A 101,534-nucleotide genomic window follows, 5' to 3' on the forward strand; every position below is an offset into this window, starting at 1 on the left:
GCATGGCATCCCTGTGTCAGTGTTCCAGCATTAGTGTTTGTATCTCATGTCCGCTTCCCAATGTCACTGTTCCCATTTAAGTATTGATGGTTCTGTTTCGTTACCACTGTTCCAGTGCCTTAGTGTCAGTGATTTTCCGGTCTCATTATCTTACTAACAGTGCCCATTTGCTAGTGACCTTGTGCCAGCGTCCCCCTGTTAGTGTTCGAGTGATGTGGGTCAAGATTGGTACACACCTAGTTACTAAATACTCCTTTCTGACAGTTGAGGTTCACTGAAAATGTAAGTATGTTACGTAAACAATAACATTGCCCAGTTTTTAATGAAGCATTCATAACTGATTCTACATAGGAGCACTGGGGATAGACAAAGTGCAGCTGAAAATATAGCTATGCATGTTGTGTGAGTGCGTTTTCCATATGCATTGTTTGTTGTGTTGTGACATATGTGTGCTATAGGCTTAGTATGCAAGGCTTATATGGGCTGTAAGCGTGATTGCTTATTTTTGGGTCTGTGGTCTGTCTTTTTGCTTAATATGTAGTGTGCTTAATGTTGTGCTATATGTTGAAGTCTGTGTGTGCTGCATGTAAGATTGTGCATGTAAAAGCTGGTTGATGGGATGAGTTGAAAAACCATTCAACAGTAGCTGGTCCAGCAGGCACAATAGTGTGCTTCTTATGAGTTCTGTCTCTCATGAGGTTAATGAGCTGGATGTGAAGCTTGCAGTGCTGTTTTAAAATGAAAGCCAGCACCCAGATATTTTCTTCCCAAGTCACTCTCAAGTTTGCCTACTGCCAGTATTATGCAATATACAATGCACAATTGTACAATGTACTGCACCTTACTGATGTCCAAATGGGTTTGACCATAAGTACCAATGCATTGCAGACTGCAAATATTTTCTGAATCTGCAGAATTCCACATTCACGTACTGTTGGTTTGACCTAGAGGTGTTCTTTGTTCGTTGTAGTAGCTTTTCTATTCCTGGTTTCAACTGCATGCTGGTATTTGTAGTCCTGAATATATAATAAACGTCTATTAGACTAGGATTTAATGTAAAAACCAAATTGATAGGTAACTTGTATTTCATAGGTTGAGTTGAGTGCTCCGATTTGTTTTTAACAGAGGTTTTAAATCCAAATGTAAATGCAACCTTGAAAATACCAGATACAGACAGGAAGCTGCTACCATATTACTGGTTGTCCTGGACCACTCTTCCTGCTTCAAGAGGTGTAAGCCTAAAAGGGGAGAGGTGCTTGGGTGGTACTGGTGCCACTGTTGCTTCTCCATTCATGAAATAAAATGCGTACATGTCACTTACAATTAGCTGAGGTGTTGTGATGGTTTATTTTGTTAAAAATATACAACTACTGAGAAGTGGCATAAGGCAAAATGATGCCCCCCCTTGCAGAATGTGATGAGGGACCCCAGCGTATCCTAGATTGCACAGATAGTCATTACTCTTGGGCTCAACAGGGGGGATCAGAATGGTTGGGTCCCCCCCTTACACTGCAGGGACGGCATGGGAAAGCAGAGTGGCTTTCTGGAGCATTTAACTATTTACTATTCCATGCCATAGCACACATTCTGCAATGGCATGGCTTCGAGGGTGAGTGCCCCCCCTACCAAAACAAGAAACCCTGGGGGCCTCCGCTACACCCCCGCTACTGAGCCATAGCAGGGTCACTGAAAGCATGATTCAAAAACCCCAGTTGTGTCCTGATGCTCTAAAATAAATTACTGGCTCAACTTTAGAGCTGCTAACATTTATCTCATATGCTTTGCCATCAGAACGTCTTTTGTTCCCCTGCAAACAAATCACAGATTTCTTCTGGCATCCAGGAAAGGGAATGAGACAGCTGAGGAAGACACTCAATTTAGGATATTCCTGCATACAGTGCCGCATTAAAGAATCCCCCTTCACCTTGCAAGGTTTCAGTGCCGGGCCGGGCACTGGGGGATTCTGGGCATTATCAACGGACAAAGGTTTCTTGTGTTTTAATTACACCTTCAGCAATTAACAGGCATACCAGTGAGCTGGGCTGTGATAGCTGTGAAAGTGGACACATGACCATACACATCAACATGTTGGAATATGGGATGGACCAAAGAAGTCATGGAAATGTATTTTCTACATTAATTCACATTGAACTCAAGGTTTTTGTCAAAGTGGAGAAAGAAAAACTAAAGGCACTTTTGCTTAAAGATGATAGATTCAACAAAACGGGTAGGTTTTTCTGTCTTAGTTTTGGAATAGAAAGACAGCCTCCCCTCCCAACGTCCATCACACAGAAACACGCGCACACACTCATCCACCAGCATACATATCAGTGGACACATATGCGGACACAAATATACACGTCGTTCACACCTTGCAATGGTATGAAGCGCTATATCAATACAAAATACAGACTTTGACACTGCCGCTAGTTCTGCTTAGTGCTGGTACCAGGCCATCATTTGTATTTCCTGAGGTTGACGTTGCTGTCCCTCCGCCTTCCAGTGCAAGCAGCGGCCTTGCATGCCTCTATTCACAAACTCTTAATGCTGCCCTCTGAAAAATACTGAAAGTTGTCTTTTTATTGAGTTCACTAACACCATACCCCAATCCCGCAAACCTTGTTCTGCACACCTATAGAGACATAACAGCTGTTGGAATGAGCAAACATTTATTTTTAAGACTGAGGGTGGAAGATTCCTTCTTCAAAGAGAAGAAGTCTTGTCAGGTAGTTTCATCTTTTCAGGAACAAACAAAGAGGGACTTGAATGGCAATGGGGTTTAGAAACATATTCACTGCAACACTTCAAGAAACCTATCTCACCCTCCAATTCTCTCATAAGAATGCAAAATAATTTCGTTCCCTCGCTCATCGACACTTCCCAAGACCTGCTTTCCTATTTTAACAGTGTTGACGCCACGGTCATGAAATCACAGAAGACAGAACCCTTGTCTCCCTTCTCAGGCGCAGGGTTGGACTGTGACAGAAAACTGGCTCAAAAACCAAAGTAAACATGGCTTCATTAGTGAATCAGATAGAAAACCCCATATTAATGAATCAGATTGGTTTTAAGCTTGCAGAGACACACTGTGTGGCTGTTTTGCAAGATATGGTAGATGCATGCATTTGTGCTTGCTGCAGACAGTCGTTGAAGTAATCAAATGTAAAAAACAGCCTCCAGACCATAAACAGACCACACACAGCCAAAATAAGTCCTCCTGCTACTGGTAGCTTGCCCCACAGGAGAGACCTACCCTGCTCAGCCCCCATATACAAGCAACAGGCTCTCTAGGCTAAGTGTGATTTTATTCACTGACTAAACGAATGCTACTTTGAACACGGAAAATGGGTATCATTTAATTTGGTGTGTCAAACCTGCCCTGATCTTCAACTTGGTTCATGTGCAGTGTGTCTTGTGCTGCTGCAGTCCCAAGAGGATCTGCACTCTGAAGAGAAATGTTCCAGTTGAGCTTGGGAGCATTGTGGATAGGGCCCGCGAGAAGTCTGCTTCCGCCCTCCACCCTGTGCAAAATTATTACAATGTTGCTGTTTCTCTATCCAAAAGCCTCTGACTGTGACTCCAGCAGCGCGTTCTCTGCAGGCATTTTCTCTCCCCTAAATCCTCAGCAAAAAGCGAAAGGCATCTTTGTAACAAGTGAGGCCCTGTTTCCTGATTTTCTGTTAATAGGACTGATGCTTCTGAGATGACCTCATTAACCTCATAAGCATTGCAGAGCAAGCTTTCATTCTGAAAGCAATCTCAGACATTCTTAGAGTTGCATTTAGGGGGGCCAGGCATTATTATGGAAGTGCCAGGCCCCCTCAGGCCCCCTGTGGCTACGGCTCTGCAGCAGAGAATGCTGCAAAACCCCAAATCTTATCCATCAAGAGGAGGCTGTATGACATCGGAGATAGGACCACGAAGCTCATAGCCTGGCTCGACAAAAGTGACAGTGAAAGAGGCTGGGTAACCGAAATCCCAGATAGCAAAGGGGTGGGGGAGGGGGGCGTATACCGGGGATAAAGACATAGCTGAGGAATTTGCAGACTTTTACGAGGAAGTAAATGCTTCCAAATCTGGAAGATCTGAGGCGGACTGTTAAGAGCTTTTTTTATTTTATTTTTATTTATTATTTTATTTAAACATTATACAGTGTTGCAGCAATATACAATAAGAAAAAAAATGACTGGATGCTGTCTGAGCCCATATTGGGCACTTAGAGAGTGGTAGATTTCACAACTAGAGCATTAATTCATTCAAGCTGCTCGATGACGTGGAATGGGAATGAATTCTTACAGGATATTTGTAATAAGATTTCTAAGTATACAAGTCAGTCATAGTGATAATCTGTGTTACCTTCCGGTTCTCCCGTTTCCTTGCCAACCAGGTACTACTGGTATAACCCCCAGAATCCCTTGGGTCGGTTCTGAGGCGGTAGCAGCTCATTGTAAATTTCTGACTGTGTGTTGAAATATTTCATGTCTTTTGACCATTCCTCGATTTTAGAGACTGGGCCTCTACCCCAGCACATTGCTATTCTGCGTTTGGCAATTAATAAACCTATCACTATCAATCTCCTGACCCCCTTTTTACATTTTTAGTGTCACCCAGCAAAGCCAGCAGTGGGTCAGGCGCCAGTGAGAGGCCTGTGATTTTGTTTAATGGGCGAATTACTTTATCCCAAAACCCTGCAATCCTAGGGCAATACCAAGCATTTTCCTCTCGACACCGCAAGCAGGCTGCGAAGTCCCGTAAACCATACCGGATCAGTCTTAAAGGTGTATAATAGACTGTTGAGAAATTTGAAGTGGATAAGGTGGCGTCTGCCATTTAATGATATGTTTTTAGTCATTTCACAACAATACAATACTGCCAGGTGCTGTCATCAATTATCATATTCAGCTCTCACTGCCAGTCTAATCTGGTTCTTGTAGGGCGTGTTCCCTTAAGTTCCTGTGCCAATTTATATATGGTAGTTACCAACTTAGCTGGAGAGGAGGAGCAAATTAAATAAGAAAGAGGCAGTACCTATGTCGCTTCATGCATATCCTCACCTAGTAACTCCTGCAGAGCATGTCTGACCCTATAAAAATGAAATTGTGAAAGGGAAGTATCGTCGTGCCCTTCTGTCGCTATGTCGGCCCACCTACAAACCTTGCAGTCCAAAAACAAATCTCCCATGTTCGGAATGTTGAGTGTGGCTAATGCCTGTATAGCTTCCTTTTCTCCACTGATTTGAAGCCAATAGGACCATTCCACCAGCATCAGAGGAGAGTACATGAGCGCGGCAGCTTGGCTATTTAATAAATTATGCCAAGCGTGCACTGTGGAATTAATAGAGTTCAGTATACCGGGTCTCCTAATAGGGGGCTGAGACAACTTTTGTGGGAGACTAGAAAGGTCAGAGGCCAGTCTTCCGATGTGCAAGTGCGGGAGATGTAATGGACCATGGATCCAACTATGAGCATGGGAGCTCTGCGCACCTCTGTATTATAATTCTACGTCTGAGCATTGAGGCCGCCCATGGTGTAGGGCAATATTAGTATGTCCCATTGAACTCTGGGTTGTTTCCCCGCCCAGGCTAATTTAATCAGCAAAGATCTAAGGACATTAAACATGTGATTATCGGAATGTTTTGGAATAGGAATAAAAATCTTGGGAGTACAGTCATTTTCATGAGGGATATACGGCCTATCAAAGAGAGCGGAAGTCGTATCCATGTATTAACATCGTCTTCTAGTTTCGTCGATGGCCTTACCATAGTTCTTTTTAAGCACCAGCTCTGAGTCTGTGTGTACCTGAATGCCTAAATAGCAAACCGGTTCCAAGGAACACTGCAGAGGGAAGTCCAGATCGGTAGGGGACGTGGAAGGGGTCAATGGGAAAATTATAGATTTCGTCCAATTAATTCGGAGACCTGAGATGGCATCAAAACGGGTAACCTCGGTAATTACCGGAGTAAGATTCAGACTCGAATCAGTGGAGCGATCCGATACGCTAATATTTTGGCAAACAGGTTTATGCCCACATTGAGAAGCGATAAGGGTCTATAGGAGGAGCACTCCGAAGGGGGCTTACCGGCTTCAATAGTGTCAATATCAGTGCCTCCCTCATAGTAGGGGGCATCTCACCACCTTCAAACATCTCCTCGAACAGTGTCGCTAAATGCGGTATAAGTAAATCCTTATATGTTTTTATAGAAGGATACTGTGATAGGCGTCCTGACCCAGGGCACTGCCATCACTCATTGCGTTAAGGGCGGTGCGAATCTCATTAGGGTCCAAGGGGCCCATAAGATGCTCTCTATGGGCATTTGTGAACCACAGAATCTTTATGTGCGCTAGATATTCTAATATAGCGGCTCTGCATAATATCTGTGGAATCAGTCCATGATCTTTGGGGACTCATGTATCATAGTACCATCCTCATCTTGCAACTCAAACTATCGAACTGGACTCTTTTTTGTGTCGTTGCAGGGCAGCAAGTACTGAGACAGGATGATCACCCTCGCCATACGTCTTAGCTGTAGCATATTTGCCCATATGCTTCACCTCACTGTCGGCCACATCATGATACTACTCCAGGGTCTTTTTCAGGTCTACGTGGATCTGGGCGTCACCTCCCTGCAGGAGCAATTACTCCAAACGATCCAGCCGCCCCTCGAGTGTCACAACCTGCTCTGCAGGGAGCAAAGCATTCCTGCATGCTTAGAGATGGCCACCCCCCTAATAACCAGTTTAAAGGTTTCCCATACTGTGGAAAAGTGATCGATCAACCCAAAATTGATACTGATGAAGTCTTCTATGGAGGCAGCTAATTCAGTTTTAAAAACTGAATCTAATAAGGAGTAGGGAGGGAATCTCCATGCAAACGGCGCACGCCTATGCGAAGGAATAGCCACTTCCAACAGACCAGGGGATGGATCTGAGTATGTGCGGGGGAGCGGATTATAAGCTATTACCTGTGGAAAAAGTGATCTGGAGGCAAACCAGTGGTCAATTCTAGTGTGAATATCGTATGGGGCTGAATGATGAGTGAACCCACCATCTTCCGGGGACCATACTCGCCATACATCCAGAAGACCCAACTGTTCACTTATGTTCTTAATGGCTTTAGCAGTCGTTGAGGGGGGTCGAAGGGGGCCCTTTGATCAGTCTAATGAGGAAGATTGAAATCTCCCCCCCAGACCTGTTGAATGTCAGGTTCACACATAATGTGGGCTGATAGCTTATGGTAGAAATGTGGATCATCATAGTTAGGACCATATATGTTGACTAAGTGCGCCTTGAACCCCTCTTTATGGCATCTGGAGATCACGAATCTAACGTGGGGGTCAATTTCTAATTCTGCCAATGTGATACCTGATCTCAGATTTACCCATATGAGGACTCCCCCTAGCGTGTGAAGTGAACCCAGCCGCGTTGTAGGGACCTTGTATACGCTTACCATTAAGCATACTGCTATTGGTGGGAAGATGCGTCTCTTGTATAAACGCCACATCCACCAAATGGCGCTTGAGAAAAGCTATAACCTTGCAAAGTTTTCTAAATTTGTTGAGGCCTCTTATATTCCATGTCACAAATCTGACTTTGAAGCGTGTATCTTGAATCATACTATTAGAGGTCATTTAGTGTTCCATCAGAAAGCCTTTAACCATCTCACCCTCAGTACCATCATACATATTCAAGCATATCGTAATCCAGCATGTAAACTGTGAATTTATAAACAAAAAACCCCACCCTATATCCCCCTCCCATGTCATGCAGCCCCCAACTAGGCATGATCGATACCGCTCCCATCCACCAAGGAATAGGCAATACCTAAAACAATACAGTAATACCCATACAAGAAGAAAACAACTCTCTTGTCTTCTAGTAAGTAACACCAATGTCACCGGCAGTAACCTACTTCTTGAGCCGGCTGTAACTTAGCTACAAATCTAAGATACTTTCCAGCACATTCCAAGTCACCTAACAGAGCCGGATACTCGGACGAGGATAATGTGCAATCAATGTATAGAGGGGAGTATAGAGCAAGCAAAGTCTGTAGCCTTATCAACAAATCGAGAAAATTCCTTGAGTGCAGCCAAAAAAATACCTATAACAAAGTATTTATCAAAGGTATAGTTTTCTGGTATTTGAGTCATATGGGGCACGATAAAGCGACCGGACCACATCAGGCGTTAGCCAGGATCCCCTTCCAGGTGATAACCTGTATCACAACTCTTCCTCTTGCTTACATTGAAGAGCAACTGTGGCACTCCACAAAGTCCTAGACACCATTGTCAATGCCACTTAACTGTAAAGAGGTCTTAGAAAGAATAAATTTAAACATTCTGGCGAGAGACGATGAAGAGGCACTAGACAGGGATTTAATAGTGAAATAAATAGTGGGGGCCCTCCAGGGACTTCAGTCGGGAAAGGCCCCTGGCCCTAATGGTTTGCCCATTGAGCTGCTCAAATCAACAACAACAAAGTTAGCGCCCCACCTTCTGAATATGTTCTTTGAGGCAAGGGAGGTGGGGAGGGTACCAGATGACCAACGGACAGTCACCATAGTGGTAATCCCCTAAAAAGGTAAACCACAGATATAGTGTGCCTCATATCGTCCTATATCCATGCTCAATGTGGAGCCAAAAGTCCTGGCCAAAGTCCTTGCAACTCGATTAGCAGACGTGATACCATCAGTGATCCACCTGGATCAATCCACCTTCATGCCAAAGCGAAGCACTCACTTGATTCTGAGGCGACTATACGGGGTGCTTCACATGACGGAGGCATATGGGGTAGATGAGGCAGCGGTTCTCTCCCTTGATGCCTGGAGGCCTTCGATAGTGTGGAGTGGAACTATATTTTTGAAGGGCTACCCCGATTGGGATTTGGCTCTAGCTTCTGTGCCTGGGTGCGCCTACTTTATGAGGCACCGTGGGCCAGGGTGAGGGTGAATGGTTGTGTCTTCCACGTGTTCGAATTACGGAGGGGAACGCGGCAGGGTTGTCCACTGTCTCCCATGATCTTCGCCCTTGCCCTGGAGCCCCTGGTGGCCTGGGTTCAAGGAGACCCATTAATCAAGGGCATTTAGGTGGATGATGTTTGGGAGGAAAAGATATCACTCTATGCAGACGATATCCTACTTTACATGACAAAGCCCCATTCCTCGATCCCGAGAATTCAGCATATCTTTGACCCTTTGGGAGCTATGAGGCCTACCAAATTAACTAGGACAAGTCGTTGATTTTCCCGCTCTCTTTGGGCCCTCTCTCTGTACCAACCTGGTGCCCAGCCCCAGTGGCAGCAGACGGGTTCATATTCCTAGGGATCCGTATCACTATCACGAGAAACTATTCATCCCTCGTAATGTTCTTCCGCAGATTGACCGGTTTCAGGCAGAAGCAAACCATTGGCGCACACTGACCCTCTCGCTGATGGGGCGAGCGGTCCTTTTTAAAATGATGACTCTCCCGCGTATGATCTACTTTTTCAGAATACACCGTTTAAGATTCCGAATCTTATTTCCGCAGAATCAATAGCATCCTGCTGTCCCTATTTTGGGAAAGGGGCAGCCAGAATTTCCCAGGCAAAGCGGCAGCGGGTGTATACGACGGGGGCCTGTCGGTCCCAGACCTTCAAGCCTACTATTGGCCTTCCAAGTTGGCAGTGGTGAACGACTGGGTGTTCGGGGACCAGCAGGAACCAGCAAACAGGGTGGATTGTCTGGCCATGGGGAGCAGGGGCTACCCGGCGCTCCTTTAGGGCACGTTCAGAGGGAACTCACTCCCACTTCACACACTGGCAGTGTTAAGGGCATGGAAAGCATCCAATAGGTGCCTGGGCTGGGAAGGAAAACTAACAGCAGAAACTCCATTGTGGGATAGTGACTGCCTAGGGGAGTATAAAAAGCTGCTACAATACAAAAAATGGCATGTGATAGGCATAGAGAAATTGGGTGACATGTGGAGAGCAAGCACTCTTGTAGGGTTTGAGGTGCTGAATGCGGAATACGAATTGGCACCAGGTGAATTATTCTGATACAGACAACTACAACATGCTCTGAAATACCACTTACCGGAGGGGAAAATCCTTCCAGACTACTGCCCAATGGAAAACAGACTGATACTAAACCCTATGCCCTCCAAGACAGTTTCTTTGACATACAGAAAGATCATGAATAACATGCCGGACTGCCTCGCCTCACTCAGACAGCCTTGGATGGGTGACGTGGGATCCCTAGATGATGAAGAGTGGAGTTGCGGATACTGCATAGATCCTACCTCTCAGGGTCAAGGGTGTTTAAAATGGGTCGAGCAGGTACGGCTGAGTGCCTCAAGAGCTATGGTGAAGTGGACACATTTTTTCATAAAATTCTGGTCATGCCCCGGGGTCCAAAACTATTGGACCGAAATAGTTGATATAATGGGGAGGTAGCGGGTGGGTCAGGAGCACTCAAGGCTAAGTGGCTACTGCTGGGAGTGCCGCCGGAAGAGAAGTGGCCCAGACATATAGAGATCTGGCTCACAATGGCTGTGGGGTGGCTAAACTGAATCTAGCCAGGCCGTGGGGGTGGGCAGGTCCCCTGAAATCAAAGACTGGAAGGAGGACCTAGATTGGGGCCAGCTTGCCGAACAGACAGTATACTGAGCCCGGGGCTGCCCACGTAAATTTTAAAAGGTATGGGGAGCATGGAAACGATTTCGGAGCACTTCTGACATAATAGGGGATGGAGAATGAGAGTCGACTACTGCACAAAACATGGAGAGACAGGGCTCTGCGCCAGGGATAGCGCTTCAGAGACTAGCTCAAGAGGCGGGGATAGGCTCATGAGGCGATGTACAAAAGGGGACGCCCGCTTGTACAAAAGGGAAGGCCCCCTGCAAGCGGCCCTGTGATGGTAAATTGCTATGATTTGGAAGGTTTGTGTATTTTATCAACTGCTCCATAAAAAGAATTTATTAAAAAAAATATATTGAAAAAGGAAGTAGTTTGTGTGTGGCAATATAAGCTCATCGGAATAAATTTTTAAATGCTGATCTGCTGATCCTTACAAATCAGCGTACCTTGAGGTCAACGCAAGCACCCCGCAAACAAAGCAAATATTCAAAGATGGCCACCATCAGGCTTACGCTTACCTCTTTATGCTGTGGACACCACGCATAGTCTCTCATGTTTAATGTGCTGTCCAAGCGATTGTTTAACCGCGGAAACCTCTGTGCGGTGGGAGAAAAAGATCTTTCTTGTGAAAGCTCGATGTAGAATTCGCTCCTCCCTAAGTCTCCGTGACCTACGGAGTCGGCAACGCCTCAGACACTGCACAGGTGACGGGACCAATGAAGCACACAGCAGAAACTCCAAAATGAGGTATGTCGGTGGGGTCACACAAACGGTCAACTCATCACTAAATGTTGGAATGAGGCTCCAGAAAAAAATGAGTTCAAACAGAGATTTAATCAAGTAAGTGACAGAAGCTCCCATGGCTGCAGTGAAACATTGAGTTTGAAGATCAGCACCGACTGATTTCAGCACAGTTGGATAGACCTTCCATTGCCGCTGTTCCGTACTCCAGAAATGGAAGCAACGTTGTAAGTCAACAAAGTAGGTAAAAGGTGAACAGCAATGGCTCTTAAAAGTAAACAAACAATGGGCCTTAACTATACATAAGGTAAAAAGTAAGAACATCATATACAAAAACAGCTCTCCTCACCCGGCTCATTACCATTAATCTCCTTGAAATGGTTGTAATTTAGAGGTACTGCTCAAGAATATATTTACTCTGAGCTCCACGTCTGAGAAGTAGTTGAAGTCCACTTCTGACTTACAAAAATCCTCAGTCCAGTTCGAGCCACAAAATTCCATTTTAGGCAGAATTGAGCCATTGCATGTCTTTTACATCTGTCTCGCAACTGCTTTACTCCAGAAGCTACAACTCAGTCAAAAGAGAGCAACCAAAACAATTGTGAGGTTTGAGTTAGAGGTAACATCTTTGGTAAAACCCCCACAGGCTGCCTCCTACCTCTAATAGCCAGATCAAATCCCAATGATTGCTACAGATATGGTGTTTTAGAACTTAGGACCAAAATTGGTTCATGGAAGGATATGAAAACAACCCTCTCCAGATAGGGTTGCCATCTGGGTGTTTTTTTGCCAGCGTGACTGATAGACTTATGTCAGTACATTTGTCAAACTGCAAATATAAGAAGAATGCACTTTAAAACGTGCTCCACAGCTGCCTCAAGAGATCCCTTACTGACAAGCAAAGTAATAAAAAAACAGAAAACAGAAAAACAGAAAAGTCTTATTAAAAATGAATGCAGATAATTTTAAGCGAAGATTTATTTAAGCATCATGCCAGGCGTATGCGGATTCTTAAAACATGAACAAATAAATGGCCGCTATTATTCTTTTGAAAACGTGGCAACCCTGTCGTGTCTCCAGACAAGCTAGACCCTCCAATTCCAATGTGTAACACATTCTTAGAATCTAAAAACATCTTGCAGACTACTAGTAAATTAACAGCCTATCGTTTTCCAAACATAAGCATTCGTTCACACAGACAGGGCAGATACTCTGTGCCTCCACTGTACCACCTAATCAAAAGTCTTTAATGTCTACACTGTGAAATGGTGTCAGAGGCATGCAATATATTCATTAATGAGAATAAACAGACTAAACAGAAAGATCATCGCAGTCACTCCAATGTCACATCTCACCTGCTCATTCCTCTGTGCTTCTCGTCAGATCCTTGTGTTCTCCTCTCTCAAACACCCTCAAAACCCAACCACAGTGGACTCTGCCGGTTGGATTGCCGATCCCAGTCCTTCTTTTATGAAGCAGCACGAATCCCGCCCACGGACAGTCATGCACGCAGGTCATGTGCACGGTGACGTCAGGGCCATCTCCTGGAGATTAAAAACCAATAAGTCATTATATACAGTACTATAGGGGAGAGGAGTTTCCACAAATGCAGGTGTTGCAAAAGCATTACTGGGTTGCATACTCTGTAATGATACTAAATATGCGTTTTTAGGTTAGCCACACCCTTTGATTTTAATAAAATGATATATATTTTTTCACTGAAAATGCAAAGGTTGAAGTGGAGTTATGGTTAAGATAAAAACTAATACTTAAAGCCAAGAAACCTCTGAAATTCCCAAGTAATGGTTTACTGCGCTAACTATAACTGCGCCCCCACTATTCACTGCTTATGACCTTGATGGAGCATGATTATTTGAGAATAATCTTGCTCGATCGAGTCTGCTCATCCAGAGTGAACTAATATTTATAAACATTTACTAACCGTGTGATGAACTAAAACGTGTTAAGCTTTTCAGAAAAAGCACAACGTAAAAGGTGCAAAAGCGATCTAACACATTCAGAGTATTCTTAAACCCGCGATGAAAAGAATGCAGAAGAGAAATAAATTGGAGAAAAGAGAGATGATTTTAGTTATGAGAGACTTACAAAATGTATTAAAGAACATAGTACTAAAGTAAATGCCAAATAGCATTATGAAACTGTGAGAATAAGAAACTCATAAAGTAGAATGATTCTTGTTTGTGTTTGTTTCCAGAACATGAAAATCCTACTAAAAAGTAATAGTTGATGCTTTTAGACAAACGCAATTAGACAAAATGCTTATGTTTAGTTTGAATTCATGTTTTTTCTTATAATGTTTCCATGCATTCACCATTTCTTCATACAATTAAAATAGTGCTATGTCTGTTCTTTTTAAATGATGATTTTATGGTTTTTCTATGTAGGCCTTGGAAGCAGCCCTGACAAGTGTATTATTTCCTTCTACTAACGTAGGCCTAAAAGGATGTATTTTGTCCTTTATTTTGTTATAAAATGCTGATTTATTTGTTTCCTTTGGCCGAAGTCTCCTTTTATGATAGAGTATTCTTTCTATGAATGATATTGACAATTTTGTTGCAAACGAACATGGAAGTGAGCGCGCGGATGTACAAATTATAGCGTGCTTCAAGTTTTAATGTGCTTTCCATTTCCGAGGTAGGTTAACATTTTATAAAGGAAACAAAGGTGGTTTGTCACAGTTCCGGATGATTTGGACTGGAGAATAATCATGTCACTATCACACCATGGATCCTAACCAATGGAAATGTGTAAACCGGTGAAGAAGATAGATCTGAGGTTTTGAACTTGAAACAGTTTGAGGTATAAGTACTCTGTGGAAAGAAACGAACTCTGGTCTGGCTCTGTTCATCTTTGCGAGACGTGCTATTGCTGCTGCTGCTGCTGCCGCCGGCTGATTATTTCCCTTGCATTTCTGGACGTGACAGGCTGTTGGTTCAAACCTTGATTCCCCTGAGCTGAACTATCCTGATTATCTCTTTGCGCAACATCGGCTGATGGTGTTGCACAGGCTATACCTTTCCAATTGAAAGGTTGCCTATTTACATACTTTTGCATGCTGTGCATTAGTTCATTGATCTAGGTTCGTATGAAATCTCGAATTGCATTCTGAATTTGCAATGTGTATTTATCTATTTGTCTCTCTCTCTCTCTCCTTATGTCAGTAATTGATTTGTGATGTATTTTACTAATATTGCATTTTATTGTGATTTTACCTGTATTCATTGAATTAGGCAAAGTACTGATGTTCTAATGTATTTTTGTGTATTGACGATTCATATTTGAAGTTTAGATAAAAGTACCTTGATAAATATACTGAGTTTGTCCTTATTGACGAGTGCTATTTGATATGTTATTGTTAGACTGAAGTTGGTTAGGCATTTTCTTCATTATAGGTCCTCTTGAGAAAATTGCATCCATCTCTAATTATCTACGTCCCTATTAGCTCCTAAAAAGAGCACCCCAAAGTTTTGTAAGTTATTGTAGAGTTTCGCTGGGCCCAAACTCTTTGGTTATTTTGTATTGTAATTTGGTTCATGGTTTATTAGATGACATTGTAAATGTTTAACATTTTACACCACTTCCGCTGGATCAACCTCACTTATTACACCACTTGTGACATGTTAAATGACACCACTGATATCACAGAGGAGTTCACTGCCGCCATCACTGATTACATCATACAATCATTGTGGGTTGCAGCTGCGCTGGCTCCTTGCCTTGGAGGGTCTGTCAGAGGGGACTCGGATTGAATATGGATGACCCCAGATGCCTGGACCTAAGTGGGGTCCCCTGAAGCGCGTGTAATGGGCTGGGTTGGCAATAACTATTTGCATATTCTATCCTGGAACATTTAGGGCCAGGCCAACAAAACAGAGGACGATGACTGGTTGAGGTTCATTCAGCAATTTTCCGTAGGTTGTTTCCAGAAAACATGGGCCCTTGAGGTAGTCAGTGTAAATGGATTTCCTGATAACAGTATCCAGGCAGCAAGAAACAAGAAGGGGCATCCCTCAGGGGGGCTTGCCATCTGGGTTTACTGCAAATTGAAATGTAGAATGGAACATCTGGGGGTAGCTATACTGACACCCACTGTTCACCATGTGATGATCTGGTTAACAAGCCCGAAAGGTGGAGTGGTTGACAGACTGAATGTTTATATCCCACTGGGATGGTCTCCATCTGTTTGTGTGATTTCGGAGAATTTTGTCTCCTATATCGGGTATTAAGGAGGAGGTGGCAAATCGAAGCCAATAAAGGAGGGGAAATTGGGGAAGTACCTGTTATTGATATGTGGAGGTTTTAAAACGCAACCATCTGATGCGATCATTAACAGCAAGGTCCTAATGGAAGAGCGTTGTTTCGGTATCCAAGAAATAGCAATGACCAATATCCAACTTACTAAAATGACGGCTGCATTCTCTGATCTCGTGATAAATTAGAAGCTGCACTTTATGAAGGTCCATACCTCTTCAGATAGTACTGTCATGACGACCTTTGATAACAGAAAAAGCCCAACATTAATTGACTATATTTTAATCAATATAAAGAGATGGGATTGTGTGTGTGATCTGACAGCAGTTAGAATGGTGGAGAGCAATCATGATCCTGTGGTACTCTGCTTAAAGCGCTGCTTAAAGCTGTGCTCAAGTTGGCCTGGCATGGTGAAATGTTGAGGAAGGGAATTTAGGGCCAAAAAGTGCCCCATCCAATAGCAGAAGGCGAATAAGATGGAGTATTGAGAAATATAATTTTGAACTGCCACTGTTGGAAGACATAATGGTTAGATTCAGATTTATAATTATGGATTCCCTGTGTGTCGACAGTGAGGAAGTTATAGCAGCTTATAAGGGGTTGATGAAGGAGCCGACAGCCCTATGGTCTTAGCCCTCTGATACTAAAGGGAGGGAGGCAACGTGCTGAGGCTGGTTAGTACAACGAAGAACGTTGTAAAATGAAGGGAGCTGTCTCTTTTCTCCTTAGTACGGCGTTATTCAAGCCCGGAAAGTGAATTGCTGTTCCGAGAGTGTAGGGGTGTGTATAAACACATTCTAATAGCTAGGAAACTGTTACATCAATTAGCCTTCTGCAAGAAACTGAGGGGGGCCTCATACTAGAAAAATATTAGAAGATTCTGGGAATTGGTAACACAGGTTGAGAAAGGGACAGTAAATAGTATAGAAACCCATATCGGTCCATCGGTGTGGATTAGACATTTTAGCACTCTGTACAGTACTAAGCCCATAGGACCACCTGACGCTGATCCTCCCCAGGAGAGCTCTTGTATTGGTCCGCAAGCAATTGATACTTTTGCACCCGAGGTTGAGAGAGCACTAAAAGGAAGGAAACGACACAAGGCCCTAGGCCCTGACTTAGTACTCATTGAGATTTACCTGTGGGCTAGCATACTTACTAAAGTGTTTAATGCAGCACTAGCCAGTAATTCTGTGCCACCCTCATGGCGCTCTGCCATCACTGTGCCAATCTATAAGATTAGGATAGCCCAACTAACTATTGTCTGGCCTCACTTCTAGATTGGGCATGCAAAGTGCTAGTTAAAGTCCTGTTAAATCGTCGCCAGGGATGGGTAGATACTCATACCATCTTGAATGAAGTCCAAGCTGGCTTTTGTCCGTGGACAGGGATCATTGATCAGGCACTCTGACTACATATGATTAACAATAAGTTCACAATAGTTAGGAAGACATCACTGTATCTTACATTGATATTTTTGAAAGCAGCTTTCCGCTAGTTGATAGAGAGAAGCTATGCAGATCCCTGGTAGATTTAGGAGTAGATTCGACATTGGCTATAAAAGCTTTCCCTACTAGTATTACGGCTAGAGGCAGGTACAGCCCAGGTGGGGAATGTACTGAACCTTTCCTGGTCGAGAAGGGTGTCCGGCAAGGGTGTATGCTGGAACCTTTACTTTTTAATCTCTTTTTGAATGATGCAGCCGAATACTTGCTGGAAGACTCTTTAGATGTCCCAAAAATAGCTGGAAGAAGCAATCAGCCACTGCTTTATGCAAATAATGTGGTACTGATGGTGCGAACAGAGAATGGCACTCATAGGCTACTAAAGCGCTTTGAGAAGTACTGCGCCAACAAGTCCTTGACTAGTAATGGTAGCAAAATAAAGAGTATGTTACTAAGGCCATCGCCTGGTATTAAGCGGAACCCTATGATTGAAGGTGCACCTTTAGAAATTGTCAACAGTTTGACTACTTCAGATTTTCAGGGAATTTACAGTGGAGCAACCGTTTGCAGAAGGCAGCCCTAGTTCTGCGACAAATGGCAGGTGCCGTACTGAAATTTAGACACAAAGCTGGTCCCAAAAGCATTAGTGTAATTCTGCAGATATACAAGCAATGGGCAGTGGCGACTGCTATCTATGGGGCAGAGCTCTGGGGGTACATGAATGTGCGATCACTTCAAGTGGCTGAGTAACAACTTTCTCAGAGCTCTGCTGAGGTTGGGGCCTGGTACCCCCTAGCGGCACTTTACGTGGAATAACATTTTACTCCGATATCAGAGCTTTAAGGCCAGTTCTTTGTTGGGTTAGGTTGATAAGAAATCCCAAGACAGCTATATATTTAAAAACCTTAGAAGAATCTATCTACACCAACAAGTGCAGTAGAAGCACATGGCAATCTCATGTACAGAATACACTAAGCGACCTGCAGATGGAATTCCTATGGGTAGCCCCCTGTAAACTTAGACAGGACACTGTAGACATAATCTAAGAACGGTTAAATGTATATATGCTGATGAAGAAGAATCTGCAGTAAAGGCCAGGGTCTATTGCACACAACTATTAAAGTAACACCCATGGTGCCACTTGCACTGGGTACTTGTAAGTGTTATACCTTGAGTTGAAGAGAACGTTGTACGTAAAGCACAGGCTGGGTATCCTGCTGACTAGGGGTTGCCTACCCCGAATTTTCAGGCTTGTCGCAGGATCTGAGTGCTGCAATTGTAACTTTGGTGGGATAGATAACCCAACCCATTTTCTTTTGTTTTGTAATAAATCTGATTCCACCCGGCATCATTGGCTTCTCCCCCTCTTTAAAGCTTATGAAGCTAGATGTGTTAAGTCAGCAATGGCACTGTGCATGAGGTAGGACGCCTAATGGCATCCTACCTAATGGTTAATTCAGTAGCGTCATTTTTTTGGGTGGCTTGACCCAGTCTGCGAGAACTAGTCACCGTGTTATGGATCAGTTCAGCCTGTTACCTTAAGAGGCTTTGCACATCATGTAATGTGCTGCTAGCCCTGGTTCATACCATGTAAATTATATAAATTGTATGAGTATCCAATGAGAAGGCTGACTGATTATATTTGTGGGACCGGCCTCGTGGCGTGGACCCCCCTGACCATTAGTCCCCCCAACCCGACTCATGCAAACCCCTTAACCCTGGTTATAGACCCCCGGCCCCCATGTCCCGATGTTCCGATGGCCGACCGGGCCCCAGCGAAACCTAGACCTTAGACACGCCATGCCCGGCCAAGGGAGAGGGAACCCCCCAAGCAAGACAATGAGGAGTAGTCTCTGTCGCACCTCTGACCTCCTCTCAATGGAGGGTTTCGATCGCCCTCCGGGCCCCCAGGGAGCTGGCTCCCCGCATGCTGGGTGTCTGGAGTCCCTCCCGGCCCTACTTCAAAGGATCAAAGAGCCGAGCAGCAGGAAATCCCAACACTCCGCCCCCCGACGCCAAGACCCCTCTCTGTGAGGACGCTGGACTTCAAAGGGAAGAAGGCGTATAACAGAGGGTGCTGAGGGGACTGGGGCAGAGAAGACCTGGAACTACGAGAGCCCTGCGGACCTGGTCGCGGCTCGACGAAACCTGAAGGAAAGACGCTACCTGATCCTTGGAAACCACCTGAGCCCTGCTGACGCCGTTGCGGCTTCCGAGAACACTAAGAACACTGGAGCCCTGCTGAGAGACTCGCGGCTTCCCCCGACCCTAAGACCATCGAAGCCTGCTGAGAGACTCGCGGCTCCCACCGACTCAAGCCCGGCTGAGCCTGCCGAGTGAATCGCGGCTCCCCGAAGATCACCCGATCGACAGTTCCTTTCCGCCAGAGCCCTGCGGACGTGGTCGCGGCTCGAGAATACACTGGTCCGGCTGGACCCGAGACTGCACCGTGTCCCCCGGCTCGAGGATTGAGAGCTGTGCGAAGGATACTCGGCATTGACTCTGAACCAAGAACTGTCCCGCTACCCCAACCCCCCTGTGAAGGAATTACCAAGCTTATTGTACCGACCAAAGACTACCTTGCGGATCATAAAGGTCCAACGAATCTTAGATAAAGATCTCCGTCTACTGAAACCTACTGTGTGGTGTCTCTTTGTCAAGTAGTGCAAGCTCAGCGCGTGCGAGCCTAAGTACGAGACCCCCCTTCCTGAAGGGGCCTCACCGCCGGTGCTCGGCCTGGTTCTGGGAGAGGCGGGTCACGGGGTGGTCAGGAACGTGTTCTGTAACCCCCCTGGGATCGCCCCTTCCAACATTTGGTGGCAGGCGACGGGATCCGAGCCGACACCTAGTGATCGCACAGTAAACGGCTGACGCACTACCGAACAAAGATGGAAGAAGGAGCCGACATGAGTACCACAGGAACCAACGGGAGCCCTACGTTCCGAGAGGACCGGTTGGAAGAGTATACTCACCGAGAACTAAAACAGTTTTGCAAAGACCTAGGAATCGCTACCACCGGATTAAGCACAAAAGAAGATTTCCAGAAAGCATTGAAAGCCGGAATAGAGTCCGGAGCTTCCCCTTCCCAATCCGAAGGAAACGCTGAGAGGGGGAACGGCCGAACGAACTTCGAAGCACCCCGGTGAGGAGCAACGCCCCAGAGGGGGGCCTATCCCCGAAGGAACTAGCGGACCGGGAAAGGGGCCGCAGCCATGAACTCGAACTGGCCAAGTTTAAGATAGAGGGAGAGCTAAAATTGGCAGAAAAAAAGTCAGCTGTAGAGCAGTTACGCCTACAAGGGGAACTAGAGGAAAAGAAACGCCAGCGAGAACACAAAGAAAGAAAACTTCAACTGGAACACGAGCGCAGCCTAAAAGAGATCGAACTCAAAGCCAAGAATAAGGAATCCAACCCCTCGGGGAATCAAGAGACCTCTCCCCCAATGGAACCGAAGGTACACATCCCCAAGGATGTGGTGAAAGAGTATTAAAAAAACGACAACATCCAGCAATGGTTCAAGGCCTACGAAGTCGCCATGACCTCCCACCGAGTTCCACGGAAGGATTGGGGGGCTGGCCTGTGGGGCCGGTTCCTGAGTGAGGGGAGAGACACCCTGCTGGACCTACCTTCCACCGTGCTAAATTCTTACAGCCACATGAAAGAGGCCTTACTAGCGAGATATGGACTCACCCCCGAGATGTACCAGAGACTGCAAAAAGATACCCGGTACTACGTGGGTGGAGTACGTAAACTTTTACAGCAGAGCCTTGGACGGGTGGATCAAGGGCAGCAAGGTCTCCACCTTTGAGGAATTGTTCGACCTAATCGCTTGGGAACATTTGTCCGCCAATTGCTTTGTAGAGTTACGCCAGCACCTCCTCGACAGCAAGCTCACAGATCCTTAGAAACTGGCTGTTGAAGCTGACCGCTGGGTGCACACCCGGCCCCCCCGGGGCCCCGTGGGGGACTACGGCCGCCACAGTCAGGGGCCTCCCTGCCAGAGGGGTGGGGGGAACCAGGGAAGACAGAGGGACTTCCAGGCAGGCCCCCAGCATAGTCCCCCCAGAAACCAACCCCCGCACTTCCCAGCACCACCTCCAGCCAGCACGGGGCCCTCGGGGAGACAGGGACCCCGAGTCAAGATCACCTGTTACCGATACCAACAGACTGGTCACTATGCCAGTGACCCCCAATGTCCCATGTACCAACGGGCAGCAGCGACCGCTCCCCCAGCCCGACAGATGGCCACCGTGGCCCTAGGGGAGGAGATGGAGGACACCGAGGAGTGGGAGCCGGCAGCCATGGCCCTTGTCTCCCTAGGAGACCGAGAGATGGTTCCCGGAACTCCCTTACCCGCCAACACCAAGAAATACCGACAGCAGGTGACAGTCAACGGACACCGAGTCGAGGCCCTCCGCGACACCGGGGCGAGTGTCACAGCGGTCCACTGCCACCTGGTCGCCGAAGACCAGATACTACCCGACGTCTTCTGTCCGGTTATATCCTCGGACAATTCCGAGAGCCTCTGCAGGATGGCCCTGGTACCCTTCAAGTGGGGGGGAGTAACCGGTAAATTGAGAGTGGCCGTCCGAACCTCCCAGCCAGTGGACTGCCTCCTGGGCAACGATCTCGAGAGCTCCCTGTGGGGACAGGTGGAACGAAGGACCCACCTAGGAATGATGGGCCTACCCGAATGGGTGTGCGCCACCACGCGCTCCATGTCAGCCAAATCGCCTTCCCTCGAGGGAGGTGAGGCCCCAACCCTGAACCCAGTCGCCATCCCCGAGGGACGGGACGGGCTACCCGAGCCCAGTGACCTCCCCCCAGAAGGGGAACCCGTCCCCGACGACGGACCATTATATCGGAACCCCGAGCAAATGACAGAGCTAGGTGACCTACCCGAGTTGGCGCAATGGCGCTTCGAGGGAGGCCCCTCCCGGGAGGAGTTCTGCAGAGAACAAGCCACCTGCCCTTCCCTCATCGGACTCAGGCAGCAGGCCGAAGCCCAGGCGGGGGGCGACCGGTCCGGAACCCATTGGGTGTATTGGGAAAACGACCTCCTGTACAGTGAGCAGAAGTCTGCCGAGCTAGGATCGGCCCGGGTACTGGTGGTACCCCTGCGCTTCCGAGACTTACTCCTGGGCCTAGCCCATGATGTGCCCCTGGCGGGACACCTGGGCCAAGACAAAACCTATCATCGCTTAGTCACCCACTTCTATTGGCCCAAGATGCGAGCTAATGTCGAGGCCCACTGTAAGTCATGTCCCACGTGCCAGGCCAGCGGAGAAAGTGGCGGGAAGCGCAAGGCGCCCCTACAACCCTTCCCTGTCGTTAGTACCCCCTTTGAGCGGGTGGGGATAGACATCGTGGGACCTCTAGATCCAAGGACCGCCCAGGGCCACCGGTTCATCCTCGTACTGGTGGACCATGCCACCCGCTACCCCGAGGCCATTCCCCTCCGAACCGTGACGGCTCCCGTGGTGGGACGAGCCTTGATGGGGATATTCTCCCACGTGGGGTTCCCTCGCGAGGTCGTGAGTGATCGCGACACTAACTTTATCTCGAAGTACATGAAGTCCTTATGGCAGCAATGTGGGGTATCGTACAAATTCACCACCCCGTACCATCCCCAAGGCAACGGTCTAGTAGAACGGTTTAACCAGACCCTGAAGAGGATGATCATGGGCCTCGAGGAGCCCCTCCGGCGCAGGTGGGACGTTCTCCTTCCCTGCCTCCTGTTCGCCTACCGGGAAGTCCCCCAAAAATCCCTGGGGTTCAGCCCATTCGAATTGCTTTACGGGCACCCCGTCCGGAGACCCCTGAGCCTGGTCAAGGAGGGCTGGGAGACCGACCCCGAGGCACCCCCCCCAGGATGTATTCCGCTACATCCTGGCGCTCCGCAACCAGACTCGGAAATTCCGAGAGCTCGCTGAAGCCAATCTCGAGACTAGTCAGGAGGAGATGAAGCGCTGGTATGACCAGAATGCCACTCTGGTCGAGTTCCAGCCGGGCCAACAGGTCTGGGTGATGGCCCCGGTGAAACCCTGCGCCCTCCAAGACAAATGGACTTGACCCTTCAAGGTCATAGCGCGAAAGAGTCAAGTCACTTATTTAGTTGACGTCCAGTCCCCTCGGAACCCCCTCCGGGTCCTCCACGTGAACCGCCTCAAACCTCACTTCGTGAGGACGGAATTGAGTCTGCTCCTGGCCACCGACGATGGGACCGAGGAGGACACCGAGCCCCTCCCGGACCTCCTGTGCGCTAAGGAAACCGATGGTTCTATTGAAGGAGTGAGACTCTCCTCCTCCTTCACCCCCCAACAATACGATGATTGTCGCCAGCTATTGGGGCAATTTGCAGACCTCTTCTCCCTCACCCCCAGGATCACCGACTGGTGTGTCCACGACGTGGATACCGGAGACAGCCCGCCAGTACGGCACAGAGCCTACCGTGTCCCTGACAGGGTCCGGACCTGCATCCAGGCCGAGGTAGCCAAAATGCTAGCCCTAGGGGTGGTCGAGCCCTCCGACAGTCCCTGGGCCAGCCCCGTGGTACTGGTTCCGAAATCAGCGGCCCCTGGGGTCGCCCCTGAACTAAGGTTCTGTGTAGACTACCGGGGGCTCAACGCGGTCACCCGAGCCGCCGCTCACCCTATTCCCCGCGCCGACGAGCTTATTGACCGCCTTGGGGCTGTTCGCTACCTCAGCACCTTCGACTTGACCTGCGGATACTGGCAAATTGCGCTCACCGAGGGAGCCAAGGAGCGGTCCGCCTTCTCCACCCCCGATAGACGCTATCGCTTCCGAGTCATGCCCTTTGGAATGAAAAATGCCCCGGCCACCTTCCAGCGGCTGATCAACAGGGTCCTGGCCGGGCTGGAAGAATTCAGCGCCGCGTACCTAGACGACATTGTGGTGTTCAGCTCCCAATGGACCGCACACCTCCAGCACCTCCGACAGGTGCTGGTGGCCCCGCGCCAAGCGGGCCTAACCGTCAAAGCCAGCAAATGCCAAATAGGACAAAGTTCAGTGGTTTACCTGGGGCACCAGGTCGGGAGCGGGCTGGTCGCCCCCCTTCAGCCCAAGATCGACGCCATCCTGGCCTGGGAACCCCCTGCGACTCAGACAGAAGTTCGGGCCTTCCTAGGCCTCACCGGCTACTACCAAAGGTTCATTAAAAACTATGGCAGCATAGTAGGCCCCCTCACAGAGCTAACCTCCAAGAGACAGCCGAAAAAAGTACAATGGACCCCCCCTGCCAAGAGGCGTTCGACGCCCTAAAAACCGCCAGGTGTACTGCCCCCGTGCTCCAAGCCCCCGACTACTCCAAGGAATTTGTAGTCCAGACGGACGCCTCGGAGCATGGCATCGGGGCCATCCTCTCACAACTCAACGAGAAGGGTCTAGACCAGCCCGTAGCCTTCATTATCTGGAGGCTACTACCCCGTGAACGACGGTGGAGCACCATTGAAAGAGAGGCCTTCGCAGTAGTCTGGGCACTAAAGAAACTATGGCCATACTTGTTCAGAACCCACTTCCGAGTCCAAACAGATCATCGACCCTTACGGTGGCTGATGCAAATGAAAGGAGAGAACCCCAAACTGCTGCGATGGTCGATCTCCCTCCAGGGGATGGACTTCACCGTAGAGCATCGCCCAGGTACTGACCACGCCAACGCTGACGGTCTGTCCCGATTCTTCTGCCTCAGCGACGAGAACCCCCAAGTTCTCCCCGACTCTCAGCTGGGGGGGATGCGTGTGGGACCGGCCTCGTGGCGTGGACCCCCCTGACCATTAGTCCCCCCAACCCGACTCATGCAACCGCCCTGATCCCTGGTTATAGACCCCCGGCCCCCATGTCCCGATGTTCCGATGGCCGACCCAGGGCCCCAGCGAAACCTAGACCTTAGACGCGCCATGCCCGGCCAAGGGAGAGGGAACCCCCCCAAGCAAGGCAGGGAGGAGTAGTCTCTGTCGCACCTCTGACCTCCTCTCAATGGAGGGTTTCGATCGCCCTCTGGGCCCCCAGGGAGCTGGCTCCCCGCATGCTGGGTGTCTGGAGTCCCTCCCGGCCCTACTTCAAAGGATCAAAGAGCCGAGCGGCAGGAAATCCCAACACACCGCCCCCCGACGCCAAGACCCCTCTCTGTGAGGACGCTGGACTTCAAAGGGAAGAAGGCGTATAACAGAGGGTGCTGAGGGGACTGGGGCAGAGAAGACCTGGAACTACGAGAGCCCTGCGGACCTGGTTGCGGCTCGACGAAACCTGAAGGAAAGACGCTACCTGATCCTTGGAAACTACCTGAGCCCTGCTGACGCCGTCGCGGCTCCCGAGAACACTAAGAACACTGGAGCCCTGCTGAGAGACTCGCGGCTTCTCCCGACCCTAAGACCATCGAAGCCTGCTGAGAGACTCGCGGCTCCCACCGACTCAAGCCCGGCTGAGCCTGCCGAGTGAATCGCGGCTCCCCGAAGATCACCCGATCGACAGTTCCTTTCCGTCAGAGCCCTGCGGACGTGGTCGCGGCTCGAGAATACACTGGTCCGGCTGGACCCGAGACTGCACCGTGTACCCCGGCTCGAGGATTGAGAGCTGTGAGAAGGATACTCGGCATTGACTCTGAACCAAGAACTGTCCCGCTACCCCAACCCCCCTGTGAAGGAATTACCAAGCTTATTGTACCGACCAAAGACTACCTTGCGGATCATAAAGGTCCAACGAATCTTAGATAAAGATCTCCGTCTACTGAAACCTACTGTGTGGTGTCTCTTTGTCAAGTAGTGCAAGCTCAGCGCGTGCGAGCCTAAGTACGAGACCCCCCTTCCTGAAGGGGCCTCACCGCCTGTGCTCGGCCTGGTTCTGGGAGAGGCGGGTCACGGGGTGGTCAGGAACGTGTTCTGTAACCCCCCTGGGATCGCCCCTTCCAACAATATTGGTATGGTAAATATTATTAAAATGTTCTATTCCTCACACTTGCACTTTCATTGTTCATGAATTTAGTGACTGGCAGGCTGGGACGCAATGCTTAGTTGTGGTACAGTTTATATCACTTAAGTGTTTTACTATCTGCACTTGGATTTTTATGCATTTAATTAATTAGATGTCTGCTGTGTTCTAATCCGATGCTGTACTTAACTGTGATTGCGTTTTTCCACAATATGGATTTTGAAAATGTTTGCAAAAAATTTCAATTATATTTATTGTGTTTTTTTATAAGCAATTTTATTGAGGAGCGTCGCCAAACTACTTTCTCGCAATTTTAAGTTATTACCATTTTATGTTTACGTTGCGGGCGGGCTGGTGGGTTTTCAGGGCTGCTCTGCTCTCAGAGCAGGGCAGGGGAGGGGTGGTGTGCCCAATCCTGAGTGCCCAAAGACTGTTTGGTCACCCTCTCGGGCCGCCCAAACCAGTCATGCACACTCTGCCCTTCTCCATGTAGGCTGCATTGAAGCCTGCATGGAGAACATACCCACCCCATAAGCCCCTAGCTGGGTGCCGTGATTGGCTTAGGGGAGGAAGCCTGGCTGCCTGCTTCCTGTTCCTGTCCAAAGCAGGAGAGCAGGAGCCGAGAAGACACGGGACCCGGCCTCAAGGTAAGGTTAAATTATTATTTTTATCAACCCCCCCTGCGTAACATCCCCGCGCGCCTGCCCCCCCCCACCTTGCGAGCCATGCCCGCTGCGACTGATAGATACATTGCCACCAGAAGACATATTTAGCACAATTTCATTTTAATCATTCCAATTGTCCCAGCCACCTGCCCCATACCCTTTCATGCTTCCTAGGGCAGCCTCTCGCTTAATAAATCTGTTTCTCTCGCATCACACACAAATGCAAACCCTATGCCAATTTATTGTGTTTTATCTGCGTTTCTATAATTGTATGGCAGTCAGCTGAAACAATAAACTTTGACTTGACATGCAATCATTGTGACACCATCCTAAATTGTGACCTTGAGGTAATTCAGCACTCTACACCAAAGGCAAGTGTCCATTTACCTTAATGGAATTACCCTCATAAAGACTTCACGTACCCGCAACTTTAAGTCAAGTGGTATACATATGCCATTGTAAAGACACCTTCTTTTATGCCCTATGGACAATACTTCATAATTAAGCAAAATAGACTACACACTTTCCTGAAATGATTATAACGGTCTACAACCTTAAAGCCATGCATACAACACTGGTATAAGATAAACCACCACTAAGTGGGGCATCCCTGCATCCTACATTATTCATGTGTGCCACACTTTTGTCATAATGTCAGAATGCTAGTACTCTAATTGTTCTTTAGAACCTAGTGGTAAAGCTGTGGATGACCACAGGCTGATGCTGGTTTGAAAGTACGTTTCAGTCTGCTTGTCAGAATGCTTTATTGACATGCTTGAGAAAGATATTTTGGGAACTCAACGTGTCCTCATTCTATCTTTCAAAAGCCTGAACAATTATTTCTATGACAAAACAAACCCCAACAATTTATTAATTTCTGAAGAAAACACTTTATGTTTTACAGCCTTGATTCCATCGAGATGGCCTCAGGTGTGCCCTAGGTTTATCAAACATACAGAATCTTAGTGCTCTATTTGTTCATTAGCACACTGGGAAGCTGCAGTAAAACACTGGGGAGCCACCTGACAAGATGCTGCTGTTAGAAGTCCACATTTACTCCTCATATCAGAAATAATTCTCACATGGCTGAGGAAGATGGTGTGAAATTATGGAAAATTTGCTCTCGTTTAGGCATCTGCAGCAACTCCTATAACCTCTATGAGAAAACCATGAGAGAAAACAGTTTACTCTCAAACATGGTTCATCAAATCCAAGCAATCACCTTAAAGCGTACCACAATTCCTAAAATTAGGGTGGTACTAACAAATGATTTATATTGTGACTAAAATCTTTTACCACACTTTAAATGTTCTCCATTTTGTGTCCCTCTCTTGTATGTGGTTTGGTTTCTTGCACATTTTATATTGTTGTCCTTGTTACTTTATTGGAACTTGGAATTCCACTTTATTCCATGTTCTTCCTTGGTTATCATTCGTGCCTCCGCAGCCCGTGGGACGGTTGCTTCTATCCTTTCCTTCCTTGTGGCCTATTGCTGTAATGGAATAAACTTCAGCTTTTCATTTTCTCCACCGCTTCCTGTTGCTTATTACAAGGATAATGCAACAGATTGGCGACGAGGACGAGTACATAATAGGCCCAATCAAATCAAAGGGGGTGATGGAAGTTTGGAATATCTCTCCTCTTCCATGTATCGTTATATTCTCAATCAAAAAGTGGGGAGCGAATCCTGCTGGTCTGGGAGGATCCAAGAGTAACCACTCTATTCCCGAAACCCTCAACCAACCTTTTCAGCTGTGAGTGGCGTGTGGTTTCCACCACTGGGGTATTGTTGTTTGGGCGACATCATCATTGGGTTTCGCTCCTTGGCACTTGGTTCCCTAGGTGCGTACCGCCTCCTCTTGAAGGAGAGTACTGGTGGGATCCCTGTCACCAGCCGGTGTTGCCGGTGCACCCCCCAACCGGAGCTGGGAGCCGGGTGTCGCACGGGGGTGCGTCCAGCAGAAGATTGTGTGCGATAGCGAAAGGGTGGCTGAGCAGCGCCAGCTGGAGGGCTCGCCATGGTTCATTAAGAAGCCCCGGCCCGCGGTGGCAGTGTGACAGAGCAGCGCGGCGTGGCTCTATTCCAAACAAAGCCACCCCTTCCTCGCCCTTCTCGCCCTTCCAGGTGACTGTTGTAATTACCGGATAGCCAGACCACCATCAGATCACCAGGACACCCAAGAGTTCAGGTGAGGCGCGGTGAGTGGAGGGTGAAAAGAACTGTCGTATTGGGAGTGCATTGGAAGAGCACTGGGAGAGCCCACTCACCTGCCCGGACCTAGGCCCGCTAACTCAAAAGAAAATCCAACAGCCCAGCCATCTAGCTGGGGGAGCGGGGGAGCAGGACCACAGGTGTGAGTTACGGAGGCTGCGGAGCCAGCAGGGGGGTTTGTTTGGCGGGCCAGCAGGTGGTACCACATCAGCTCTCCACCCTACCAGCCCATCACCATCTTCCCCCTCCTCCCCCCGCAAGTGCCTTGTGTACAGACCAACCATGCGGACAAGAAACTCAGGTCTGGCTCAGCACCAAGACAACCATTGCCCACACAAAACTGCAAGGCGTAAAAAGTCTAAGATACTATATCCCCTAGGCAGAGGATGTGTTAAATCCGGGTTAAATCCCAGGGAGGGGCTGCAAATGGGCGAGTCGCCAATAGCAATTACAACCTCAACTAAAAAGACCATATATACAAGTGAAACTACTGTAACCAGTAATAGTAACAGTATCATAAGGAGCACGACCACTACTAACGGTAACAACGATATAAGAGCGTACCTTCATTATACAACCTTAGAAGGTAAATTTGGTGAACCTGGCAAAATAGTCTATACACCCCGCGCTGAAAGTACTGTAGACGCCTATAAATATGCGGACCCAAGTCTAGGTCTTCAACCAGATGTTCCACTTTCTCTGCAAATAACCATCGTCACGGGAAAAAAAGTACCAGAAACAGACCACAAGGAGCCCCAACAAGTAACCACAACTATTAATTATAGAGAGATGAAGTCCTTTCAAATGATCTACTTTCGTCCACGGCCTACTACCATAAGCTCGGTAGCAATGCTCAGTGGACGGCAGTAAGTTCAAATTTGCCTAGGGAAGACTTGGACACCCAGGCAAAACCAACTCTGAATTCCATAGAGGCACCCGACGGTCAGGAGGTAACACTCTATCAAAATGTGTCCTTCACAGAACAAGCAAAAGATCTAGAAAAACTAAAAGTATTGTTGTATCCCGAATATATCTCGCAGGGGAAATGGGACATTCTTTATAGAGGAAACCTCCTGAAGCTTTGAGTAAATATCCCAGGCTTAGAAAAAATAAAAACAACTGATATTGACAGTGTGTCTTTCTCTGCCCCTGGGCCAAGCAAGACAAATGAGACAGAGATAATTTTCGCCAATCTGGCTATGGCCGAGGCCCTGAGGGGAAATAACAAGAAACTGGAAAACTGGGGTATAAAAATCATGATCCTGTCTGCCATAAAATATCCAGCGATCCTGAAAAGCAGAGGGCCGAAGGTACAGCAGGGACCTCAAGAACCAAATGAACAGAAAAGGATGATCAGAAAGGATACAACTCGAGGAACGGGGGCAAGATGGCGGATGCGTGCGCATCCGAGTGAGCAGCAGAGTCGAGCTCGCTGCTAGAGGCTCTCACCTGTAGCTGCTGCTGAGCGCTCGCTCTCCCTTCTTTCGGTGCGGACGGAGGTGTGGGGAAGATTCCAGGTGGATCCGTGATCTACGGTGTGGTTCACGAGTATGCGGCAGGTCTCTCTATCTAAATATCGCTGTTTTTTTCAAGCTGCTTGGCGTGCTTGGCGTGTGGCGACCGTTACCACTGGGCAGCTTCTGAGGTGGACTCACTTGGGTGCTGAGCAACGGTTTTGCTGGATTCGGGACCCCTCGGTGAAACTAGGCGCCACAGACGGCTGGATCAAAACTGAAGAAGCATTGGGGAAACGAGCACATAGACGGGGGCCACTGATGGGACCTAAACCAACAACTCGGGCAGTGGCGGCGGCTGCCGCAACAGCCACTGGTAAGCCGGGTAATCATGGAATTGTTCTAAATACATCAAAAGGCGTTTCTGAACCTGTGCAGAAGGACAGTATCGTGAATAATACCTCGGCTGATCCTACCACTGCTACTCCACACAAGCTACATACAGCTGACCCGATGCATGCTGGGAGTTGTAGTGCCACTCCCGCTAAAAAAATACCCGGTATGTTTAAAAAAAATAATAAGGCATTGAATAAAGACAATCTGAAGATTAACTTGAAAGTGAAGACTATTGGTGACCCACTGGCTAATCCTGAACCCATTTCAATACATTTGAGTGATAATCCTCCTGATAATTCTCTTGTGGCTGTCAGTGACAGTACGAATGTGGAGATACCGACTCCTCTTTCCTCCTCCGGCAATGAGGCACCCCTGGTTGTTTCTAATACTGTTGTTTCTAATACTGAAGATGCTGTTAAAAAGGGTACTGCTACAGTTCAGGGGCTACCGTCAAAATCTCAGGGCATGTCTTCTGATATCATTGCTGACTCCATTGCTGGCTCCATAGCTCATGCTAACCCTCAGGAGGAGGTTGATAACATCGGGGACACGCACTCAGTTGACTCCGCAGGGAATTTTTATTCAATGTCGGATTTATCGGCTGCATTGGAGCTGGAAAGTTCAGTTCAGGATGGGGATGGGGAGTGGAGAGACGAGGCTAGTACTTCTAGCCTAACTGCCGGGGTTCAAGAAAAAACTAGCTTTACTACTGAAGAAGGGTCAGTTAATGGTGACTCTCCTTCTGCTCGAATGGAGTGGGAGGGTGAGGAAGATACCGTCCTTAGGGGGGGGGTCCTCCCCAGTAGACTTAGAAGCTGTCAAGAACCAAGGCTCTCCTGCTCTCATCTCTCCTTCTGGGAGTACTCATGCAGATCTACATGATTCGTCGCAGAGCTCTCAGACATCTGGGGTTACCTTAGATATGCTGTATCAAGTGATGGTTCAACACCGGGAAGAGACCAGAGCTGAGAACCTGCGTACGCAAGAGGCATTACGCAAGTTCCAAAACAACTTAAGGAGGGTGATAAAAACATGCAATGAAAACTCTGTTAGAGTACAGGAGGCTGAGGGGAGGATCTCCGCTATTGAAGATGTTTTGTCTCAGCAAAGTTCCCAGCTCTCCACTCTTGTTAACTTAAAGGAGGACTTTAACTGGAAGCTTGTGGATTTAGAGAACAGATCGAGGCGCAACAATTTGCGCATTTTGGGTATCCCCGAAGGAAGCGAGGGGACCAATATCAGACAGTTTATTATAGAGCTCTTTACTGAAGCTTTTCCGCAGTTAACCCAGTGGCAGTGGGACCGGGAGCTTCTCAGAGCACACAGGTTTCCTTTTCAACCTAAGAAGATCTCTGGCGGGGCCTTTAACAACCAATCAAGAGCTATTCTGATATCCTTGAACAAGTTTTTGGCGCATGAAGCACTGTACGATCTTGCTCGGCCAGATCGTAAACGAAGGGGAAAGGGTTTGGACTTCTTTGTCCGTCGTGACTATTGTCATTTTACTGTCCAACAACGCTGGCAGCTTCGCCAACTTATCCCTTCATTTCAGGCAAAGGGAGACCAAGTTTTCCTTCTTAACCCTTTGAAACTTAAGGTCATATTTAAGGACAGAACTCAATTTTTGACTTCGGAGAGTGTAGCAAAGGAATTCTTATCCAAGATGTGATGCCTTAATTCTAGTTGGACTTGTTTTTGATTGTTAGGCTTAACCATTGGGGGTCTACTTTGTTTACCTATCTGTTTGGTTCTATGACCTTTTTTCTTGTTCTCCCGTGGTTGGGCCTTTTTTTTTTCTAAAAACATCTTTTGGATTTCTGTTTATCAGATGAGAGTACGCAGCGAGACGTATCATGCTTCTCAGACCATCATTATTAGGGACTGTTCAGTCCCTTTGCCCTTTCTGGGTGGGGTTGGGGGGGGGGTTGTCCGGGGGTTCGGGGGAGGGGGGAGGGGTGGTCTGGGGGTGGGGCAAGTAAGTACAGGATTATTGCAGGCAACTTGCATTGTAGTTCAGTAGGGGAAGACATGGCTGTTTTGTATTACCAGATAGGTTTAAGTTTTGTTCTTTTTGTTAACTTTGAGGTATGTAAAGAGTGGGGGGAAACGACAAACAAACAAAAAAGAAAAAACTCTTAATGGCTAACTTAAGAGTATGTTCTTGGAACATTTGTGGGCTGAATAATAAGCAAAAGAGGGGTATATGTGCTCACATTATTCAAAGCATGCGAATAGATGTCCTCTGTCTGCAAGAAACACATTTGGTATGGAATAATAGAAAATGTCTTAATGATCTGGGAATGCATCTCGTTGGATGCACGAGTCAAGGAACTACTACTAGGGGAGTGGCAGTTCTTACTAGAAAGGGGTTAGGGTCATGCAATCGTGTCAAAACTGATCAGTTTGGAAGATGGGTCATAACATAACTCTCTTTAGATAATAAACAGTTGACTATTTGATCTTTATATGGCCCTAATTCTGATGACACTGACCTTTTACATTTTTTAAGTATAGAATTAGCTGGATGGCCCACTCCAGTAATACTGTGCGGGGACTTTAATATCCATATTGACAGTGATGTTAACATAAGCTCAGAGACTTCTGATCTAGGGCTTAAGAAGAAGGTCTACAAAGCATTAAAAAGTTTAGTTACTGAGTCTGGTCTTTCTGATGTGGGGTTTGTAAAAAGAGATATGGCAACGGGATATACATTCTATTCAGCCCCTCATCAGAAAGTGGTCCGCTTAGATTATTTTTTTGTCTCCTTGGCACTTCTAAATAATATCACCTATGAGGTATTCCCCAGAATAATCTCAGATCACAACCCTATATTAATTGAGATTAAGCAAGGATTGGGTGCATCTCCGAAGATAAACTCCTGGACATTTGAACGTAAACTTTTGGCCGATCCATTGTATATTGAACATATGTCCAAATGGATTAAACAATTTTTGACATTAACCGTGGGACTGCCTCCATTCAAATGGTTTGGGATTCATTTAAGGCCGCGGTCCGGGGAGAGACCTTGTCATATTCTATTAATAAACAAAGGTCCTCTCGGGTCCGACTTGCTACCTATCAGAAGGCTATACTAGAGTGGGAGGCTAAATTAGTTTCCGCTATCATTGCTGCTCAAGATATTGAACCTATTAAATCAACACTTGCCATACATAAGTCTAGGCTCTATGAGGTCTTTGCTTCGAAACTGGTGGAGCAGGTCACAGTGTCTCGTTCCCAACAGTGGCGGTGCGTCCATTAAGGGCGCTGGGGCGTTGCCCCACAAGCCGCACGCACCGGCAGCTCCCTCGGCGTCGCAATCAATGTCAGTCACAGTCAGCATGAACTCGGACTGCCCACCCCCTTCAGATTCTGAAGTGGGAGGGCGGTCCGACGTCATGCTGCTGAGTGACTGACATGCAGCAGACCAGGGGTGGCGCAGAGTGCACAGCAGGCAGCAGTGCGCATGCTGGGTGAAGGAGGCGAATTTTCGCTCCGTGCCCAGTCATGCGCACTACTGTCTGCTGTGGCTGGCGCATGCCCCTTAGGAGAGCGAGGGTTGAGCAAAGGCTCAAACCTCGGTCTCCTAATGGGCAGGCGGGCGGTGAGTCACCCTGCTCTAAGCCAATGCTGGCGCTGCTGGAGCAGCGTCAGTATTGGCTTAGAGGGGTTGCCAACCAGTGCTGTTCAATCATTAGAAGAGGCGCCAACGGGACCCCCCCCCACCTCCCCCACCCCCGGCGACCTCCTCGTTGGCAGTGATGTCGCGGCTGTTCCTGTTCTTTGAAGAGCGCGCGCGGGACCCCGGCCCAGGAGGAGCAGTCAAGCAGACCGGTAAGTTTCTTTTCTTATAATTTATTTTTAAACGTTCCTGGCCCCCAACCCCCCCCTCACCCTCCTCCGATAGTACAGCTCTCTTGCTAATCAGCAGTGCGAGGTGCTGACAGGGCCTGCCATGCTGAGTCTGCACACGGGGTCTGCCTGGGGCTGGGGGCCCCCAGTGGGTCTGCAGTGAGGAGCCCTCCCGTGCCCCCCATGGACTATGTCCGGGACGGGACCCGGGCAGCGGAAAACTCTACCGGAGGGGCAAACTGCAGTGCTGGGCAATGTGGACGACAAGCAGCTCAGGGGGTTCTTGCTCCAGCTGCAGAGGTGTGTGTGCGTGCACGCACGTGCAGTGCAGGGTACGTGTTCGACCCGGTTTAAGATAGGTCTGCAGAGAGTGCAGAGATCCGTGTCTTTAGTTGGGGGTGGGCGAGCCTGGTAAGTAGCAGGGCCGGTTAGTGTGCCTGCTGGAGGGACCCATGTGTAACCTGCAGTTATTATAGGTCTGTGTGCTGTGCTTGTATGACAGACAGCAGAGTGGGCTCATGTGCCAACTGTGGAGAACTGTGTCCGCATCCTGCAGGGCAGGAGTTTGAACCTGTGGAAGAGAGCCGGGGGTCGGTGTGCCCGATACCATCGTCTCTCTGTGTACAGGACAAGGTACAGCTTTGAAAACTAGCTCGGTGGATTCGTGCACTAGCTGCTGAGGGCTGTCTGCATCTTGCGGGGTTCACCCAGGGCACAATCTTAACAGGGGAGACATGTGTGAGTGTGACTGTGTTCGCGCTTCTGTGTCTTTTACTGCACTTTACGGGTTGGGATCGTGAAACAGTAGCTGCGTGGGTTCGTGCGCAGGCTGCATGGGATGCTGTGCATGTCGGTTCTAAAGACAGCTGCCAGCAACATATGTGAGATTGATTTAACACGTTTAGTGTAAGTAGAGCACAGTTTGCCACTGTAACCTGGTGTTTGTTTATATAGGCAGTCGGTTCCGGTAGCAGAGCTTCCTGCGTCCTGGGAGCTGCTGGTCACGGTAACAGGATTCCCTATAGTTTGCTCGTAATTTAATCCAGACTCCTGTGCTTCTAATCCTGGCTCTGAGCGCTTGGTTCCTTTTTACAGCTATCCCTTGCTGATGGTTTGATAGCAGGGTTTGCTCCTCTGTGGCTAATCCCAGTAGCAGTGGTCACAATGGCTTTAAGGCCTTTTGCTGTTGACATAGGAGCAGGCGAATTGTTGGGGTGCTTTACCCGGTATCTTGTCACTTGTTGACTGATAGCTTTGGTCGTGGGCCACACAACGGACTGTTAGTCTCTGTATCAGGGCTTTCATGCCTCTCTCTGGGGTGCTGGCTCGGAGAGCCTCTCGCACAGTGGTCACTGCTTCTGGTGGCCGGGCTCTTGCTGTGGTGAGGTGCAGGGTTAGTTAGCAGGACTTTTATTGGGTTGCTTTACTGGCAGCAGGTTGCTGAACCTGGTAGCATAGCCATATAGCACTTTATTTCTTCTTGCATGCTCCCTGGAGCGTGACTGTTGGACCAGGTTCAGACAAAAATCCCTTTAACCAAGTTGAAGGCGTCGTTGCTGTTTCTGCTCCCAGTTTTGTTCCCTGTACTCACACACGCTGTTCTTCCGTCATTGAGCGAATTGGTATCATCAGTTGTGCTATTTCAACGGCATTAGCAGCACTGTACCACAACTGTTTAAGAACCCAGTGTTAGTCTTTTGTTGTAAACCTGCCCGTTGTGTCAGACTTTCCCCCTGAGTGTAAACGATTTCAGTGCCATGTTGAAATGCCCCTCATTTGTAAGTAGGCCTCACATTAGTTTTTATTTTAAAATCCACTGTTTTATGGGATATTTACGAAAATCCATATGTGAAAACACCACCATAGCATGCTTGTATCTGTGCCACTAGGTGAAAGGTCTGCATGCATGTAAAGCATGAATTCCGGTGCAGACTAGAGTTACATGACACGCCTTGCTTCTATCAGTTATTAATGTGTGAGACATGCAGCACCGGTTAGCACTCTCGCCTTCCTCTGGCAGGAGCACCTGGCGTCTCCATCCAGCCCTGAATGTGTTCATGGGGCAGCGGCGCAGAGACCTCTCCTCCTGGTAGGAGTGTTGTCCTTTGTGTCACGTGGACGTCTCTTCCCCACCACAGAGACCTGTGCGCACGAACCATGCTAATAAGGCTCCTTGAGCGATGTCCCAAAAACACGACAGCATAATCTATCCTCCAAAAGTGCATGAGGTAAAAGGATATAAACCCCTGAGCCCATGCCTCTGATCGAAGGGACGGGGGAGTATACAGAGAAAAGATAGAAGCAGTCATCTGTGGGCATTGCAGCTGCTCCAAAATTGCAGTGCTTGTGTCACAGCAGAAGCACGGAGGCTCACGTAGCATATGGGAGTAAGGGACACAGTGCTTTGCTTTCCCTTTTCTCCTCTTTGTACATCAACACCATCTCAGTCCCCATTGATGCAAGGTGTGATCCTGATACAATCGCATCGCATAATGTTTCATATTTGCCAGTGTTTGTGGAGTGATTTGGTATAACCCTGTAGCAGAGAATGGGCAGGAAATAGGCAGACTTAAGGGGTTATACCTTTATTGACTGTTTAACAGTGCACCATTTTATAAAACGTGCAATATGTTAATGGAAAAGTAATGGTTGTATTTATTTAAACATTTTAATGCCTCATACCCCTAACTACTTCCCGGCTTTTAGAAAGCAGTGTGGTGTTTCAGAGGTACAAGCTTGAACATTTGAGATGGAAGGGGGAGGGGGCTTAGTGTCTGACTATTTGTCTGCATTATAATTCCTATTATAAGATCCGTTTGGGTGTCTCTGCTTTACAGTTTCAAGACTGAGATGTGTCTGCTTGTTAGTTGTGCATTTGTCTGTCTACTTCGCAATCCCCAGTAGAAAGGTGTGTGTACACATATAGTGAGCATGGGTCTCTGTGGAGCTGGGTGAAGGTACAAGAGCAAAGCTGTGTGAACTTAGCTGGATGGCCCACTCCAGCGCGATCGTTATTCATACAGCGCTTGTTTTGAGGCAGCGTTTGTTTTTAATTACTCGTTTTTAAAAATTTGTTTAGGAATACTTTTCTAATATTATTTGAGGTCCTACCTGCTTGGCCACGCACACCCCCACCTCTGCCATCATACCTGCACGTTAATTGGGCTATTTTCACCGCGTTTTGCGGATCCTTCGCCCCTGACTCGTGGCGGCCATCTTGGGTGAGTGGGTCCTAGCGCGCCAGCAAGTCCTCTCTCCACTCTGGTTGGAGACTATTTAGGCAGACCTGATTGGGTGGCGCGCACTTATCCAGCGCGATCGTTATTCATACAGCGCTTGTTTTGAGGCAGCGTTTGTTTTTAATTACTCGTTTTTAAAAATTTGTTTAGGAATACTTTTCTAATATTATTTGAGGTCCTACCTGCTTGGCCACGCACACCCCCACCTCTGCCATCATACCTGCACGTTAATTGGGCTATTTTCACCGCGTTTTGCGGATCCTTCGCCCCTGACTCGTGGCGGCCATCTTGGGTGAGTGGGTCCTAGCGCGCCAGCAAGTCCTCTCTCCACTCTGGTTGGAGACTATTTAGGCAGACCTGATTGGATGGCGCGCACTTATCCAGCGCGATCGTTATTCATACAGCGCTTGTTTTGAGGCAGCGTTTGTTTTTAATTACTCGTTTTTAAAAATTTGTTTAGGAATACTTTTCTAATATTATTTGAGGTCCTACCTGCTTGGCCACGCACACCCCCACCTCTGCCATCATACCTGCACGTTAATTGGGCTATTTTCACCGCGTTTTGCGGATCCTTCGCCCCTGACTCGTGGCGGCCATCTTGGGTGAGTGGGTCCTAGCGCGCCAGCAAGTCCTCTCTCCACTCTGGTTGGAGACTATTTAGGCAGCCATGCTTACGCGTAGGGGTCACGCGCAGCGGTCACGCCGGACTGACGCCGGAGTCACGCCAGAGTTCAGCCCGTCTGTGCCCGTCCGGGCACGGACGGGCTCAGGGCTGGCGGCTATGCACATTCCTGGGGAGCCGGGCCACACTCGTACTGGGTACAGGAGAGAAGAACTTATGTCCTGGCGGTTCACGAATCTCGCGCCTTGTAGGTACGCCAATGAGGGTGATCTACCGTTCCTGCCGTGTGGGACATGTAGTGGGGGACGGTGTATGCCCGATGATAATTCTATGCTCTCTATAGCCTTGCTGAATTGCCGGTCTGTACCTAGTCATGCCACAGAAATTAACTCCTTGATTTTGGACCATAAGTTGGATGTGTTATTTCTAACCAAGACTTTGATCTCTTCCTGCTCGGGCCCTGACATAGTCACAGCTCTCCCTTTGGGTTTCCTAATGGCACATTTGGATAGGCCTGTGGGGAGGGGTGGAGGGATTGCTATCATTTATAGGGACTCATTAGTCTGTAAGTTGCAGGATGGAGGGATGAGTGACTGTGAGAGCGGTCAGTTCTCTCTTCGACTTTCACCCACGGCGTCTCTGACAGGCTTTTTGATCTATCGTCCCCCTGGGCCCATGGGAAATTTTCTTAATTCCTTTTTGGAATCATCTGCCCTTCTTGCCTCTTCCACTGGCAATTTCATCGCCTTGGGAGATTTTAACATCCATTTTGATGATCCTCACAACCCTTTGGGAGTAGACTTACTAAGTGATCTTCAAGTTTTGGGGATTAACTTGGTTAATCTCGGTGCCACTCATAGGAAGGGCCACTTGTTGGATCCGATATTTTCGAACTCGGCCTGCCTTAAAGCTTTTCCAGCGCTGGCCCTGCCTTGGACTGACCATTTTTTGGTGTCTGCCCAGTGGCAGCTTGATATTCCAGTCACATCTGTTCCCAGGGTATACAAGGTAGAAAGAGCCTGGTCAAGACTTTCAGTTGATACCTGGGCGGCCCATCTGGAGACGTCCCGGCCCCCCCTCGGATCCAATCCATTAGTCGCCGATGAGAGGCTAAACATCTGGCTGACCAACTCGCTTGATGTTCTTCTCCCCAAGAAGAAACAACTTTCTATGGGTAAAAGAGTGGGCTCGGCGCCCTGGTATACATTAGACTTGAGAACTTTGAGAAGGGGCTGCAAGAGACTGGAACGGTCTTGGAGAAAAGACTGGAGTGAGGCAACCCGGAGAGAATATCGGGCGGCTCTTAGCACGTACAAATCTGCTATTCGGGTAGCTAAATCTGTATTCTTTGAGGAGAGAATAGGCTCGGCGGCCAACTCCTCAAAAGAGGCATTCAGGGTCATTAAAGAACTCCTAAAAGCTCCCGAACCTCAAGTCTTCCACGCTGACCCTCTTGGGAAATGTTCCGAACTTGCCTCCTTCTTTAAAACCAAAATTGATAACATTCTACTATCACTCCCTCGGTTGAGCGTGGAGAATTCCTCTGATAGTAATTTTGAGTCTCTGTCCAGGGTGCGGACAGCGGAGCTGGCCTCTTTCGGCCCTGTCAGTGTGGAAGAAGTTCTCACAGTCTTGACGACCATGAAAAGTGGCTCGCCTAAAGATCCGGCACCTATGAAATATCTTAAGCAGGTAGCCTCTACCATCGGCGGCCCAGTGACGGATCTTATAAATCTATCTTTTGCCCATGGAGTGGTGCCCCCGAGTTGGAAGGGAGCTGTTGTCAAGGCTCTCTTGAAGAAGCCTAACTTGGATCCTGCAGACCTTGCCAGCTTTAGGCCTATCTCGTTGCTTCCTGGCATTAGTAAGGTAGCGGAGAAACTAGTGAATCGGCGTCTCTCGGGCTTCCTGGAGTCCAATTCCCTTCTGGGTGATTCTCAAACTGGTTTTCGCCCCGGTCAGGGGACCGATACTGCCCTGCTGGCAGTCGTGGAGAATGCCAGGAGCATTCTGGATACAGGGGGATCAGTGGCAGTGATCCTCCTCGACCTCAGTGCGGCATTTGACACTGTGGACCATCAAGTGCTTCTCCAACGACTGTCGGGGGTGGGGGTCTCCGGGCTGGCCCTGAAGTGGTTCTCTTCCTTTTTGGCTGGCCGTACGTTTGAGGTGTGGGAAGGCCATATGAAATCCTCCTCGGTTCCTCTCCAGTGTGGTGTGCCACAGGGCTCTTCGTTGAGCCCTACTTTATTTAACATTTATATGGCCCCCCTGGAGAATGAGATACTGCCCCTGGGTGTCAAGATTATCAGCTATGCTGACGATACTCAGCTGGTGGTAGGCCTTCCCCAGTCATCTTACCATCCCGATCAGCTGCATACGTGTCTGGATAAGATCTACACGTGGATGTGTAGCTCAGCCCTCAAGCTTAACGGCTCCAAAACTGAATTGATGATATTAGGGAATTCCCCTCCTACCCTGTCTCCGGGTAGCTGGCCCAGTTGCCTGGGAGTGGCTCCCACCCCCAAACAGGAGATCAAGAGTTTGAGGGTGTGGTTGGAGCAGGACCTCACCTTTAAGACTCACGCTAAAAAGACCGCAGGCGTGTGTTTTGGTCTGCTCCGCTCAGCCAGGAAGATTCTACCTCTCCTCCCTGTGGTCTCTAGGAGGTTACTTGTTCAGGGGCTTATCATCTCCCGGCTGGACTTTAGTAATGTGCTGTTTCTGGGGGCCCCAGAGTCCACCTTAAACAAATTACAGCAGGTGCAGAACGCGGCCGCGAGGCTCCTGATGGATCTCCCCAGGCGTCAGTCTGCTCGACCTGCGTTGAAGGCGTTGCACTGGCTTCCCGTTAGGGAGAGGGTGAAATTTAAGGCACTCTGCATGGCCTATAAAATCTTGCAGGGGAAAGGCCCTCCCATCCTACGGGATATGGTGCAACCCTACAAAGCCTCTCGTTCCCTTCGATCGGACCATCAACACCTGCTGCAGGTCACGAGAGTAAGGAAGGCAAGATCTGGGGGCAGAAGATTCTCCTTCAATGTGGCCACTCTGTGGAACTCCCTTCCACTTTATCTACGCTTGGAATCAAGTTTCCTGCGTTTCCGCAAGCTGTTAAAAACTTACTTGTTTCCTGCCTAACTCCTAGTGCCTTATGTTATGACGTCTCTTTCTGGATGAGCGCGGGGATGCCCAAGGGTAACCAGGCGCGTTATAAAACTCATTAATAATAATAATAATAATAATAATAACTTCACACAGCTTTGCTCTTGTACCTTCACTGAAGTGAGGGGAGGGGAGGTGCAGTGACCGATCTGTTTATTAGCCCCAGCACTAATTGCTTTATTAACCTTCATGCTTCCTCAAATTTGCTTAAAAATGCACCGTTTGTCCACTCTTTTTTCAAAATTTTCTTGGGGGGTGTAAGCCCCCCAAACCCCCCATAGGTTGTTCGAGCTCGCTCGCTACGCTCGCTCGCCGCAGTGCAGTACGACAATGTTACGCCGCACCACTTTCAAATGTCACCAGCCGCCACTGGTTCCCAAGTTTATGAAGTGGGGGAAATGACAGGGCGGATCCTGGCTAAGAGGCTTAGGCAGCAGGAAGTGTTTAATGCTGTGAGTGAGATTCAGGGCGACTCGGGTCAAATATCCAGCCTACCTGAAGAAATTTTGGAGGTTTTTCGCTTACATTATAGCAAACTTTATACGGAGGAAAACTTGTCGTATTCATCGGAGTCCCTGTTAAAGTTTTGTGCGACTGACAACATCTCCAAGTTAACTGATGTTCAATCTGCAGCCCTCGATGTAGAAATCTCATGGGATGAAGTAGAGGCGGCCATTCTTTCGTTGCCTACCGGGAAAGCTATGGGCCCAGATGGTATACCATTAGAGTTTTATAGAGTGTTCAGATTTATTCTGAGACAAGACTTTCTCCAGACTTGTGTTGAGGCTCAAAATGCGGTTGCACCTCCATCTTGGAGACAATCGACAATCATGGCCTTTCTCAAGAAAGGCAAACCCCATCTTCTTCCTTCATCTTTTAGACCAATATCACTCATCAATGCTGATAGTAAGGTTTTTTCAAAGATTTTAGCATCTCGTATTTCGGGGGTAATTTCTACAATAGTATCGCCCCTGCAGCACGGCTTTATTCCATATCGGGATACCTCGGATCATGTTAGGCGAGTAATTACTTTAATGGACCGGGCCGAAGTGATGAGGTGTGATCTAGGCATTACCCTGTTGGATGCCGAGAAGGCATTCAACAGGGTAGCCTGGTCATATCTGTGGGAGATGCTAGCAATGAAAGGGTTTGGCCCACGGATTAACCTTGCCTTAAAATCTCTTTATGTATCTCCCACATCTTGCATAAAATTGGGCTCCAAAAAATCTCTTCCTTTTTCCATTTCTAGAGGTACTCGTCAGGGCTGTCCCTCTTCCCCACTTTTGTTTGCTCTTTACATAGATATATTTTTAAACAAACTGAATTCAGCATATGAAATACCTCCAGTTTCTGTGGCCAATATCAATTATAGAGCGCTTGCCTACGCTGATGATATTATAGTACTTACAACTAATATCTCGAAAGCTCTTCCAGTGGTTGAGGACTTGGCTACTCAGTTTGGGGCCTTTTCTGGCTATAAATTGAACATAGCGAAAACTCAAAACGTATTTATAGGTCAGACCCCCCCCCCCCCATCGATTCCTTTAGTTTCTGTAGCAACGTATTTGGGCATTCAAATCACATCCCCTGTATCTGATATTCCAGCTATAAGTTTTAACCTGGTTCTTCAAAACGCAAACTTTACACTTGAACGGATCGATCATCTTCATTTATCCTTATTCGGTCGGAACAACGTGTTAAAAATGATTATTCTTCCAAAATTTCTTTACATGTTTCGATCTATTCCTCTAGAGTTTCCCTTGATTTTTTTTAAACAACTGGAAAGATTGGTGTCCAGGTTTATCTGGGGCTATAAAAAACATCATAGGTCTTATAAAAAGATGATTTTACCAAAATCCAGGGGGGGGGTGGGGAATCCCTCATTTTTTGTTCTATTATGTTGCTTCTGTTTTACAGTTTATTTCTCCGTTGATTATTGGGGGAAAAGCAAGAATTCCTCAGAGTCACTCACCCTCAATATATGAACTTATAATGGGAGAGGAATGTCGCCGCTGTTTTCTTAAAAATATAGAACCAAGTTATTATAAAAAAATTAAATTTAAGACGTTGAAAGCAGCCTTTGGGGTATGGAAGATAGTTAGACATCAATTGGGAATTATGAAATTGTTGATTTATACACCTCTTTCTGCCTCTAAAATATTTCCATCGGTTTTTCATGATGCAGTCATGTCTAGATGGCGAAACAAAGGAATTTACTGTGTGAATGACATATGGCAGAATAGCCGTTTACTTACTTTTTTGGAGTTAACGGAAAGATATCATCTCTCAATGCAGGATTATTTTAAATATTTACAGATTCATAGTTTTTTTTGCTCTCTGTCGATGTCAGAAGTATCGGGCATTGTTAGGATTCCACTTATTGACAATCTATTTGTTAAAAAACAAATTGGTTATTATTACAGAATCCTTTTGGATACCTGTTTAGATGATTTAGCTGCTCATGCAGCTAGATGGGCTGAGAGGTTAGGTACCAAGGCTATATGCCTAGAAGAATCAATTGCTTTGGCTAATACGGTTCTGGTCACTGGTAGATCACGTACTCAGCATTATATGGCTGTGTATGATCTATATTACACGCCTTTAAAAATTTCAAAATGGGGCGCGACGGCGGGAACAACATGTAATAGGTGTGGCTGTCAGGCTGCAGACTCGATACATATGTTCTTTGCCTGTCCGCGGTTAGCCCCCTTCTTTGAGGCAATACAGGCCTTTTTGAATATAGTGCTTTGGCCTTCACCTATTCTAACGAGGGTCTTAATTGGAGTGAATTCAGATATGCTGCCAGAGGGAAAACAAGCTTTCCTATTTATATCTATGGCTTTAATCAGGGCTTGTATTACTCAAGAATGGATTAGCCCATCTCCTCCTTTATTTGAAGCGTGGAGAGCGCGTCTTTTAGCCTCTTATAACATAGAGGAAGCTATTTACAGAACAAAAGGCAGAAGGAAAAGGTGTTTTGGTAGGCAAATTTGGGACCCTGTTCGGCAATGGATTCGGGGAGAGCTGGCATGAATATCATAATCTGTAAATGTATTTTTTTGTATTGCTTCATGGCTATTTTTTATCCTCTTTGTTAATTTTCTTCCTTTGTATTTTGTACTGGTAATTCTGTAGTAATCCTGTACGCCTTGCAAAAGAAGTGCAAAATGATAATAAAAGATATGAAAAAAAAAAAGAAAGGATACAACTCAGCCAGCAATAGCAATAGGGTCAATTCTGCATGGAACCAAAGGTGGACCAAAAATAAATCTGAGAAGCGACAGTTCAATCCAAATTACAACATGCGCAGAAGGGGGCAATCGCTCCTGTTTCACCATGGGGAACATCAGCAAAGACTGGTCCTGGCTCCCACAGGCCCTAAATCTTAGTTCCTAACACCAGGTCCCCCCCAAGCAAGGTGTCGGCGTTGTCAAAGGTCCGGCCTCACCCAAGAAACGGCTCTGTCCAGCATAGATGCCCTTTGGATAACATCCAAACATTAAGTATCATGACTTGGAATGTCGCAGGGATCATCAAGGTTTTGCAAAGTCCACTGGCAACCACATTCCTTGAAGGGGATGATTTAATCTGTGCCAAAGAAACGTGGGCAACTACATCTACACCAATAGGAGGCTACGCAGAATATTTCAAACCTGCCACAAAAGGTAACATATTCGGGAGACCCTCTGGGGGGATTTCCACACATATCAAGCATTCACTGAAAGTGCACTTCACAGAGATAAAGAATCCCTCGGACATGTTCCTGGCTGGCACTCTGAAAGGCCTTAATACGGTTGCCGGCCCATTATCAATACTTCTGATTAATGTCTACCACAACCCCCACGGGCCGGACCCTAAGAACAAGCTTTCTCGGCTGATAACTCAGATTGAATCTCTGCTTCTACAGTTCACATCTATGGAACCCATCATTCTTGGGGACTTCAGTACGCACAAAATAGGGGACAATGTATCTGAAAGCCACCCCTTTGGGAGCAGCGGGAGTTTCAATGCCCTTATGCGGGCATATAACTTGGCAACAACGCATTCTCTATCTATAAAGTTTAAGCCTGGGGCACTCTTTGCACCAACCTACAACAATCAGACCACAATAGACTATATCCTATTAAGTGAGAGATTACAAAAACTCATGTCAGAATATACTGTGTACCCACGGAGTGAAAGCGACCATGCCGCTCTAATCGTTCAGTTAACCATCACAGCGGATACTCGCCATTTCCTTTGCCGTATTGGTTCATCCAAAGGGGAAGAACAGCATAGACTCCTCAGAAGAATGAAATGGGTGCCAATGTCAATCAATAAATTTGACTCTTGGAAATTAACGTGGATAGGCTGGCAAGCCGGCCTAAATAATTGGGGTATTATAGAGGAATGGGATCAACTCGCTTACAAACTAGCTTCATTGCTTCGGGGGAGTTCCATATATAGAACTACCAAAAATTCATCATATACCCTAGGACATGTCTCAGCGATCAAGGAAAGTGCCTAACAATTAAACGCCAGATACAAGGTTTACCAGAAAACCGGGTCAGAGTCCGCCAAAATGCAACTTAAATAAGCAGCAAAAAGCCACTCACAACTGGTTTGGAAAGCAAAACGTGAACTCACAGAGGCAAAATGGCTGAAGATCTTTGAGCTGCTGGGACCGTGTAAGTCCCAACAATTTTGGCAATATCCAAACAACCTAATCCACAGGGCCACTAATAGAGAGAATCCACTTGACGCGGGCACTTGGGTAGCCCATGTGAAAAGCCTGTACACGGATGATTCAAATGCAACTCCTCTAACTAATCCCACAATACTAGGGGAGGGAGTTGGCAACATCACAGCTAAGCCTACCGTACCTTTGGATGATTCAACCCTCAAAGTAAAGGAGTAGTTCGCACAACCCTAAAAAAGATACAACACAATGGGGCGCCTGGCTCCAATGGTCTGCCTGGCTCCCTCTTTAGGGAAGATACAGACTTTTGATAGGACAATTTGGCTCAGTTATATGCCGAATGCAGTCTTTTGGGAGCTGTTCCTGATTCCTGGAGGGGCTCACTGCTGCATCCAATATACAAAAAAGAGCCAAACACTGACCCGAGGAACTACCGTATGATCGCCCTGTTGGACATCAAGGGCAAGGCTTATGCAAGTACTCTTTTGGCGGAATTAGTGGACTGGGTTTGTACGGAAGGTCTCTTGCCCTTCTCTCAGACCGGCTTCAGATCAGGGGGCTCCACTGTGGACAATATCATTGCCCTGTCATATTTAGCTCATCAAGCGGTGGCCGATCGTATCCCGCCGCTTTTTGCCTGCTTTATCGATTACTCAGCAGCCTTCGACGAGGTAGATTGTACAATCCTCTGGCAGAAATTGGCATGCTGGAACATCAGTCCGTCTTTATTACAAGCTATTAGATCACTGTATTCACAAACCTGGATAAGGGTCAAACTCTCCAGCGAGTTTGCCACAGAGAAAATCGGCACGGATCGGGGGCTAAAGCAGGGCTGCATCCTGGCTCCGATGCTTTTCAATTTATATACAGCTGACATGGGCCAAGCTTTGCATGGAGCCACTTTAGCCACTCCTAGGATCTGGCACATAAAGATCCAGTTGATGCAATACGCTGATGACCTGGTTCTTTTGGACCACACCAAAATCGGTCTGCAAAAAGCACTCACAGTCCTCGCAGATTACAATGCCAAAAATAAGCTGGTCGCTAACCCAACCAAGTCCAAAATAGTGATTTTTGGCCACTACCCGAAAAAAAACTGGCTAAGTGGAGGTTGGGTCCGCAGACCTTGGACTGTGTACAGCACTAGAACTATCTGGGGGCTTGGCTTAGCGAAACAGGCCGTCCACGGGTCCACCTCCATAAACTGCAGCAGAAAGGAAAAATGGTCACCTACGCCCTCTGCAAATTACACTCTATCCTAGATAGACAAATAACAACGGCCATTCAAAGAGTACTGAGGGCAAACTACTACCGTCCCTCAACTATGCGCAACAGGCACTTCCAGGGAAATTTGTGCAGGTCCTGGAAAAATACATTGTACAGCCTACAAAAAGCTATTTCGCTTACCAGCCTGCTCCAGGAACAACTTAATTTGTCTGGATTTCAATCTTAATCAACAAAAATTGGACGAGCTGGCGACCTTGACAAAATACTTTTATCAAACAACGGCGCCGCCGGAGAACTCTATGAAGGCCGTTATAAAATGGATTTTCCTACAACCTGGCAATCCTTGATCCACTTGTCTTGCTTCAGCCAAATACCTGCTGCAACTTGCTATAGAGAACTTGGACCCCAGCATAATCAAGTATGCTACTATTAAAACAACAATAAAAAAACAAGTATGCCTTCATTCTCACACTTTGGATATTGAATCCTTGGTAGCAAGCGGCTTCCACGAGACCCAACGCCTCCACCACACACTGCCCAGTCTCAAACCCCATCTTACGCAGCTTGTGGGGAGACAAGCCCTACATAGGATCCTAGCAGCCAGACTACATCCTCTCCCTCTTTAAGAACTATATCCAACTGGGAAAGCAAGGACGGACATCATGGAGTGTCGCCTCTGCAATTACAAACGAGAGTCGTTGGCCCATATTTTACTCTGCTGCCCTGCCTTGCGACTATTTCTCAGAATCCACCTCAGGCCCATTCTCCTCCAACTGGGCACTCGTACAGCAAATGAGGCAGTCCATCGACTGTACGTTGGATATAATGAAGCATATGGCCAATTTCTGCAATTTTTTCCGCTACACTCGTACAATATTGATGGACATAGCCCCCTAGGCTGTCAGGCGGGCGTCTGCTGGTGTTGTTGGCTGGCCACTATTTAACAACAGACTCATTCGACCCAAAATACTTTTATCACTTGTACTGTTTTTACCTAAGAAAGTAAAGGAGATTTTCACAATGTTTTGTACATATACTTGCTCTTTTAGATTTTTGTTTTTCCTGCCATTTTTATATGTTGTATTTTGGTAATGGTTTTTAGTAAGCACACAAATAAAGAATTCATTCCTTCACTAATTTTTCTGTCTTAACTTTATCTTATTTTTCCAACCTTCCTTTACTCGAAGAATCATTTTAGCATCCACCACTTTCAAACTAACTAAAAACATTTACTGTTATTTCATTTATTAAGTTAAGTCTTTATTACTTTTTTGTTCCATTTTACCTGTTGTGCGTGTAAGGTCATTGAATGAAAGTGTAAATAAAATTGAAATTGAAATAAATGTGTACTGGTAGAATCTGCCAAAGAAAATATAAAATTACCTCTTGTATGTTCAAAAAAGTTCCTTTAATATGTGAGGTCACCATCTTTAATGTTATGATAATCATTTTTAATTGATGTTATGGTTTATTCACACTTCCTAAAATCACCCCTTTTTAATCTTACACCAATATCTTTCTCACATATTTAAGGAACTTCTTTGAAGATACTGGAGGTAATTTTAGATTTTCTTTGACGGATCCCAACAGTACTCTTCCTCGATAGGAGGCGGCACTCACCTAGGGAAGCAAGTACCTAGATGTGAAACCCAATGATCATGTCTCCCAAACAACAACACCACAGTGGTGAATAACAAACGCCACTCATGGCTAAAAAGTTTGGGTGAGTGTTTCAAGAATAGAGTGGTTATACCTGGATCCTCCCAGACCAGCATGATTCACTCCCCACTTTTTGATTGTGAATACATCATAGGCCCACCAAGCAGTGTTTTTTCTTTGGAATTTGTATTATGTATCCAGGTGCCATAACTCATGCCGAGGATTAATGGATTTTGGACTTTACATACAACTTCTTACTTTGGAAACTTGATCTACTTTTGATGTGTGTACCATCTTCTAGTAACTTTGTTTTTGCTATTTTCAAACATGCTGGGCATTTCTTAAACCCTTATGGTAAAAACTGTTGGCTTGAGCTTGCTGTATCACTCAAATCAAATAATTTACTTCACGCATTTCGGCTTGAGCTTGCTGTATCACTCAAATCAAATAATTTACTTCACGCATTTCATCACACACATCTGCACATAGCTTTACTCGTCTTGAGGATCTTTGCTGCGCCGCTGCTGGATTGTGTTCATGCACCGTATCTGGTTTTAGAGATGCTACCGGTGCGTTGTCTGCACTTCATCATACTACGTAACATCAGCCAATCAGATTTGTCTATCCAACCAATCTGATTTCACGTTTGTTTGACCAATAGTATGGCATTTTGCTTTTCTACTGTGCTCTTTCCACAAGCATAAAGACTTGGTTTGTCTTGCTGAACTATGAGGATTTTGACATTCACAGAAAACGTTAGTTCTAGGATTTTGTTAAGCAAATCACCAACTATTTGTAAAGGCATACTTCTCAATGTTTAATTAACTCAATCCCAATTTATTTCTCCAAAATCCTGCCAAGTCAATTGTGAAGTAGAAACGATGGTACCATAGTTTTGAAAATTATTAGCTAGTTGCAATTGACGTAAAGTATTTGTCCACTGAAAAGAAGAAGACCTTGCATTTCAGCTTGTTAAGAGATGTTGGTCATGAAATCTTCGATAATTCTCCAGAAGTTGATTCACCTACTGGGTAATTTGAGATTTGGGATGAGTATAAGGAGGCAGTATCTCATTTGGAAAATCTTACTACAGAGGAACCAGGTGTCATGATTGAAAGACACAGTTTTCTCAAAAGGAAGCAGTCTACTCATGAGACTATTGAGAAATATATTTCAGCGCTTAGAATTTTGGCATGTAAATGTGAATTTGGTGATAACATTGATATTTATTTACGAGCTCAGTTTGTTTTTAACTGTGCATCAAAAATAAAAAATAAAATCGCTCCGCAGACATCTGCAGTGCAACACTACAGCGCACCCGCTTGTAGCCCTGAGGAAGTCGGCTGGTTTTCGTGTGTTCCATTGATTAATAAAACAAGAATGATTACACTGGAGATTGAACATTGAGACTTTTTGAAACGTTTAAAACTATCATTTTTTGATACCTTGTTCACGTGTGCCCGGGACCTACATTGCATTTTATACCACAATGGCGTGTGCCTGTAGGTGAAAACTTCATGGGTAACAGGAAACCCAGATACTTGGTACCAGTGAGCAACCGTTTTAATGTCTTGAGCTCATTGGGAGAGATCGATTGACTGGTCTCAGAGTAGTATGGTCAACCCAAAACCCTACCTGTTCGGTCCAAAGCCAGGGGTAATCGAGCAACCCAAAACCCTACCTGTTCGGTCCAAAGCCAGGGGTAATCGAGGTTTGGATGAGGCTGAAAAGGTTGTTCCCCTCCTCACTTTCACTGGTAAAAGCCACACAGATGAGGACCTATGGATAACAGTTCTGAAATCAGTAGTCTTAACCGATCCCATGAGTTGTACAGACAATTCCCATCTACATAGTAACACATTTAAGGAACCACCGAGGATGATAACCCCTACTAACACCCCCGTCGCTGGTATATTACTTCTTTGTAATGTCGCTTCATGGAATATTGCGGGTATTTCTTCCAAGCTAAATAATACTCTGTGGTGAGACTTTATCTTGCAATTCGAGGTCTTATGCTTTCAAGAAACCTGGTCAAGGGAGGCGACCCATATGAATGGTTACAGGACGTACCACACCCCAGCGATAGATAGTTTAAGTGGTAGGCTAAGGGGTGGGGGCTATCCACTTATATATCTTGCAGTTTAAAAGTGGAGGTAATAACAATGTTTGTTAGTAATCCTTACTACCAAATGGTCATTCTGGATTTGGACACAAAATACTGTATAGGCGTGACCAACTTTTACAATAATATCCCATCTGATAAAGTGGAAAATGTAGTAAAAGATATGATCAAATCGTTGAAATCTGCCTGTAAAAATAAGTCAAAAGACTTGATGTTAATTCTGGCAGGGGATTTTAACTGTGCACTATGCACCGATGCTGATAACTTATGTGGTGTTCTGAATGAAGATGGGGCATGCTCATCCCACTTTCAGCATTCCGTGTTGAGAGAGCAACTCAATGAATTAATTTTCAGCCTTAATTTGGGCTTCGTAAATGAATTATGTCAACCACCCACCCCCATGCCTTGGACATTTAATGGTAGGGGTTTTCACACGACCATAGATTACATTTTAACATCATGTAATTATGTGCATTGGTTGCACTCGTTTACTGTCTCAGATAATTCTCTCAGCGATCACTTTCCAATGTGTTTGTCAATGATATTACCCTTAGTAGACCAGTTAGATTGGATAAAAATGACCAGCTGTTAGAAAACATAGCGATCAGGAGATCGACTGGATATTCCCAGCGCTGGGCCATCGTGGACCAGGTAGCAACAATAAAGACAGTGGTGGACAAATGTAGATCTGCCATCAGGGCTTGTTTGAATGAATCAGCTGCCCCAGATAATATTATGACCTCATTCCACGTGATATCCAACACAATAATATAATCCCTCCTAAAACGTACTAGCAGCAGCAGACACTCGAACGGATGGTTTGATTCCAGGTGTACCCTGGCATACTCCCTTTTAAAAAAGGAGTTACATAAAACTACTAGAAACTTAGATGATGTGAGGAGTGCTATAGTGGAATATAAAAAAGCTATAAAGGACAGAAAAACTACCCTGAAAAACGAGGCCTGGGAGCTTTACATAAGGCCTCAATAACGAATGACAGTTCAGCTTTTTGGAAGGTAGTTAAAGCTCCTTTCTTGTCAAGCGAGGCTGGTCCTTCCATTGAAATTGCAATCGCTGAGTAAAAATGGATCAACCATTTCTCTAGAGTATATAGTGGCGAGGGAAACCCCGATGTGACGTATATTATTGCTCAGGAGGATTGTAATTTGAAGTTCCCTCCGCACTACTCTGACTTGTTATTTACCCTGGAAGAGATGGAGCGGGCCCTATCCTTAAGCAATGGTGGTAAGGCTCCTGGACCGGATGGGGTCCCCATAGATCTGTTCAAATCAAACATTTCTTTGTGGGGGCCTATTCTGGTCCAGGTAATTACCACGAGCTGCAGCATCACTTTCCCATCGACTTGGGTAGAATCTACTATTGTCCCTATCTTTAACAAGCATTGGCATAGCCAATAGGTCTCGCTTTTGGGACCTTCTAGGTATTTAGTTATGCAGCACAATATCCTTGGTGCAACCACATCAACTGTTGCGTGGCTAAACACTTATAAGGTCCCAAAGGCGAAACCTATTGGCTATGCCACTGCTTGGTGTGGTTGTGTGTGTGTATGTGGTTGTGTGTGTGTGGTTGTGTGTGTGTGTGTGTGTGTGGTTGTGTGTGTGTGTGGTTGTGTGTGTGGTTGTGTGTGTGGTTGTGTGTGTGTGGTTGTGTGTGTGGTTGTGTGTGTGGTGGTGGGTGTGGTGGTGGGTGTGGGTGCAGTTGTGGGTGTGGGTGCAGTTGTGGGTGTGGATGTGTGGTTGTGTGTGGTTGTGTGTGTGGTTGTGTGGTTGTGTGTGGTTGTGGTTGTGTGTGTGTGGTTATGTGTGTGTGTGGTTGTGTGTGTGGTTGTGTGTGGTTGTGTGTGTGTGTTTGTGGTTGTGTTTGTGTGCGGTTATGTGTGTGTGGTTGTGTGTGTGGTTGTGTGTGTGTGTGTGGTTGTGTGTGGTTGTGTGTGTGAGTGTTTGTGTGGTTGTGTGTGGTTGTGTGTCTGGTTGTGTGTGTGGTTGTGTGTGTGTGGTTGTGTGTATGTGGTTGTGTGTGGTTGTATGTGTGGTTGTATGTGTGGTTGTGGTTGTGTGTGTTGTATGTGTGTGGTTGTGTGTGTGTGGTTGTGTGTGTGGTTGTGTGTGTGGTTGTGGTTGTGTTTGTGGTTGTGTGTGTGTGGTTGTGGTTGTGTGTGTGGTTGTGTGTGTGGTTGTGTGTGTGTTTGTGTGGTTGTGGGTGTGGTTGGGTGTGGTTGTGGTTGTGTGTGTTTGTGGGTGTGTTTGTGTGGTTGTGTGTGGTTGTGTGTGTGGTTGTGTGTGTGTGTGTGGTTGCGTGTGTTTGTGTGTGTGATTGAGTGTGGTTTTGTGTGGTTGTGTGTGTGGTTGTGTGTGGTTGTGTGTGTGGTTGTGTGTGTGGTTGTGTGTGTGTGGTTGTGTGTGGTTGTGGGTGTGGTTGTGGGTGTGGTTGTACGTGTGGTTGTGTGTATGTGTGGTTGTGTGTGGGGTTGTGTGTGGGGTTGTGTGTGGTTGTGTGTGTGTGGTTGTGTGTGTGGTTGTGGGTTGTGGTTGTGTGTGTGTTTTGTGTGTGTGTGTGGTTGTGTGGTTGTGTCTGTGGTTGTGGTTGTGTGTGTGGTTGTGGTTGTGTGTGTGATAGTAATACTAAAAGCATCTCAAAATAAAGGAACACAAACAGCGAGTTTGTGGAAAGAGAAAGCACGTTGTAAGTCAAACGGGCGCAGCAAAGCATTAACACAACAACAAAACAAACAAGATCACTTAGCGAAGACTGAGTGCTGATAATGGATACATACAGCCCATCATCTTAAGAGTTCGATTGCAGCCAATGTGCACTCAAACCTGCCCCCTCCTTGTGAGTTGCACCCCATATTTCCTGAGTTGTAACTGCTGCACCCACCATAGCGCTTTGAGATCTAAAGCGCTACATAGGTCTAATCGATTAATCAGTCGCCAACATGCTGTGCTTTTAAAGAGAATGTGGCAAAAGTTTCCAGCTTCCTCATCATGTCCTCATGAAAGCGCCAACGAAAGGACTCCCTGAATGGCGCAACGGACATGAAGCAGCCGCTGCAATCAGAAATAAACATTGTGAACGTTGTCCAGTTTCACAGTAACATTTCCTTAATGTTCTTTAAGTCACAAAACAGTAATACTAAAAGCATCTCAAAATAAAGGAACACAAACATCGAGTTTGTGGAAAGAGAAAGCACATTGTAAGTCAAACGGGCGCAGCAAAGCATTAACACAACATGTTCTTTGATGTTTGATGTTCTTTGAACGAGAACATCAAAGGGGCGCTGCGAAAGTGATCGCGGGCGAAAGTGAAAGTGATCGCGGGCGCTTAATGAGCATGACGAGGTTTGCCTGCCTCTCCTCCCACCCCCCCCCCCCCGCGCACATGCACTGTAGCTCTAGGCTGGCCATGGTAGCATTTTTTGAGCCCTCGCAAAAAGTCTCGCCAGACCGGCGCATCCAGGACTGGGCAGAGGAGAACTCTGTCCTATCCGACCTGCAATACAGATTCCAAGCAGGATTGGGGACGGTGGAACAGGGTTTAAATCTGGCTATCTTGGTGGCGAAGTACACAAGGGCAAAGAAGGGTTACTTATTTTTAGCGGTTGTGGATCTCACAGCCGCTTTTGACTGTGTCGTCCACAGCAAACGCTGGTCTATTTTAAAAGTCATGGGGGGGTTGACGTTCAGATTTTCGATTTTCTTAAGTGTTTTTACTGTGACGCCAATGCGTGTGTCCGCGATGGACTGAGGGCTGAGCGTTCGGCTGCATTCCTGATTAGGAGCGGAGTCAGGCAAGGTTGCGTCCTGGCTCTGTTCCTTTTTAATCTCTATACCAGGGGTACTCATAGTACGGCCCGCGGGCCGCCAGCGGCCCGGCAAGCCTTCCCTGGCGGCCCGCGGACCTTGCAGACATCGTACCTGTGCATACCTGTGCACCGCCGGTTGCAGCAGCGCGGAGCTATGGGGGCCGGGCGATTCTTTTAAAAGCCAAGTCACTTGTTAATGAGGCTTTTTTGTATTTCACCTCTTCTTAGCGCCCCTGCATCTCCCCTCTGAATGAGGGGAGATGCAGGGGCGCTAAGAAGAGATGAAATACAACAAAGCCTAATTAACAAGTGACTTGGCCTTTAAAAGAGCTGTGAAGTACTTGGGTGCGGCGGCTGTTTGTGTTCCAGGGAAGCGCCGGGTGAGGTGACGGGCAGGGGGGGGGAGGGGGGGGCAGCAGCTAGTGAGAGCGGCAGATGAGTTTAAAGCGGGAGGGAGAGAGGGAAGACAGAGCAGGAGACAGGGAGGGAGAGACAGCGTGAGAGAGACAGACAAGTTGGGAGAGGGAGGGAGAGGGAGGGAGACAGAGGGAGGGAGGGGGAATGAGGGAGAACAGATGGAGAGGGAGGGAGACAGAGAGGGACGGAGACAGAGAGAAAGGGAGACAAACTGATTGAGAGAGAAGGAGAGAGATAGAGAGAGGGAGGGAGACAGGGAGAGAGAGAGGGAAGGAGAGGGAGGGAGACAGAGAGGGAGGGAGACAGAGAGGGAGGGAGACTGAGAGGGAGGGAGACTGAGAGGGAGGGAGACTGAGAGGGAGGGAGACGGGGAGAGGGAGGGAGACGGAGAGGGAGGGAGAGAGGGGAAGAGGGGGAGAGGGGGAGGAAGGGAGGGAGACGGAGAGGAAGGGAGACGGAGAGGGAGAGAGAGAGAGGGGAGAGAGGGAGAGAGAGAGGGAGGGAGACAGGGAGGGAGGGAGACAGAGAGGGGGGAGACAGAGAGGGGGGAGACAGAGAGGGGGGAGACAGAGAGGGGGAGACAGAGGGAGACGGAGAGGGAGGGAGATAGAGGGAGACGGAAGGAGAGGGAGGGAGATGGAGGGAGAGGGGGGAGACGGAGGAGGGAGGGAGACGGAGGGAGATGGAGGAAGGAAGGAGACGGAGGAGGGAGGGAGACGGAAGAGGGAGGGAGACGGAGGAGGGAGGGAGACGGAGGAGGGAGGGAGACGGAAGAGGGAGGGAGACGGAGGAGGGAGGGAGACGGAGGAGGGAGGGAGGGAGATGGAGAGATATGTGTATGCCGGGTCCGGTGGCTCAGTGGACGAAGGCGTCCGCTGCAGGGACCTATGTTCCACCTCATGGTCGCAGTTTTTTTTTGTTGCTCTAGCCCCGCCCCCTTCCCCAATGACCCCGCCCCCAAGGTGCGGCCCTCGGCCACAAACCGCACTGTAAATTTGGCCCCCAAGAGAAAGTTTGTGAGTACCCCTGCTCTATACCAACGGCCTGGAGGAGGCCCTCCTGAAGGATAAAAATGACTTTCCTCAGGTAGCAGGACGTCCAATTCCAGCACTTCTTTACGCAGATGATGTGGTGCTGATGTCCCGCACACAAGTAGGTCTTCAGAGGGTGCTGGACAGTTTCTCCCATTTTATGAAAGATCTTGGCTTAAGAGTAAACTCCTCTAAGACCTTCATTATGCGATGTGGCTCTGGTTTCAAGAAATCTAAAGATATGTTTGTGGCAGGACAGAAGATTGGGGTAACCAAGAGGTTCTCATATTTGGGCATCCTTTTTGCTCATAATGATACTTGGGCACAAACTGTAGCAGCGAAAAAATTGGTCCTCCTAAAAACAACATATGCCCTTACCAACTTTGCCAGGAAACTGGAAAAAAGGCCACCTGAGGAGCTTATTAAAATCTATAAGGCAAAGTGTGTCTCTTCAGCAGTGTACGGCGCAGGGGTCTGGGGGTTTACTGACTTGCTGCCTATTCAACGTATTGAAAATCATTTTCTCAGGTACATTTTATCTGTTCCCAACAGTACATCATCATGTATATGTCACGTGGAGCTGGGACTTCCCTTCATCTCTGATTTAATAAAGCTTGAGCCTGTGCTTTTATGGCACAGGCTCTGGACTAAAGATGAGGCAAAATTAAACAGAGATATTTTACTAGATATTTTGAAACTAGAAGGGGTCGTAAAGATCCCATGGATAAGGGACGTCCGCAACTTCTTACAAGATCTTGGCCATATAGACTTTTTTAATAACCCTAGAACTATTGGGACAATAACAAGAAAAGAATTACGAAAGGAAGGCCTCTTGTTGCTGGACTCTATTAGAATGTCCTCCGAGATACTGAAACCAACAGTCCTGCACCACCAGTTGATTTTATCCACTTTTAGCCTCCAACCTTATTTGACTTTTGTACCTGGAGTATATGATAGGTTTTTATTAACCAGATTTAGGTAGGGTGTATTTCATAGACTAGTCACTTTACCCACAATGAATGGCTGGACTCGTAACTTTCAACCTTGCCCCTGTGACAATAATTCCAGCCAATCTATGATACATGTGGTTTTCTTTTGTAGATTCTATACCCATGAAAGGAAAATGTATTTAGTACCAGTGTTAAAATTGTTTGGGCTTCGCCAATGTTGACCTGCTCTTCTTGCACTGCAACACTTAGATAATGAGCATAGTGTTTTTAGAATTGTAATCTTTCTGAAGGAAGTTCTGAGTCAAAGGAAAAGTATGCTTATTTAATCGATTTTAATCAGACGAAGGTTTCAATTTAATACTGTTTCTTAAACTTTGTAACATATTATAGATCATGTGTACATTTGTAGGATACTTTTTAACTCATGTACTGCCTGATATGTTTCTTAATGTTTTTAATTCAATACTGTTTCTTTTTAACCTTGTAACATACCAGAGATTATGTGTACATATGAAGGATATTATTTAACTTATGTACTCGTTGATATGTTTTTAATGCTTTCTTTTTTGCTTTTATGATTGTCCGATATAGCATTCGAATAAAGCTTTCTTTGACTTTGATTCTCCTGAAGGGGAAGTAGAGGTTGGTTTCTCACGTGATTGACAAAAGTAGTATGAGAAACATAAGAAACATTAAGTTACATGTTAAATATAGGGACTCTATTTTATTTTCATTTTGTTTAACTTTTCTGTTTTGTTTTGGGGAAGGGAGATGTATGTGGCTTGCTTTCTTGTAAAGATTATATTCTTGTTCATGTTACTTTATTAGAACTTGAAATTCCGCTTAGTTCCATGCAATGTTGCCTCTAATTATCTTTCTGTGTGTGCGGCAACAGAATATTTGTGAGTGACCTCTTCTCAGTTGTATGCAGAACTAGGTCAGTAGGTAGGAGTGTAGTGTTTTGGGATATGCCTCCATTATCAACAAAAACATTAAAAGGGGCTGTAGATTTAGTTCCCCACTTGTTGCACTGTGTAAAATGGCACAAGATGGCAAGATTTCAAAGCAGCTATATATTTGAGTTGTTAGTTCATTTTCATCAAAACATATCTATCAATATGTGCTTACTTACTGGGACTTTCCGTCAGCTCTATTAATTCATTGGGCTGTTTTAGTGCATTTCCCCTTTTTTCTTCAGCTCACTACGGCATACAGCAAGGTGCATTTGGTCTGCTACATCAGCAATTTGCTCCCTCCTCTGTGAGTGACAGCATTCTGCCAAAGCAAAATATTACCACCCATACAGAAAATAGTCCGCTTCAGTGCTAGAAACTTGGCACATGCCCAAGTGCTAGGCGGCCATCCGTCAACGGCTTTTGTAAAACTTTATTGATAATAACATTTCAAATGCCTCTGTGTGCATTTGCTTGTGCACACATGGGTAGCCATTTAATATTGGCTTTTGGAATAATGTTTTACAAAACATATCGTTACAAAGAGGGAATCTCCAGGCGCAGGTAAGGCAAACTGTTTATTTTCAGTCTCCACAATTCCACCAACAAACAGCTTCAGGTAACTAAGATCTAAACGTTATCTCTCTCACTCCTGACTGAGGATCTCCAACATTCTAAGGCAGCCTTGCCTTAGAAGGGCAATACCAAAGAGGAAAGGAGGAGGGGGAAAAAAAGAGAGGGAGCAGGAACACAGGAAAATAGGCATGCTACATAGATAACTAAAATATATTAAGGAAGCAGTGACCTATATTAACAACATTAGGTAAAAGAATATAACATAACTTCCTCCCGTAAACACGAGGAAGAAAATGACTAGGTTGGTTTCATAACAAAGTCTTCGAGGCATTTAGGTGTTACAACCAGTCTCTTTGTTGCTCCTTGTCGGTTGATCGGGGAATCTCGTGAAACACTCATAGGGGAGGAGCTTCCATAAGGATCGTTGTCCGGACAGAGAGAACTCACTAGTCTGTCCATGCTCCAGTTGTGACCATTCTCAAGGATTACCGTATTATGTTTGATTTTTACAATCTTCCTGGGATCAGAGAACTTTGATTAATTTTCCCCACCATGGGTGGGTCTGTTCATGGGTACCCAGTCTCCTATGGCCCATTTCTGAGATTTGGCCCCAATCTTGCAATCATAGTAACGCTTGCACCTTGCTTGATGCGAAGTAATCTTGGCCGCTCTAATGTTATGCTCCACCACTTCCCCCACACAAATCCAGTTAGGGAAGAATTTGGTGCTGGGTTTCCTTCCTTTAAGGGATGAGAACAGGGCGATACCGTGACTTGGTTGGGAGTAGTATGGTATGCCCACAACATATCCTGTAGAGCCTGTTCTATTGGTAAGTGGTTGATGCAAGCAAGCTGGATTTTCTCTTTGATCATCCTGTTAACTCTTTCGACAAGGCCGTTGGCCCGAGGACAGTAAAGGGCAGTTTTGAGATGAGTAATGGCTCAGTTAAATAAGAAGGTTGTCATAGCTGAAGAAGTGAACTGCACTCCATTGTCAGTAACAATGCTGGATGGAATGCCTTCCAAGGCAAACGTGTCCCGTAGGAAATTAATAAGAGTCTCAGTAGTGGTTTGGTTCACCATCCTAATGACCACCCAGTTGGAGAGATAATTGGTTAGTACAAAGGCAAATCTTTTTGTGAAAACACTTTTTGTCGATTGGACCAATAATATCTAGAGCTAGTTCATCCCATGGTTTGTTAAGGATGGAAACCAGGGATAATGGAGCCTTCTGGGTGTGTTTAGATTTGTAGCTATTGGCACACATGTAGCAGATCTTCACTTTGGCTTCTACCAATGAGTCCATGTTAGGAAACCAATAATGTTGCCTGAGTCTAGATTCAGTCAAACTTCTTCCTAGGTGACCCTCATGAACAAGATCAATGATCTTGTCTCTCCACCCTGCTGCAGGTATAATTTTGTTGTTCCTTTAAATGTGGTCCTGGTGTAGGTTGGTTTCATGTCGGACTTCCCAAAACGTACTTAGTTCCTGACTGACTTCATTTCTTGCATTGGGCCAATCTTGTAAGGTGTAAGTTTTGAGTTGAGTCAGGATGGAATCCTGACTCAAGCTTTCAGCCCATTCTGTAGAGCTAATGGTTGAAGAGTGGATTTCCAAAATGGGGTATTCTGGAGTTTCGTAATGCGCCTCAATGCCTAATGGTGTTCTGGAATGGAAGTCCACAGCTGAACTGAGATCACCCGTGACGTACTCTGGTTTAAAGCAAAAACCTTCCAACCCCAAAACCCATCTGGACACCCTGGGCGTGCTATTGAGGGTATTTTTGGGATTGAACATAAAAATGAGAAGCTGGAGGTCAGTACTCACAGTGAATTTGATACCCCATAGATAGAACTTAAAGTGCTTGATCGCTCAGAAGCACGCTAGTGCTTCTTTCTCCACCACTGAGTGATCTTTCTCAGATTTACTAAGGGTGTGTGAGGCAAAGGCCACGATGCGTTCTTTACCACCGATGACTTGAGACAGAGTAGCACCAAGTCCCTTGTTGCTGGCGTCGGTGGTGAGAATAGTTTTTCTGCATGGATCGAAATTGCATAAGTAAGGCACAGAGAAAATGGCACACTTGACTTTCTAAAAAGGCAATTTGTGCTCATCTTGCCAATTGTATGGTGCGTAGTTTTTTGTAAGTTCTCTGAGATTGTTAGTTAAGTTGGCAAAGTTTTTCATATACTTCACCATGTATTCTGCAAGACCTAAGAAAGACAGGAGTTCCTGTTAGAGGTTGGCGCAGGAGCTTTCTCTACAGCATCAAGTATGCTCATCTTGGGTTTAAAACCGTCTTTAGAGTTGGTGTGACAAAAATAATCCACTGCTCCCACCCCAATTTGGCATTTTTCTTTTTTTAGAGTCAGGCCCGCATGTTTGAATTTCGAGAGAACTTGTTTTAGGGAGGCATCATGCTCATCAGAGGTGGCACTGTATATTAAAACATCGTCTTGGAAGCATAATGTCTTGGGTATGCCGTCTAAAATGTGCTGCATAAACTTTTGAAATACTGCAGCTGCTGAGGCTAACCTAAAAGGCATTCTACCGAACATGAATGATCCCAGGGGTGTAGTGAAGGCAGTCAGCTCCCTGGAGTCAGGGTGTAATTCTACCTGGTGGTATGCCATCGAAAGATCCAGGAAACTGAAGCACGCTGACTCCCCCATGGTGCTCAGGATTTTGTGAATGCGAGGCTATGGGTGTCTTTCAATTAGGATATTGTCATTAAGATCTCTAATATCAATGCATAGTCTAATGTCTTCCCCATGAGCTTTAGTGGCAATAACAACAGGGGCAACCCATTCAGAGCACTCAATGAGTTGGATGATGCCTAGGTTTTGTAATCTGGATAACTCTTGTTTAAGAGGTTCGCGCAAGAGGTGTGGTATGGGTCATGTTTTGTGAACTACTGGTTTGGAATTGGGTTTTAGCTTTATCCTGTGCTGGAAGTGTTTTAGACAGCCTAATTTGGACGTGAACACTTCAGGGAATTGATTGCAAATCTCTTTGCCTGCAACCGAGCGGTCTATGGTGAGCACATGTTCTGGGTTATTCGGGTCAAGTTTAATTCCTAACTCCTTCTGATGCTGCCAGCCAATGAGGTTTGTCCCTTCTTCAACTACATAGAACTTACCCAGGGTGGAACAGTCCTTGAATGTGATACAGGTTTTGACCATGCCCTCTTAAAAGAATAGAATCGTTGGTGTAAGTACTAGCGTAAATGTCGTCAGACTGTAAATTTAGTTCTTCGCAAATGTTCATATTCATGAAATCAGAAATATTAATGAACATGAACGGGGAGCATTAATCAGCATACATTTTTACCAGCTTGCCATCCGGACCAATTTCACATTGAGAGTACTTAACTTGGTTGATGCCATTAGACTCATGTACCTGGAAAAAAAAGTCTTTACATATTGGAATCTTGCATCTATAGCATCATTTACATCATTTTGTTTTCGGGAGAAACTCTGACAAACTCTGGCTAAGTGCCCTTTTTTGTTGCACTTTCTGCAGGTAGAGGTCCTAGCTTGACTACCACAGCGTTAACATTTGAGCTTACTGACTTCTGTATCGCGAACGTGGCTGTCATTCTTTTCGAGTTTTACTTTGCATATAGTATCATCAACCTAGAGATTGTAAATTTCTGATACCCATTCAGAGACAGGGGATTTCATTTCTTTTATGCACATAGCAGTATGTTCAATGGATTTAGCTAATTCGATAGCGTTGTGAAGATTAGGTTGTTTCTGCAATCACTTAATCCCTTTAAAACAGCTATGTAAGCAGTAATACTTTTTTTGTTTTCCCTGAACCCTGCTGAAAAACTTGTGGCGTTCCAGGACAATATTAACCTTGTCTCCAAAGTGTATTTTTTATTTAAGTAGGGAGATCTCATATACATCATCCTCATGATCATCAGCATTGCGACCTTGTACAGGGTCTGGCAAGGTATCAAAGATAGATTTTCCTGCCATGGGTACCCAGTTTGTGTAGCAAAATATATTGTTTTCTTATAGGGCTACATTTTTCTCCCCCCTCCACCCCAATAGCTATTAGATAAGATTCAAAACATTTCACCCACTCCTTCCAGGGGTTGCTAGGCTCCCCAAACTCATTCAGGAATGGTGGTGTTTGAGCCATGCTAGCATCCATGTTGAGAAAAGAAATAAAGGAAAGCAGAAAAAGGAGAGGAGAATAGAATGCAAGAAAGAATGAAAAGTGAAGTGTACAGAAAATGGCAGATAAAGGAGGGAGACAGCACAGAGATTACTACACAGACGGTAGAAAATAACAAATTAGCATAAGCAGTAAAACATTGCTAAAGTAATATGGAGGGATAAAGCTGGATATAATCCACTGGTACAGGCGAAAAAAATGATTCCTGGCAATGGTGTGCGTATCCTCATGTAAAGTTTTCACGCTAGGAGTCAAAATAACCCAGACACAAGTATGCGTATCACTGAAAATACTTGTGATACGCATAATACTGTGCATATCACAGAAAACACATGTGACACACATAATGATGTGCATTTCATCGTGTAAAGTTTACACACCAGGATCCACAATAAGGGGATTGAAGTGTGCATATCACTATGAACAACTGTGACACGCGTAATGGTGTGCGTATCACCGTACAAGATTTGCGATCCAGGAGCCAAGATAACAGAACTGGAGTGTGCGTATCACTGAAAACAATTGTGACACGCGCAATGGTGTGCGCGTCACCGTGTAAAAATTTAAACACCAGGATCTACGATAAGAAGATGGAAGTGTGCGTATCACTGTGAACAATTGTGACAGGCATAATGGTGAGTGTGTCACCGTCGCCCCAACGTGAGGAAAACAGGGGGAACAGCAGTTTAAACGCACTGTCTGGCGGAGTGCCTAACCCGAGCAGGAGGCGAAAGTGTGGAGGCAGGCAGTCGGGAACGCCTTTGCCCCTCTGACAATGGTGACAAGAGTGGAGGGAACCGCCTCCTAAGCCGGGAGAATCTGTAGAAACAACGGAAGTGCCTGATTAGTGTGTGCATCCAGCACCAGAATGAGGAAGAGCAGCGCTGATGGGTCGCAGCACCAGGCAATGACCTTGGTGAAAAACGTAATTGCTGGAGCACCCACGACGGAGCTCTGGGCGAAGCCCAGGAGATTGCCAGTACTAAAAGGGAAAACTGAGGATTCTCCTCTGGGGACAGGCACACAGGGGCAACTAAAGCAGGTGAGGGACAGCCTGTGAATGAATGATGTAACGTCAGGAAGTGCGAGATAGCCACAGAAAAAAACAAGGTAGAGGCCATGAGATATGCCGTGTCTCCACAGGAGTTTACCAAAAAAAAACAGAAGTGTTCCCAGGAGGGAAGAGTATGTGAGCATCCTTGAGTAATGCAGTGAAGAGAGTACCTTACCCTTATGGGCCACAAGGTGAATGAATGGAATGAAGACGATGCAGATGTGGTGGATGTAGCCAGAAGGGAAGGAGATCGATTCTGCTCCATTACGCAGACCAGTCTTCGCCAGTGTTATGAAGAAGGAATCTCCAGATGCAGGTAAGTCGAAGTGTTTATTTTCGGTCTCCACAATTCCACAAACAAACAGCTTAAGGTAAAAAAGATCTCAACGTTATCTCTCTCGCTCCTGACTGAGGCTTTCCAATATTCTAAGGCAGCCTCACGATCAACAGGAGGGGTGGCCTGTTGGGGAAACATGGAGGACGCTTCTGAGCTTGCTCTGCCACATATGCCATAATCCGGGAAATTGGGAGATATCGGTCCATGCTGAGGCCCAATGCTGATGTGGTGATCAGTATCAGTCGGCAGCTAGGGAGACGTGCATAGGGACAGACGATCGCCAACAGGGATGGAGTGACGACGGCCTCCACCTGTGGGCCACTCTGCACAGTGAAGTATTGGAATGTGAGCCTGGCCTGGAGGAGTGACTGCCAGCTGGACATCAACGCGAGGTGGTGCCGAAGGGGGATAATGGATGTGGCTGAGGCCCAATATTGCTGAGGCGATCAAAAGGAAGGCCAGAGGAGAAATCCGACAGACACAGAGCGGCAACGGCATGGTGTGCATGAGCGGGGGGATGGGCTATGACATACCTCTTCAGAGGAGAGCTCTGGGCCGACGTAGTTAGGTGCTGGGCCTGCGCCGAAAGGAGGTCGTGCAATAGGCCCAGAACACAGTGACTGGCCGCCCCCAACGGGGAATGTAGGGGACTCACCCTGCAGGTTGCGAACAGTCGCACGGCCCATATTGTTGGCTCTACCCTAGTGTAGATCGGAGCCTAGTGACCTTGAAAGGGAACCTTATTGAACCTGCCTAATTGCCCATGGCTCTGGGCCCTGTGGATTGGTGCATCGGTGGGACCTGACCACATCAAGCCACCATTGCTGCAAACAAGGTGTGGCATACTTCTAACAGTGTCCCTACCAGAAGACACAGTACATTGCTCTGTGCAGCCCTTCCATACCATACTTCTAAAAACCTGCAGGGTACATCGTGACAGCCAAGCGAACTGGATTGCCTGGCCTGAAAGATGGGACACACTAAAGGTACTGGATCACGGACCTTCTCGCAAGGTGCAGGCCCGGTAGACATGGATCAAACGCAATCAACAGCACAGCGGGGCTTCCCGAAGAATCGTTTGGATGCCATTCTGAATGCCATAAAGCGATCCAGAGAGTGGATGGAATATAAAATTGATAAAGTGGTGCTAGATCTTACATTATTACATGTGGACCACTGAAAACTGAGAGACCGAGTTACTACTGCGGAACAAGACATAACAGAACTCATACCTGCCACTGACCTGAGCGACCTTTGACCCTGCTTCAGGTAGGTCGCTCCCCTCACCGCCACGCAGCCCCCTGTGTGGCCGCCGTCTGCCGCTCGCTGCTGCCGCAGTGCCGCTTGCACTGGTTCCTGACTGCCTGTGCTCGCTGTGCCTTCTGCACCCCAGCTAACTTTTGTCTTTTGTACCCCAGCTAACTTTTTTGTCTTTTGTACCCCAGCTAACTTTTGTCTTTTGTACCCCAGCTAACTTTTGTCTTTTGTACCCCAGCTAACCCTTGACTTTTGTCCCCCTCAGCCAGCCCCGTTTTCTTCTGTGTCCACCGCCCTGATTTTGCCTTCTGTACCCCTGCCCGGTTTCCCCCTCGCACCCTTCCTTCAGTTCCATTGCCCCCGCCGCTCCTTTCCCGCCGCTGCGTCCCTGCGGCCCCGCCCCCTTGATCCCCATTGGCCGCCCCGCTCCCGCCTCCCAGCTGCTCCTCCCTCCCGCTCCCACTCATATGGAGGCCGCGCAGCGGCCGCGCAGCGGGCGCGCCGCTGGCGCGCCTAGGGCGCGCCTAAGGCAAGCCCGTCTGCGCCCGTCCGCGCCTGGCCCGCGCCCAGCGCCCGAACCCCTGGCCCCCGAGGACCCCAGCCCACCCGCCAGACGTACGATGCCGCCACCCTCATCGCACTCAACACCGGCCAAACCCCGGGATGCCACCAAGCCACCCCGAGACGCACCCACGGACCCTTCAGCTGCCTCGCCTGCAAGTTCACCTGCATCCGGACCTGCCCCGTACCAGCACCCGCCAAGCCGAACACCAGCAGCAACCACCTCAAGTGCATCCTGCTCAACACCCGCTCCGTCCACAGACACGCCATCGAACTCTGGAACCTCCTCGACACCACATCTCCAGACGTTGCCTTCCTCACGGAAACCTGGATGAACGACTCCTCAGCGCCCGACATCGCCATCGCCATCCCAGAGGGATACAAGATCACCCGGAGAGATCGCAACAACCAGACTGGAGGAGGCATCGCCATCATCCACAAGAACACCATCCGCATCACGACCAACACCGACGACACCCTGACTACCGCCGAACACCTACACTTCCAGATCCACACCGACCCTAAGACCACCCTCAGAGGCACCCTGATCTACCGACCCCCGAGACCACGCACACCATTCAGCGAAGACATCGCCGACTTCATCAGCCCGCACGCCCTCCCCTCCGCTGACTACATCCTCCTGGGGGACATCAACTTCCACCTGGAGAACAACAATGACCCCAACACCACCACCCTGCTTGACAATCTCGCCAACCTCGGACTCAAGCAGCTGGTGTCCACCCCCACGCACCTCGCCGGACACACACTCGACGCCGTCTTCTCATCAAGCAAAGACATCGCCTTCAGCCACGCCACTGGACTCCACTGGACGGACCACAGCTGCGTCCACTTCACCTTCAGAAGAACCACGATCCACCACCACCAACAACAGGATGCTCGAAGAAGCTGGAACAAGATCACGGCCGATCATCACGCCGCTTCCCTGAGCCAGCACCCTCCAGCCAACTCAGCGAACCCTAGCCAGGCCGCCGACAACCTCACGAAGTGGATCAGCACCTGCGCAGACGAACTCGCCCCACTGAGGATCCCGCCCAGCAGACCCGGCAGCAAGAAGGCCCCATGGTTCACCGACGAACTCAAGAGCTCCAAGAAGAACTGCCGAGCCCTCGAGAAAGCCTGGAGAAGCGAGCCAACACCGGACAACATGACCACCCTCAAGCTCGCCACCCGGAAGCACCATCAACTAATCCACGCCACCAAGAAAACTGCATTCAAGGACAGGCTGGACAACAACGCACACAACTACAAGGAACTCTTCAACATCGTGAAAGAGCTCTCCAACCCCAACGCCGGAAACAACAACATCACCCCATCGCAAGACCTCTGCAACTCCCTCGCCTCCTACTTCCACAACAAGATCGCTGACATACACAACAGCTTCACCCCGCAAACAACGCCCCCCACGACCGCACCAACGCCCCCCACCACCACCCTCTGCGCCTGGACCCCGATCAACACAGAAGACACCATCCGCACGATGAACTCTATCCACTCCGGATCTCCGACCGACCCCTGCCCCCACCACGTATTCAACAAGGCCGACGCTGTCATCGCACCCCACCTGCGGGACATCATCAACACCTCCTTCGACACCGCCACCTTCCCCAAGAGCTGGAAGCACGCCGAACTCAGCGCTCTACTAAAGAAACCAACAGCGGACCCCACCGAACTCAAGAATTACCGCCCCATCTCGCTCCTCCCGTTTCCAGCCAAAGTCATCGAGAAGACCGTCAACAAGCAGCTGGCCGCCTTCCTCGAGACGAATGGATCCCTCGACCCCTCACAGTCTGGCTTCCGAGCCAACCACAGCACCGAGACCGCCCTCATCGCTGCCACCGATGACATCCGAGCCCTGATGGACAACGGAGAGACAGCGGCCCTCATCCTCCTAGACCTCTCCGCGGCATTCGACACTGTCTGCCACCGCACCCTAGTGCAGCGCCTCAGCAACGTCGGAATCCAGGAGAAGGCACTGGAATGGATCATCTCCCTCCTCGACGGAAGGACACAGAGAGTCCGCCTACCACCGTACAAGTCGGAGGCCACCGAAGTCATTTGCGGTGTACCCCAAGGATCCTCACTCAGCCCCACCCTCTTCAACGTCTACATGAGCCCCCTCGCGGCCATCGCACACCAGCACAACCTCAACATCATCTCCTACGCCGACGACACCCAGCTGATCCTTTCCCTGACCAACGACCCCGCCGCCGCCAGAGCCAACCTCCACGAAGGGATGAAAGACGTAGCCGAGTGGATGATGACCAGCCGCCTGAAACTGAACTCAGACAAGACGGAAGTCCTCATCCTGGGCTCCTCGCCCTCCGCCTGGGACGACTCCTGGTGGCCCCCCGCCCTGGGCACCGCACCCAAACCGACAGACCACGCACGAAACCTGGGCTTCATCCTGGACTCCTCCCTTTCCATGACCAGACAAGTCAACGCCGTCTCCTCGTCCTGCTTCAACACCCTGCGCATGCTACGGAAGATCTTCCGGTGGATCCCCACCGAGACCAGGAAGACGGTCACCCAGGCCCTTGTCACCAGCCGACTGGACTACGGCAACGCCCTCTACGCCGGAACCACCGCCAAGCTCCAGAAGAGACTCCAGCGGGTCCAGAACGCCTCAGCCAGACTCATCCTCGACATCCCCCGAAGCAGCCACATCTCCGGACATCTGAGAGACCTGCACTGGCTCCCCGTCAACAAGAGAATCACCTTCCGTCTCCTCACCCACGCACACAAAGCCCTACACGACCAAGGCCCGAGCTACCTCAACAACCGCCTCAACTTCTACGCTCCCAAACGCTATCTCCGATCAACCAGCCACGCCCTCGCCGCCGTCCCCCGCATCCGAAGAGCGACAACTGGAGGAAGGTCATTCTCCTACCTGGCCGCCAAGACCTGGAACTCCCTCCCGACCGACCTGCGCCTGACCCAAGACCACCTCCCCTTCAGGAAGAAGCTCAAGACCTGGCTGTTCGAGCAGTAGCGGCACTCCCCCCCCCCCCTAGCGCCTTGAGACCCTCCGGGTGAGTAGTGCGCTTTATAAATGGCTTGATTGATTGATTGATTGACTTCCTAGAGAAACAACAAAACGCACACGAGACCAGAATGCGTTATCTTGAAGATCGAGTGGAGGATGCGGAGGGCCGCTCTAGAAGGAACAATGTCCGCCTGATTGGCTTACTTGAAGGAGCGGAGGGTCAGGACACAGTCACTTTTATCGAAAAATGACTCAAAGACATTTTACCCTCCTCCTCTTTTTCTCAATTTTTTACCACGGAGCGAGCGCACCTTATCCCAGCTAGGAAGCTGGCGCCTTGCATGGGGGCATGCCCACTTATTTTTAAACTGTTACACTTTAGGAATAGAGATATGATCCTGCGTGAAATAAGGAAACTCTCTGAGGTCAAATACGAGAACACGAAGGTCCTGCTTTTTCAAGACTATACAATAAAGGTCCTGCAGGTCAAACAGAATCTTCGACAATTAGACATTTCATACTCACTGCTATACCCAGCAAGACTCCGAGTGGTCTCTGATGGCAAAACGAGATTTTGTGATACGCCACAGGACACCTGGGACTGGCTGGAAACTACGGGCCAGTTCTTGGGTCCTCAGCCAGCAGGGATACCAAGGACTTGAAACGGTGAGGCAAATGGAGAAAGGAATCGTCGTCGATGAATCAAGAAACGGAATCTCGGCCTGTTGGCGGCGCCAGGCCTGGACCAAATTAGACTGGAATGGCTGCCGGCAGTTCAAGTAGCGGTGCGGATAGCTGAAGCCTCAGACGATCGAGCAAAGTAAGGAACACCAATTCATTCCTCAGAAGATGAGGCCTCATCAGTGGCTGGACTGTCAGACGCTTTTTCAATACGAATGCCGGATGTCATGTCACAGACTTCTATTGGTATCGTATAGTGTTGTGGGAACAGCACCTGCATCTGGAACTTTCTAACAGACTGCATCTTCACGACAGTTGGTATTGTAACCCTTGTACACTGTTTATTCTGCTGGAGGTTTTGAATATTTATCACTGCACTAAGGTCCACACACGGTACTCCAGGGCTACTCTAGCTTTACAAGTCACTGCACGCAAAGACATGAGAAATATAGGGGATTTCATGGTGGCATGCCCCGCACGGCTGTACACTCCCCTACATTCTCCCTTACGTAGGGAACCAGTAATATGTTTATAACTTGATATGGCATCATGTCATAATCAACATCATCTATGAGCTGTATCGGAATGCAAGACTTCATGATGTATTGATCTGGATTCTGTATATGCTATCTGCTTACATACAGGTGTACTGCCTCACATTATTTGATTCTTGAATATGCCTTCTGGTTCGATTGGTAATGTGTATGCTTTTAACATTTATAACTTATATTGAAAATATAATAAAGAGATCAAACAAAAAAAACAGTAGGGCAATACCAAAGAGGGAAAGGAGGAGGGGGGAAAAAAGAGGGAGAGCAAGGGCACAGGAAAATAGGCATGCTATATAGATAACCAAAATATATTAAGGAAGCAGTGAACTATAACAACAACATTAGGTAAGAAAATATAACAATTTCTAAACAAACAAGCGTTGGCAAAGCCAAAAGGCAACACCAAACTTACTGACTTTGCAATTGCTTGTTTATTATTAGCATCACTCCACGACAATGACTATTTTAGAAGGTTCGTGAAAAATAGTGCATTTCAAAGAACATTAGGCAGAAATATTGGTTGACACTATGTATAATGTTACAGAGAGTCTGTTCTCCTTGAAATCTTTAGGAAATCTGAGACAAAGCATACAGTGTAAAGCAGAGTCTCTGGTGAAACCTAATGACATGTAAAGACAACTTTACATGGAGTTTCTGGGCACCTGCACAGGGAACGTTGGGAAGGAATAAAAACATGTTTTCAGTTCATACAGTTTTAAAGTGGGGCTAGTGCATTGTCTCCTAACAATATATATATTTTTTAAAGTAGCACAATTAGCGGGAAACATTGATCATAAATTATTAGTTTACAAGTTTAGTTTAACAGTGTGTATCCAAGTGAGAGCAGGTCAAAGAATTCAAATGATTTAGTAAGCAGTCTTTCTCGCCAGCACAGATGTACACTGGCAGAGATGTGAATATGTTCTGTGTGCTGGGAAAGTGGGCTTCTGATGTACATTTACAGTGCAACGTGCAGTTTTAAGGTGAAAAAGCTGCATTTGGTGTGTGTACCAGCAGGGAGCTGTGCCGATAGTGGCAGAGGTGAAAACAACCTTATAAAACGTATATTGGACTTGGGCATATTATTATTATGATACAATTTAAGCACTGGCAAACAACAATATACCATATTGTCCTCTCCACCTCCCACATTTCTTGATGTGGTTAGGTTGGAAGCATCTCCTTCCCCTTAAACCACCTCTTTCTCTTCAGTATATTTTAAGGAGTAAAGAGATATTAATTTAAAACATAGAAAGTATTCAGAAGAGGAAAACTGTTTGAAAGACCTAAACTGGTGATCATAAAACAACTGAAACATGAAAATGCATTTTTTTTGCTATAAATAAACTGCTTTTAGGTCAAACTTCATTCCAAAGTAGCCAGCAAAACCTACTGTTAATTTCAGAAATTAAAACATGTAAAGCTGATATTACCTTGCGAGGCTCTTGAAACTGGCGATGTTGCCTTCCATTCCTGCACTTTGCTTCACTTCTTCTTTCTGTTAAAATAAAAGGAAAGAGAGGGTTGATCAGATAGAACAAACAAACAATTTTATAATTTTCCAAACTAAGAGTGTATGTGCTGCAAATGTCTCTGTGCACGGCATCAAGAAGAAACATGAGTGGCCGAGCGAGCAGCCTAGAGGGATGATTGGTGGACCCATTTTCTTACTTGGTTATCATTCCTACCTGGGCAGCCTGTGGGACGGTTGCTTCTTTCCTTTCCTTCCTTGAGGGCCTATTGCTGTAAATTGATAAACTTCAGCTTTTCATTCTCTCCACCGCTTTCTTTGGCTTATTACAAGTACGATACAACACCCTCAAAAACAGGCTTTCACTGCATGCATTTCAATAAGGACCATGTCTCTGAAATGGCTGCCACAACAAGTTGTCCATGTTGTGGCCAGCCAGTCAAGAAGGGGGGCCTCTTGGGTCAGGACATGCTCACTCAACTTGGCCCCATATATTTTCTCATTCATTTTCAGGTCTTAAGGACCATTTACCTAAGACCTTTAATGGCTGCAATAACATGAACATTCCAGAAATACTCACTTTTTTGACCCTTCATGCCCACCCAGGACCACTCTTTAAATGCTTATGTCTCAAAAACATCCGAACTGATTACACCAAATAAGTGTGTGTGTGTGTGTGCGTGCGCGCGTGCATGCATGCGTGTGTGTGTGTATATATATATATATATATATATGTATATATATACATATATATATATTACCTACTGGCGGTCGCCAGTAGGTAGTTATAGTTAGGATCCTGTTTCCATAGGAAAACCGCAACATTCTATTTTGAATAACTTTGGCGCCGGTCGATGAATCCTCGCGAAATTTTCAAAACTAATGGGGCGCTACGCTCCGCTCCTACCCTGAAAGTCTCGGGGGGATTCGTCAAGCGGGGGCTGAGAAAAAAGGGGGGTCCCAAAACGCGTTTTCCCCATGCATTTTTCCATAGGACCTTTAGACACAGCTACAGCCCGAACGGCTGAACAGAGTTATTTGAAATTTGGCAGTGAGGTAGTCTACAGGTCAAGGAAGTGCCTTTTGTAGGTCTGGTGTAAATCTGTTCAGTAGTTCCTGAGTAAATAGCCTTTAAATCAATATATATATCTGTGGAAGCTTACGGTGCGCTTACCGTGCGCTTACGGTAAGCTTACCGTACGCGTACGGTGCCGTGCGCGAGCGCGATTCTGATTGGCTGTTAGATCTTAGTAAACATTCGAATCGGTCGAAACCAGGAAGTGTCGGCCGCCATTTTCTCTCTCGCACTCTGAGGGGAGTGGAGGAAATTCAAAGTCGGAAAACAATAAAAGAGGCTTGCTAGACAGCTCTCAACCACCCAGTCATGATTATGGTGTCCCCAAAGAACCCACAAGGCCAAAAATAAAATTTTTTGTATTTTCGCAAAATCGCCGATTACGCTTACCGTACGCGTACGGTAAAAAATAATTAAAAAAACAAACAATATCCACGTTTTCCACACCCCGTGTGCAAAAGGTGCCCAAAGGGCACCTTTTGTGCATGACATATTCAACAAACACAGAACAAGCAACAATTAACCTTTAACAACGATGCGCCTAATACGGCCTCCGTGTGCGCACGATGCGCGAAGCGCATCGTGCGTACATGGCCCATCTAGCGTAACGTGGGCACGGCACTAACTGCGTAAAGTGGGCGCGCGGTGCGCGAAGCGCACCGTGTACTCACTGTGCGCGCACGGTGCGCGAAGCGCGCCGGGCGCGCACGGAACGAACTGCGTAAAGTGGGCGCGCACGCCACGAACGGCGTAAAGTAACTTAGCATTTAAAAAACCGTACAAATTCACTGAAAAAACCATAGGTTTCACACACGTTATAGTTAGGAATTAGCATTTAAAAAACCTTGCAAATTCACTGAAAAAACCATAGGTTTCACACAAGTTATAGTTAGCGGACATTTTACTGATAAAAAACCATTGAAATTCCCCCGTTATAGTTAGTGCAGGCAACTATAACTCACGCGACCGCAATCCTCTGCTGATGCTAATACTGTATTTAGACACTTATTTACCCATGTCTTCTTCCATAAATTTTTAGCTATACATATATTACAAATATTTTTTTTTCATAAAGACACATATGTCATCAGCAGAGGATTGCGGTCGCGTGAGTTATAGTTGCCTGCACTAACTATAACGGGGGAATTTCAATGGTTTTTTATCAGTAAAATGTCCGCTAATTATAACTTGTGTGAAACCTATGGTTTTTTCAGTGAATTTGCAAGGTTTTTTAAATGCTAATTCCTAACTATAACGTGTGTGAAACCTATGGTTTTTTCAGTGAATATATATATATGTATGGTAAATCGCCTCCTGCTCACTTCCTTGAACAAGACGATGCGAACCCAGGATTTGGTGCAATAATTTTATTTTGTGGCCTGCATCGCCGCCATAACGCGTTTCAGCCCTCTAGGGGCCTTGATCACATGACATGTTAAAGGAGCGGTCGCAACCTTTTTAAAGAGGCAGTGCTGAATAACGTGACTCTGAATAATCATAGACATGGAAAAAATTGCTGTACTTGTTAACACTCTCATAAGTTCCTCTAGACATTGCAAAAGAAATATGTAAAAAAACTGGTACTGTGCAAAATGAGCAATGACGATATAAATATCATTAAATATGTAATTCAGTAAATAAATATTTAAAAAATACATATAACGCTCATGAAAAAAGCCAGATTGAAAAGGCATAAGAACCCATTACATTGGATAAAATGCATTTAAAAAAACGTAAAACCAATGTAAACTTATTTTATATATATGTAACAGCAAGAATCCAAACATGACTGGGTTCAATTGATCACAGTTCATTACCAATTTTTCTCAAAGGCTGAGAGTGGAAGAGTATAGCCCAAGTGGTCTTTAAACTAACATTCCATGCCATAAGATAAAGTGCCTGTGCAATATAAAGTGTCACCAGTAAATTCCTAAATTCAAATGTGCAAAAAGTGCAAAAACATACAATACATAAAATTGTAAAATCATTGATGAGGCAGCAGCAAGCTTTAAATATTTGTATAAGAGCTTAAAAACCTGAATGTTAGAGGTACATGTAAAAATCCTCACTGAAATTCAGTCCATGAGGTGTTTTACAGTCCATCTCCAATATATATTTGGTCTCCAGTTTCCTTAAAAGTCCTTCACGGTCACCACCTCTTCTCAGAGGGGGGATTGAGTCCACGACAAAGTAGCTAAGCTCTTGTGACTTTTTAGCATGGAATTCTTCAAAATGCCGAGCAACGGGATAAGACATATCTCCGTTGTTGATTGCCCTTATGTGCTGGAGTATCCTCTTGTGCTCCTGCAGCTTAGTGCTGCCCACATAGCGCAGGCCACAAGGACACTCCAGCACATAAACTGCATATTCTGTTTTGCAGGTCAGTTTTTTGTTAATATGGATTGGTTTATTGCTAAAGAGTGTAACATATTCAGTTTTACTGACTCCATGTTTACACGCTGTGCATATCGCACATTTGATGAACCCTTTACTAGCATTCAGCCATGATGTGTTGGTTCTCACCTTCGGACTGCATTTAACTAAATAATTGCTCATCGAGCGGACTTTTCTGAATGTAAGGTGATCGAGTTAGATTGGCACCTAGGACTGAATAATTTCTGACCAATGCCCAATTCCTGTTAACAATCCTACGTATTATTTGATGTTGATTACTATAAGTGAGAATCTAGATGGTTGTGTTATCTCAGAAATCTGCTTTTGATCGGTGTTAGATTTACAAGCCAACGCCTGTGGTCTACCCTGTTCATTTGCTTTTATCATATCTTTATTGATTACTCCCAGGGAGCAGCCTCTTCTGAGAAACCTATCACTGCATTCTTTTTGTGCTTTTTGGCAATCCAAATCTGTACTGCAAATTCTTCTTATCAGCAGCATTTCCCCAAAGGGAATGCTGCCGATCAAATGTGCAGGATGGTGACTTGCCGCAAGCAATAAAGCATCACCAGACTTTGGTTTTCTATGCAATCTTGTGTGTAACTGATTGTCCTGGGCTATGATTTCAACATCAAGGAAGCAAATGGACTCATTGCTAATCTGGCCAGAAAATTTGAAATTTAAGTTGTTATTATTGATTTGCTTGATAAATTGTAGAGCTCCATCCTCCGAGCCCTTTCAAATTATCAGCAGATCCTCAATGTATAGATACCACCTTATTACATAAATCCGCTGTGGATTTATCGGACCGGCTGTAGATGCGTCGTTACTCTACAGGCCAACCATAGCCCGGGTGCAAGATTGAGATTGGGATCACGCATAATTACAGAGCAATATTTTGCAGTTGGAGACGATTCTAACAGATGGGTTAGAATAACTCAGACATAGATCAGAAAATTATTGGAGGTCATGCAGTATCGTTGTTAAAAACAAGATTAAGATGAAGATAGAATTACGTTTGATCGTTGGAGATTTCGTATAATATTTGGAGAGGAGGGCATTTTTTCTACCCAGAGAGGATCGCATAACAAATTTCAATATTTCTCCCTGACATCGATTGTTTGTGTTTTAGGAGCCCTGATGATGTCCCAAGGGGGATGAAACGCATTGGCTGAACAAATCAATTACTATTATGTTTGATGTTGGAGTACGATACATTTGAACTTTCAGAAAAATTCTTGCAAATAAAGAACTGAACAGGAAGCTGGCATCGGGATTTCATTATTCGGACTACAATATTTGATTGTTGATTGATGGAATGAACGCGCTCCTTCTGTATTATTTATATTCTTTGGTACGAGAGTGGTTTTGACGGTGGGCCACCGTAAGTCGAGCATCACAATTCACAAATAGTTAAAGTATTGAACTTTCGTTGAACACTCATCAGTGCATACCAAGTTGTGACCCTCATTGTTAGTCGTTATTCTATAATAGTGATAGGTGCACCCGAGTCAGACATCATGTTGAGAGTTATTTTGGAACCGAGAATTATCTGACATCAAGGTTCCTTAATTATGTTGGTAGACAAGGAGTCAATCTCCAGATTTAGGACCATATTTGATAGATCCACAGGACAGTCCTCTTCATTTGAGTCAACACTGTGTACATTAACTTGGTGTTTACCAGCTCTGCAAACACTGTGAAGGTGACCTAATTTCTTGCACTTATTGGACCGTTTACCTAATGCTGTACATTACATATAATTGTTTAAATGTGTTTTAGATCCGCGCCTGAAACAAAAAATGTTAGTATTATGTTGAACATTCTTAATGATTTTGCCCTTAATTTGTACAGCATCAACATGTTCGGAATACTCCACAGCATTAACAATTGGAGAAGATGTCTGAGTGGATTCCCGAGCCATCATGCGACTGGAGATTATTTAATGTTCAATGCTTTTGGCCAAATTAAAAACCTCTGACGATGGAGGGTCTCTTCAATTGAGTAGCCTTTCTTGTATCTTTTTTGAAAAGCAAAACAGTTTCATAAGTTGTTTGTTTCTTCTTCAAAAAATGTAATCTCTCCAATAGAATGCTAGGTTGCTACAAGAATTTGATTCTAAGTCTTGAAATAGCTTCTGATTACTCATTAGAATCTCTTTATTGTCCAGATGTGGCAGCAGCTGGAGGCAAATTATCCAAAACCTGCTGCCCTTCATTTCCCAAAAAACTAAACAAAATAGCAGCCTTTCTTTTTAGGTTCAAAGCCATCTGCTCCAACTGCGATGAAATAGTTCTCAAAAGATCTTTTTTTTTTTTTATTGACATTTTTGCAAATACAAACCATTTCAACAACAAAAAAAAAAGCCAGTTTGCTGTCACAGAAAATCAAATATATGGGTTGGTTACATTCCATGCATTAATCCCAGAAACAGTTGTTTTTGGTCATTTGGCGTGAACATCTTCGGACCGGCACAACCCAGATTACATACATCCGTAATTACACATCAGCAGTCAGCCTGCAGAATAGCACATCCACAAGTCCCATAGTCAAATCTCCCTTCGTCACCACTCACGGACCATCACTCTGTCCCACATCTGTAGCTTCATGCCGTCCCTGAGCCCATGACAGAAATGGTTCCCAGATATCGCGGGGGGGGGGGGGCAAGCTCCCAAAACACAGTTAGTTGTGCATGCCCATAGATGACATCCGCTATCCAACCCTTGTGGGTGGGGACCCGCCTCCCTCCCCAGTGTAGCGCTATTTGCCGTTTAGCATATAATAAAAGCAAAGTATGCAGTTTCCGCAACTTGGGTGGGGTATTTTTGACATATCCTAATAATCCAAGAGCCGGGGAGGGGGTCTTCTCCCCTCCAACAATTTGACTCACCGTACCGAAAACCGTGGCCCAGTACCTCGCTATCTCCGGACAGTCCCACGCTATATGCAAGAATGAAGCAGGAGAGAACCCGCATCTCCAACAGCTGTCCTCTTCTTTGAGCCCCATACGATGCAGACCTACAGGTGTTCGGTATACTCTATGCAAAAATTTAAAGTGAATCTGCCTAAGTTTATAATTGGGAGAGAGTTCTCTTAGTTGTCCACAACAAAACTCCCACTGCTCTTCAGTGATCGGGACGGAAAGTTCTTCATTCCAATATTGGAATGATTTAGGCTGGACCAAGGGAGCAGATGTCTGCATATGTGTGTACAACCTCGTAACTAGCTTGTGAAGGGAAGGGGATTTTAACAAATTTTCCAATGCCAGCAAGGTCGGAGGGGCAGTGGGGAAGCTCCCACAGAGGGCCCGGCAGGCTGTGCATAGTTTATGATATAAAAACAGCTCAGTGAAGGGTACCGCCCCATCCCCATCCGTGGTCGGAGGTGGTCTGAACTTGTTTTTCGGAAACAAATCTGAAAATGTGTGAAGATGCATATTTTGTATTAATGCCTTGCTAATTCCGTCCTCCACACATGGCAGCATTGGATTACGGGCTACCGGGATCGAGGGAGCATACAGCAGAGGGATTCCAACCCGCTTGCGCAGCTCCTCCCATGCCCAACACAGCGTTCCGGCGGAGTCAATGTCTCCACGTGGGCGCTTCGATGCTTTATAAAGGGCTACTTTGGGAGGGAGCGGTGCTACCGCGTCCAGCTCCACTGTCACGTGGGGCTGGAAGGGCGTTGGGTGCACCCAAAACTGCAGAAATTGGGCCTGAGCACAGAGTGCATACAGATGCATGTCCGGCACTCCCAATCCTCCCTGCCTGAGCGAGAGTGTCAACGTTCTCAAAAGATCTTAACTAAGCATTCCACTTAATCAAGGCTTGCCAGGAAGTTGAAGAAATTGTGATATCTTAACTAAATGGTTAGAAGCCATTGAAAACAATTGTTTAAGATGCCACCATCGGGACATGGTCAAGATGGCGGCGGAGTAGCACCGTTTTCTTGGGGCTCTGCTCGCCGAGGCCGAATTAAGGTGTCCATCAGTGACATTTGGACCCTAGAAAGGGCTACGCAGTGTCCACAGGGTGCTCTGGGCAACGAGTGTTCCGGCGGACACCCGAGCAACTCCCGAACACTGTGGGCATCGGCCTCAGTGGCCCCATGGTGCCGAGCGGCGGCGGCAACAGGGGCAGCGAGAGGGCTGTCCCGAAGTGCCCACTAGCAGCGGACGAACTCCGAAATAGCAGCGCAAGTGGCGACGGGTGCTGAAGACGTCGTGGTGGCCGAAAGTGGTGCGGAACGGAGTGGAGTGAGGCAGACGGTATCACGGCCTCGCCCAGAGTTGGGAGAAGGCCTCCTCAGGGCCTGGACTCATGCGGAAGTGGTGCCTGCAGGGCCTGGATCCGGAGGAAAGACACGGGGTGTGGCCCTCCCCTGTAGTCCGGGCCATGAGGGTGTGAGCGGCGGCACCCCTCCAGACACAGGGAGCAGGTTGGAGAGGTGAAAACGGCATCCGGAGATTGCTGCTGGAGGTGCTACGATGCGTGAGGCGAGGTCCGGTGGCCGCACCTGGAGCAGAGGGTGACAGCCATGTGTTGCGGCCTGCGAGGGGGTACCGCGGGCCCCTAGCGGCCTGAGGGTGTGGAGTGATGCCAGAAGTCCAGAGGAGAAGGGGTGAGAGCCTGTGGCAGTGGCTTTGTGGAACCATGGCCTAGGGGCGGCCCCGGTCCCGGCTAGAGACACTGTGAGCTGGTGGACTGGATAGACTACAGGCTGCGGCTAGTGGGGGGGGTCCCTGCCCAATATGGACATCTGCTTCTGGACACGGAGCAGGCCTGCCCACGGCCATCCCCGCTGGTGAACTGGGCCTTGGGGGCCACCAGCTCGCTCGCCGGTCTTGAGCGACCCAGTCGGGTTTGGAACCTTTCTGATAGACAGGCTGATCAGGTGGAGAACTGAGATCTAAGATTGGGGAACCAGCACCTGTATCTGCGGTTGTGGCCGGCCTGCTGACTGATCTGGTGGAGCACCGTCCCGAGACGAGGGAAGTTAGTGGATTTGGAGGCTTGGCAGGGTGACCACCTACCTGCCTCCCACATGGTCTGGGTGCCCCTGTGGGAGTGAGCAAAACCAAAGGGTAAACCGGTCCCAGGATGCTTATTTCCGGTCCAGGGAAGACATGGCTTGGCAGTTCAGGTTGGACTGTTCCCATGAGGCACAGGGTCAGACTGATTTGCATATGGCTATGTCTGAACTGGGGTGGCGGAGTGAGCTAAAGAATGATGATGGATTAAATCCAGATCAGTTGACTGGGGTTGAGTGCTTGCAATGTTCAAGACTCCGTCCATCATCCCATTTGGTTTTGCTTTGTTCGCCCTAAGTTGGCAGGGTATGCCAAGACGTGGGTCCCTAGCTCACTTTGTCACTGGATTCAAGCTAACCTGGCTGATGACGGCTGATTAGCCAGAAACGGGTCCCAGGAGGCTTGTTTCCAGTCCAGGGAGGACATGGCTTGGCAGTTCGGGCTGGACTGTTCCCATGAGGCACAGGGTCAGCCTGATTTGCATATGGCCATGTCTGACCTGGGGTGGCGGAGTGAGCTAAAGAATGAAGATGGATTAAACCCAGATCAGTTGACTGGGGGTGAGTGCTTGCAATGTTCAACACTCCGTCCATCATCCCCTTTGGTTTTGCTTTGTTCGCCCTAGGTTGGCAGGGTATACCCAGACGTGGGTCCCTTGCTCACTTTGCCACTGGATTCAAGCTAGCCTGGCTGATGACGGCTGATTAGCCAGAAACCGGTCCCAGGATGCTTGTTTCCGGTCCAGGGAAGACATGGCTTGGCAGTTCGGGTTGGACTGTTCCCATGAGGCACAGGGTCAGACTGATTTGCATATGGCCATGACTGAACTGGGGTGGCGGAGTGAGCTAAAGAATGATGATGGATTAAACCCGGATCAGTTGACTAGGGGTGAGTGCTTGCAATGTTCAACACTCCTTCTATCATCCCCTTTGGTTTTGTCCTGTGGGAGTGAGGGCGGATGAGAGTCGGTGGGCCCCGGGGGCCTAGGAGCGGCCCCCCTATGCACAATTTTAATTAGCAGCCTGCTGGAAGACCCTCTATCTCTTTACCTGAAGCATCGCATCGGGTGGGCATTGCAGCACTGGGTCCTGCGAGCTGCTGCCACGGCCACACAACGCTCCAAGAAAGACACCACGAGTAAGATCTGCTCCAGAAAACGGGCGGAAAGAAGGCTGTCGAGGTGGGGACGGATCCAGAGGCCGGGCATGCCGCTGAACCTGATCACGAAAGAGTTTATGGAACAGCTCTTCAGCTCGCTCTGAGAGGGCTTTGCAAGCCAGCGCCAAGAGATGTCCTCCGAGGTCAAGCAGCTCCGGACGGAGCTCAGTGAGGTGGGGGACAGAGTGGATACTCTGGAACGCAATGGCGACCGCCGAGAGGAGGAACTCACTAACCAGGCCCGGGAACTTATCGACCTTTGTGAGTGGAATGAGGAGCTATACCTCAAGCTAGAAGATCTGGAAAACCGTTTGAGGCGCTCTAACATCCGTATCAAGGGCGGACGGCAGACGGCGGCAAGCTGGGGGATTGGGTCCTTCGTCTCTTTTGGCACATGTCCCCTGAGCTGCGGGACAAGGAGGTCACAATGGATCACACTCACTGACCCCAGCGGCCTGCTTCTGGCCCTGGCCAACCACAAGATATCCTGACCTGCCTGCATTCCTATCGACAGAAGGAGATTATCATGGTCACTACGTGTGATTGAACGACGGTGGAATTTGAGGGCCTCCAGGTGGGAGTCTTCCAGGATCTCTCGCCCCTCACCCTTCAGTGGCGTAGGGAATTACGGCCTGTCACATCCTTCCTCCGTGAGCAGGGTCTTCGGTACTGGTGGGGGCACCAGTTCCGCCTAGCCTTTGTCTGGCAGACTGAAACGCATGGAGTGCGGAATCTACAGGAAACAAAGGCCTTGCTGGGTATCGCCCTGACAGTGGCGGAGGACTCAGATGTGCTGGAGGGAGGTCCAGCACCAGGGAAGCCATCAAGAACGGGTAGAAGACGTGGCCCTAGGAGGAGTGCCCAGACGAAACCGCCAGAGGAGCGCCAACAAGAAAGGGAGGCATTGCTGCGACAGCTACAAAGTCGGGAGAGCTCTGCGGACGGCAACCCTTGAAGGATCCTGGGGGTCGGTGTCCTGCGACCTGCAGTCTGAACGAATGGTCCAACCCCAGTAGGTTGAGATATCGGTCTTGGTGGGGGGAGCCCTATCCTCTGAGCGGTGATGACAGATCGTCGGACACATGGAACCTTGCACGTCAGTGCGATCTTTTCTTGTTGAAGAAGACATTGATGTCTTCCTTTGTTCTTCTCTTACTTTTTCAGCTCTCTTTCTTCCTCTCTCTTCTTTTGCTTTCTCTCCCAGCCCATGAGAGACCTGCTATCAACTCACGGACAGGTAGGGTGAAACATCAAGTCTGGTGGCCGGGGGCAGCGGGGACACACACACACACATTGGATCTGCGTTGTCTGGCTAGAGGGCTACAACGGGGAGCTGCGGAGGGAGGGGGGGCTAGTGTGGGGGCCCATTGGTGAGGTACAGGAGGGGGGCACATGTATCTCGCTGCTGCTGGTTGCCTTTGCGACGGGCTGGGCCTGTGCACATCTGAGTCTCCTTACATTCCCACAGGACACAACTTAAAGTTGTAATTATGAGCTTCAATGTGCGGGGTCTTAACTCGCCAGCAAAGTGGTGCACGCTTCTTACCTTGTTGAGAGATGCTAAGTGCGATATCTGCCTCCTACAGGAGACCCACCCCATGCGGGCGGACTGGAAGCGGCTTAGGTCCAAATGGTTCGATAGACAATATTTTTCATCGGAGCCGGGTAAGAAGGCTGGAGTGGCGATTCTTTTGGCTACGCACTTTCAGGGGACGGTGGTGGGAACCCACATGGAGGTCGCTGGGCACCTTCTGGCCTTGAGGGTACTGCTGGGGGAACAGGTGCACACGATAGCCTCGGTTTATAGCCCTAACGAGCAACAAGAGGCCTTCTTACGGGACACAATAAGGTCAATTTTGGAGTCTCCCTATGAGGATCTGATAATCGGTGGTGATTTTAACTTGGTCCCTGCTGCGGAGCTGGATAGGTCGACGCTTAGGGTGGGACACACGGGCTCGATCTCTGACGGTATGCTTCAGAGACTTGGGGAGGCAGGTCTCACGGACGCCTGGCGACACCGCTTTCTGACAGCAAGGGAATACACCTTTTTCTCTGCGGCCCATCAAACGGACGCCCGCATTGATCTATTTTGGACGTCACCTAGGGTCACGGCGTCCATTGAGGATTTGTCTATTGGGGTAGCGGCCCTCTCGGACCACTCCCCGGTCGCATTGACTTTACTTCTTACGGGCGGCGCACCGCGACAGACCGCTTGGCGTTTAAACCATAACTTGCTCACATATGATGCTAATATCACTGAACTGCGGGGCGCTATGAAATCCTATTTGGAAGTGAATGACGCTGGCTCGGTGTGGGTCGACATGCTTTGGGACACCCTAAAGGCTGTCCGCCGCGGATGCTGTATTGCCAAGGCGTCGGACCTGAATAGGGACCGTAAGGCAAAGAGGGTGGGGAATTGGAGCATCAAATTAGAGAACTGGAGGGGTTGCATCGCCGCAGGGGGGCGGTCCAAAAATGGCTACTACTCACGCTAGGAGTCCTAACTTTACTACTCCTAAACTGAGAAAAATCCTAACTTTAAGACTTTCAGTATTCGCAGAAGGCATTTAGGAGTCCTAAAGTTAGGAGTCCTAACTTTACTACTCCTAAACTGAGAAAAATCCTAACTTTAAGACTTTCGGTATTCACAGAAGGCATTTAGGAGTCCTAAAGTTAGGACTCCTAACTTCTGTGAATACCGAAATGAGTAAATGCCTTCTGTGAATACCAAAATGGTAGTAAGTTTAGGATTTTGTCTTAAGTTAGTTCTGTGAATCGGGCCCAGTTTTTTTTGTGAAGCGCAAGGTAATAAATAAGAGCCCACATGCAACCTGCCTCATGCATCAGATACCCAACAAAGACTGAGAAACTGATGCGGGATAGCACCGCAGGCCATAAACCAGTATCTTAAAAGGAAACATAGCAACCAGAATGCATTTATTTTTGACAAGTGAGCTCGCTCCGCAAATTAGGAGCTTGCTCGCTCATAACAAGTTCTTAAAGGTATCGCACACTCCATACCTTACTGCAATATCTTATGGTACAACAGGGAGAATTGGCAGTATGCCATCCAGTCCACTAGCTTACTAATATTTGAATAAAGAAACAGATATTTCAGACCTACCTTGGGTGGTCAACTAAACCCAGCACTTCTTGCTGTGTGGTGTTCTCTTTTCCACTGCAGATATGCACAGGGGCTTCCGCTACTCAGGAAACATGACGCTGGAGAAGGTACTGCTCTTCCATCAACATCCCCACAAATCCTACAAGGCCAGGACTATTCCATTTCCCAAGCGACAGAGCTTTTACAAGCCTGGGCTCAACAGGGATTTATGAGTCTTAGCAACAGTGGTTGAAACCTGGGAACTTTGTGTATGGAATTGAGATGGAGTGGTATGGCGAGGGACTACGCGGGAAGTAGAAACAGGCCTAGAGGAGGCTTGCGGTTTCACAAGATACTGAGAAGCAGGATGGGGGCTGGTCAACTTCACCAAGGGTCGATGATGAGGTTCTTTAGTTTGATGGGTTGAGGTAGAAGAGACAGGGGGAAAGAGTGATGTCTGGGGGAGGAACGTAGAAGAGCTGCTATGCAGTGTAGTAGTGGACGAAAGAGAGACTGGTTTGGTGTACAAATTCTGGACGTGGGTGGTGGACCTTGAAAGGGAAGTACGGGGCAGGGTGGGGGATTGGTATGGATAATTTAGGGCTGGTGACAGAGCACTCTGAAAAGAACCGGTGTTGAGAGGATTTGAGAGAGACGGGCGGTGATGGGGCTGGGGTGCTGCTGCTGAGACTGTAGGCAATGAGAGAGGCAGGGAAGTATAGCCATAGGGGGGACCCTGGAATGGAGCAGACAAGGCCGGCGACTGATAGCCAGAGGAATCACTGTATGCGGCGGAGGGACCCTGCGGAAAGGCTGATGCAGCCTGGTATTGGTTTGGGGGGGACGAAGCGTAGACGGGAGAGTGGGACAGGGATGTGGAAGAGGCTTGACGAACTGAGGGAGACAGGTAGGGGGATAGGCTTGGTTCCGCGGTGGCAAAAGGCACTGGGTACTGCTCAAATGGAGGCGATGGGTAGAAAGGAGAAGGATTTGGTGGTGGGGCAGCGGCGCCTCGGGAATGATAGACAGGGGGGGAGGGGAGAGGAGGGAGGGAGGGAGGCTGGGGTGGCCCAGGAGAATCTGAGGGTTGGTGGGCTATGGGAGATGGATATAGGGCAGAGGGAGGCTGGGGTGGGCCAGCGGAGGGGGGTGACTGGGCGACTAGAGGAGAATCATGGGGGCGAGAGGGGGGCTGGGCAAGGGCAGACTGGCCAGGTGGGGGGTAGCCTGAGCCTGGAAAGGAGGGGGGAGGGGACGGGGGTAGGTAAAATGAAGGGGAAGTGTAGGGGAGAGGTGGTGCAAGAGCAGGGGAAACTAGGAGGTAACTGAGTGAGGCTGGGTAAGAAGAACGGGTGTGAGGCGACCGACTGCGTGGCGTAGTAACCGGGAGAGAAACCGGAGAGGTAAGGTTTTTAGCAAAAGACTTGCTTTGGGGTCGAAGTTGACGATTTTGGGAATGTGAGAGCACAACAGCAAATGCACAGAAAGTACTAAACTGTCCGAAAATCAGCCTGCCGACATGAAAAAGCCACAGAAAAGAAAGTAGTTCAGAAATGCTCATGGCATTTTGGGTTCTGAGAATAACAATGGATTTACCTTCGATCCAGGAAAGTTACAGGAAGTTCCAAATTAAGAAATAAAAGGGGCAACTCAATGGCAACCGAAAGCTAGGAACTGCCTCGAAACATAAATCACTAGTAATCTTGTAGACAACAACTCAAGCAAAACGGAGGTGGGGTTTCAAAAAGTGCTGGGCCCTGCCGCAAAAACGAGGTTATGGCATATTGGACCGCAGGCAGCTGACAGATATTTTCACCCCATGGTGACAAGAGTTCAGGGCGAAGTTCCTACAGGAGGCGGCCGCCCGGCCAGGTTGTGCTGCTGCTCTGGCGTGGCAGATTAAAGAGACACGTTCTAAAAGCTTGTCAGTGTTCCAGGACATTGATGATTGTCTCGGGGCGATTGTGAGGTCATCAGTGACACTTTGGTCTGTAGTACAAATGTAATGGGAAACAAGTTGTGGCAGACAAAACTTTGGAGTCATAAATGCAGTTTACTACTAATTCTCTTCCAAAAAGCTGTGCCAAACAAAAATCGCAAATGTGCGTTTCCTTAACACATATTTTTTAATATTTCACTACAGAAAATAAAACTAAAAAAACTGTTACTTGTGCTAAATGAGTCTTGGTGTTCAGGGTAAGTATTAGGTAACTAAGGTATGTGACATGGTAAATTGACAAAGTGTTATGGTTAAAATTAGAGTAAGAGCCGTGGACAGGGTATACATTAGAATGAGAATTGTGTTAGGGTAAGATGAAGGAATGAGGTCAGGCTAAGGATTAAACTGTGGCCAGAGGGTACAGGAGATACATTTCAGCTTTCTACTGTGGTGATGTGAGACATGTGGGTGTTGGGTGTCTCGTGTGTGTGGGTAAGTGTATAATGAAATGAGTGAAGTAATGGGGCCTATAATGTTGTGATAGGACGTTGTGGGCAGGAGTTGGTGATGACACTTGTGGTCCTACCTGTGAGCGCTGTGGTCCCGCGCTGATTCTGGTGCTATAATCTTCTTGGAAATAAACATCTTTCACCTCAAACATGTGACCTCCTGCTCTGGGGACCCTATTTCAACAGTGCCAACAAGCGGGAGTTTGCTGGGGAACCACACAATGATTGTGTACCACTCACTCAGCCAGCCCAGTGGGTTGTTCCCGGGTTGTCGCTGCAGGGTTGGCGGCAGTCGGGCTCTAGCATATTCTTGCTGAGGGATCTGGAAATTGTGGAAATGGAGCTAGTACTGGGACCATGCTGAACTGTGTGGTCTAAGGACTGTGAATCAAGGCGTCTGTTGAGTGGAATTCTTTCGCTGTCATTCTTACGTGAGACCCATCTTTACAGCATCGCTTTACTTACAGGGTGATATGGCACAACCCTTGGCCATCAGAGAGGAGTGACTGCGTCTTTAGATTTGGGCCACTGGCTTGGTTGTGTCTTTTCACCACTGATTTCTACAGCTGGGGTAGCTCTGTGGAGCACAGCCTCTGCATATACATACCCACTTTAAGTTTCCCCACCTAGGGCCCCTTTGTAGAGTAGACACCGGCGTGCCTGGCGTGGATGGATGTGAACATTTCCCTGGTGATCAGAGTGGAGCAGGAGTCACAAGTACTGGGTTTGTGCAGATGCGCTCATTCATAAGGTGACCAGAAACTGATTATCTGTGTGACCTGGAACTCTTCTTACTCCAATACAAACGGAGTACAACAGAGACTTGCTTCATCATTTAGAAGTGTTGCCGGTGCCTCTGTAGGTGCAGAAGAAGGGATGTATTTTTAGAGCGAGTGTGTATGTGTGCATGACACACTGGAATTGCGTGGAACAGGTAGAAATACAACAGTTATAGCAAACTCTTCTTCTGTATAAAGAAGCAGCCGAGGAATAAAGAAACTTGATGACCTGCAAATTGCTTTGAGAAATTTGCGTGTGCAGTTAACACCACGAATGAAGGTGGTTTTTTTTGGCTATGAGTATGGGATTTTGTGTTTATTTGAAAATCAGAACAGAGATCTCTAAGAATTTACTTTTACCACACACATAGGCTTTTGTTTATCTGAAAGTATTGCGAAATTGTGTTCCTTCCAACATTCACTGCTCAAGTGCAATTTCCATTTTGGTGTAATAAACTAGCACAGTTCTACGACTACATTAAATACATTGCTGTATTTTGTACAGGTGCTTTTGTCGAGTGTTAGACATTGCTTTCAGCACCATGGGTTCCAAGCTTCATTTTTACATGGAGGCAGTAGAAATGAAAATTGAACTTGGTGATCTGGGCTGTATCATGAACATGTTTTACTTCAGTATGCAGGCCTGGAACTGCTCCATGCACATTTTCCCTCAAACTGTTGTCTGTTTAGAAATAAAGAGCTAGGTCTGCCTCTTAACAATTCTGAGCTGTACTATCTATAGATAACACACTAATACATAGATGTTCTGTGTTAATATATGCAATGAAGTCTACTCAGTTTCAGCAAAACCAGACCATTGGTCTCTTTTGGGCCCCATCTCTACAGGGATATACGGTTCCTAAAAGCATGCCTTTCAGACCATCACCAAATAAAACAAACACGAGGAGTATTGGCTGCAGGAAATGGCTTCTAGAGGCAGCTTTATGCCTGATGATGTTTGTTGCCACAAACCTGATACTTCGGCTGTCAGAAAGTAAATCTTAATCCCACTGTCAACGAATGACAGGGGATGTAGCTCTGCTTGCACTTATTGATATCCTGCTCAGAATTCCCCTGCAAACCTTTTAAACACTACACAGCAGCATGCAGTCCACAGTGAGCTGAAGTCATATGAGTCGAGCAATACTGTTAAACAGGAATGGAAGTATGCTGCAGGGACTTTGCAGATTGTCGAAGGGGCATATTAAGTGGCTTACTATAGTCCAAGGGGATCATAGTGGGAGCAGATAATTGCTATGGGGTAGAGGCTGCACTAATACTATTTTAAATACAGAAGACACTAAAGCAGTAAAAGTGAAGCAAAATCTGATGTTTTCTGGTTTCTTCTGAAAAGGAAATGTTCCCTTTGGTGGTGTTTACTTGGTTTTAATAAGTTTTAACTGAAAAACAGAAACCCTACTCATAGTACACTAGAATGTACCTGATATATGTAGTTACCTAGGAAAGTGGTAGTGGACATTCAACTTGGCTCTAAACTTTTTGTTGCACAGCAGTGCCTTTAATACATGGTGAAATATTAACATGACACTTCTAAGACCCCTCTACTGGTCTTCCCAACAGCTTTTGAGTGCAGAAGGATTGGCAATTACCCTGGACATTTTACCTCCAAACTTTAACCTTAACAGTGTATCTATTGTCTATTGGCAATCTTTTGTGCCAACCAAGGCACTCCACTTTATTCAATTTGACAACACATTACTGCAGAGATGCAGCTTTAACTACGGGTAGTGGGTGTGTTATGATATATCAGTCCTCACTATATGCCACCCAAACCAGAAAGGATGCTGTAACATGGAACTATTCCCTATGAAATGTGGTGCTCTAGCAACGCCTGATAATAATGTCATCACATTGGCAGCATGACATTGTGGGCCTAAGGGAAGCTGACAACCATGACTATGCAGACACCCTCCCCTCACACAACCTCCCAAGAGGTTTGATGCCTCCTGGGAGCGGAAATTAAATGTAGGTTAAGTCCTAAACAAAGGTCTGATTCAAAAAGTTAAAAGAAAATTGAGAAGTTCCTTCTCAAGGAACATATGTGAATGTCTCTTGTAGAGGCATATGACCAAAGAACAATCTACATGCCACCACTGTGGTTGGCCATTTCGAGTAGATAAGAAGACGTCTTACTTTGAGGTTTGAGGCAGTAAGTGCTCAGGAGGAACCAGCTCCCCATTATTTTCTCACCGTCCATTGTGCTAACCCAGCATTGAGCCTACGAGCTACCCCAGGATATATATTACATGCTCTTGACAGATCCTCCACTCTTGTGCCAAGGGATACTCGTTCACATGCCATTGTGTTTGCTCCTATGCCTACCCGGCATAATGACTATGGCAAGTCAAGATTTTATCAGGGCGATCTATATTTACAGCCTACTCGTCCACTGAGTTGACAAATAACAAGTGTTCTGTTCACTCAAAGTGAAGGAGCAATAAAGATGCCATTAAATCTTGTTTTTATCTTGTCGCATTTGCTCTGTGTTCAGAGATAGAGTTCAGAAGCCAGTTTATGTCTTCTTACAATTACTTTTCTTTCTCCGACTGCAGAGTTCCAGGATTTTGTAAAGTAAACTATGACATACTGTACAAACAGTGTGAAATGAAAGGCTGTAGAGAGTCGGGTTTTTCCTGACATCATCATCAAAAACTTTATTTCGATCACTTTAGATCATAAAAGTATGAACACAATAAAAAGATCACAAATAGACATAAAAACAATTATAAATAGAAATAAATATACTTTTAGAAAGTGCTGTGAGCACATTTAAAATAAAGTTTAAAATAAAATAAAAACCCCATCATGGGTAGACCCATCAGACCTGACTATAATGCATAGAAGAATAGCAGTTTAACAAAGATGGAGGCCTACAAAGAGAAAAAAAGAACAACACTGTTGCACAATCAACTGCAGAAACAAGCCCTAGGTATCAGATGCTCCAAATCATGAATTTGAAGCTATTTGTACATATTTCAAGCGCCTTGCCTCTATCACTTATGTCTTCTAACAATTACTTTACTTTCTCTGACTGAAGAGTTCCAGGATTTTGTAAAGTGAACTGAATGACCTGCTGTACAAATTGTGTGAAATGAAGGCCTGTAGGGTTTTTCCTAACACACACCATTTAAATAGCTAATACGTCAACTGTACAAACATTTCAAAATATATTTCAGTAGTTATGAAAGCCCATTACTAGTTTCAGCCTAGATGGAACTGTGTCCGGCTTTCTTCAGGACCTATATATCAAATTGATCTACTGCAACAGTGAACTTGTGGTTTAAAACAAAATTCTCAAATGTACAACCTTGGGTGATGAGATCTCAGAGAGGGCAGGGTGATCTTCACTCCTGCACCTTTCTAGATACAGACCTCACCTCACCTGGTCACTAACTCAGGGATGGGAGACCCCGCTCTATCCGTCGGTGCCTCGGGCTCCCACAAACACAGGGGAGCCCGAGGCACCGATGGATAGAGCGGGGTCTCCCATCCCTGAGTTAGTGACCAGGTGAGGTGAGGTCTGTATCTGAGGTCTGTATCTGAAGAAAGCCGGACACAGTTCCATCTAGGCTGAAACTAGTTGACCCACTGTGAAGCAACCTATTTGTTCAAAGTTGCTTTAGCATGTTTTTAATAGGATTGGTACAGAGATGGTGATTAAAGGCTGTTTCTCTCTTTTCCAACTCCTTTTTAAATCTCACTGTCCTGCACTGCACTAACATCATTTCCATCAAGCAAGAGATAACGTACTATCTTTCAAGATCACATTGACCAGCCACCTTTTGCTTCTCTCCTTCTGTGACTAGACTTTCTTTGCTTAGTTGCAATCTTACTGCTACACAATTTCCCTAAAGGATTTGAGGAATAGTGGCTAAGATTGAAGGATGACCAGATGATGACACTGGCCTCTCTTGGCAGTTGATGGAAATCCTGACAACTTTTTGTGATCTCCGCTGAACGTCCTATCATAGGTATAATCCGAAGCAGTAAAGCTTTCTTTCTGTATTTGGGGTTTGGTAGTTTTGTTCCTTACAAGTGTTGTTCCATTAGACCAACAGTTCCTCACTGTTTGTCTGTATATACTATACCAAAGAGAGGTATAGTATTCACAGAGTCCAGTGGAACCCCAAAGGTAGGCAGAGGTAAAGTTAGATAGCACCCCACTCTCTATTTGTGGTAGTGTGGTCGAGCAGTAAGGCAGTATCAGAGGACAGTGTTAAGCATTTGTTGTACCCACTCAGTCAGCAAATGAATTCACACACTCAAAGACTGAACTTCAAACCAATTGTTTTTGTGTGAAAATATTCTTTAGTGATTTTATTTCCTAGAACCAAGCAAGCCTGGCACAGATAAGTGATAAGTATTTTGCAGTAAATATACAGTTGAAATACAGTATGGATTGTAATGGTATACGTACTTTGTTTTGACTTCCAGTATTGTGCAGAGAAATGCAATGCTTTATAAATACAGTACATAGACTTGAATGGGCTTTTCAGTTAAATACCAGGAAAGTTACATTTTAGATTACCTTTCTTACTCAGTGTAGAATACCTGGATACTACACTGGTACCTTTCCTGTAAACAGGTAAGTAAAATAATTTTTGTTAAATAGTACAATTTTAAAGTATTTCTTTAGGTTTTCAAACTCCACACTTAGAAACTTTTCCAAGAACAACAGTCAATGTTATCCCATGGGGGAACATAGTGTTATCGATTCTAGGGTAAGTATTCAGTAGTGGGAGTTGAGGTTCTGGGGGTAGACTCAGCTGTCCCCCAGGGTCAGGGAGGCACTCTCATTACACCCTCAGCGGCACTAGGGCGGCCAGGTGCAGAGTGCTGAGGCCCAATGTTATCCAATGGGGGATAGGGGGACTCCTGTTGGTGGCTGCTGACAAGCAGGCCACTTGGTTGTGGGAGCAAAGCTCCTGGACTTTAGTTCAGGGCAAATGGGGAAACAAAGTAACACAAAGGTGCAACCTCAGCGGCACTAGGGCGGCCGGGTGCAGGGTGCTGTTTCGACGTCGGGCGCCCTGTTGTTTGCAATGGGGAACCTCCGGTTTGCAAAGGCACTGCAGGCTTGGAGATGAAGGTCTTCTGTGTGCAACCACCACTTCGAGAGGTGAGTTGGGATGTTGGGGGTTGGTTTGGCCACCCAAGACCGCGGGGCATCGGGTGTTGTGGTGCCTTTTAGGGTCGGATCTTCTTACCAGCTCCTGGTCGCGGTTGGGGGGACCTTCTGGATTTAGGCTGCAGGCGTCGGCTGGAGTTTTGAAGTAGGTCAGGGGTAGCCGGATCTCGGGTTAGGATCGATTGTTTTAACATTTGTAGTGAACCCCTGAAGAAGGGCTAAATACCAGCCTGAAATGCATTGGGTAAAAAGAGACCTGACATCGAAGATGTTTTACGTATACGTCATGCATCAGAAAAAAGCCTGGATGGGCATATTGGTTGCAGTTAAAATTGTTGTATACTAAACAGACCCACATGTGACAAGAGCAAGATTTTTAGAAGAAAATGATATTTGGAATAAAATTGTATTAAACTTGGACAAGCTGTAAAGTATGTTGTGAGTGAATCACAGAGATGCTGTGCGTCCGTTGGGAGTGAAATTTCGCTCCACTTTCTGATGGTTTCACAAGTTTGGTGGTACCTGGGCAGACCACATCATCGGGCTGCACACGAAAGAATCATAGAAAATATATTGATAAAAACGGATAACATTTGGCTACCCTTTGAAATTGAATTTATCATGACACTGCCCTCCAGCCAGTTGCACCCATGGATTACTGTCAAACGAGTTCATAGGAGACTGTCATATGTGAGTAATTGGTACATCTATGCATTTTCGAAAACGGAGTCCATAGACTTTTAGTTAAAACCAAGATAGACATTTTCAGGATCGGACTATGTACGTTCAGAAATCGCAAAATCAGTTCAAGCATCTGACCACAAGTATATGTTTATAGCTCACTTTGTGTAAGCCAGACTGTATTTTGCTATAATTGACGTGTACAACAACTGTGGGTGGGCGGGGTATTTAAGAGTGTGGCCCGGAGAAGTTGTGCAAATGGGGAGTGTTGTCTCTAGTAGTGCCTTATGGGATTTGGAGATGGCAGGGTTGGATGAGAGAACGACGTACCCTACGGGATTGGCTGACGCAGAGGGGTGGAGCTTTGAGTACGTATTTTAATTGGGAAACAGCAGTAATGAATTCAGTAGTGGTTGTGCTGAGGGAATGAGATGCCGAAAAAAGGACACGATTCTGTTACATGAGGAAGGTAGGAACGATATTGGGTAGCGCCTGGTTAAGGGAGATACGTCGCTTTTGGATGAATAGGGATTACCTGGGGATGGAGGTACATGGGTTTTATGCGGGAAGTCATAGATGTTGGGAGAGATTGTTACGGGCACATTTCGATCACGCAGAGATGCAGGTTTTGCGTCAGTTGATTGTGAAATTGGTCTGCTTGTTGTAACTTTTAAATAAATCAACGCACATAGATTTGGGAATGTAAATTAATATCATTGTTTTAACATTTGTAGTGAACTCCTGAAGAAGGGCTAAATAACAGTCCGAAATGCATTGGGTAAAAAGAGACCTGACATCGAAGATGTTTTACGTATACGTCATGAATCAGAAAAAGGCCCGGATGGCCATATCGGTTGCAGCTGAAATTGTTGTATACTTAACAGACCCACATGTGACAAGAGCAAGATTTTTGGAAGAAAATGATATTTGGAATACAACTGGATTAAACTTGGACAAGCTGTAAAGTATGTTGTGAGTGAATCACAGAGATGCTGTGCGTCCGTTGGGAGTGAAATTTCGCTCCACTTTCTGATGGTTTCACAAGTTTGGTGGTACCTGGGCAGACCACATCTTCGGGCTGAACGCGAAAGGATCATAGAAAATAAATTGATAAGAACGGATAAAACAGGTGTGCATTTGGCTACCCTTTGAAATTGAATTAACACATGCATGTGTGTCATGTCAACTCTTCACTTTGCTCTGCACCAAGACACACAGCCTGCAAAGACAGTGTGTGTGTGTTAAGGTACAAGGCCTCTAAGGTTGGCACAATAAGTGCTGCAGCCCTTAGAGGACTTCCCTGGTCACAGTGCCCTGGGTACCTGTGGTACCATTTATCAGGGGCTGACCTGTGGCCAGAGATGCCAATTGGGTTTGGGTTAGTTTGGGGGAATGAACACAGGCCCTGGGAACCTGATTGGCAGGGACCCAGAGCACATCAAGTCAGAAGTGCATCAGTAGTCTGTCAAAGGGGGGGGGGGGGGGGGGGGTTACTGCAACAGAAACCAAGCTTCTCAAACAGTGAGCTACCACATCGTGCTTCAGTAATATATTTTTTAAAGTGAGTTTTTAAACATGAACTAAGGAACACTCCTGCACTGATGATAATGCTATTAGTAAACTAGGAGGCAAATCAGGGATCATGTGTACTCATTATATGAGCTAGATTCTTAATATACATGAAGCAAACGTTTACTCTATTTAATCAAACACAAGGTTTTTTTTTACAGCAGAAGTGCTTAACTCATACATTTGAAGCTGGGGAACCGGGTTCAAGTCTCGGCTATGACGCTCAACATCCTGTGATTCTGGGCAAATCCCTTAATCTCCCCGTGCCTAACAAACAAAATGAATGTGTCCTTCTGTAACGAAGCTGGTGCTCGTGTAAAGCGCTCTGATCCCCGATTCGGGTCTAGTTTGCGCTATATAAAACTCTCTCTAAAAAAAATAATGCATTTATCAGTAAGAATAACGAAGAAAGTGGCTCAGTAAAATAAAATATGTGCCTAGGATCAGAGAATTTGAGATCAGTTTACGGGTCAAGAACATTACAGCAAGGTCAAATAGATTATTCAAGTGACTCGACATGTAGGTCTAGTAACATTTTTATAATTTTTCAAAGCCTGCATTATACTGTGGCTAGTTTAATTATTGGTATCATAGAAAATACAGATGTGCGGTGAAGTAACGTCAGTGAGTAACTCCAAGAGAAAAACATGTTTTCAGAACTGTACACTGCTTTCAGAGACTAGTTGGTAATTCACTTCCTACTCCGAGAGTTGGGTTTTACCAATCCACAATTTTCCCAAAAGCAGTATGACCAAATGAAATCTGTATGTTATGGTTCTGCATTAAAAGCAGTAGCCAAACTAATTCAGTAGGGTTGGCAAATATGCCTTTACTTATCGGACCCTGCCTATTCTGTGCTCAGGACAAAAATAGCGGCTATTTATGGAGCAGGGAGTTCATGCATGCATATTATTATTATTAATATTAATTTACTGTAAAACCCCTTCAGAACTAATGTAGATGATATGTGTCTCCTTAAAACTAAAAGGTGACCTATAGATACCCCTATCCCCTTTCACTTCAAACTAACACTCTGAATACTACGAGTCATACTGAACCACCAGTCATCCACTCCTCTTACCTAGCACCCCATTCAACTATTCATTTCTATATTCCCTAGCATTCAAAATCTTCTCATTTACCTTAAGGATAATAAACAACTTTCTTTTTTGCTCCTATATAAGTTCCAAAACTTAAAATCTGAAAAATAAACAAGAAAAACTATTTATTTAGAAACATTTAGGCCTGTTTATTTACAGTCTACAGACTCACTTAACTAATAGGAACACAAACACACTCCTTTTTATTTTTCACAACAACTTAACTGCATTTTTCGTGATCACACAGCCCACCGAGTGTAATAAAGTAAATCCACACCAGATGAAGATATGTGGTAAGAGGTATTTATTACAGCCTCAACCAACAGCCAGCATATCAACTGTCATCATAGAACCCTCACATGACAGAACCTCAGAACAAGCTGGTTCCATGCCTAGTGTTCTGGCATGGAGCCATGTTACATCATTACACTTCTTCCTCTTTACATTAGAACAAAAGTAACATGAGAACAATAAACACATTTGAACAACAAGAAAAAGAAGGTAGAAAGAACTACACAAAATCACGTAAATGCAAAGGAAACCTGTGTGTTCTGACACCCCTACAAGTACTATCAGACCTTACATCAATGTCTAAGGGAAAACGATAAGAAGTATCATCCCTCCTGTCGGCCACACCACACCCCCGAAAATGTGCTACACGACTATGATTCCAGATGCGACCATCATCAGTCTTGACAGCATTTTTAAACAGCTTAATGATAGTTTTTGGAGAGGTATATTTTGACCAATTTTGACACCCAACAGGAGCTCTGACCTTTACTTTATCTCCAACCTCAAAATTTGTAACTTTCGCATTATTCCTTCTATCAACATAAATCTTCCTTTTGTTTTGCAGAGACACTTCTTTGTCTCTCCATTCCCCAATACCATTGTTTTTCAAACCCTTCCCAGCAACCATCCAGCTAGGACACAAACAAGTATTTGGAGACCTTCCCCTGAGCAGTTCAAAAGGAGTCTTCCCCGTTGATGCATGAGGAGTGTACCTGTAGGCTGTTATACGACACTGCAGTTCTTTTCTCCAATCTAAACAGTTTACCTTTGCTAATTGTATACTCTCCTTTAAAGTCCTGTTAAATCTCTCCAAAGCACCATTTGCCTCTGGATGATATAATGCAATTTTTTTATGTTCAATTCCACATTTTACAAAATACTCCTCCATCTGAGCAGAACAGAACTGCGGACCATTGTCAGAAAGAATAGAGTTAGGAAAACTCTCTCGTTTGAACACAGATTCTAAAAAACTGATCACAGAAAGAGAAGTGATCTCTCTCACTAAACTCACCTCCACCCATCGTGAATACAAATCCAGCAACACCAACAGGTAAGGAGTCTGATGTTCTCCATGCAATGGTCCCACAATATCGATAGCTAATTCATCCCATGGACTTTTTGGTAAACTTCTACAAACCATAGGTGAATATCTTGGTTTGAGCACCTTATCACTAGCTTGACAAGGCGTACACTCCCTAACAGTACGTTCCACCATCAAATCTAATCCAGGCCACCAGAAATCCTGTCGGATGCGCTCTTTGGTTTTAGAAATGCCCATATGCCCTTCATGAGCCATGTTCACGATGACTTCTCTCAAACTCAATGGGGGAATCATTCTTGTGCCCCTCATTAGAACCCCATCAACAACAGCTAACTCATTCGCAACTAAGGACCAAGGTTTAACCAGACTTCGAGACTTATGCTGTTCCAAAAGAGACATCACAGAACACAATTCACTATCCTTTTGCAACTCATCCCTCCATTCATCTTCCTTTACAGCCCCCAGCGTAACGTCACAAACTCGTATGCCACACTCAGCATCACACTGATCATTTTCATCCTGAGATTTATCATTCTCTACCACCTCCACCAATCTCGACAGACAGTCTGCCGTTACATTTGCCTTTCCTGGAATGTATTCAAACATGAAGTTATACTCCTGTAAGGAAATGACCCATCTCCTGATCCTCGAGGAAATTGAGTCCAAACCCTTCTTCTCAAAAATTTCTTTCAGGGGTTTATGATCAGACCTGACAACGAAAGAAGATCCCCACACGAACTTTCTGAACTTGTTTATGGCCCAGAAAATTGCCAACGCTTCCTTCTCTATAACAGAATAACCTATCTCCGCACCTTTCAAACATCTTGAAGCACAAGCTATTAGCACCTCTTGGCCCTTCCTGATCTGAAAGAGAAGAGCACCCAGCCCCTTTATACTCGCATCAGTAACAATGAAAGTGGGATTCCCAGGTACAAAAGCTTGTAAGTTTGGTGCATTCCTGAGATCATTTTTTACTTGTTTAAACTCAGCACCACACTCTTCCGTCCAAACAAACTCTGCATTCTTACACATCAACTTCCTTAGATTTACTGTCTTATCTGCAAAATTTCGTATAAATTTGTTATAAAATTCTGCCATACCTAAGAATGAAGAAACCTCATCTTTTGTACACGGTTCTTTTAACATTTCAATAGTGTCCACCAAATCCTTTTTTGGACTTACCCCCTGCCGTGAAATATGATGACCCAAATAGTCCAGTTCAGTGACTCCAAATTTACATTTGCTTCGCCTAAGAGATAACCCAGCATCAAGCATCCTTTTAAGCACAGCATGTACCCTCTCATCATGTTCTCTCACGTCTCTCCCACATATTAATACATCATCCTGATAGCACTTTACGCCTGAAATACCTTTAAAAAGATCTCCCATAATCCTCTGGAATACAGAGGCCGCAGAAACAAGCCCAAACGGCATACGCAAAAACTTGAAGGCCCCCATTGGCGTAATGAAAGCTGTTAATTCTTGACACTCTTTACTCAACGGAACCTGATGGTATGCTGATGCCATATCCAGAGTGGTAAAATAACCAGCACCATCCAACGATGATACTAATTCCTCAATATTGGGAAGTGGGAACTTGTCAACCACTACTTCTTTATTTAAGGCACGAAGATCCACACATAAACGGATTTCATTATTTGGTTTACGTGCCACAACAATGGGAGCTAACCACTCCGTTGCCTCTACAGGCTGTATAACACCAGTGGACAACAATTTATCTATCTCTTTTTGTACAGCATCTTGTATACAAATGGGAATGCGTCTAACTTTTGCCACAACTGGTACTGCACCCTGTTTCAACTTAATATGGTGATTGTACCCCTTTAAACACCCCAAGGTGTCACTGAACAATTCACCAAACGCTCTCACAAACTTGTTTTCGTCACCCTCAATAGATTGTACCTGAACAGATGGATGTGCATTAGGATTGAGAATGACACCCAAACGAGCTTGATGACTCCAGCTCAACAAATTATCACCCCTCTCAGCAACATAAATCCTAGCATCAGTGAACCTACCATTGTACTCAATGCAGTCATCAAAATAACCTAATAACTTAATTGGCAACCCACCATAACCTGTAGGTTTAATATTAGGTTTGGACAGTTTCTTCCTTCCTTGAAAATTCTTCATAAAAAGATCCTTTGAGAGAAACGTGATGTGAGAGCATGAATCAAATTTCATTTTGACTCTAACATCCCCCACCAAAACCCACTCAGAGGGATGTTCCACCTCACTCTCACTAACTTGAAAACTGACTTCCTTTATTTCTGATCTTGAATCTCTCCTATTCCTCATCCTACAATTTTTCCCAAAATGTCCTCTTTTTCCACATACATTGCAAGTAACGCTATTAGCAGGACACTCACTTGCATTAGCCATGTGTCCAAATCTTCCACATCTGTAGCAATTTCCCTGAAAAGTTGTTGCAAACCTCCTATTTCCTTGTGTCTTTCCTGCGTTTTTTTCTATTACAACACCTTTCTCGCAGACACCCTCATAATTTTTTTCCCTCTCATCTTTTTGTATGGCACGACACTCCACTTCTTGTGCTTTTACACTGATCTTGTCTTCTTTATGTTCTTTACTTAGTTCTCCAACACACTTTAACATATGCTCTACCCTTTTTGCAATACTAATAACCTCATCCAACGGTGGCTCGTCCTTTAGCCAGAGTTCTTCCCTCACTTTATCACTGCAACACCTCAGCACAAACTGATCTCTAATCCTTTCCTCTACCAACGCCCCAAATTTACAACTTGAAGCCAACTTCCGCAAAGCCGTAATATATTCTTCCACACTCTCCTCTTTTCTTTGCTCCCGCAAACCAAAATGGTACCTTTCCATAATAGTACTAATCTTTGGCAAGTAATGTAAATCTAGTTGTCTTGCACATATTTCATATTCATTCCACCCCCTCTGATCATTTTGCGACAAAGGAGGTAGATTTTCCAACACCTCTTGTCCTTCGCCCCCTAAACAATGTAACAAAAGTGCCTGCTTCCTTTCACCACTCAAATTCGTTCCACACACCCTGGCATAATTTTCAAAAATCTTTTTCCATTTCTTCCACTTAATAACCGGTTCTCCTGGATCTGACAAGAAAAACGGCGGCGCTGTAACATTCTGCATACTCACAAGAGGTGTAAATCACTACTTTCCCACAACCCAACTAGTTGCTAAAAGTGCTTAAAGTCCAAAAGATGTGTCAGTCACCATATGTCCCAGCACGATACCGCTATATCAAACACGTTTGTTGATGGTGTGTTTGTCACCGCAGATGACCTTTTCAGTTTAATTCAATTTACAACGCTCAAATACTTGTATTCCACAAGTGTAATCAAGTTTCAAAAGAAACGTTTATTCCCCTGACCACCAACCAATATAGTGATCCTTATCCAGTCTCCGTCCAATTCTCAACTTCTAATAGACCGTCGATGATCTTCTTCGATGTCCTCCAACACTTGTGCTGCAAAAAAGAATTTAAAAAAAAAAAAAAAAAAAAATATAAGAAAAATTTCCTTCTTCCTCATCTAAGATGTGTG

The 101,534-nt window shown here is 46.6% G+C and overlaps 1 long non-coding RNA gene across 1 annotated transcript; it reads right to left on the reverse strand.

Annotated features, from left to right (window-relative positions):
- Positions 1–12,715: 12,715 nt before the first annotated feature.
- On the reverse strand, positions 12,716–85,869 carry LOC146857772 (uncharacterized). Its single transcript, XR_014979611.1, has 3 exons — positions 84,931–85,869; positions 72,113–72,177; positions 12,716–12,892 (listed from the first exon to the last, which is right to left on the reverse strand). It is a non-coding gene; the product is annotated as an uncharacterized LOC146857772 (long non-coding RNA).
- Positions 85,870–101,534: the final 15,665 nt, after the last annotated feature.

The sequence above is a fragment of the Triturus cristatus genome, chromosome 3_2, assembly GCF_964204655.1.
Source record: "Triturus cristatus chromosome 3_2, aTriCri1.1, whole genome shotgun sequence".
In the NCBI taxonomy this organism is placed as follows: domain Eukaryota; kingdom Metazoa; phylum Chordata; class Amphibia; order Caudata; family Salamandridae; genus Triturus; species Triturus cristatus.